Raw genomic sequence first — 144,179 nt, forward strand, 5'->3', positions numbered from 1 at the left:
ATCTAGGGAGGGAGGGAGGGATTTTAAAAGGTACCGAGGGTGGGGACATGTTTAAAATACCAGTTTAGCCGTCTAGGGAGGGAAGGAGTGATAAGAACATAAGAACATAAGAATTGCCATCACCGGATCAGACCCTGGGTCCATCAAGTCCGGTGATCCGCTCACGTGGAGGCCCAGCCAGGTGCGACCTGGTGAAAACTTAGTCACCGGTATCCCTCTATTTGCCCTCCGAGGCATGGCTGGCCTGGAATGTCCTCTCCGACATCAAAATTGACATCGGAAAGAAGACGTATTGTCAGCGGCAATTAGCAGCAGCAACGGGAAGGTAAGATTGCAGCGGTGCAGACCGGGGGAAAGGAAGGAGAGAGGCTCTTTTTTTCCCGCGGTAGGGAGAGAAGGATGTAGGCAGGCAAACTGGCTGGCTTTAGCGCAGCAGGGAGGGAGGGAGATAGGTAGGCAGGCAGGCAGGCAGGCTGGCTTTGGGGGTGGACAAAATCTGGAAGGCAGTGGGGGGACATAAGAAGGAGACACTGGGGGCACTAAGGACACGGGAAGGAGGCACTGGGGGCACCATGGACACAGGAAGGAGGCACTGGGGGCACTAAGGACATGAGAAGGAGGCACTGGGGGGCACTAAGGACACAGGACAGGGGCACTGGGGGCACTAAAGACATGGGAAGGAAGGAGGGAGGGAATAGAAAGGGACAATTGTTGGGCCTGAGTGCAGAAAGAAATGAAAGAAAGGATACACAGTCAATTAATAGATGCCCCCTTTTGATGAAAAAAATAAATGGTCACGTTACCTCTGACTTACTTTCTTTGCAGCAGAGTCGGCAGCCGTGCTGAGGTGCAGGAAGGTCCCATGATGACTCGTCTGCCGGCTCTGCTCCAGAAGAAGTAAGTTATGTTGGAGGGGGTGGACCCAGCAGACGCAGTCATTGCAGGACTTTGCCACAATGCCCTGCGTCTGCCGGGTCCACCCCCTCCGATGTAACTTACATCTTCAAGAGCAGAGCCAGCAGACGAGTCATCACGGGACCTTCCAGCATGTGGCTGCTGAGTCCGCTCCAGAGCAAGTACGTCGGAGTGGGGTGGACTGGCAGCTGGCAGCTACAGTCATCGTGGGATCTTGCTGCATGAAGGGAGAGAAAGGACCAGGACTGCTGGAATGGAAGAGTGGTGGAGGGAAAGAAAGGGGGCAGGGTGGTATGGAAGGGTGGTGCTGATGGAATTGATGTACAGAGAAAGGGGAGAGACATAAGGGGGAAGGATATTGGAGGGAAAGAAAGGGGGCAGATGCTAATTGAAGAGGGGTGGATGGTAGTGGGGAGCCTATGCTGGATGGAAGTGCAGATGGGAGAGATAAGGGAGCAAATGCAGGAAGGAAATGGGAGGAGAGAAAGAGGGGAGCAGACGCTGGATGGAAGTGCATGATGGAAGGAGGGGATAAATAAAAGGAGGGCACATGATGGGGAGAAAAGGATTGAGTTAGGGAAACACTGGAGGGGTGAGGGAAAGAGGTGGCAAGCTTTAGGTAGACAGTAAAAAAGGACATCGATGAGAGGGTAGTAAGAACATAATCTAGACAGATGCAAAAAATAAACTGAAAAGGAAAATGCGGGAAAAAGGGAAAGGGATTGCAGAGGAGAGGTGTGGGAGAGGGAAGGAGAGGAGAGAGATGCCAGACCAATGGGGGTGAAAGGAGAGATGGAAGTGGGAGGCATACAGTTTCTAGAAGGGGCATAGAAGAAGAGAAGATGCCATTTAGGGAAAGAGAGACGGCAGACAGTGGATGGAAGGAAAAGAGTTACAAGAAAATGAGGAAAGCAGAAACCACAGAAGACAAAGGTAGAAAAAATTTTCTATTTATTTATTGCTGTAGGAGACATGTGTCACTGTTTCTGTGGTGTTGCATTGTATGCAGAGTCCAGCATCTTACTGGTTCAATTTAACCTTTGTCTATGTATTTCTATTTTATCCCCTCTTTTACAAAACTGTGGAGCGTTTTTTAGCGCCAGCTGTGGTGGTGGCAGTTCTGATGCTCAGAATTCTATGAGCGTCAGAGCTGTTACCACCGTGGCTAAAATCCACACTACAGTTTTGTAAAAGGGGGAGGGGTTAGTTTGTGATGACATATTCCATACTAGGCGAAGGTGTGTTCTGTGTGTTCGAAAGACATGGTTTTCTGTTAGGATTGACGGTGTAGGATTGATCTGTACTAGTCTGGCTTGTTTAGTTTTACAATGGGTGTATTGATGTTGTACTGCTCACTGCAGTAAGATGCTGCCTTTTCCTAGGTACTCATGTGTGACATTTGGATTGTTACTAAAAATCATGTTTTTTGTACAGATTGGGGGGGGTGTCAAAAAATGATGGGCCCCGGGTGTCACATATACTAGGTACGCCACTGTTAAGAAGGACTTATACCAAGTCCAAGAGTCATAAAATCTGAAATTGCCTCAATCGTAGGCAGCCATTCATCATTTTCTCCTTACATCATACCTTCCAAAGAGTGTATAACATGAGCCATATTTAAAACTGCGAAAATCAAAATAAACTGGAATAATTGAATAAATCCTTCACAAGATCTGATCCTTTCATGCATACCTGCAAAGGGTCCTGCCAAGGTCTCAGGATTCATCTATTACATCACCTCTAGATTCTTCCATTGGCCCCATACGAGAAACTCCATCTTGCAAAAGAACTCGGTTTCTAGAGGAACGCAGCTGTTGGATCTCTACGCTACAGACATATTTAACGAGTGCAATAAACTTTTGGTAATGCAGCTGCCAAATTCTTTGTTAATGTTTAACATGCGCTCTGTCTGTTAAGTTCCTCTGTGGGTAAAAGGTACAGATTACTTTACTCTGTACCTTAGAAAGAAATGCGAAGTTCTCAAGCAGTGGTAAACGCTGAAAAAGTGCAAAGCCATTAAAAAATACTTGTCTGCTGGGAAAAGCTCCAAATTCCTGCAGAATGTATTATTATCCTGAGAGGATCTAGTGGCGTCTCTCTAACCCTTCACCAAGGTTACAGAGCTATCTTAAGCACAGTTTGTTTTAATAACATTTTTAAAATTATAATATCATTGTAATGTTACATCCCACACATATGTCCCACTAAAAAAAAAAACCTGGAAGTAGCAGCCTCATTTTTAATCCAGTGAAGGTCATTCAGTGCTGGGGATGCTGGGGCCCAGGGCAGAAATTTGGGAGGAGGGCAGGCAGGGTTGGCTCGACCTATGGAGAAAGTGAGGCACCGGCTCAGGATTTCATTGATAAAGGGTAACAAAATCCCAGTTTGGTCTACTTCAGACGCCTAGAGGATTTTGGCACCTTTTGGCACAACACCCTGAGCCAGTGCCTTGTCCAGCAGGAGGAGGGGAGGGACTTGAGAGAGAAGGGGAGAAACTGGATTACAGGTGGAAAGGGGGTGGGGGTGTAGGCACAGATTGGGGTAGCAGGGGGGCACCAATGAAAAGTCTCTTGAGCCAGCCCTGTGTTATGGCAGCCATAAGAATTGCCCTACTGGTTGCAACACCCCCAACGCCAGCCCTGCAACCAAACACTATTGGATTTCACTTCTTGCTACTGGGGACATCTTGACATGAAAATGCTCATGTCTGGGCACCCCAAAGTGACTATGGCTAGTACCCCTCATCTGAAGTAATGCTCAAGTGTAAGCTTGCTCTGGAGCCTGAGGCCACCTCTGATTACCACAGAGCACATAGAAACTCTCTGCAGTCCTGAATTCGCTCTTCCTCTAGTGGAGAGTGGCACAAACTGTGGGGCCCAAGAGGGTGACGCACCCTGTCTTCCAATAAAACGCTTCACAGAATGAATGTTGTTGCAAACAAAATTAAATTTTACTGAAGTTGGAAAAAAAAATTGAGAGGTTTACAACAGTACCAAACCAATAAAGACAGATGGTCAAATTCACCCATCCAAAAGCACCAAAAAACAAAACAAAACCGCACAGAGTGTGTTGAAAAAAAGAAAGAAGCTTAGCTTCTTGTTTCATTTGAGTAAATTTTGCAAGGTAATGCAGATTCCCAATAGGTCTTTTCTCCTGCTTGGTAACGAAGAGAGACTGAACAAATTGCAGCTCTACACTCTCGAGGAACGTAGGGAGAGGGGAGACATGATCGAAACATTTAAGTACCTCACGGGACGTGTCGAAGTGGAAAATGATATTTTCTTTCTCAAGGGACCCTCGGCCACAAGAGGGCACCCGCTCAAACTCAGGGGCGGAAAATTTCATGGCGACACCAGAAAGTATTTCTTCACAGAGAGAGTGGTTGATCATTGGAACAAGCTTCCAGTGCAGGTGATCGAGGCAGACAGCGTGCCAGACTTTAAGAATAAATGGGATACCCATGTGGGATCCCTACGAGGGTCAAGATAAGGAAATTGGGTCATTAGGGCATAGACAGGGGGTGGGTAAGCAGAGTGGGCAGACTTGATGGTCTGTAGCCCTTTTCTGCCATCATCTTCTATGTTTCTATGATCTCAGAAATGCTCTTCCATTTAGAAACTGTATCCCAAAATAGAAATATAGAAACATAGAAGATGACGGCAGATAAGGGCCATAGCCCATCAGGTCTGCCCACTCTACTGACCCACTCCCAAGTCTACTATCTTAGGGATCCCACTCCTGGTGACAGGTTCCCTTGGCTTAACCCTCTAGGGATCCCACATAGGCATCCTATTTGCTCTTAAATTCTTGCACGCTGTTTGCCTCGATCACCTGCACCGGGAGCTCGTTCCAAGGATCAACCACTCTCTCAGTGAAGAAATATTTCCTGGTGTCGCCATGAAATTTCCCGCCCCTGAGTTTGAGCGGATGCCCTCATCCGTGTCTTTTGGATGAGCTCCTAGGCCTTAGCAGAGCCAAGACCAGCTTTCTCTGCACTTGAGGCGCCCAGAATTACACCCCTTGCCCAGCCTCTCCCTCCCAAACGTGTTTGAGTGAGCTTTAGTTGTGGACAGTATGATTTATCATGTCGTACCCCTGATGCGTTGAGCCTATGAAATATTACTATGTGCTCAGCTCCAGCAGGATTTTAGAAAAGGCCTTACAGACACTAAGAAAGCAAATAGAATGCTAGGCATAATCAAGAAGGGTATTACAACAAGGACAAAAGAAGTTATCCTGCCATTGTATCGGGCGATGGTGCGCCCGCATCTGGAATACTGCGTCCAATATTGGTCTCCGTACCTTAGGAAGGATATGGCGTTACTCGAGAGGGTTCAGAGGAGAGCGACACGCTTGATAAAAGGGATGGAAAACCTCTCATACGCTGAGAGATTGGAGAAACTGGGTCTCTTTTCCCTGGAGAAGAGGAGACTTAGAGGGGATATGATAGAGACTTATAAGATCATGAAGGGCATAGAGAGAGTAGAGAAGGACAGATTCTTCAAACTTTCGAAAAATAAAAGAACAAGAGGACACTTGGAAAAGTTGAAAGGGGACAGATTTAAAATGAATGCTAGGAAGTTCTTCTTTACCCAACGAGTGGTGGACACCTGGAATGCGCTTCCAGAGGGAGTAATAGGGCAGAGTACAGTACAGGGGTTTAAGAAAGGATTGGACAATTTCCTGCTGGAAAAGGGGATAGAGGGGTATAAATAGAGGATTACTGCACAGGTCCTGGACCTGTTGGGCCGCCGCGTGAGCGGACTGCTGGGCATGATGGACCTCAGGTCTGACCCAGCAGAGGCATTGCTTATGTTCTTATGTTCTTATGACACATCTACAGCGGGAGCAGCCATCTTAGAAATATCCAGATGGAAAAAATGAACAGTAAGATCCCTCAGTTTTCACATGGACATGGTACTACTTCCATATGTAGCTGCTCCATTATACTAATCTATAGACATAAGGCTGCAATTTTCATTATTTATTTTATTTTTATTTAAAAGATTTCTTACTCGCTACATCCTATAGTTCTGTGCAAATACAAAATTACATTCACAATTGCAATAAAAACAAGACTTATTGGCAGTTAGGCTTCAATGCTAAAAAATGTAAAGTAATGCACCTAGGCAAAAAAAATCCACACAGAACTTACACACTAAATGGTGAAACCTTGTCCAGGACCACGGTGGAACGTGATTTAGGAGTGATCATTAGCAATGATATGAAGGCTGCCATCATGTGGAAAAGGCTTCGTCCAAGGCAAGACAAATGATGGGCTGCATCCGTAGGGGTTTTGTCAGCAGAAAACCTGAAGTCATAATGCCACTGTACAGATCCATGGTGAGACCTCATCTCGAGTATTGTGTTCAATTCTGGAGACCACACTACCGGAAAGATGTGTTGAGAGTTGAGTCAGTTCAGCGTATGGCTACCAGGATGGTCTTGGGGCTCAGGGATCTCACGTATGAGGAAAGGTTAAAAAAAACTGCGGATGTACTCACTGGAGGAGCGAAGAGAGAGGGGGGACATGATTGAGACCTTTAAGTATATCACGGGGCGTATAGAGGTGAAAGATGATATCTTCAGTCTTACAGGGCCCTCGGTAACCAGAGGATACTCACTGAAAATCAGGGGAGGGAAATTTCAAGGTGATGCTAGAAAGTACTTCTTCACCGAAAGGGTGGTCGATCACTGGAACGAGCTGCCTCAGCAGGTGATTGAGGCCAGCAGCATGTCGGATTTCAAGAGGAAATGGGATATTCACGTGGGATCTATAGGGGAGTAAAAGTCAGGAAGTGGGTCATTGGTATGGGCAGACTCGATGGGCTATGGCCCTTTTCTGCCGTCAATTTCTATGTTTCTATGTTTCTAGACATCAAATCAGCTTCCTTTCAGAAACGTAGCGCGATAAGTAAATCGTTCTGAAAAATATCGCACAAGCAATTCGTTTTTTTATCAATTTCATAAAAATTAATAGCGTAGAAGCTTTCTTTACTTCGAGCGTCAAGGTATTCCACACCAATGCTCCTTGAACTGCTATCATGGAATGACAATAAACCCCTAAATCTCACCTGCTTCAATGAAGGCCCTTCCAAACAACGTTGCTCCTCACATCGCAACTTCCTAGTCGGTTGATAGTTTCCAAGTTTTATTAAAAATTGATATTCCGCTTATCATATTGAAAAGACGACTAACTGTTACCGATTCTTGTTCATGTAGTAACTTATAGCTCAAGCAAATCACTTTAGGTTTTGTTGTAGAATTGGAAATAAACAAAGGACGATTAGAGAGAATAACTCCTTAATCCCTTGTCTAACTGCAAAGCCCAGTCCAAAATAAGCACTTTTTAAAAAAAAATCTCTGCATGTCTCTGAGTTGGTGGAAAACCTGCCGGGAAATTTTGTTTCCCCCCACGCATGTGTAAAATGGGGAATTACATGTGTAGATTTTTGTGCTGTCAAAAGCCACGTCCAAATCATGATCCCACCGCACCCCCTTGAAATCTCTCCCTGGGGTGGGTCTTTCTGAAACGTACCTGTGGGCGCACTCTCTACATGTGGAGATGCTTCGAAATTAAGGGCTGTAATGAAATAGAAATAACGGGGAGAGTGTGGCGTGGTGGTTAAAGCTACAGCCTCAGCACCTGCATGTTATGGGTTCAAATCCACGCTGCTCCTTGTGACCTTGGGCAAGTCACTTAATCCCCTCATTGCCCCACGTACATTAGACAGGTTGTGAGCCTGCTGGAACAGACAGGGAAAAATGCTCGAGTGCCTGAACAAATTCATATAAACTGTTCTGAGCCCCACTGGGAGAACAGTCTAGAAAATTGAATAAGTAAACAGTGTGAAAAAGTTTGAGCCTCTGATAACCAGAGCTGGTATTGTGATGTCATAATGCCTCATTCCACCAATAAGAGACAACCTCATCAGTGATGCCACCATGGCTGGATTGTTCTATACTTGGCTCACTTTTGCTAAATTATGATTTCTAGCGTGGTTGCAGTTGTTAAAGCTTCAGCCTGAGCATCCTGAGGTTGTGGGTTCAAATCTACGCTGCTCCTTGTGACCCTGGCCAAGTCACTTAATCCCCCCACTGCCTCAGGTACATTAGATAGATTGTGAGCCCAAAGGGACAGACAGGGAAAAATGCTTGAGCACCTGGGAGAACAGTATAGAAAATTGAATAAATAATGAGAAAAATGACTTGGGCACACAATCCAGAACTATGCTGCATGCCCCTGCCCATCCCCCTCCCTTGCACATGTGCAAACACACTCACTGCTGAGCAGCTGCATTTGGCTGCAAAGAAAATTCACTTAAAATTGGTTCTTACAGACGTATGTATGTCACTGAGTTGTGTTGGTCTTTGAATTTCATTCGTAGATTGTGCCTTCCTAACCTTTCCCAGCACAGCTGCCCCTTTTGAAGCATGCAATTACTGCGGACTGTACACTCATGTAGCCAGCGGCACAGTGCAGAAAAGGGTTGGGCCCAAGAATTAATTTGTATGGTCCACATAGGTGCATGTGGTCAAGTACTCCTCCGCAGAGTGTAGAAGGAAGCTGTGGTTATTACTGTATGTCTGTGAGAGAATTTTGTAAGGTCTGGGGCAGCGCAGAAGGGCTGGTCGAGAGGATTTAGTGCCAGGTTGTGGGGTTTTGTCTGTTTCCAGTGACCAGACCAGGATCTGCAACTTTAAGAGACAGACAGGAGGCGATATTTCATGCGCACAAAAGTGCGAGCACATGTCGTTCACAGAAAGGGTCAAAGCACATCTAATAATGACCAAACCGACAGAGCACCAAAAGCCTCAATGAATTGGGAGGCGTGTTTCAGCGCCCAGCGCCAGCCTCAGGGGTCATCGGTTGTAGTAGATACCATCTAATTGCCAGAATAGAACTACAGTATATTGCAAGGTAGAACCCATGTCAAAAAGTCCAAGCGAGAGGCCAAGATTGCACGCTCAGATTCAGGACCGCGTTTGGACTGTTTGATCTTGGCTCTTTGTTGCGACGTATTTCTAGTCTGGCAATTGTACGATAGCCCTCGATGCAGGCGTTGGGTGCCGAAACGTGACACGTGTCGGGTCAATAGAGACTAGTCCCAATTCATTGAGGCTCTTGGTGCTTTTCTTCTTCTGCGCATAACTATTAGTCTCACAAACATTTTATGGGCAAGAAATGTTTGTAAGGTTCAGGTTTATTACATTACATTTGTGATTTCTATTCCGCCTGTGCCTTGCGGTTCTAAGCGGATTACAGTTAAAAGAGATCAGGACATTACCGAGAGAATTACATTACAACGATTTAAGTAAATTACATGTTGTGGTATAGAAATACAAGTATAAGATATCTGGATTTATCGATAGAATAGCTTGACAGGGTTCAAGTAGTTACAAGGTTCAGTGGGGGAAACAATATAGGCAACTGAAGAAAGATACCTAACTTTGAAGGAATCAGTTGAGTGGATACCTAAGGGAGATGCTTATTTAGGAGAAGGTTAAATGGATACCTAAGGGAGATGCTTATTTAGGAGTTTGGATATTTTTGGTAAATGAGGTTCAAGGGGATGACTAGTGTGTTATTTACTGGGGAGAGTGCATGTGTGATTGGGGAGGGGAATATTAAGTAAGGACGTGTTTTTTGAAAAGAAATGTTTTGATTTCTTTCCGAAACACTTTGATGTCTGTTGTTTTGATCATCAGTTTGGTGATGGTGGGGTCAATTTTCGCTGCCTGAATTGCTAGAAGGCTGTCGTAAAGTTTCTTACGTCGGGTATCATTATGAGGGGGGAAGGTGAAAAGATTCTGAGTTCTTCTTGATCTGGGTAGTCGGTAGCGGCAAAGACGGTTGTTCAGGTAATTGGGGGCCATATGTACCCAACAGGAGCACATGTGGCCCTTTTGCTTCCTCTGGTCATGGGCAACGTGAGCTGCCCTCCCTGCAAAACCTTTCTGCACGTGTCTGGCAGACTTCCCCCGGTTAATGCGCATGAAATTAGCATCTCATCAGCCTACTGCATCACACGGGTTTAATTTTGCAGTTGAAGCTGCAAACTCAGCCCTCTGAGGATTGTACAAGGGATTGCTTTGATGATCAGCACACTGTTGGCGGTTTTACTTGCCACTGCCTCGGTGTAACTGTCGCAAGTTGTGGGTAACAGGATGGAGCATCTTGCAAGCCGGTCCAAAAGGCTTTTTGCTCATGAGAAGAAAAGCCTTCCCTGTGGGCTAATTCTCTCCACATATTTTTCCCATTTACGCAGTTTGAGAATTTTTCAGAGCTTCCAAAATCCTTGAAGATGTAAAATGTAAGGTCTTTGAAACTACAGCGCCTTCTCTTAAAGATAGCTGGAAACATTTCCAGGAACTGAAAGTGAGCCTGACTGGAGAGAGAGAGAGAGAGGGAGGGATGGAGGGATGGAGGGAACCTGCAGAGCAAACACGGACATATCAATCCTTTATCTGCAGACATCAAAAAATCCAATGTGACATCTCCTGCACAGAGAAATCTACTCTTGAAAATGCATTAAGCACCTGGGCACTTTCGCTGTTCCCCCTTCCTCCTCTGCTGTCATTAAACCCTTTTCCAATAGGCCTCAGGAGGAAACCACTGAAGATTCTCCATCATGTTTTGTGATTTTATTAACGAGACATTGCAAATATGCCTTAGGGAGTGATTCTCTGCAGGATCCCAGCCGTGCCAGCAGCTGCCTTTCTACCACAAGCTCACAATCCCACCCAAGGAGCAGAGAGAGCCCAGGCAGGTCCAGAGCTGAAAGCACATCTATCCAGTGGAGGTTTCAGCGTCGTATGCATTGAATATGGATGAGACAGATTTGCATACACTGGGCCTTGCATGCATCCTTAGCCCAAATGAAACACTACATCAAACATGCATATGTGGCTGACTGCGGGAAAACGTGATTAAGTCACAAGAACAGCCTCTCCAAAACTCGATGGAGTTACAGGAAAATACTTTCCAAACCAATAGAAGGAAATATTTTTTCACTCGGAGAATGGTTAAGCTCTGGGTTTAAAAAAGGTTTAGACAAATTTCCTGGCAGAAAAGTCCATTGTCTGTTATTGAGAAAGACATGGGGGAAGCCACTGCTTGCCCTGGATCGGTAGCATGGAATGTTGCTACTCTTTGGGATTCTGGAATCTTTTCTTACTCTTTGAGGTTCCGGAATCTTGCTATTCTTTAGGATTCTGAATGGAATGTTGCTACTCTTTGGGGTTCCGGAATCTTTTGTTGCTCTTTGGGGTTCCGGAATCTTTTGTTATTCTTTGGGATTCCGGAATCTTGCTATTCTTTAGGATTCTGAATGGAATGTTGCTACTCCTTGGGTTTTGGCCAGGTACTAGGGACCTGGATGGGCTACTGGGCTTGATGGACCATTGGTCTGACCCAATAAGGCTATTCTTAAGTTGTGTTCTTATATTAAAAGTACTTAGTAAAAACATTTTGAGTTCATTTTTATCACACAGGAGGTTAGAAAATAGTTTAGATAATAAACTCCCCCTTTTACTAAGCCGCGGTAGAGATTTCTACCGTAGCCTGGGGCACTAAATGCTCAGATGCTGCTCCACTGCTCCTAAGAATTCTATGAACGTTGGAGCAGCGCCTGAGTATTTAGCACTCCAGGCCACGGTAGAAATCTCTACCGCAGCTTAGTAAAAGGGAGGGGAGGAGTAACCCGATTTGGATTTGGACCCATGATGAGGTGAAAATCAGCCATTCCCAACATCTTGGATCCCCAAGACAGTCCGTCATTTCACTTCTTAGAACCTGCCCCATCCCGCGCTCCCTCACACGCCTCCACCGTGATCCCTCCATAGGCTGCTGAGAATCTCCAGAGGCCTCGGAGCTGTAACCCAGGCTTGGCTGCACCTCTCTGCTACGGATCACCCACGGGACCGCTAGCCCCACCTTCCAGATCTAGTGCTCTGTGGCCCTGGCCATACATCACGGGAACGAAACATGGTGGTTTTAAAGTCTGTGCATTTACGGTTACTGAGGCGCTGTCCCTGGAAGGGGGCCCCATATCAGGGGCAAGAATCTGCACCACTTGCTGAAGCAGAAGCATCTCTACAAACACTGCTACAAGGGGAGGCCTCTGCTCTGAATGTTTCCCTGGTTCCACTATACCTGGAAGCAGGAGGGGGAGGCTGCAGCCGGTTAACCAGCTGAGCCAGTGCTGCAGTGATACCTGGAGGCAGGAAGTGTGACTGCAGCCGGTTTAGCAGCTGGGCCTGAATTGCACCCGATACCTGGAAACGGGAGGAAGAGGAGGAGGCGGAAGCTTTTGAACCAGCTGTGTTTGTGCTGCAGTGGTAAGCTGGAAGCAAGAGGGGTGGCTGTGGCTGTGGATCAGTGCTTCCAGGCATTTGTGCCAGTGCTGCTGTGGAATTGGATTCTGGACCCTCTTCTCCTGCATCTCCTCCCAGCTATGCAAAGGGGCCTTTAGAATGACTCCTTTAACCCATGAAATCCTGTCAAGAATGGATCTCAACTGGGATCACAATTGACCGACTGAGCAGGGGAATACTTAGATGCAGTCCTACCTGTTAGCACTGGTGTTGGGGGTGAAGTCATGTTCTAGTCATTGTAAGGGAGCCAGATTATCCTCCTGTTGATTGACTGAACGATGGATGCAATATGAGCTTAGCACCCCTGGGCCAAACCTCCCGTCCCCCCCAAATCTTAAAGAACTTGGCCTCGGGTAATGATTTCTTATGCCATTCAAGTTCTCGCAGATTTTATTTTCCATTTATTCGTTATTTCTATACCGCCTATCGGTGGAGGTTGTCTACGTTAAAACACCGCGGACCCTCGCGCTTCTTCGGAGAGCGTAGGGACCACCCTATTAAGAGGCAGCTGCTGTCAACGTGCCCTGTTTTGTGCTATTGTTCCTTCTCAGGTGCACAAAGTCCCTTCCCCAGAGGGCTGACAATGCCTGAGATCATGAGACATAAACTGACTTGCCTGAGCTCATGGAAAGGGTCAGTAGGAGATGTGGGATGTGACTCCTGGTTTTCAGCCTGTCCTTCCTTCTATGTCCTCCACAATAATCCCTTGCAAATACTCATTTCCAATCTCATGCTGTCGGTCCTTGTCCCTCTTCCCTGCGTCACTCTCACTCCCCGATGTACATGGAAACCTACAGTGGGGGGAGTTTATTCATGACTGTTCTCCCCCACAATTTAATGTCCATATTTATATTCTGCTTAACCACAAAGTTCCAAGTGGGCTACAATAAAGGATAATTGCAGATCCAGATGTGCCCTTGAGTCAGATTTGACTCCTGGTGACCACACAGTGAGGGGCTCCACCCACCCCCCAGCTCAGTATGTTCTGTTGGCACGATACAGGAGGGGTTTCCCATGACCTTCTCCTGAGGCAACAGAGCAGAGTCCTGCACACTTCGTCGAGCCGAGGCACACTAAACGTAGAGGCACGGTCATTGACACGATGATATCGTGCGCAGGTGTGACATCATAGCGTCAACATCTGCGCATGTGCAAAGGCCCTCATGACGGGCCCTGAGCGGCCAGTGGGGGAGGAGAGGCGCTGGCATTGGCTGATTGTCTACAGGATGTGCCCATCGCCACGAGTCAGCCGGCACCTCTCCTCCTCCCCGGCATCTTGCGGCACCACCTGAAATCTCAGGATAACACAATACATGCAATAAAGGATTACAGAAGAACATAAGAATAGCCTTAATGGGTCAAATCAATGGTCCATCAAGCCCAGTAGTCCGTTCTCCAATCCAGGTCCCTAGTACCTGGCCAAAACCCAAGGAATAGCAACATTCCAAACAGAATCTCAAAGAATATCAAGATTCCGGAAACCCAGAGAGTAACATAAGATTCTGGAACCCCAAAGAGTAGCAACATTCCATGCTACCGATCCAGGGCAAGCAGTGGCTTCCCCTATGTCTTTCTCAATAACAGACTACGGACTTTTCCTCCAGGAACTTGTCCAAGCCTTTCTTAAAATCAGCTACACTATCTGCTCTTACCATATCCTCTGGCAACGTGCTCCAGAGCTTAACTATTCTCTGAGTGAAAAAAAATTTCCTCCTATTGGTTTTAAGAGTATTTCCCTGTAACTTCATCGAGTGTCCCCCTAGTCTTTGTAATTTTTGACGGAGTGAAAAATCGATCCACTTGGACCTGTTCTACTCCACTCAGGACTTCAATCCTATCTCCCTTCAGCCATCTCTTTTCCAAACTGAAGAGCCCCAACCTTTTTAGTCTTTCCTCATACGAGAGGAGTTCCATCCCCTTTACCTTCTTGGATGCTCTTCTTTGAACCTTTTCTAGTGCCACTATATCTTTCTTGAGATAAGGAGACTAGAATTTAACACAATACTACAGATGAGGTTTGCTTTTTTGGCCGCAGTCGCCACACATTGGGCAGAAGGTTTCATCATATTGTCTACAATGATACCCAGATCCTTTTCTTGGGTGCTAACCCCCAAGGTGGACCCTAGCATCCAGTAACTGTGATTCAGGTTATTCTTCCCAATGTGCATCACTTTGCATTTGTCCATATTAACTTTCATCTGCCATTTGGATGCCCAGCCTTCCAATTTCCTAAGGTCCGCCTGCAATTTTTCACAATCCGCATGCGTTTTAACAACTTTGAACAGTTTAGTGTCATCTGCAAATTTAATCACCTCACTTGTCATTCCAATTTCTAGATCATTTATAAATAAGTTAAATATACAGGTCCCAGTACAGACTAGAGGTCTTCATGGGAACGGGGATCCCGCGGGTCCCGCGGGGATCCCGCGGGTTCCCCCCCTGGCCCACGGGACTCTCACGGGGACGCCCCCTGGCCCACAGGACTCCCACAGGCCCCACCCCGCCCCGCCGTGCCGCCGGACCAATCAGCAAGCAAGGCTTTCATCTGTGTACGTGCTGAGCTCACTGCTCAGCATGGCTATTTCCCGCTGCGACGTCGGACTTTGTAAGCTGCACGCCTGAAAAAGAAATCATTCTGGCCGGGGTCGGTGTCATGCTCCGGAGCTTCTACAGCCTTCCTATCTCCCTTCTACCTGCTTCCGGCCACACCCCCTGCTCCGCGGCTCTCTTCGGCAACTCAGCAGCAGCGATCGACACAAGCTTCTGACGTCGGGGCCTACCCTCTGCGAGTCCCGCTTGTTTCAACTTCCTTTTTCCACAAAGGCGGGACTCGTAGAGGGAAGGCCTCGATGTCGACAGCTTGTCTTGATCACCGCTGCTGACGAGTTGCTGAAGAGAGCCGCGGAGCAGGGGGGTGTTGCCAGGTGCAGGTAGAAGGGAGAGGGCCAGATGCAGGACTCGTGGGTGAGGGAGGAGAAGAGAGAGGGGAGGGGAAAAAAGGAAATATTTCATACTGGGCTGGGCCAGAGTGGAGGGAGGGTGGAAAGATTCTGGCTATCGGGTGCAGTAACAAAGGAAAAGGGGGGAAATCTGAAAATGGAGATAGTGACACAAAGAAGAGAAAGAGTAAGCAGGACCTACTGAATAAGGATAGAGATACAGAGGGGACATGAAGAGGAGGTGAAATAGAGACATATAAGTAATGCTGAAAAAGTGTGTGTGGGGGGGGGAGATAAAGACATTGAAAGGGCAAATGGTGAACATGGGGTAAAGACAAGGACAGAGACAAATGAAGATTCTGAAAAAGTGGTGAGATAGGGATATAGGTGAGATGGACACAAAGAAGGTTGATGCTGGAAAATAGGTGGAATGGTAATTCTGACAAACACAGAAGGGAAATGCTGGATCAAGGAGAGATGGGGCTCAGGCTGGATGGAATGAGGAGAAATGCCTTGTTGGCCTGGAACTTCCTCTCCTACGTCAGAATTGACGTCAGGGAGCAGAATGCTGGTCAGCGCGACGCTTCTGCAGGGAAAGCTTGGGACAGCGGTGGCTTGGGGGCTATTCCCCGATGGCGGTGGCAGCAAACTGAGTGGCTTGGGGGAGGGCACGGAGAAAGAAAAAAAGGGGGCAGACAGGGAGACAGAAAGAAGGGAGAACAGGGAGACAGAAAGAAAAAGTTGGGGGAGAGAATGAGGTCTGGAGGAGAGGAAACATACAGGAGGCTGAAAGAAAGGAAGAAAGATTGGATGTACAGTCAGAAGAAGAAAGTGCAACCAGAGACTCATGAAATCACCAAACAGCAAAGGTAGGAAAAATGATTTTATTTTCAATTTAGTGATCAAAATGTGTCTGTTTTGAGAATTTATATCTGCTGTCTATATTTTGCACTATGGCTCCCTTTTACTAAACCGCAATATCGTTTTTTAGCGCAGGGAGCCTATGAGCATTGAGAGCAGCGCGAGGCATTCAGCGTAACTCCCTGTGCTAAAACCTACTATTGTGGTTTAGTAAAAAGGGAGGGGGTGTATTTGTCTATTTTTGTATTTTTTTACCGAGGTAACATTGCATAGAGTCATCTGCCGTGACCTCTTTGAAAAAACCCAGAATATGAATAATTAACATTTTCTCTGCCTTTCATTGTGCTTTGTGTTTTTTTAAAATTTTATTGTTGGTAGATCATTTTGACTTAGTCATTATAAAGTAGCTCGCAAGCCCATAAAGTGTGGGCACCCCTGCTCATACTCTGGGGCACCAGACCTCCCTCACGGCACACACACGGCAAATGGAAGAAAGAGGAGAATTTTTGGTCGTAGGGAGGAAGGTACAGAATGTGATAGGGAAGAAAAAGATGAGAGTGAGAAATGTGGCAAGGGAACAATGGGACAGATTGAAAGGGATGCAAGAGGGAGGAATATTGGACAGTGGTGAAGGGAATGGAGGGAGAGATGTGGCATAGTATTGGAGAGGGGTGATAGAAGGAGAAATGTTGGGCATGGGGCTGGTGGGCAGGCGAAAGATGAGAAAGAGATAAATGCTGGACCATGGTAGGGGGAACCAATGGACAGCAACAGAAGAATTTACAGAAGATGGGAAAGCGGAAAAAAGAAACTGGGACCAACTTTATGGAAAAATAAGTCTCCAGACAACGAAGGTAAAAAACGGAATTTATTGACTAAAATATGTTAGCTTTGGGAAATGTATATGGCAGATGTCTTTGTTTTGTGTTCAAAAGAAAAGGAAATGCATTTCTGGTTTTATTTCTACAGTGTTGAAGTACTTGTTGACCCTTGATGTGACTGGTGGGGATCCCCAAGCACCGCCAGCAGAGGACCTCCTCTAGAGATGGCCAGAACTCCCCTCCACCAAGCGCAGCAGTCGCTGGCAGCATCCATGAGCCACTGAGGTGCCAGCATCTGTGACTCAGGGACGCTACTGCTGCCTGCCAAGCTTGGCAAAAGGGACCCCAGGCCAACTGCAAAGGAAGTCCTCAGCTGACAGTTTGTGGGTTCTCATCAGCTGAGTATTTATATTTACATTAGAGGTTCTGGTAGAAACCCATTTACAAAGTATGTATTCTTCCCAATTAATATTTCCAAATTAATAAAGTCTCTTTGCTTATTTGTAAATGGGTCTCTACCAGAGCCTTTAATTCAGTAGCATAATTAAATAAAATAACTATTTCTGAAGTTTATAGGGAAGGATGGTGACGGAGGGGATTCCTCGCGGGGACGGGTGGGGACGGAGGGGATTCCTCGCGGGGACGGGTGGGGACGGAGAGGATTCCTCACGGGGACGGGTGGGGACGGAGGGATTCCTCATGGGGACGGAGGGATTCCTCACGGGGACGGGTGGGGACGGGTGGGATTTTGGCGGGGACGGGTGGGGACGGGTGGGATTTCTGTCCCCGCGCAACTCTCTAGTACAGACTAAAACAGCAAAAAATAGAAGACAGAATGTGAGGTAATAGGATAATTCCACAATACGAAGAAACCCTCACTCATAGGGTTGAATCATCAATCTGTGTACTTCTTAATCAGTCTGTTAGGAAATTCTTCATTAAATTCAAAAACTGACCAACGACTGGTGCAACATTAATTACTTATCCTTTATTGTAGTAAAATTGCTTGCCCCAATAATTATGTGCCCGACGGGACCCGTTTCGCCTAAACAGGCTTTTTCCCAGTACAGACCCCTGTGGCACTCCACTGTTTACTCTCCTCCATTGAGAAAAATAACCATTTAACCCTACCCTCTGTTTTCTATTCGATAACCAATTCCTAATCCACAACTGAACTTTGCCACCTATTCCATGAAACTTTAATTTTCTGAGGAGCCTCTCATGAGGAACTTTATCAAAAGCTTTCTGAAAATCTAGATACACTACATCAACCGGCTCACCTTTATCCACATGTTTATTCAGACTTTTAAAGAAGTCAAGCAAATTGTAATGTAATGTAATGTAATGTAATTTATTTCTTATATACCGGTGAGGCAAGATCTCCCTCGGCTGAACCCATGCTGACTCTGTCTCATTAAATCATGTTTGTCTATGAGTTCTAAAATTTTATTTTTTATAATTGTTTCTATCATTTTGCCAGGCACCGAAGTGAGGCTTACCGGTCTGTAACTTCCCGGATCTCCCCTGGAGCCCTTTTTAAAAATTGGCATAACATTGGCCACCCTCCAATCTTCAGGTACTATAGACGATTTTAGCGACACTAACAGCAGGTCAGCAATTTCATGTTTGAGTTCTGGGATGTATACTATCCGGTAATGGCGATTTGGCTCAGTACATCTTCCAGATTCACCGAGATTTCTTTCAGTTCCTCCGCATCATCACCCTTGAAAACCATTTCCGTAAAGACCGAAGCAAAGAATTAATTCAGTCTTTCCACTATGGCCTTATCCTCCCTGAGCACCCCTTTCACTCCTTGGTCATCCAACGGTCCCACAGATTCCCTCACAGGTTTTCTGCTTCTGATGTACCTAAAAAAAATAGCTATGAGTTTTTGCCACAAGGAGCTGCTGTGCGATTTGAACTTGGGCCCTTCAGGTTCTCACACTACTCCTCCGCTACCATACAATAATTAATACAATAATGTGCAGTTCCCAATCAGTGTGTTGATGATGGAAACAGCACAGTAGCACCTTGATATATGTAACACCACACTGCTGGGTCTGGAGATGCATAAAAGTTGCTTTCAGAATAATGGAACAGGTATTTTGTTGCAGAAAGAAATTCAGAGGATGTGTGACCCTTTCCTTTCTCTGGGTTTTTTTTTGTTTTTTTTTTGTCGGCTTTCATTCTGTAGTATATAAGAGCATGATTAAGCTCCAGAGATGGGTTTTCCCTATAGGAATCAAAGTAAGAAATGGAGTCAACGGGAGGTAACAGACAGTAATCAGTGGCCAGACAGTCTTTACAATGCTCAGTGACGCCACCGTGCGCTCAGTCTGAGCCCCCTGAGAACAAATGCCCTGAACTGAACCGGCATCTTGTTCTATCGGAAGAAAATAGAAGACAGGATTGTAAGAGTTGAGGCGTAGAAGACACATGAACAGGGGGTGTCAATGAATGCTCCGCTAGCTATGGAACAGATTTTAGTGAATTTAGCTGAAACAAAGGCTCAAATGCTATGAACAGAAGGTGGGAGGCAAAAGCAAAGTCACTATACAGCTAGACAAGTCATTCTTTACATATAAGTTGAACGTTAGAGGCAATGACACCATCCAAATAAGTACTGGCCTTAATAATCCAACTGCTGTAACATAGTATTACATATAGTACATGACGGCATATAAAGACCTGAATAGTCCATCCAGTCAGCCCTGTAATCGCAATTTCATGATTAAATTTTAAATTAAAATGTCTTTTTTTTTTTCTTTGTTGATTCCGGGCCATAGACCTTAGAAGTCTACCCGGTACTGTCTTTGGGTTCCAATGACTGGCGTTGCCGCTGACGCTCACTCCGGCCTATCCACACCATCTCCTTTGCGGAATTCAGACCATGAAAGTTTGCCTTTTCATATTCTAATTAGCGATCCTCTGTGTTCATCCCACGCTTTTTTGAATTCCGACACAGTTTTCCTCTCCGCCACCTCCCTCGGGAGGGCATTCCAGGCATCCACCACCCTCTCCGTGGAAAATAATTTCCTAGCATTACTCATAACTCGACCACCCTTTAACCTCAATCTATGTCCTCTGGTTTTACCAATTTCCCTTCTCGGTAAAATATTTGGTCCTATATTAACACCTTTCAAATATTTATATGTCCGTATCATATCACCCCTGTCCCTCCTCCTTCCCTTAACTGTTACTCTTTTCTACAGTGTTCCCCCATGAATTCGCAGTTCGCGAATCGTGGAATCGCTCATTCACGGTCTTCTCCGACTGCCTCTTCCTGTAGTAAAGTTGGGCTGCAGCTCCTGATTGGTGTAGCCCGACTTTATTACAGGAAGAGGCGGTCGGAGCAGACCGCGAGTGATTTTCTTCACCCGCCAGCGCTAAAGCTGCCCTCTCATGCCTCTCCAGCTGCCCTCTCCTGCCTCCACTGCCTTTTGACAGGCAAAAAACCCGCATTTGCGGTTTTTCAAAATTTGTGGGGGTTCCTGGAATTCTGCTCCCTCCCACAAGCTGGTCTCTTCAGTGTCTCTCTCCGGCGCTTTAGAGCATAGTTCTTCAACCGCCGCAGTGCCGGTCCCCCCAAAAATGTTGCCGGTCCGCGAAGGATTCGGGACCCCGCCGCAGCAAAAAGTGCCAGCGTCAGCTGACGTGCAACTTCCTGTTGCCGTTGCTATGCTGGCACTCCTGCCTTCTACCTCCTCCTCCTGCCGCGTATATCTCCGCACCCCCAAACAAGCAGGGGCAGCTCTGTGTGCTTTTAACTTCGGCACACAGCTGCCCCTAAGCAGTATTTTAGCGCGGTTTCATGAGGCAGTCTCGGGGCCTTTGGTAGGCTGGCCCACATCGCATCATCGAAGCGGGCCGGCCTACCAAAGGCCCCGAGGCTGCCTCATGAAACCGCGGCTAAAATACTGCTTAGGGGCAGCTGTGTGCCGAAGTTAAAAGCACACAGAGCTGCCGCTAGCCTACATATTGGAAACATTTGCTGGAGAGGGAAGGAGGGAAGAGAGTAGGGGTGCTCCTGGACAAGGGAGGGAAAAGGGCTACTGCTGACAGTGGAGAAGGGAAAGGGAAGGGATGAGAATTACTGTTGGATAAGGGGAGGAGGAAAGGGAGAAGGGGTACTCCTGGACAAGAGAGGGGAAGGGGATACTGCTGACAGGGGAGAAGGGGAAGGGAAGGGACGAGAATTACTGTTGGATAAGGGGAGGAAGAAAGGGAGAAGGTACTGCTGGACAGGTGAAGAGGAGCATTGGAAGGAAACAGCTGGCAGGGAGATTAGAGGAGGGGAAGGAGTCAGGATGCAATAGAGATATCAGATGAGGGAAAGGGGAGAGACAGAGGAATGACAAAGTAGAAAGAGATTGATGCTGGGAAGGGGGGTCAGATGAAAAATAAGGAAAGAGGGACAAAGATGCTAGATCTGGTGTAGGAGAGAGGGGCATAGAAAGAACGCAGATACCATATGGAAGGGGGAGGGGTAGAGGGCAGACAGTGGATGGAAGAAGCAGATGCTGGATTGAAGAGACAGAGGACAGACGCTGGATGGAAGAGAGTGAAAAGATGATGAAAGCAGAAACCAGAGACGACAAAGGTAGAAAAAAATAATTTTATTTCTATCTTGTGATTAGAATATATCAGATTTAAAATATGTATCCTGCTAGAGCTGATGTTAGACATAACTGGGGAGTGCAAAGCCCAGGCAGTGCATCTTTAGCTTCCAGCTGGCTTAGGGCTCCCTCTGATCAGGAGGCAGTTGCCCTAGTTCCACTCCCCTAACACCATTCCTGCCATGTGTGACTGGTATTCTGTTGGCATGATATTTGTGTAGCATTCTGTAATAATTTGGCTTATTCAGTTTTCTTGATAGTAGAGGGGATATATGTGAAGGGGAGGGGAGACGGGGGTTTTGTTAATCGTTGCCCTGTATTATTTATATTTCTAAAATGACAATTGTATAGAATAATGTTTCTTTTTATACTTTAATAAAATATGTTCAATATAAAATCATAACTATTTGAGGCTTGTGCGGATGGGATCAGATGGTTAATGGGACCAAGCTCGCGGGGATGGGGTGGCAATGGGGTTTTTTAAAATTTCAGTCTTATTAGTTTGCCGGTCCACAAAATAATTATTTTATTTCCGCCGGTCCATAGGTGTAAAAAGGTTGAAGAACACTGCTATAGAGAACGGAGTAGCCTCCAACGCCATTCCCCACCGGGTACTGGTTGAAGAGGACGGAGTGACGCATTGAGAGGGGGAGGGGTTAAGAGAGAGAACGAGGCCCTCACCCGGGGTTGGGAGGGTACCAGAGAGAAGGGGTGGAAAGAAAGACCTTAATTGGAGGAAGGGAGGGAGACCTAAATACCAGAGTAGCCCTATCTAATCCCCTCCCCCTCCCAATCAGAGACTTGATGGGCTGCTAGATAGAGAACAACTAAAACTGCTGTCTCTGGGTCAGAGGGAGGGCTAACCCCCTTCACCCTCCAATAGACATTTAGACAGAGTGAGGCAGAGACCACCCCCGCCAAAAACAAAGGCCTCTCTACCTAGGGAACCAGTCTCAAGAGAACAAATCCCTGGCTTGGGGAAGGACTATGGAGAAACAGATTCCCCCCCTCTCGGCTACCCTGTTACTGTATGAAGAGACCCTGCTTACATTGAGCCCTAGAACTAGAGAGATGCAAGTCTATTACATAGTGGGGGAATGGGAGACCCTGCATCAGAGAAAAAGAAATTTAGAACCAATTAAACCGGCCAGCCATCCTACTGGAGAAGGAGCAAGGGCCATAGTTTCCTAATACCAGTATGATCACACGCTCCAGTAGAAAGATTCCAGGGCTAGGAGAAAAAGTGCACTAGAAGAATGGATGCTGCAGGGCAGGACTGAGGTGCATCGGCAAGAGCCCGGTGGTAGAGTTGCTACAGGGCAAGATCGAAGTGCATGGGTAGAGCTATGTGTATGGATCTAAGTACTGATCCATGGTGTAGGACCTGTCTTCTCTCTTCTGACCAGCATTCCTCTCCCCGACGTCAATTCTGCCGTCGGAGAGGAAATTTGGGCCAGTCAATCGCTGCCTAACTGGGCGGAACTTCCACTCTGACGGCAGAATTGACATCGGGGAGAGGAATGCTGGTTGGCCCAATACAGGGAAGACACAGGAAAGGAGAGCTTGGGGCGGCAGCGGCTTTCGGGCATGTTAGCCGATGGCAGTGACTTGGGGGGCTGTTCCCCGAAAGAAAGAAAGGGGGCAGGGAGACAGAAGGAAAGAAGGGAAACAGAGGAAAAGAAAGGGGGCATGAGAGAAAAAAAGAAAGGGAGGCAGGGAGAAAGAAAGGGCAGGGAGAGATGAAGAAAAAGTTGGGGGAGGGAATAAGGTCTGGAGGAGAGGAAACATACCGTAAGCATACCGGAAGTTGCATCACAGACGACCTTTACGGCAGCCATATGCAACTACAACGCTCTGGCTGCTATAAGAAGGCAGTTTAGACATCGTCGGCCATAGGGCAGGGAGGTTTGTTGGACCGGGCCTGTTGTCCGGACCGGGGGTGAGGGGGAGAAAGCGCCACGAAGATAAGGGGCAGGGAGGGAGAAAGGAAGAAAAGGTGGGGTGGAGAGGAAAACAGGGTAAAACAGAAGGGGGAGAAGGACGCTGAAAGCACATGGGGAAGACAGAGGGGGGAGAAGGACGCTGAAAGCACATGGGGAAGACAGAGTGGGGAGAAGATGCTGCAGGAAAATGGGGAAGGCAGAGTGGGGAGAAGATGCTGCAGGAAAATGGGGAAGAGAGAGTAGGGAGAAGATGCTGAAGGAAAATGGGGAAGAGATAGTGGGGAGAAGACGCTGGCAGGGAAGAAGACAAAGATGCCAGACTATGGGGGGAGCGGAAGGAAGAAGATGGATGCCAGACCAATTTGGAAGGGGGGAGAAAGGGAGAGGCACAGTAACAGAGCAAATGGAAGACACAGAGAGATGGAAGGAAGAGAGTAACAAGAAGATGAGGAAAGCAGAAATCAGAGAAGACAAAGGTAGAACAAAAATTATTTATTTATTTATTGCTTTAGGAGATATGTGTCACTGTTTCTGTGGTGTTGCATTGTATGCAGAGTTCAGCTTCTTGCTGGTTCAATTTAACCTTTGTCTATGTATTTCTATTTTATGCCCCCTTTTACAAAACTGTGGAGCGTTTTTTAGCGCCAGCCGTGGTGGTAGCAGCTCTGATGCTCAGAATCCTATGAGCGTCAGAGCTGTTACCACTGTGACTAAAATCCACACTACAGTTTTGTAAAAGGGGGAGGGGTTAGTTTGTGATGATATATTCCATACTAGGCGAAGGTGTTTTCTGTGTTCTGTGTGTTCGAAAGACATGGTTTTCTGTTAGGATTGACAGTGTAGGATTGATCTGTACTAGTCTGGCTTGTTTAGTTTTACAATGGGTGTATTGATGTTGTACTGCTCACTGCAGTACGTAAGATGCTGCCTTTTCCTAGGTACTTGTGTGACGTGTGGCTTGTTACTAAAAATCATGTTTTTCGTACAGATGGGGGGGGGGGGGGTGCCAAAAAATGATGGGCCCCGGGTGTCACATATGCTAGGTACGCCACTGGTAAAAGTACAAAGTGTTTAACTGTTAACATCCTTCAAAGTAGTCTCCCAGGTTGCCATTTGTATGTTCAAACTCCTGATGCAGGCCAAGTAGCCCAAACATATGTCAAGTCCATCTAACTTTGATCTGATTGACAAATGCTTTGCTAATAAACGGGACATTTTGGCTGCATTTCGGCAAGAGGTGACCCACATTAGCTCATCAAATGCAGCTGATGGTATTCACCACCTTCCCCATCGATGGCATTGAACTGCTGACAACCTGGGAGTCTACTTTGAAGGATGTTAACAGTTAAACCGTTTGCACCTAGAAGAGATCTCAAATCCCCCCACAGAGAAAGAATCAGTTGCAGCAGATAGGACCTGGTCCCACTTCTCACTCGTACAATGGTCAGACTTCAACAAACTATATAGTAAATACAGCCACGCAGCCTGTGACCTTAACCACTGATCCCCATACCTATTGAAAACCTCCAGTACACTATTCCACTCCCAGCTCCTACAGTGGATACAAACTTTACTCATAGAAGGACTTTCCCACAAGACCTCAGCGAAATCATCTTAACTCCTATACTAAAAGACCCCAAAGGAACAATGGACTAACCATCCAACTAGAGACCCATAGCCTCAATCCCACCGTACGTCAAGCTAATGGAAGGCCTCGTAGCTAAAGCCCTAACCTTATACCTAGAAAAACACAACTTACTCTACCCCACACAGTCTGGTTTCAGAACCAACTACAGTACTGAGACCCTACTAGGGACATTCATGGACATAGCTAGACAACACCTCAGTACAGGCAAGAAAATTCTAATCATACAACTAGACCTCTCCGCAGCCTTCGACCTCGTAGATCATAATATCCTCCTACAAACACTAGATTCCATAGGAATCTCAGGCAAGGTACCTGCGGAGTTCCCCAAGGATCACCTCTGTCTCTCACACTCTTCAATCTATACATAGCTTCCCTCAGCTCTTGCCTAGACAAACATGGCCTAACCTCCTACAGCTATGCAGATGACATCACCATTCTCTTCCCCTTCAACCATCCAGTGCCCACCATGATAGGCACAATACACAGAACACTCGAAACAGTAGCAACATGGATGACAGAACACAAACTAAAACTTAACTCTGACAAAACAAACTTCATCCTTCTAGAAAACAGCAAAACCCCAACCTTAACAAACCTAGTAATAAACTCGATCTCATACCCCTTTCAACCCACGCTAAAACTTCTTGGAGTACTGATTGACAGCGACTGTACCTTGCAACTACAAATCAACAAAATAATAAAAACACCAATCGCAACTATGAGAAACCTAAGACAAATTTGAAAATTTTTTGACAGGAAACAATTCCAACTTTTGGTACAATCTCTTATCCTTGGACTAATAGACTACTGCAACATACTATACCTCTCCTGCCCAGCGACCATGATAAAGCAACTACAAATAATACAAAATACAGCCCTAAGAGTCATCTATTCACTGAAAAAATACGACCATATCACAGAGGCATAACACAACTCACACTGGCTCCCAATACAAGCAAGAGTACACTTCAAATTCTATTGCCTACTATTCAAAGCAATAAACAGAGATAGCCCAACCTACTGGAACAACCGACTAACTCAATCCTCCTCATCCAGAGACAGGAGAACCCACTCACTATTCACACACCCGCCAACCAAAAATGTCAAACGAAAAAAACTATATGACAACCTAATGGCCACCAGAGCAGCAAAACTAGACAGACAACTCACCAATCTGCTATCTTCAACCACAGATTACAAAACCTTAAAAAAAGAAACAAAAACCCTACTCTTCAAAAAATACATAAAAGCTATTTAACACGACCAGATCCATCCCAAGCTCCACTTACTATACTATCTACTCCTTATCAAATCTAAAATGTTCAAATTACCCAACATGTATTACTTAATTTCACGACAACTCTTATGTAATCCACCTTGAACCGCAAGGTAATGGCGAAATAGAAATCACTAATGTAATGTAATGTACTTTGTCATACACTCTATGCCATAATAAAACGTTGATTTCAAATGTTGTCTTTTTTTGCTTCTCCTTTACCAGAGATTGCTACACTCATCGCAAGGAAACATGATTTTATGTATGTGATATGGAAACTACTAAAGTTTTACAAATAGGTGAAGTGTGATCTGGAAACCGCGTATATAAATTTTTTAATAAATAAAATAAGTAAATCTCTCATCTGATGCAACATTAAGAAGTGCATGTCACACACTTTCAAACATATATATTAGATTTCCAGGGTTGGCGCATTTTTGAGAGAAAAAAATAGTTGCCATGACTTATGAATCAACCATCAGTAGATTTTTTTTTTTTTTTTTAATTTATTTATAAATTTCAAATTAACAAATCAAGATAATTCTTGTACAGAAAGTGATTACAACAAAAGAACAAAGAGAAAACCTCATAAATTTACATAGAAACCAAAATTTTTTTGTATAATCTCTCAAGTCCACCATTATGATCCATGATGTAAATTAAACGGAATTAACAAAGAACTACCGTATTTTCACGCAAATAACACGCACCCGTATAAAACGCGCACACGAATATAGCGCGCAGAAATCACGATGATTTGCACAAAAACTTTGATATACCGCGCTCACGGGTATACCGCGCATGCTGCCCGACGCTCCTTTCGCCCGCCCTGACTTTCCGTGCGCTGTCCCGACTCTCCGTTCACCCCCCCTGACTTCCGTGCACTGTCCCCCCTTGAAGGTCTGTCCCCATCCTGAAAGCCTGATGCCCCCCCCCCGACGTCCGATACATCCCTCCCCCCCCCCCGAAGGACCGCCGACTCCCCAACAATATCGGGCCAGGAGGGAGCCCAAATCCTCCTGGCCACGGCGACCCCCTAACCCCACCCCGCACTACATTACGGGCAGGAGGGATCCCAGGCCCTCCTGCCCTCGACGCCAACCCCCCTCCCCCCCAAGAACCTCCGACCGCCCCCCAGCCGACCCGCGATCCCCCTGGCGACCCCCACGACCCCCCCACCCCCCTTACCCGTACCTTTGGTAGTTGGGCCAGAAGGGAGCCCAAACCCTCCTGGCCACAGCGACCCCCTAACCCCACCCCGCACTACATTACGGGCAGGAGGGATCCCAGGCCCTCCTGCCCTCGACGCAAACCCCCCTCCCCCCCAAGAACCTCCGACCGCCCCCCAGCCGACCCGCGATCCCCCTGGCGACCCCCACGACCCCCCCACCCCCCTTACACCGCCGACTTCCCGACAACACCGCCGACTTCCCGACAATATCGGGCCAGAAGGGAGCCCAAACCCTCCTGGCCACGGCGACCCCCTAACCCCACACCGCACTACATTACGGGCAGGAGGGATCCCAGGCCCTCCTGCCCTCGACGCAAACCCCCCTCCCCCCCAAGAACCTCCGACCGCCTCCCAGCCGACCCGCGATCCCCCTGGCGACCCCCACGACCCCCCCACCCCCCTTCCCCGTACCTTTGGTAGTTGGGCCAGAAGGGAGCCCAAACCCTCCTGGCCACGGCGACCCCCTAACCCCACCCCGCACTACATTACGGGCAGGAGGGATCCCAGGCCCTCCTGCCCTCGACGCAAACCCCCCTCCCCCCCAAGAACCTCCGACCGCCCCCCAGCCGACCCGCGATCCCCCTGGCGACCCCCACGACCCCCCCACCCCCCTTCCCCGTACCTTTAGTAGTTGGCCGGACAGACGGGAGCCAAACCCGCCTGTCCGGCAGGCAGCCAACGAAGGAATGAGGCCGGATTGGCCCATCCATCCTAAAGCTCCGCCTACTGGTGGGGCCTAAGGCGCGTGGGCCAATCAGAATAGGCCCTGGAGCCTTAGGTCCCACCTGGGGGCGCGGCCTGAGGCACATGGGCCCAACCCGACCATGTGCCTCAGGCCGCGCCCCCAGGTGGGACCTAAGGCTCCAGGGCCTATTCTGATTGGCCCACGCGCCTTAGGCCCCACCAGTAGGCGGAGCTTTAGGATGGATGGGCCAATCCGGCCTCATTCCTTCGTTGGCTGCCTGCCGGACAGGCGGGTTTGGCTCCCGTCTGTCCGGCCAACTACTAAAGGTACGGGGAAGGGGGGTGGGGGGGTCGTGGGGGTCGCCAGGGGGATCGCGGGTCGGCTGGGGGGCGGTCGGAGGTTCTTGGGGGGGAGGGGGGTTTGCGTCGAGGGCAGGAGGGCCTGGGATCCCTCCTGCCCGTAATGTAGTGCGGGGTGGGGTTAGGGGGTCGCCGTGGCCAGGAGGGTTTGGGCTCCCTTCTGGCCCAACTACCAAAGGTACGGGGAAGGGGGGTGGGGGGGTCGTGGGGGTCGCCAGGGGGATCGCGGGTCGGCTGGGAGGCGGTCGGAGGTTCTTGGGGGGGAGGGGGGTTTGCGTCGAGGGCAGGAGGGCCTGGGATCCCTCCTGCCCGTAATGTAGTGCGGTGTGGGGTTAGGGGGTCGCCGTGGCCAGGAGGGTTTGGGCTCCCTTCTGGCCCGATATTGTCGGGAAGTCGGCGGTCGTTCGGGGTGGGGGTGCGAGTGGTCCTGCCGGGGGGGGGGGATGTATCGGACGTCGGGGAGTCGGCCGGGCAAGAGGGCTTGGGCTCCCTCTTGCTCCGATCGTGGATGCGGGTGTGGGTGGGAGCGCGTGCGAGCGGTCGTTCGGGGTGGGGGTGCGAGTGGTCCTGCCGGGGGGGGGGGATGTATCGGACGTCGGGGAGTCGGCCGGGCAAGAGGGCTTGGGCTCCCTCTTGCTCCGATCGTGGATGCGGGTGCGGATGGGAGCGCGTGCGAGCGGTCGTTCGGGGTGGGGGTGCGAGCGGTCCTGCTGGGGGGGTGAATCGGGCGTCGGGCGGGGTGGGAACTATGTTTTAAAACTTTGGTATACCGCGCTCACTCATATAACGCGCGTGGGGTATGCGCGGTAGGTAAAAACGCGTATAACGCGCGCGTTATATGCGTGAAAATACGGTATTCATTAAAGATAACTGGTACGTGGTTAACTGATGTCCAGGCGTCTAATATATTGAAGCCCTCATTCTTTCCCCTTTTCCAGGCGGGAGAAGGGCCGTCAACTGGTTTGGTTCAAAGAAAACATATTTCTGAGAATTATATTGAACTATACACTTGCAGGGATGGCGAAGATAGAAAGTTCCCCCAAGAGCCAAAACTCCAGGTTTTAATAATAGAAACTCCTTTCTACGTCTTTGTGTATCTCTTGCCAAATCTGGGAACATCTGTATCTTTAAATCAAGAAACTTTTTCTCTTTATTTTTGAAGAATAGTCTCAAAAGCCAATTCTTATCCAACGTAATAGCCAAGGTCACAATCAATGTAGCAGGTATTGCAACTTCTTTATCAGATAGTTCAAGTAAAGCAGATACATCAATTGGTCCCTGAGTTTTTTCTTGAAGATCCTGATTTTTATTAGGTAAATAATAGACCTGGGTGAAAGGAGGTAATGAATCTTCCGATACTTCCAATATCTCCAGCAAATACCTTTTTAACATTTCTCTTGGAGTCACTGTTGAAATTCGTGGAAAATTAATCAATCTTAAATTATTATTCCTAGAGAAGTTTTCAAATGTCTCTATCTTCCTTCTTAGATTTATATTATCCTTAATTAAAGTGTCCTGAAGCAGCTTGGAAGATTTAAGTTGATCTTTAATACACTGGATATCTAATTTTGATTCTCCCAGGTCTTGTTTTATCTGAAGAACTTCTTTCTCTTGAGTTTTTATTTTCCCCTCTATTTGAAGATGATTACTATTTACTGTTCTAGTCAAATTGGCAATCAAATCCCACAAAGCCTCCAGTGTGACTTCTTGGGGCTTTACAAGATTAAAAGTCTGCAAATTTAATAGTGGTAAATTAGGCTCACCAGCTAAAGGATCCTCTCCTCTCCCTTCCTCCTGTATCGGGGTTGACCCCAGCGTTGTTATATCCTCATGTACACTCAGGCTCTGCTGCAATCCGTGTGAGCCTGAGTCGATGTTCATCTCGCCGTTCCCTGCAGCCTCTGGGAGGGAGCTCATGCCGACTTCCGGCTGCCTCCCCACTCCCGGGGAACTGGCGGCTCGAGGGTTGGGAGGAGGGATTCTCACGTCGGGGCTCAACGAGATCTCATGAGCCCGAAGAGACGCCTCCAGTCCGTTGCCAGGAAGTGTCTCAGCCGGGGGCGATACCGACGCTCCTATGACGCCCTGCATCCGTCTCAGCAACTCCTCAATATTGCCAGAGGAGGCTAATCCGGGACGCCGCAAGGCCGAAGAGGCTCCCTTTCCCCTCCTCTTTGGCATGGTCAAAGTTCTACAGCGTAAAACGCCAGAAGAAAAGTTTCCCGAAGGTAAGGTTTTGCGGGCGGTTGCTCAGTGCACCACGACCGCGGCCATCTTGGATCGTAGGATCTCTCTAGAATCCCTCAGTAGATTTAAAGTTGCACTGGAAGTCTGCACGGGAACAGGGATTGTGGGAATCCCGCAGGTCCCACAGGAATCACCCCAAATCCATGGGATTCCCACGGGGACCCCCCTCTGGCCCATGGGACTCCCACGGGGATGGAAGGCTTTGGAAGCAGGGTTCGTCCATATATTATAATGGACACGTCAGCCTTAGTAAAAGAGGGGGTTTATAAGTTAATTACCTGAAAAGAAAACAAAAAAGGGTTCCACCAAAGAGATTCCACAAGGAAAACAGCAGCGCAAACACAAAAGAAACTGGAATTGATGATCCTGTCAGAAGTAATTGCTGCTTTTTATGGGGACGGGCGGGGATGGAGATAATTCCTTGCGGGGATGGGTAGGGATGGAGAGGATCCTGATGGGGATGGGTGGGGACGGAGAGGATCCTGGTGGGGACGTGTGGGGATGGGTGGGATTTCTGTCCCCACGCAACTCTCTAAGTTGCACCCGTCGTGTATCCATCAACTTTTCAACAGCTATGTTATAAATTCAGCAATTTTGCTCCTGCACATATGGCTTTTTTCTGTCCCAATCCCCACCCTCCACTGGAGTTTTTTTTTTTTTTTTTTTCAAAAGCCTAACTATAGTCATTTTGCAAATAAACAGCCAAAATTCCATGTAGAACCACTGCCAGTTGTACAACTGCTTTTGAATGCTGAACTCAGTGGTCTTATCAGGTTACATCTGCTATAGAAAACTAGGGTAAAGTGTGTGTCTGAGAGTTTGTACGTGGAGGAAGGGGGAGGCTGGAGTTTGGCCAGGAAATGAAATTCACTTTTGTGAAATTCCATTTGTGACCTGCTGAGTGAACACGTAACAAAACTGAGGTTACAAGTAACAGAGATAAAGGCTATAAAAGTCTGGAGGGGAAATTTGAGCATCCTCCATGTTTGAAAGTTTTATATACTGTGGGGTCTATTGCATTTTTTTTCACAACTTTGCTGTTTTTCATGTTCTATGGCCTAAAAACTGCAGGTACCTGAAGAGAGCTATGTGATTTCTGGAGTTAATGACTGTTTTATTGATAAATGTGGCTGTTTGTTAAAGACTTTATCTCATACTGATATCTGGCAGGATTATGCAGCTGTTATCCCGCTATCAGCTGGTACCTTTTTGCTCAGCAGGTACTTCTGTCTGGTCAAAGTAAGCTGCTCTTATAGAAGGTATATGCTGCCCTCTGCTGGATAGAATCAAACTTGCAATAGGTTTTATTCCAGGACGTTTAATATTCTGGAATTGGAAAACAGATGTACTGAAACATTACATTAAAAAGGGGGAAATACAGTCGAATATGTATGAAAGGTCAAGAAAAAATGTACTGTGTACTCGTTTATCAGAAAAACCCACTCACATTCAATCGTCAAACAGACAGAAAACCAGCACTCTTGATTGTAAACCGCCTAGAAGTCGCAAGATTGTGGCGATATAGAAGAATAGAAGAATAAAGAATAAAACCAAAATAATAATAATAAATATAAAAAACGGACTTCATCCACGAGTGGCTGGGACTGAACAGTACCCTAAGCCACTCGTATCATCACTGGTCTGAAAAAAACTCCGTACATATATATTATTGCAATCGATCTTTCATTTCATAAACTGCTTTCAAGAATTCTTCTGTCAGATATATCAAATTCGTGTGAATAAATAATTAATTCCGTATAAAACAGGTTGTAATGGCTACAGCTAGGGGTGAAAACATTAGTTCAAATTCAAAAACATGTAAACCATGTGAAGGATTTAGCAAAACTTATCTCAGGGAACGCTTCTCTTAACGCTGGTAATCTTTTCATCCAGTATATCCAAAATGCTAGAACATTCCCCAGTGTTCCCGACAGAAAGCCCTTCTGTTTCGCCCTTACAGGGCTACTTCAGGGGGGGAAAATCCAATGTAATTAACTTAGCATTGCTCTCTCCAAAACACGTTGGTGATGACGTCATGACGCCCAGATCCTTCTCCTTTTTGAACAAGCTGGGAGCCATTTTGAAGATTGCCATCGCTACTGGCTTACGTTGTGAAAGTGTTCTGGAGAGAGCAAGGCTAAGTTGATTACATTGGATTTTTTCCCCCCCTGAAGTAGCGAAACAAACAGTGTTTTCTGTCGGGAACACCGGGGAATGTTCTAGCATTTTGATATACTGGGTGAAAAGATTACCAGCGTTAAGAGAAGCGTTCCCTGAGATACGTTTTGCCAAATCCTTCACATGGTTTACATGTTTTTGAATTTGAACTAATATTTTCACCCCTAGCTGTAGCCATTACAACCTGTTTTACACAGAATTAATTATTTATTCACATGAATTTGATTTATCTGATAGAAGAAGAGTTCTCAAAAGCAGTTTATGAAATGAAATATTGATTGCAATAATATATATGTACGGAGTTTTTTTCAGACCAGTCCTGGCCACTAGTGGATGAGGTCCATTTTTTATATTTATTATTATTATTTTGGGTTTCTGTCTGTTGTTGGACAATTGAGTGTGAGTGGGTTTTTCTGGTAAATGAGTACACAGTACGTTTTTTCTTGACCTGTAACATTACATTACATTAATGGCTTTTATTCCACCGTTACCTTGCGGTTCAAGAAGGATTACATAAGAGGTTATCTGGACATTTCCAGAAGAGTTACAGAGTTGAACGGGTTACTTCAAGGGTTGGGTGGCAGTGTATTAGCCCCCATATAGTATCTCAGTCTCATCCAAAAGATCGAGAAGGGACCATTCTAAGCTTTGACACAGCACATTATGCTCTGTAATTTATTTTTGGGCTGTATACAGTACATATTACAGCATCAATCACTCAAGAGTTGTAACCACAGTTGGGATTATTTTTTCCTTTCTGCATCACTCTGCACTTTTCCATATTAAATTTCAGCTGTCGTTCGGATGCCCAATCTCCCAGTCTCCCAAGATCTTTCTACAACCCCTCACCATCTGCATGCAATTCAACAATTTTGAATAATTTTGTGTCATTTGCAAATCTGATCACCTCGCTCATCATTCCCATTTCCAAATCATTTATAAATAGGTTAAATAGCACTGGTCCCAGTACAGAACCTTGGCACACTCCACTATTCACCCTCTTCTGAGAAAATGGCCATTTAACCCTATCCTCTGAGTTCTGTCTAATAACCAATTCTTAATCCACAAAAGGACATTGCCTCGTATCCCATGGCTTTTTAATTTTTTCAGGAGTCTCTCAAGATAAATTTTGCCAGATATTTTTAGCAAATCTAGATATGGTATGTCAACATATTAACACCTTCACAAAACATACTCCAGAGCGTAAGAGGAAGCATCCTTTTAGCTCTGTCCCATTAAGCCATGTTTATCTTTATGGCCAATAATTCTGTCTAGATAAGATACTAATTTAGTTTATAAAAGTTGCATCATAAAAGCAGTTTACAAATGGAAGGATAATCACTTCTACCAATTAACCTCTCGCATTTGAATTGCTTCCATGTATTTGTTTTATGGAAGATATTATTATATATGATCTGTCTGTCTGTTTTAATACTGTGATTGTATTTTTGTAAGTGGCCTAGGTAAGAAATTTTTACATTAAAAAAAGAGGGATCTCTGAGCCTGTATTCTATAGGGAAGGAAATGCAGTGGGATAGCTTTAAAAGGATGATATCATTATTGTAGCTCTTTTATTAACAATATTGAGGTTCCTGAGCAGTGGTGTGTGGTCAGGTCCTTCAGGGAATTTGCACCATCCCCTAAAGGCCCTGAGGGCACTGCTGTGAATTTTATTGGCTGAGCAGGCAACAGGCGGATGCTGCTCAGCTAATCAAATTCAGATCAGTACTGTCAGGGCCTTCAGGGGGTTCAGAGAATCCCCAGCCCAAGAGCCCTGATTTGTTTTTGTTTTTTTTGGGTGAGGAGGTTACTTTTTGTTTGATGCAGTTTGACTGGGTGAGCAGGCTGCCTATTCAACAAATCAAACTGCATCAAGCAAAAAGGAAACAAACCAATCAAAAAAAGCAGGGCTGTGGAGCTGGGGGATTCACTGAATCCCCTGCAGGCCACTGTTGCTGAGTGTTGATTCTGGTAAAGCTGGCATTGCAAATTGAGATGTTATCCTATTATAAAGTTGATTTTAAGCTGATTTCTGTTAAAATTGAATGGACAAAAACCAGTTAAAACATGTTGACAATTGTTTTCTCCATTCAGCCCCCCTCTCTCCCTTTTAACTGTTCTTATCGACAACCCAACAAATTATAGACCAATCGCTTCTATCCCACTATACGTCAAACTCATAGCACAATATCTCACCAACTACCTAGAAGACCACCACATTCTGCACCCAACTCAATCGGGATTCAGAACTAATCACAGCACTGAAACATTACTGGTATCTCTACTAGATATAGCCCGACAGCACCTCAATAAAGGAAACAAGTTACTAATCATCCAACTCGATCTTTCAGCAGCATTCGACTTAGTAGACCATTCCATACTACTCCAGATACTTGACGCCATAGGAATATCAGGTAAAGTTCACAACTGGTTCCAAGGTTTCCTTAAAACAAGATCATACAGAGTCAAGTAAAAAGAGCTTACATCTGACCCTTGGACAAACCCCTGCAGAGTACCACAAGGATCCCCACTGTCACCCATACTATTCAACCTCTTCATAGCCTCCATAGGCACTGCCCTAGATGCTCTAAACATAACATCCTTCAGCTACGCGGATGACATAACCATCCTCCTCCCCTTCGACCTCCAAGACCCCACCTCCAATGGACTCCTGAAAACTGCACTAGAAACTGTAGAAAAATGGATGATGAACCATAAGCTGAAACTGAATGTGGATAAAACCAAATTCCTACTACTAGAGAAGGACCAAAAACCATCCCAAACAGAACTCGAAGTAAACGCAATCAAATATCCAATCCAGAGCACCCTCAAAATCCTGGGAGTGCACTTAGACAGATGCTGCACAATGCAGAGACAAACCCACAAAATCACACAAAAAGCATTCTACACTATGCGAAACCTAAGAAAAATAAGAAAATTCTTCATCAAAGAGCACTACAAGATCGTTGTACAATCCCTTATACTTAGCATCCTAGATTACTACAATAGCCTCTACCTACCATGCCCAAAAAACATGATAAAACAACTACAGACTTTTCAGAACACAGCCATCAGACTCATCTACTCACTTAGCAAATTTGACCACATTACTGCCGCCTATGTTGACTCTCACTGGCTACCAATCAAAGCAAGAACTCAATTCAAATTCTACTGTCTTCTATTTAAAGTAACTCATGGTACTGCCCCCAGTTACCTAAACAACCGCCTATACCGCTACAGCACAACCAGAACAAGGAGAACTCAGAACCTTTTCACCTTCCCCCCTCACAATGGCACCTGACGCAAGAAACTGTACGACAACCTCCTAGCGACACAGGCAGCGAAAATTGACCCTGCCATCACCAAACTGATGAGCAAAACAACAGACCTTAAAGTGTTTAGTAAAGAAATCAAAACAATTCTATTCAAAAACTACTTACTAATCTCCCCACTCGCACAGGCTCTCTCCCCCATGTTAACACATTAGCTAACTCCTAGAACCATACCTACCAATATATATTCAGAAGCCTAAATAAACTCCCTCCATCAGTATCCAATAAACTTCTCTCTTTAATTTTTTTTTTCTACTCGAATATATTATCCTCCACTATATTCTGCAATTTATGCGAATCTGAGCTATATAACTCTCCCAAAAAAAATTCCAAATACCTTCTTCCTGTAACTCTCTACTGTAACATGTAACCTACACGAATCTTTGCTATGTAATTTCTCTGGGAAATGTCCAGATCTCTTCTAATTTTGTAATCCGCTTAGAACCGCAAGGCACAGGCGGAATAGAAATCACTAATGTAATGTAGTACATTCATCTTTTGACTTTATTCTGTTTGATGGTATTGCAGTGTTGGAGTAAAGTGCTTCATTCAAACCAGTTGATGTTAATTCTGTTGGTGATAACTGTCCAGACAGGTAAGCCATCCTTTGACCTGGTTTTTGCCCATTCAATTTTAACATTATCTTTTAACTTCACATAGATGCCCTTTTGGACAAAACACATCAGGCGTTGTTCCTGGGGACATTTTGAATCTCCTTACTGTCTGCCGATCTTCTTTTGTTCCTAGAAGAGGGGAGATGATGGAAAGGGAAAGGGGAGAGGGGGGGCAGACTGTATGGAAGTGGGAAGAGGCAGAGGAGGGAGATGCTGATGAAAGGGGAGAGAGAGTGTTCAGACGCTAGATGGAAAAGGGGAGAGAAGAGAGATGCTGGATAGCAGGGGGAGAGACAGAAAGAAGAGATATAATGATGGAAGGTAAGATAATATCTTTCCATTGGACCAATTTTAACATATTTTTAACCAACTGTCAGAGACCAAAACCTCCTTTCTCAGGTCAGAACAACGTGATTGTCTTGACCTGAGAAATGTTTTAAGTCCTTTCAATAACAAATCATCTTATTTTCCTTTTTTTTCATTTATATTTGTAATTCTTAATTTGCAATGTAACAGAAATTTTTTTCTTATATCAACTCAGTCCTTTGCTCAAAAATTAAAAATTGAGGGAACATTGAAACGCACATCTGAAAAATGGCCATTTTCAAAAAAACAAAATGGACATTTTGAAGTTTTGAAAATGGGCGTGTTTGGTACTGGATTTTTGTGTATCTTCAAAAATGCCCCTCCACATCTGTCAGCACGCCTTAGTAAAAGGCCCCCACCCCCAACATGTTGTTAGTTTGTAGTTTCCTGGATCACCCTCAATCACTTGCATTACCTATTTGCTTTGCCTGTCTTTCTGTACACTGAAGTTGATACACAAGTGCGATTAGAAACATAGAAATATGACGGCAGATAAAGGCCAAATGGCCCATCCAGTCTGCCCTTCCACACCATCCACTATCTCCTTTGCTTTCTAAGAGATCCCACATGCTTGTCCCGCGCTCTCATGAATTCAAACACAGTCTTTCTCTCCACCACCTCTTCCAGGAGACTGTTCCACGCATCTACCACCCTTTCTGTAAAGAAGTCTTTCCTTAGATTACTCCTGAGCCTATCACCTCTTCACTTCTTCTTCATCTTCCATTTGTGAGTCGCAACATACCTATACAGGCTCAAGGCAACAGATCAAAGAGGAAGGGGAAAGAAGGAGAGGAAGAGGACATGGAGAGATAAGAGGAGGGACTTAGACGTAGGGGATGCTATACAGAAACTAAGATAGTTAGTTGTCAAAAAGATGAGTCTTCAGGTTTTTTCTGAATCTAGTGTAGTTTGTCTCTTTCCTAATAGCATCTGGTAGGTCATTCTAGATTTTTACACCCGGAGTTTTCCTTCATTTGAAAAAGACTCAGCTCTTGTACATTAACACCACAGAGATAGTTAAACGCCTCTATCATATCCCCTCTCTCCCCTCTTTCTTCCAGAGTATAAATATTAAGGTCTCTAAATCTGTCCCCGTATGATTTTTGACAAAGACCACTAGCCAATTTTGTAGCAGCCCCCTGGACCAGCTCCATCCTCTTTATATCTTTTTTGAAGGTGGGGTCTCCAAAATTGCACACAATGGGGTCCTTTTACTAAGGCACTAGCCGATTTAGCGCGTTAACTGATTTTAACGGTTAGAGCGCGCTAGCAGTTAGAGCATGCTAAACGCTAATGCGTCCATTATACTTTATGGACGCATTAGCGTTTAGCGTACGCTAAATCAACTAGCACCCCTTAGTAAAAGGAGCCTGATATTGTAAACGGGGCCTCACCAGAGACTTATACAACGGCATTATCACCTCCCTTTTCTACTGGCCATTCATCTCCTTATGAACCCAAGCATCTTCCTGGCTTTGGCCATCGGCTTTTCTGCCTGGTTTTCTACCCTGGCACCTCTCCTTCTCTCTGCCCTCCCCCCCCCCCATGCACAGGCCTTCCCTCCCCCAGTACTTCTAGCTTTTTGCCAGCATGAGCCCTGGCCTTGGCTCTCCCTCTGATGTCATTTTTTGGTCCTGGAACAAGGAAGTGAAATCAGAGGGAGAGCCGAGACCGGTGTGGGCAGCAAGTTGGAGATGTTTCTCACACCAGGGAAGTGAAAGAGGTACAGGAGAAGGGAAGGGGGGGAGGGGCATATGTGGTGGGGGGCAGGGAAGGAGCAGGTCAGATTTTTTGCAGCTCAAATGCATGACTCTACATTTTTTAGCATTAAATCTTAGTTGCCAATTACCAGAGAATTATTCAAGATTCGCCAGATCCCGCCTCATGTTATCCAAACCGTCCGGGGAGTCTACCCTCTTACATAGCTTGGAATCATCTGCAAAAAGACAAACCTTGCCAGACAGTCCTTCTGCAATATCACAAAGAGGTTAAATAGAACTGGCCCAAGGACAGATCCTTCTGGCAATCGTTTTCCTCCGAGCAAACGCCATTTACCACTGCCCTTTGTCTCCATCCACTTAACCAGCTTTTAATCTGGTTTGTCACTTTAGGGTCCATACTGTATGCATTCAGTTTATTCATCAGTCGCCTATGTGGCACCATGTCGAAAGCTTTACTAAAGTCCAAGCACACCATATCCTGATAAAAAGCCTGAGAGCCTGGCGAAAGAGAAAGCAACTGTTAGTGCTCTTATGTGTGAATGAGACAGAAACTGTTGAGGAAGATCAGAGGCTCCGGCGCTTAGTTCCATCAGGCACTGTATTGGACAGCCCCTTTTGCCATCAGGGCCTTCCCAAGTGCTATTTTGGCAGTGTACTCTTGCTGGGAACCTGGGAAAGAGGAAGCCACTGTTAGCGCTGTCACCTATGAATGGGACAGAAGTTGTTGAGGAAAATCCGAGGCTTAGTTCCATCAGGTACCGTGTTGGATAGCTCCTTTTGCCATCAGGACCTTCCCAGGTGCTATTTTAGTGGTGTGCCCCTATGGGAGCAACCGCAGGGCGTGCAGCAGGGTGTGGCCAAAAAAGCATGCACCAGTAGCGTACCTAGCATATGTGACAACCGGGGCCCATCATTTTTTGGCACCCCCCCCCATCTGTACGAAAAACATGATTTTTAGTAACAAGCCACACGTCACACATGAGTACCTAGGAAAAGGCAGCATCTTACATACTCCAGTGAGCAGTACAACATCAATACACCCATTGTAAAACTAAACAAGCCAGTCTAGTACAGATCAATCCTACACAGTCAATCCTAACTGAAAACCATGTCTTTCGAACACACAGAACACAGAAAACACCTTCGCCTAGTATGGAATATGTCATCACAAACTAACCCCTCCCCCTTTTACAAAACTGTAGTGTGGATTTCAGCCATGGTGGTAATAGCTCTTACGCTCATAGAATTCTGAGCATCAGAGCTGCTACCACCACGTCTGGCGCTAAAAAACGCTCCACAGTTTTGTAAAAGGGGGGATAAAATAGAAATACATAGACAAAGGTTAAAATGAATCAGCAAGAAGCTGAACTCTGCATACAATACAGAAACAGTGACACATGTCTCCTAAAGCAATAAATAAATAGAAAATTTTTATTCTACCTTTGTCTTCTCTGGTTTCTGCTTTCCTCATCTTCTCATTCAATTCCTTCCATCCACTGTCTCTCTTCTCTCTGCATCTTCCATTTGCTCTATTACTGTGCCTCTTCCTTTCTCCCCCCCTTCCAAATTGGTCTGGCACCCATCTTCTTCCCTCTGCTCCCTCCATAGTCTGGCATCTTTGTCTTCTTCCCTGCCAGTGTCTTCTCCCCACTCTCTCTTCCCCATGTCCTTTCAGCGTCCTCCCCACTCTGTCTTCCCCATGTGCTTTCAGTGTCCTTCTCCCCCCTCTGTCTTCCCCATGTGCTTTCAGCGTCCTTCTCCCCCCTCTGTCTTCCCCATGTGCTTTCAGCGTCCTTCTCCCCCCCTCTGTCTTCCCCATGTGCTTTCAGCATCCTTCTCCCCCTCTGTCTTCCCCATGTGCTTTCAGCGTCCTTCTCCCCCCCTCTGTCTTCCCCATGTGCTTTCAGCGTCCTTCTCTCCCCCTCTGTCTTCCCTATGTGCTTTAAGCGTCCTTCTCCCCCACCTCTGTCTTCCCCATGTACTTTCAGCGTCCTTCTCTCCCCTCTGCCTTCCCCATGTGCTTTTAGCATCCTTTTCCCCCCTGTCTTCCCCATGTGCTTTCAGCGTCCTTCTCCCCCCTGTCTTCCCCATGTGCTTTCAACGTCCTTCTCCCCCCTCTGTTTTACCCATTTCCCTTCAGTGTCTTTTCCTCTCCACCCCTCCTTTCCTCCCTTTCTCCCTCCCTGCCCCTTAACCTTCGTGGCACTTTCTTCCCCCTCCCCTCCGGACAACAGGCCCGGTCCGACAAATGTCCCTGCCCTGTGGCCGACGACGTCTAAACTGCCTTCGTACAGCAGCCGGCTGCTGTATGGCTGCCGTAAAGGTCGTCTCTGATGCAACTTCTTGCATCAGAAATGACTTTTACGGCAGCCACACGCAACTCCAGCTGCTGTAAGAAGGTACAGTGGTGCCTCGCATAACGGACGCCTCGCACAGCGAACGCTGCGCATAACGAACTTTTTGTCTTGCTCCCTATAACGAACTTCGTTTCACACAACGAAGTCGCCCGAGGGGCCCGGGGGGGGGGGCGGAACTACTCTCGCCGCTTCCTAATGTGAGCCGGGAACAGCAGCACCCTCCTGTCTGAATGCAGTGTTCCATCATCTCCCTCCACCTTACCTTAGATGCCGAGTTTTCCGGCTTTCTTTTTCGGCCAGCCACACACTTTCAAAAAGCAGCACATGCGCGCATGCTCTGTTGTTCAATCTTCTCCTCTGACGCAACCGGAAACCGGAAGTTGCAGGAGAGGAGAACATTGATCAACTTCAGCAGCTGCGCGTGCACAGCTTTTTGAAAGCGTGCGGCTGGGTGAAAAAGAAAGCTGGCAAACTCTGCATATAAGGTGAGGTGGAGGGAGGGAAATGTAGGGCTGCAGAACGAATTATTTTGTTTTACATGTATTCTTATGGGAAAACGCGTTTCACACAACGAACGTTTCACATAACAAACTTGCTCCTGGAACGGATTAAGTTCGTTGTGTGAGGCACCACTGTAATTTAGATTAGCGGCTATGAGGTAAGGGGCAGGGAGGGAGAAAGGGAGCTGTTTCAAATTCACCGCTGAATTTTCCGGACCTGGCTGGCTGTGCACCCCCCTTAAGCCTGCACCCGGGGCGGACCGCTCCCCCCCCCCCTTTGTACGCCACTGGCGTGCACTAAGGTGCACGACTTGCCCCTTGGGAGCCCCTTAGAGCTCAGAGGATTCTATTAGTTTAAATATTTGTTCTGCTTTATCCTTTTTGGATAATATAGGGAAACATAAAGGAGTAGTGAAGCCAAAGGTTTCAGCGCCAGTATCTACAGGCCCGATGGATAAATCTATAATTCTAGTATCTAACAAAGAAATAATTGAATTTCAGGCACTATCTTCTTCTGAAGCCTCTTAGCTCACAGGATACAACTCTACCCCTTCCTCCAAATCTTCCATTTGCTGAGGCATCCTAAGATGTTACAACTACCATATATATGCAGGTGGAATAGGTAACTTCAATTCAAATCTAATACACCTCTTCACTTTTATATCTGTATTCCAAACTTGTTATATTCTTCACCATGAAAAGTTACTTCTTACAAGGAGGAAAAAGCCTCAGATCCCCATCCCAAGTCAGAACTTGTCTTGCTTGAGGACTAGAAAGGGTTAACAGCCTCACTGGCGTCAAAAAACCTCCTTGCTGACCAATTACTCAAAGTCTTAATATAAGTTTAGTTAACTTTGCACAGTTCAAATATAAGTCATGGTCACTTATCTTAATCCACGGCAGCACTCCAACTTCTGCTGCCCGTCTTCATAAATTGTGTTTGGCGTCCTTAAATGCCTTCCTCCGATGTTGGCCAGCCAGCATTTTGCTGAAAGATGCATCAGGGTGCTCGGACGTATATTTCTAAAACAAAAACTTTGTTTTAGTGCATACAGTAAGCCAAAATTCTTACAACAAATCATGGTTATATTCTTCTTACTGCTCGACGGCACTAAACTTTCATGCTCAATATAGAAGCCTAAAAATGGCTGCGCGGCATGGCAGCCTCACTTCAAATCTGTTCAGTGACATCACACTCTATAGCAGAGCTGCCCAAGTTCAGTCCTCGAGATCTACTGGCAGGCCAGGTTTTCAGGATATCCACAATGAATATGCATGAGAGAGAGATTTGCATACCAGTTAAATTATCCTATTAATTTTAAATATTTTTATCCTATTAATTTTAAATATTTTTATCCTATTAAAATTTTAAATTTTAATAATTTATCCTATTAACATTTTAAATATTTTTATCCTATTAATTTTAAATATTTATCCTATTAATTTTAAATTTTTATCCTATTAATTTTAAATATTTTTATCCTATTAATTTTAAATTTTTATCCTATTAATTTTAAATTTTTATCCTATTAAAATTTTAAATTTTAATAATTTATCCTATTAAAATTTTAAATATTTTTAATAAGATAAAAATTTTAATAATTTATCCTATTAAAATTTTAAATATTTTTATCCTATTAATTTTAAATTTTTATCCTATTAATTTTAAATTTTTAATGTCTTTTTAATACAACAGGTTGTATTCATTTTTTACTATTTTGTATTTCACTGATTGTCCAGTTTTCCTCTTTTGTGGAAACCGCCTAGAATTCTTTTGATTAAGGCGGTATAGAAAAATAAAGTTATGTTATGTTATGTTAAGAAGGCAGTGCAGGCAAATCTCTCTCATGCATGTTCATTGTGGATATCCTGAAAACCTGGCCTGCCAGTAGATCTCGAGGACCGGACTTGGGCAGCCCTGCTCTATAGCATCACCAAAAACTCTTTATCTCACATTCGCTGTTGCTAAAGCCTGGGCGATCAATGAAAATCGTTATTTCAGTCATGCACAGGAAGTCGCAGGCAACGATCTTTTTGAGTATCAATTGTTACAGGGGTGTCCAATGTCGGTCCTCGAGGGCCGCAGTCCAGTCGGGTTTTCAGGATTTCCCCAGTGAATATGCATGAGATCTATTAGCATACAATGAAAGCAGTGCATGCAAATAGACCTCATGTATATTCATTGGGGAAATCCTGAAAACCCGACTGGACTGCGGCCCTCGAGGACCGACATTGGACACCCCTACACTATCTGACAAATATAAATCCCATTCCCACATGGAATCAATTTCTGGGTGTTGATGAAAGAACTAATGTTTTAATCTACCTATATAAAAAAAAGATGTCACTCAACCTTCAGGTTAAGCCTCTCGGGTACCTCCGTTTTCATGCAGTAAATCCATTCTCGTTGCCTCTCAGCCGTCACAGGTTAATTCAGCAAATCTGGCTTCTTTATCAAAACTGCCATTAGCTAGCCAAACAGCTGAATTTTCTAAAGCGTCTGCTGATGAGGAAGTTGCAAGAGAAGTTACCTTGAAACTAAACTAAACTAAACTAAACTAAATCTTGGGTTTATATACCGCATCATCTCCACAGGTGGAGCTCGACACGGTTTACATGGTTAGGGAAGGAACGGAACTCCAGTGGATTTATAGAAGTGGTAAGAGAGAGGTAGGCGTGATGGTACTAGGGGGAACGGGTTACTTTTTGGAGAAGAGCCAAGTCTTCAGAGTCTTACGGAATGGTAGGAGGGGGCTCGAGTCGCGGAGAGGGGAGGGGAGACTATTCCAGAGCTGAGCGATTCTGAAGTGGAGGGAGGACCCGAGTTTACCGACGAGGGAGATACCTTTTGGGGAGGGGAAGGATAATTTTAATCTTTGCGTGGATCTAGTGGAGAATGGATTTGAGGAATTCCAGGATAGAGGAATAAGAGGAGGTAGGATGCCGTAGAGTATCTTGAAGGTTAAGCAGGCACATTTAAAGTGGACCCTGGAGATGACAGGAAGCCAGTGCAGTTTGGACAGGAGCGGAGAGACATTGAAAGATATTTGGAATCAAAGTAATCGATTGGAAGGGTTGTTACAATCAGACGTTTCTGAAAATGTTTCTTTCTCTGAAGAAATTGTGGACAAATTTACTAACGTTAATTTAAACTTAGAAGTGGCGGATAAAACGCTTTCAGATCTGCAAGCACAAGTTACAGCCCTACAGGCTCCTTCAGTATCTGCTCTAAAAGATTCATGTGTTCTTTCATTCTAGATTAGAAATGCTGGAAAATGCATTTAGGATGTGTAACGATTTTTGAATTTTTCTTCAATTTCTTTTGATTTCACCTGAGATCTTACTAAGAAAGTATCTCAGAGAGGTGGTAAATTTGCCAAATGCTGAAACCATTATGGTTTGTAGCTGCTACAATTTGCCTCTAAAAAATAAATCTCAAGTTAGAGGTAGATCAGCTAGTAAATGATTTAACAGCTTCTTATAGAAGACTCTAAAGATACGTATATACCCCCTTTTATGATGCCACATTATCTCTGGCCATGGCGGTATTAGCTCTGACGCTCATAGGAATTCTTTGAGCATCGGAGCTACTCTACTGGTTACTTTTATTAATGAGACTGATAAATCTTTGGTGTTGAAGAATTTAAAAAAAAAAAAAAAGATTTATGTTTTCTGTGGAGCTAAAATAAATGTTTTTCCTGATGTCTCCAGAGCTACTCAGCTCAGACGAAAAGCCGCGTCTTTAAAAGTGTCTATTACCGTAACTTTTCAGGGAAAGGATTTTATCTTTTGGGGTGTTTTACAATTAAAGAATTTTTTTTTACAAGTAATGAAAAATGATTGTGGCTTTGACGTATAAAGTGTAAATTGTGCTGTTTATTAATAGGATTAATTAACCCCTCTTTTACTAAACTGTGAGTTTCTATGAGCATCGGGAGAAGCGTGGCGCATTCAGCGTGGCTCCCTGCACTAATAACTGCTTCATGGTTAACTAAAAGGGGGGGTAATTAATTAATTTAAAATATTTATAATCCGCTTGATATCGGATGCAGTAGAAGAAAGGCCCTGTTGGGGCTGGCCGCGAACAGCCTGTTTACAGCGCTGCCACTGCTGCTTTGGGTAAGGAATTGGCTGGTCAGGATTGCTGCGGCTGCTACTGTGTTGGTGAGGAGGGAGACATGGGATAGCCATTGGAAAGTGCAACCATAGTTGGATTGAGGAAAGGGCAAGGGATCCCTTAGCTGGCAAAGCTGGAAGGCGGCTTCAGTGAGTGTCTGGGCAGGGAGAGAGAGAGAAAAAAAAAAAGAAAAAAAGATAGACGGGGCAGGGAGAGAGAGAAAAAGAAAGAAAGAAAATAGATAGATGGGGTAGGGAGAGAGAGAAAAAGAAAGAAAGAAAAAAAGATAGACGGGGCAGGGAGAGAGAGAAAAAGAAAGAAAGAAAAAAGATAGATGGGGTAGGGAGAGAGAGAAAAAGAAAGAAAGAAAGACAGACAGACATCTATTCTAGCACCCGTTAATGTAATGGGTATAAACATCGGGCGGCGATCCAGCACCAAGGATAAGCGAACGGGGTTCAGAGGGGAGACGGGATGCGTTTGCCCATTGTGTAGCTGGGCAGGTGTGTGCGGGCAGCTGGCCACAGTTGGATTGAGGAAAGGGCAAGGGATCCCTTAGCTGGCACAGCTGGAAAGTGGCTTCAGTGAGGGTCTGGGAAGGAGAGAGACAGAAAGGAAGAAAGACAGTGGGAGAGAGAGAAAATGAATGAAAGAAAGAAAGATAGACGAGGAAGGGAGAGAGAGAAAGAAAGAAAAAAAGATAGATGGGCAAGGAAGATAGAAAAAAAGAAAGACAGACAGACATCTACTCTAGCACCCGTTAATGTAACGGGCTTAAACACTAGTAGCCCATATCTAAGCAAAAATTATCCAAAGATTTCTATGTGCATACTAACAAATAGTACATTAAGAACTAATCAAAAGCTATAATGAGCTCTACTTACAATATTTCAGAAATAAACATATTTCAAACTTTCACAGAAAGGGAAAGAGTAGCAATGATGTTTAACAGACACAAGAAGTTTGTTTCATATCAAAGCAATCCGATACACAAAATAGCTTAGGAAAACTAATAGATGTTGAACGATCGATCGAAATCTCTTAGGATCTGACAATGTAATGAACTTTGTAAAACATAAAGGTCTCTTGATACCGTATTCTCCATTCAGGGCACTTAGATCAACAGAACAACATTTACCGACTATCCCTTTTTTAATCGTGACCAGGAGATCTCCTATTTTCTCGGTTGTAGCACCCCAGCTCTGGAACAATTTCCCAATTTACTTACGCAATGAATCCTCTTTAGAAAAATTTAAACGTTCTTTAAAAAGTTTCCTGTATAAGTTTGCATTTGAGATATAGTTAGTATAACTTACCAATCATCAAATCTCATGATCTAAAACGTCGATTTTAATTCGACCTACGCAGAGGTCGCAAACTTCTCTTCCTTCTTTTCTTTGCTTATTTTTGCTTTTATATCTTTTTTTTGTGTTATTCACCAGATGTGTTTTTTCCTAAATGTTTCTTCTCTTTCTTTAAAGATTGTAGTTCATCCCCCCTCACCTTCTGTACCAGTTATTTATTTGTACGTATATACTTTGTATTTAATTGCATAAAACTATTTTGTTTTCTCCCCTATTTTTAAAATGTTTTACGCATTGAAGTATTTGACATTGTGTGTACAACAAACCTTAATAAAACTTGAAACTACCTGAGCAAATCTTATTTTATGTGCTAAAGCCTCCCATCTTAAACATTATTCTCACTTCAAAAGGAAGCCAGGGTAGTTTCGTCGATAATGGAGTAACTCTCTCAAATTTCGTAGAGCCCATAAGTCGGGTTAGCAGCAGGATTTTTGTAGGAGCTGAATTCTTCTCAATAATTTGATCAAGATTCTGATGTGCTGTATAATGAGTTGCAATAATCTAACAGTGAAATTATTAAATATTGCACCAAAAAAAGAGCAAAATGATTCAAAGAGAAATAGGGCCTAACATGGGGATTAATAATCGGAAGGAACCGTATATGCTGAGAGGTGAGATATGCACAGAGGGGGAGAGGGACCTTGGGGTGATAGTCTTCGAAGATCTAAAGGTGAAAAAACAGTGTGACAAGGCGGTGGCTGCTGCCAGAAGGATTCTGGGCTGTATAAAGAGAGGCGTAGTCAGTAGAAGGAAGAAGGTGTTGATGCCCCTGTACAGGTCATTGGTGAGGCCCCACTTGGAGTATTGTGTTCAGTTTTGGAGACCGTATCTGGCGAAAGACGTAAGAAGATTTGAGGCGGTCCAGAGGAGGGCGACGAAAATGATAGGAGGTTTGCGCCAGAAGACGTATGAGGAGAGACTGGAAGCCCTGAATATGTCTACCCTAGAGGAAAGGAGAGACAGGGGAGATATGATTCAGACGTTCAAATACTTGAAGGGTATTAACGTAGAACAAAATCTTTTTCAGAGAAAGGAAAATGGTAAAATCAGAGGACATAATTTGAGGTTGAGGGGTGGTAGATTCAAGAGCAATGTTAGGAAATTCTAATTTACGGAGAGGGTGGTGGATGCCTGGAATGCGCTCCCGAGAGAGGTGGTGGAGAGGAAAACGGTGATGGAGTTCAAAAAAGCATAGGATAAGAACATAAGAACATAAGAAGTTGCCTCCGCTGGGTCAGACCAGAGATCCATCGCGCCCTGCAGTCCGCACCCACGGCGGCCCATCAGGTCCCCTTATTTCATTCTTTCGATCCAGAGCAAGCAGTGGCTTCCCCCATGTCTCTCTCAATAGCAGAGTATGGACTTATCCTCCAGGAAACTGTCCAAACTCTTCCTAAAACCAGCTAGGCTATCCGCTCTTACCACAACCTTTGGCAATTTGTTCCAGAACTTAACTGTTCTCTGAGTGAAAAAAAAATATTTCCTCCTATTGGTAGAATCAGGATTGTGCCAAGTACAGACACGGATGCCAATGCAGAGAGGGATTGTGTGTATTTCACCTGCTATGTCTGGACTAGTCAGAATGATTCATGTGCCTAACTCTCCATGTCACCATACTGATGCCAGCTGGCCAAGGAAAAAGCAAGTGAAGGCATCGTGGGAATATGCCATGGCAGACAGTCCAAGAGGCTCCACAAACACAGCTGCACATGAGTTTGAAGGTTAAAAAACCAAAACCTTTGGGACAGATTCAGCAAATAGTGCTGAAAGTTGGGTGCCAGAAAGATCCTTGGTGAAATCACATTCTGTAAAGGGCATTCATAATAGAAAAATGCTTAGCACCGATTCCCCTCGACTAAAAGAAGATAGGAATAGCCTTAGTGGGTCAGCCCAGTGGTCCATCAAGCCCACTAGCCCGTTTTCACGGTGACCAATCCAGATCACTAGTACCTGGCCAAAACCCAAAGAGTAGCAGCATTCCTGAGTAACAAAAGATTCTAGAACCCCAGAGTATCAAGATTCCATGCTACCGATCCAGGGCAAGCAGAGGCTTCCCCCATGTCTTAATAACAGCCTATGGACTTTTCCTCCAGGAATTTGTCCAAACCTTTCTTAAAACCAGCTACATTAACTGCTCTTACCGCAACCTGTGGCAACGGGTTCCAGAGCTTAACCATTCTCTGAGAGAAAAAAATATATTTCCTCCTATTGGTTTGAAAAGTATTTCCCTGCACTTTGGGCATGCGGACTTCCTCCAAATGAAACCAGGTGCAAGTCCTGGCACGCAAGTCCAGCACACAGCCCTGGTATTTGGCAGCAATGCAACTAAATTACGGCAATGTCCCTGACCTGTCCATGCCCTTCCCATGACCTGTTAGGCTACGCATGAAACAATTTTTGAGGACTAGCGCTCCAATTACATTACATTACATTAGAGATTTCTATTCCGCTATTACCTTGCGGTTCAAGGCGGATTACAAGTGTTTTGTCAGGACATTAGTTTGTACATTTCTTTGAGTTGCTAAGGATTACATCTGAATTGTCATGGTACATATCGAGTAGTTGCAGGTGATGCTTGGGACATTTCTGGTTGAGTTAGTTCGGTTTTATGTGTTTTTTTTTGAATAGAAGGGTTTTTATTTCTTTTTTGAAGGTTTTGTAGTCTGTGGTCGAGGTCAATAGGTTGTAGAGTTGGAGGTCGAGTGTTGCAGCTCGAGTGGCCAGGAGGTGGTCGTACAGTTTTTTTTCTTTTGACGTTAACATGAATAATTGGGGCTAATTGGCTCATTAAGAAATTTCAGCACTTTTTTTTTTTTATTCTTTATTGATTTTTTAAATAATAACAGTGCACTACAATGAATTATCAAGAGCAAATCAGAAAAAGTACTTTACACATACAAACATTTTAAAAGAAATCATTTTCTCCTCCCTTCCCTTAACTAGCAATAATTAGAAATATATACTTATAACTATAGTTTCCATAAACTATATACCATACATAATATTACTATCCTCCCTCCCTCCCTCCCTCCCACCCTGGATGTGCAAGGAAGGAATCTAATTTCAGCATTCTTTATTGAATCCAGTGAGACGCTCTCCAAATCACAATGACCAGCCTCATTAGGGCTGGCTTCTGACCAGGACCCAGTGGTGGTAGCGAGGTTAAGAGGCGCATGGGGCGGTGACACTCCCCCCCTCCCCCCCGCTTCCCCGATCCCGCCTGTTGTGAGCCCCCTTCAATTTCCTTGAAGGTTGCTCATGGCAGTCAACGTGCTCCTCGCGACCCCGTCGGCTCTCCCTGACGTCACGTCTCATGCGCGGCACCCAGAAATGACATCAGCGGGAGAGCTAGAGCACATTGTTGACCGCCACGGACAACTTCAACTATAGATATAGGGGAAGGGGAGAGGGGCGCGCGTGTGGAGGGGAGGAATGGGAAGAAGCGGGGATGGGGGGTGGGCACACACAGCAGGTAGGATCAGGGAAGGAGCGGGGGACAGACACAAGGAGCGCCACCATCCCAGGTGACTCTTTATCTTTATTTAAGCTTTTGATTAAATGCTTATCCAAGAGTACAAAGCATTATACAAAATATTTAAAAATAGCTGGAAGATAAACATTTCAACTTATTAGACATACATAAACTAATTATTGGACATACATGAACAATGGAAAAAGGGGGGAGAACCACAATTTTTATAGAAAGAATACATAGAAGGAAAATACAATAGGAGGTGGGAAAAAGTTAAAAATTGCTGGAGTAGAATTGGGAAAAAGGTAAAAATTGTTGGAGTAGATACGTGTATGATTGTCAGTTATAGGCATCTTTAAAGAGTACTGTATTTTCACGCATATAATGTGCGCGTTATACACGATTTTACAAACCGTGTATAACCATGCGCGTTATACGCGTGAGCGCGTTTTACAACTTTTTGACATCCGAGAAAGGGCGGGACCGCCGGAAGAGGAAGCAGCGCAGACACAGGGCTCACAGAAGGGCCGGGACCGCCGGCAGAGGAAGCAGCAGGACAACGGCAGGAGCTTCTCCATGATGGAGGGGGGGTCGGGAGGCTGTGGGGGTGCGAGCGGTCCTTCGGGGTGGGGGTGCGGGTGCGTGCGAGCAGTCCTTCAGGGTGGGGTTGCAAGCGGTCCTGCAGGGGGGTGAATCGGATGTCGGGGGGGGGGCATCAGGCTTTCAGGGTGGGGACAGGACTTCAAGGGGGAGAGGAGAGTCGGGGCGGGCGAAAGGAGAGTCGGGGTGGCCAGAGGAGAGTCGGGGCAGGCGAAAGGAGAGCCGGGTGGCGACGGGAGAGTCGGGGCGGCATGCGCGGTATACGGGTGTGCGCGGTATATAAAAATTTATTTACATAAATTACAGTTTCCCTCGCACTATACCCGTGTGCGCGTTTTACACGGGTGCGCGTTATATGAGTGAAAATACGGTAAACACTTTAGACTGCTTCTGAATTTCTGTAAGTTTTGTTCGGCTCTTAGGTATAGAGGGGGAGAGTTCCAGATCAAAGGAGCAGTAACTGAAAAAAATAAGGGTGCGATAAGTGCCACCCTCTCACCCTCGCTATGCCACTGTCGGAAGATACATAATTTAAAAAAAAAAAAAAACTCAAGAAAATAAAATTTCAGTGTACCGAAAGGACAATAACTAGGATAATTCCCAGGTTCTGGTCCTGCTCCTGGTCTATTTTAACACTAGTGGTTAGATGACAGACCTTGCGGGTAACAGGACACAACAAATTTTGCTGCTCCTGCTGCTGTTTCTCCTCTTTCCTAGGAAGTCAGTACACTAAACCTTCAGCCGTTCCCCTTAACTGTATCCATGACATCCTGTTTGTCTGTCTTGCCTGTTTAGACTGTAAGCTCTTTGGAGCAGGGTCTGTCTTCTTTGTGACTCGATGAAGTTACAGGGAAATACTTTTAAAATCAATAGGAGGAAATTTTTTTTCATTCTGGAACGCATTGCCAGAGGTTGCAGTAAGAGCGGATAGCATAGCTGGTTTTAAGAAAACTTTGGACAAGTTCCTGGAGGAAAAGTCCATAGTCTATTATTGAGAAAGACATTGGATCGGCAGCATCGAATATTGCTACTCCTCAGGTTTTGGCCAGGTACTTGTGACCTGGCTTGGCCACTGTGAGAATGGGTCTGGCCCAGTAAGGCTATTCTTATGTTCTTATGACTCTGTACAGCATATGTCTGGTAGTGCTATAGAAATAATTAATAGTAGTAGTAGTAGTGTGAAGAGATTCAGTCTTTGGGAAGCAGAGCTGAGATTGTGATGTCATAATTCCTTATTGCACTAATAAGAGCCAACCTCATCAGTGATGTCACAATGGGTTGATTGTCCTGTACTCCCCTCTGCCCTCCAACCCAGCCTGCTGATTAACCGTTCCCCTTAACTTTATCCATGACATCCTGTTTGTCTGTCTTGACTGTTTAGAACAGGGGTGCCCAATATATCGATCGCGAAGGCAAAGTGACTCATGCTGCCTTCACAATCTACCGGGCCAATCAGCCTTACTCTCCCCGACGTCAATTCTACCGTCTAAGAGGAAATTCCAGGCCAGCCAATCGCTGCCTGGCTGGCCTAGAACTTCCTCTCCGACCTCAGAATTGACACTGGGGAGAGGAATGCTGGTTGGCCCGACACAGGGAAGCAGGGAGAGCTTGGGGCTGCGGTGGCTTTGGGGCCTGTTTCCCGATGGTGGAAGCTTGGGGGCCTGTTCCCCGATGGCGACGGCAGTGGCTTGGGGGAGGGCAGGAAGAAAGAAAGAAAGGGGGCATGGAGAGAGAAAAAAAGAAAGGGAGGCAAGGAGAAAGAAAGGGCAGAGAGAGAGGAAGAAAAAGTTGGGGGAGGGAATGAGGTCTGGAGAGGAAGCATATAGGCTGAAAGAAGGGAAGATTGGATGCATAGTCAGAAGAAGAAAGTGCAACCAGAGACTCATGAAATCACCAGACAACAAATGATTTTATTTTCAATTTAGTGATCAAAATGTGTCTGAATTTATATCTGCTGTCTTTATTTTGCACTATGGCCCCCTTTTACTAAACCGCAATAGCGGATTTTAGCGCAGGTAGCCTATGAGCGTCGAGAGCAGCACGGGGCATTCAGCACAGCTCCCTGCGCTAAACACTGCTATCGTGGCCAACAAGGAAAGGTTAGTTTGGTTGGGGGGAGGTTTGAGGGCTGTTAGCGCGGGGGGGGGGGGGGGGTTGGAGGAGGTGCGTCTTCCGGCAGGAGGGATTGGGCACCCTCCTGCCAGCGATTGGTAGTGTCGGGGGGGGGGGGGGGGGGGCGGTCGGTATACTTATAGCAGCAGAGAGATCCCTTTCTGCAATAAGTATAGCGGCCGCGTCTACTTACAATGTAGACCAGCATTTTGTTGGCCTACATTGTAAGCGTCTCTTCCTCTACTAGGGAGACGCGTAGGGCCGCCTAGGTTCGCCTAAGGCCCGCCTAAGGCCCTTAGGCGAGCTTAGGTGTCTTGCGGGCCTCACCTTCAATATAGAAAGCCTGCCTGGGGAGCATTTTTTTTAAAAAACGTGCATCCCGATTGGCTGATTAGACAGCTGTAGGACGCCTACAGCTGCCTAAAATCAGGACGCACTATGTAGAATCAGGGCCTAAGTGTTTTAGTCTTTCCTCATACGAGAGGAGTTCCATCCCCTTTTTCATCTTGGTCACTCTTTGAACCTTTTCTAGTGCCGCTATATCTTCCCTGAGATAAGGAGACCAGAACTGAACGCTGTACTCCAGATGAGGTTGCACCATGGAGCAACACAGAGGCATTATAACATTCCTAGTCTTGCTACCCATCCATTTTTTTAACAATTCCTTGCATCTTGTTTGCTCTCTTGGCCGCACATTGAGCTGAAGGTTTCACTGTATTATCTACAATGACACCCAGATCCCTTTCTTGGGTGAACCCTATCATCCAGTAACAGTGAATTTAGGTTATTCTTCCCAATGTGCATCACTTTGCATTTGTCCACATTAAATTTAAATTTGCCACTTGGACGCCCAGTCTTCCAATTTCCTAAGGTCTGCCTGCAATGTTTCACAATCCACATGCGTTTTAACAGCTTTGAACAATTTAGTGTCATCTGCAAATTTAATCACCTCACTTGTCTTTCCAATTGCCAGATCGTTTATAAATAAGTTAAATAGCACAGATCCCTGTGGCACTCCACTGTTTACTCTCCTTCGCTGAGAAAAATGACCATTTAACCCTACCCTCTGTTTTCTATCCGATAACCAATTCCTAACCCACAACTGAACTTTGCCATGACTCTAATTTTCTCAGGAGCCTCTCATGAGGAACTTTACAGGCTTTGCACATCCCTGTGATCAACTCATTCACTGCCCAAATCCCTCCTCCAGGCATAATGGAGCAGTACTTTTAAACGATTCATTGTCCTGTACTTGGCTCAATTTTATTAAATACCAAGGGGTGCTGAAAGGTTCTCAGCCCAAACAACCTACTTCCTTAATTCTGAGCGTTCTTTTGCCACTGTAGCTGAAAAGCGTGTTATCTTATTTCGTTAAGTGCCAATTTGCAGAAACAAAATTCTCTGTTTTGACTTTGTTTCAGATCAATCTCTTCTTGGTTGGGCTGAGAACTTTTCAGCACCCACTGTGCCTGCAGCGGTCTCTCATTCATTTCCTGCATGGACCACAGAGAGTGAGAGCAGTTTGCATATTACCCGCCCACAGGCAACATTGAACCTATCAGCGTGTGTGAGGGTGGAGTTATATGAGAACGGATTGCAAGGAGATTTCATCAACCAGGTCCAGAAAGCCAGTGGAAGGGGAGGAGGCTGGCTTGGCTGGGGTCCTCACCATCCCTGCCCCAGTTCTGAGCATGAGTCAGAGGGAATGGTTGCACTGGCACCTATTTGTATGTGTTTGTTATATTATTATATTTGATGCATCATTATTGTATTTAGCATTTGTGTCTTCAACTGTATTTGATGTTGTTTGCATCAATAAAAATTGTTTAAACCTAAAAAAGAAGGGGGGGGGGTGCTGGGTAAGGTCAGGGATTCGCTTGCATCCTTGAGTCCTACAGGGAATGGATGGATTCAGCTGGGATATGCAGATGTTTCCTGAATGGTGACAGGACATGTCGGGGCAGGATTCCTCCACATTCTAATTCAGTAGCCCAAAAGGAGGACAGTGCCTTCAGGAAAGAAAAGGAGTATCCTAAAAAAAATAGTGCATTGAATTTCCACTAAGAATTAACTATGCAAATATTAAATCTTATTAATGAAACCTAGGTTTTCTCTAGAAGTCATTGGGGCAGTATAAACCAGATCAGCATGAAGCTGTATTTGGTTCAGAATTCCTCCTGCTATGCCTGGTGTGTGCAGAATGATAATTGTGCTCATGGGTCTCTGGCCAGAATATTGCTTTTCGTACAAACTTATTGGCTTAAATTCATAGCTTCTAGAATAGTTATCGGGAAAGGTGTGAAAGTGTAGTTACATACCTGTAACATAGGTTCTCCATGGACAGCAGGATAAGTCATCCACAAATGGGTGATGTCCCCAACAGCTCCAATTGGCCAGATAAGCTCTCCAATAGCTCTCTCTGAAGTTGATGTATGCTGGGACCCCTTTAGGGCACGCCCAGGTGGGACCCCTGTTCCCCCCTTTTTCCATCTTCCCCAGGTTGTCCCTAGCTAGGACTGGTTCGGTCCATAGGGGAGGAGGGCGGGTAGTGTGGCTGACTTATCCTGCTGTCCACGGAGAACCTACGTTACAGGTAAGTAACACTTTCTTCTAAGACAAGCAGGATGAGTCAGCCTCAAATGGGTGACTCCCTAGTCGAGGGATGCGCAGCCAACCCTTGTTGTAGTGTATTTGAGCTCACGCATTCCTCATCTGGCTGTGGTAGGTCGAGCCAGTTAATTAAAAGGAGGATGCGGTTAAGGTGAAGGTAAATAGCCTTAGGGCTCCTTTTCTCAAGGCGCGCTACGGGGGTTAGTGCATCGGACATTTCATCACGCGCTAACCCCCGCGGCAAGCCTAAAAGCTAACGCTTCGTCAATGGAGGTGTTAGCGACTAGCGTGGCAGGCGGTTGAATGCGCGGTATTCCGCGCGTTAACCGCCTACCGCACCTTCATTAAAGGAGCCCTTAGTTTTATTGAGGCAGAACATCGACTTGGTAGAACAGGTGGCTCTAGAAGATTTCTGGAGAAAAACAGAACAGCAACAGGATTGTCTTGTTGGTTTTCTTTTCATAAAATTTAGTGTCAGAATGAAAAACAGAACATAGTATTAACCTCTTTGGTGTATATATCTACATATATATATATTTTTGATATTTTTGTTCCTGCTCTAGAGCAGCTTTAACACTGTTTGTCCGAAAGTGTTGGAGTTGAGGTGGACTCTGTCCAGGCAGTAGTGTTTGGCGAAGGTGTGGGTCAAGGCCCACATATCCGCATTGCAGATGTCCTCTATGGGTGTGTGGTAGACGTGGGCCAGGGTAGCAGCCAGGGCCCTGAGTTGGTGGGCATGAGCACCCGGTGGTGGGTCCAGTTGCGCTCTGATGAAGGCGAAGAATATACATTGTGTTATCCATCGTGAGAGTGTGTTTAGTGACCGGGAGGCCTGATCTGTTGGGGTCGTAGAAGACAAACAGTTGGGAGGCATGTCTGGTCTGTTGTGTCCTGTCCAGGTAGGTGCATAGGGCCTGCACACAGACCAGGGGGTGCCGCTGGTGGTTTTTCCCATCGGTGTAGAGTGTGGGGAAGACGATTGCTTGGTTTAGGTGAAAGGCTGAGACCACCTTGGGCAGAAATCTGGGGTGGGTCCTAAGCACAGCCCGGTCTTCAAAGAGTCATGAGTAAGGAGGATGGTGGACCAGTGCCTGGAGTTCACTGATGCGCCTGGACAAGGTGATGGCGGTAAGGAACAGTGTTTTCCACACGAGGAACCTGGAGTGTGCCTCTTTCAGTGGCTCGAAGGGGTGTAGAGTGCAGTACCAGGTTGAGGTCACACACCGATGGTGGTATTAGGTTGTATAGGCCTCTCATGAATCAAGATACTACTGCGTGGCCGGATACAGGTTTACTGTCTGTATGGTCATGATATGCCGCAATCGCGCTCAGATGCACCTTGATGGATATGGGCTTGAGGCATTCCTCAGACAGGCTGAAGAGATACTGGAGATACTTTGGATGGAGCAAGTGTAAGGCTCAAGGTTGGCAGTGGCGCACCATGAGCAAAATCGTTTCCATTTCAGCGTGTAAGCTTTCCTGGTTGACGGTCTTCTGGAGGCGAGTAGAACATGTTCAATACTTTGGTCGAGGTTCAGCCTTTCAACATCCATGCGGTCAACGCTAGAGTTTGCAGGTTGTAATGGAAGGTGGATCCCCCATCCTGGGAGATGAGATCCAGGTTGCTGGGAAGATAGAGTGGGGGTTGGGTTGTCAGTCTGTGTAAAAATGGGAACCACGGTTGTCGATGCCAGAAAGGGGCAATCAGGATCACCCTGGCTCCGTCCTGGAGTATCTTCTTTATTATCTTGGTGATGAGAGGGATTGGAGGGTAGGCATAGAGGAGACCCTGGTTCCATGTGAGGATGAAGGCGGCTGGGTTGAGACAGCGTGTTGATGGCCGCTTGGAGCAGAAGGCGAGGCACTTCGAGTTCTACTTGGTGGCGAAGACTTCTATGACTGGTGATCCCCATTTCAGAAATACTTCCTCTGCAACTGATGGGTTGAGGGACCATTCATGAGGAACTAGTTGGTGGCTCAGGCTGTCGGCCAGGCTGTTCTGTTCCCCTGGAAGATACGTGGCTTGGACTATGCAGTCTATGGAGATGGCAAATTCCCATATGCGTCATGCCTCCCTGCAGAGGGAGGGAGATCCTGTGCCTCCTTGCTTGTTCATGTAGAACATGGGAACCTGGTTGTCCATCTGTACTGGGATTGTCCTCCCTGTTATCCAGCGGCTGAAAGTTTTGAGGGCATTCTCTATGGCTCTGAGCTCCAGGATGCTGATGTGGAGTGATGCTGATTTGGGGGAGCATGTTCCCCCCCGTGCATAGATGGAGCAGATGTGCCCCACATTAATGTTTGCAGGCATCTGTAGTGACAACCAGTTGGTGGTGTGGTAGCCTGAAGGGCTTCCCTCTCAACAGGTTGTCCCAGTTCATGCATCAGGCCAGTGCCCTACAGGTGGACTGCTGTATAGGGACTTGTGTTGTCATTGGTTGTGTATGTTGGTTTCAGGGTCGTCAGAGGTGCCACTGTAACGGTCTCATGTAAAGTCTTGTTTGCTGGACTACGAAGATTGCCGCTGCCATGTGTCCCAGAAGTCAGAGTTGTGTCACCAATGCAGAGTTGGTTTTCTGCCGTCATGTTCTATGTTTCTATGTTTGGAGGCCAATATGCTCTGGGCCAAGGTGGACATAGTGTTGATGTGTTTGGTTGGGAGGAGGGCCTTGGCCTGGTTGGTTTTGATTTCTGCTCCAATGAAGGTGAGTGTTTGTGTCAAGAGTCAGGTGAAATTTGTTGTTTATGAGGAACTCCAGGTTCTGCAGCTCAGCTTTGGACATCAGTTTCTCTCCTGATTTTACTGACACGTAAGTCTGTGGTTTCCACAACTATTTCTACCAATAGCTCACGCACGTTTGTTCGACTAACCTACTTTCCCCACGTTTTTTAGTCTTACCCCTCCCTGCCATCATGGCGTTACCTTCATCTTTACCTTTTTATTATTTTTTTTGTTGTTGTTTCAGTTACCAGCGTTTTTACTAGAGTCTCTGTGCGCATTGTGCCAACATCTAGACAAGTATGTTTTTTGCCCACCACACTTTATTGGTTTGGTTTACTTTTGCCTTTCATTTGCGTCCCTCTCTGCCCACTCTCTGCCACTCTGCCCAAACTACTGCGAGGTTTGCTTTTCTTAAGAACATAAGCAGTGCCTATGCTTGGTCAGACCTGAGGTCCATCGTGCCCAGCAGTCCGCTCACGCGGCGGCCCATCAGGTCCAGGGCCTGTGTAGTAGCCCTCTATCTCAGCTGTTTTGAGTTTCCGTCTTTTCTGATAGTTCCACTGCGTGGCTACCATAACGGCACTTCCTTTTTTTACCGACTCCAATAGGTTTAGTTTTGTTGGAAGAACAGTCACATATATAAGGTCTAGAACTGTGGATTTGCACCTACCCTAGATCGAGAAGGCACACTTTACAGTTTTACAAATATTGCTTCATGCATGTCCTTTTAGACTTGTTTTATTTTAGATTTTATCCATATCATGTATGACAGTCATGCACTGCTTGAATTTTTAAATTTTGAATACCATTTGTGTTTGTCTGTTATGCACCCTTTGAGGCTCACAATTGTCATTTATACTGTGCTTGCCATGTATCCTTTCTGTCTTTAGCTTCTCATTACTTTTAGAATTGTGCTTATTGCATATACTGTATGTCTTGCTTTATACCTAACATTGAAAACAGTTGACTGCATCACTACTTGGCCGGCTGCCACTTTATATATTTTGTTTGCCCATTATCTATGTAGCCATATCTGATCAATAACATATATTTAAATGGGTTTGCAAACTCCAATTACTATTTTATTTCTGGTTATACCATTGCCCACCTAGTGCTTTTACACAATTTGGTTATGTGCTTATTAAAAAAATAATAATAATTAATTGCTCATCAATCACTTTTAATTATTTTTCACTGTTTTTTTTAACTATTTTATGATTTCTCAATCGTGTAGTTTCATATTATGCCTTTTTTATGATGTTTTTACTTACATGTTTTTTTCTTATTGTAATCATGTTTCTATTATGCTTAGTATTATGTTGTTTTTTTAAAATCATATTTCCTTGGTTTCCTCATGTTTCTTTTTTTATCATGTTCACTTTGTAATCGTGTTATATTATATTCTGTTTTTACATGGTCCCTTAGACTCTTGATAAAGGCCCATACGCCAAAACACTGCCAGTGCTGAGTCTTCGAGCTAATGTGACAAATCTAACAATAAAGTAACTTTTCAAATTATATATCCCTGGCTGATCTTTTGACATCTTATACTCACGACTCATAACATAAGAATAGCCTTACTGGGTCAGACCAATGGTCCATCAAGCCCAGTAGCCCGTTCTCACGGTGGTCAATTCAGGTCACTAGTGCATGGCCAAAACCCAAGGTGTAGCAATATTCCATGTCACCAATTCAGGGCAAGCAGTGACTTCCCCCATGTCTTTCTCAATAACAGACTATGGACTTTTCCTCCAGGAACTTGTCCAAACCTTTCTTAAAACCAACTACGCTATCCGCTCTTACCACATCCTCTGGCAACGCGTTCCAGAGCTTAACTATTCTCCGAGTGAAAAAAAATTTCCTCCTATTGATTCTAAAAGTATTTCTCTGTAACTTCATTGAGTGTCCCCTAGTCTTTGTAATTTTTGATAGGGTGAAAAATCGATCCACTTGTACCTGTTCTAGTCCACTCAGGATTTTATAGGCTTCAATCATATCTCCCCTCAGCCGCCTCTTTTCCAAGCTGAAGAGCCCTAACCGTTTTAGTCTTTCCTCATACGAGAGGAGTTCCATCCCCTTTACCATCTTGGTCACTCTTCTTTGAACCTTCTCTAGTGCCACTATATCTTTCGTGAGATAAGGAGACCAGAATTGAATGCAATACTCCAAATGAGGTCACACCATGGAGCGATATAGGATTCCTTCAGTGTGCGCTTTTGTCCCATCGTCAAAGCCTGTCCCTGGCATCTGATTTAATGTTTCTCTAAAGGGGGGCTTTGGGGGAGTGTTGCCCGCTGAGAGAGGAGCTGGGTCAGCAGGAAGATTATCTGCTGCTGCTGGTCTGCCCCTTAGTGGTTTGCAGGTTCATGTGCTGCTCTGCTTGATCGGTTGGGTGGCTCCACGTACCCCCGATGCCGACATTCTTTAGGGTCCTTCTTGGGGTGTGGTGAGTCCGCAGAGGAGGGGAGAGGATGCACCCCCGTGTCTGTGCCAGTGCCCATGGCTGCATTTCCTGCTGTGCCTGAATTCGGAGGAAGAGGAGTGATGATGGTGCCTCATGTGTGACTTGATGAGTGTTTCTCCGGCTGGAGCTTGGTTGCTTGGCTGAGCCCTGGAAGCACTTTCTTTCTTTCTTTTTTTTTTTCAGTTTAATATTTTTATGGAAAAATTTTTTTCTATAAGATAAGAGAACATGTGAAAACTTGAAGCATGAAATATTTCAGGCTGCTGTAGGAAAAATAAAATACACTCCAGATCTGCAAATATAATAGAATAACAAAAGGGATAGTTAAGGTTACAATTATCTTCAAAAAGTTGTCAATGGGGAGCCTGATGAAAGTACCTGAGGCGTTTCCCGCCCTCCTTTGGGGAGGCGTGGTCCGACAGGCCGCATCACTGATGACGTCAGCGCCGAGCTACTGAGAAGAACTTCACAGGACTGCCCCTGATGCCGGGGGGGGGGCGGAAGGGAAAGCCTGCGCTGCCATTGGTTGCTGGCGATCTCCATCATGGCCGGTTGCCGAGGCAGCGGGGGAGGGACGCCTCGGGGATTGGCTGCCCTGCACGTGGCTGAGCTGCAATGGATTGCGAGGCGGAGGGGCTGCCGAGGGTCGTCGGTCTGAGGGGCAGAGTTGTGGGAGGAGTTCTGGGCCCGCTTCCATCCTGAGCGCGCGTGCGCAGTGGTCCTCGTGCGCCGGGCTCGCGCTCCTCTTGCAGCCGGGCCACTGACTCAGACTGACTCTTTTCTAGGCTGCTTTGGGGCGGAGCTATAGATTGGGGAAGATGGGAGGAGGAGGAGGAGGGGGGCTACAGGGGCCCCTCAAGCTCTCTGAGCTATTGGAGCTGCCCAGCATAAGCAAAAGGTGGGCAGGGTGGGTGGGCCTGGCGTGCAGCAAAGCTGCCATTCAAGTGAGCCCCTCCCAGGCCACTGACAGGGGATGGCGGGCATGCCCGGGCACGTTTCCCAGCTGCGGATTCGAATTCAGCGCCCGGCCTGGGAGGAGGGAACTTGCCATGCTGGATACGGGGGACCACCGGGGAGCTTGACATCTAGGCCCGGGAGGGGATCCGGACGGCGACAGATACAGTAAGGCTTGGCTTTGCTTTGTGCATTAGTTCTAAGTTGGGGCTTTGGAACAGCTCTTGCAACTTCCCGGCTGTTAAATCCTGGAATTGGGAGGGGGTGTTCTGGCTGCCCCCCCCCCTCCCTATGTTTTTCCGTACGGTCAGTGCAGATACACTGTAAATCCCCTCTCCTTGCCCTGATCCCTAAATCTCTGCTCTTGCCTCGGCTGTGCACTGATTACAGGCGGTTTCATCATTTTTGGAATTATTCAGTCGAGATAGTCCACAATGAAATAATGCCTTGCTGTTAAACTTACGGATACCATGCAACATGCAAAGGAAAAAAACAACAACTTAGGTATCTAATGCAACATTATTTAAAAAAAAAAAAAAATCCCCTTTCCCATTAAAACTTGGGGGAGTCTAGTGAAATTGTTTTTAAAAAAACACGTGATGCTCCGCAGAGCTTCATTAGCCCCCACTTCCCCTAACTTTATTCCCCCCCCCAAACCATAATGGAAAAGTATAAACATTTAATGTCCCCCTTTCTCAAGGGCTTACTTTATTTGGTACAGATACAGTAGATCAGTATCTAAACTAAACCTTAAGTTTATATACCGCTTCATCTCCACGGAAGTGGAGCTCGGCAAGGTTTACAAGAACTTAAAATATAAGAAGAGAAAGGAAAAGGTTTACATGAGCTTATATATATAGAATGGAAGAAAGGGGGAAAATAGAATTACATGTTAGAGAAGAGCCAAGTTTTCAATTGCTTGCGGAATAGTTGGAGAGAGCCCAGGTTCCGCAGCGGGATAGTAAGGTCGTTCCAGAGACCTGAGATTTTGAAGAGAAGAGATTTTCCCGGTTTACCTGCATAGAGAATACCGCGTAAAGAGGGGAAGGATAGTTTATATCTATGAGCGGGTCTGGTGGAGTCAGGACTCGAGGAGTTAAAGGATAGTGGGATTAGGGGAGGAAGGATGCCGTGAATGATCTTAAAAGCCAGGCAGGAGCATTTGAAATGGATTCTGGAAATCACTGGGAGCCAGCAAAGATTGGACAGGAGTGGGGAGACGTGGTCAGATTTGCGTTTTGCAAAGATCAATTTGGCTGCAGTATTCTGGATAAGCTGGAGTCTTTGAAGGCTTTTTTTTGTTAGGCATAAGTAAATGGCATTGCAGTAGTACAAGTTTGGACAGAGAGGATGATGGATTGGACGAGGACAGCAAAATGTTTTTGGCGAAAGTAGGATCTTAATTTCCTCAGCATGTGGAGGCTGAAAAAGCATGATTTTGCCAAGGAGCTGAGGTGGTCGTTGAGGGAGAGAGAAGAATCAATAGTGATGCCAAGGACCTTGCTTGAGAAGATGGTGGGGAGGTGTTCTAACTTTGGGCCGAGCCAGAGTAATTTTGTTTTTGATTCATTTAGTTTCATCTGTACCGAGAGGGACCAGGAGTGGAGTCTCATTATGCAAGATGTAATGTTCTCATGGAGGTTGGTGAGGTTCTGGTCTGTATCAAGGAGGATAAGGATGTCATCAGCGTATGTGTAGATTGTTTCAAGGGGGGAAAGTTGGAGGAGCTTCAGGGAGGACATGCAGATGTTAAAAAGAATAAGGGATAGGAGTGATCCCTGAGGGACACCGCAAGATGGTGTCCAAGGTACGGACATGGTGCCATTTATGTTGACAGTGTAGGAGCGAGAGCGAAGGAAGTTTGAGAACCAATTAAGAACGGTGGAATCAATTCCTATCTCGGAAAGTTGATAAAGTAGTGTGTCGTGGTGGACGACATCGAAAGCTGCAGAGAGTATCTAGAGGAGGGAAGGGCACTCGCTTAATAAATCACATGGATTCTTATGAGAAAACTTCCAATTTTGCAACCCCCCCACCCAGAAGTCCTAGAAAATAATCAGATGTTCCCTTAAGGAGTGTTCTCTGAGTCAAATTTGGTCCATGGGGTGGGGGGGGGGCATATGAACATAAGATTTGCCGCTGCTGGGTCAGACCAGTGGTCCATTGTGCCCTGCAGTCCGCTCACGCAGGGGCCCCTAGGTCAAACAGCAGCGCCCCAACCGAGATCAGCCCTACCAGCGCACACAGGACAACAGAAGCTGCACCCCCTCCCATCGAGTACAATCCTGAATCCTATGTTAGTAAACTAAGCTGCTCGGCCATTTCTTGCCATTAAACTTTTGTTTCTCTGCTTCTCGGAGAGTTTAGAAACACTGGAAGGGGTAGAAAACACTCCTGTAAATTTTTGCTTGAGTGTCCAAGACTCTTATTAACCCTCTCCTGTCTGGATTCGCTTGAGTCCTGCAGGGAATGAATGGATACAGTTGGGATTCAGCAGACATTCCCTGAATGGTGACAGGACAAGTCCGGGCAGGTTTCCTCCACATTCTAATTCAGTAGCCCTAAAGGAGGACCGCTGGAGAGCCTGGGATCTAGTCCTGGGAGGGAATCCAGACAGCGGGAGATACAGTAAGGTGGAGGGGGGAGGGGAGTATTGCTTTGTGCATTAGTTCTAAGTCGGTCGGGGCTTTGGGACAGTCTTGCATAGTTTTGCTTTTGCAACGTCCCGACTGTTAAATCCTGGAATTGGGAAGGAGTGTGGTCTTGGGCCCCTGCTTTATTCCATAGAGACAGTGTAAATATACTATAAATCCCCTCCCCTCCTCATCACATGCCCTGTTACCTAATCTCTGCTCTTGCCTCGGGTGTGCACTGATTGCATGCAGTTTCATCATTTTTAGTGACGTTGCAGTACTCAGATCTCTGAATTATTCAGTCGAGAATAACAATTTGCAAGATAGTCCACAATGAAATAATGCCTTTACGGATACCATGCAAAATTTAAAGAAAAAAAGTCACATTTCCCTGTTGAACTTAGGTACCTAGTGTAACATTCTTTAAAAAAAAAAATCCCTTTCAACTTGGGGGAGTCTTGTGAAATTGTTTTTAATAAACAGATGTAATGCTCTGCAGAGCTTCAAATTAGCCCCCACTTCCCCTAACCTTATCCCCCCCAAACCATAATAGAAAAGTATAAACATTTAATGTCCCCCCTTTCTCAAGGGCTTACTTTATTTGGTACAGATACAGTAGATCAGTATCTAGAGGAGGGAGGGGCTTCCAATTTTGCAACACCCCCCCCCCACCCCCACCCACCCATCCCAGCACTCCTGGAAAAAATCAGATATTCCCTTAAGGACTGTCCTCTGAATCAAATTTAGTCCATAGGTTAGGGGGTGAGGGGCGCACCGGACAACAGAAGCTGCACCCCTCCCATCGAGTACAATCCTGAATCCTATGTTATTAAACTAAGCTGCTCGGCCATTTCTTGCCACTAAACTTTTGTTTCTCTGCTTCCCGGAGAGTTTAGAAACCCTGGAAGGGGCGGAAAACACTCCTGTAAATTTTGCTTGAGTGTCCAAGATTCTTATTAACCCTCTCTTGCCTGGTTCTGTCATTAAAGGCACTGAGAACCAAATGATTGGGGAGGCAGGCTAAATAGTACCCATGCCCCCACCGTAAAGGTGTTTGATCACCAGGGCCACAGTCATCTAAGATAAAGTTTCAGGTCACATTTCTCTCCATAATTTTATGCAATGATAGGAGCACCCTGCCTCCCCTGAGCTGCGAGTACGGCCTCTGCCTGCTCTGTATGAGGAACCACTGCACAGGCTTGGGACTTCGGGCTGCCTCTCCCACGCTTGCATTTTTAACAGCTCCTTACTAATACATTTTGGTGCCCCAAGTCTCGATTTGAAATGAATGAAACAGGGACTAGGACTACCCAGGACTCTGTCAAATAGCAGCTGTGAAGAAGATTGGGGCAACTGAACAAGGGGAAAGACCAGCCGGTACAGACTGGCGGGATGTTTATGACGATTCTGGATAACCTGGTTCTGGATAACCTGTTGCCTAGTTACAGGGAGACGTTCCTGAATATCTGATTCTTTTCCTCAAAAGTTAGGGGGAAAATTTTCAAAGGAAGATGAATGTTTCCCTGTGGCAGGTAACAATATAACTTCCAAGTTTATTAAGTACTAGTATTTTAGCCCGTTACATTAACGGGTGCTAGAAGTCTAGTCGGCTCTGGTAGTCCCTTGCCGCCGACCCCCCCCTTCCCTTTCTGCGGTCCCGCCTCCAAACCTGTCGACTCCAGCAGCGTCTGCAGCACTGTACACACGCTGCTTCGGGGCCTTCTACGGCCCCGAAGCAGCGTGTGTAGAGTGATGCAGATGCTGCTGGAGTCGGCAGGTTTGGAGGCGGGACCGTGGGAGGGGAAGGGAGGGGGCAGCAAGGCGAAGAACTTACTTTTACCAGAGCAGGGAGTCGAGCGCTGGCGGCCAGTCCTGCCGGCGAGTGTAGTTAGGTGCTGTAAGGCTGGGGACCCGCGCATGTGCACTCCTGCCACCACGGACCTACATCTCACGGAACCGGGAAAATGGAACACGCAGGTGGGAGTGCGCATGCGCGGCTAGGGTTTTATTATATAGGATTTGATTAATCGCTTATTCCACATTCTAACCAATGTACAACATATTAAAATATTAAATTACAGTAGTTCAAGGGAAACAGACAATATGAATATAACTCACAAGACAAAACATGACTCAAGAGGAAGGGAATGGGGAAAGAAATACAAGTTAAAAGATAGTGAAGGAAACATATAAGGGAAGAACAACAATAGGAAGGGGGAAAAAATAATAAGTAACAGAGAATTTAAAGCACAGTGACTGTGGCAGCGACAGAAACCGAAACTAATTCATCAACCGGGCATTAAACCAAAAACAAATGGGTTGGTATTCAAAAGCTTGCGCTGATGGAGTGGCAAACTGGGAGGATGCCGAGTAGTTTCAAGTTTATTGTAGTTTTGATTTAAGCGCAATATCAAGTGTTTTCAAAGCGTATAACAATAATAAAAATTGGGGGGAACAAATAAAATCATTGAGACAATAAACATACAAGTTAATTAAAGATACAAAAGGAATGTAAGGAAAAACTACATTTGTTTTAAAAGAAAAAAAAAACGAAAATAAAAAACATTTAGGAAAGGAACAACATCAGGAAGGGTATTAAAAAAATATTTTAATGAAATTTGGTTTTGAAAAAATGTTTAAAAAAAAAAAAAAAGGCTTAATCTAGAAGTAAATAGGAAAATCAAAAAAGATTATCTGATCTTAGATTCATATGCATCTTTATGAAGATAGCTTTTTAGTTTGCTTTTACTCTCTTTTTGGTTCATGCAGGAGATGAGGAGTGTGGCGCAGTGGTTAAAGCTACAGCCTCAGCACCCTGTGGTTGTGGGTTCAAACCCCCGCTGCTCCTTGTGGCCCTGGGCAAGTCACTTAATCCCCCATTGACCCAGGTACATTATATAGATTGTGAGCCCGCTGGGATGGATAAGAACAATACTTGATGTATGAGCAAGGCACTCCTGCATGGAGCTTCTCCTTTATTAGCGCAGGGTATCTTTGCGGGCACAATCTATACAGAGCTCCTATCTTTACATTACAGCTTGGCACACTGAGAACACAGTGGGAGCATAGCCAGCCATCTGCTTTTTTTTTGGGGGGGGGGGGGGTAGGCTTGAAGGAGCGATACACTTCCTCCCTCCCAGCATTAAAATCATACCTTTGCTGGCAGGGATGCCAAAGACATGCCAGCCAAAGAGATTCACTGCTGGAGTCCCCCACCCCCGCAAACACGCACTCCTCGTGTTACTGCAGGACAGAGCAAGTCAGTGGCACGCTTCCAGCCGCCGACCCCAGGACTCATTTGTCAAAGTTCCTGCTTGTAGTTACTTGTCGCTTCTTATGTATTTTTAGGCTCTGTTTTCTGTAGGAGTCGTAGACGTGAGGGATTCTGCTGGTGTTTAATGTCTCTGTAAGGGATTTATAGGAGTCTGGGTTTTGGGTTGTTTTTTTCCCCAGCAGAGAGCATATTGGTATTCTTGTGTGCTGCCTCTAAAGGTAGGCTTGTCGGTATTTGAGTCCTGGATGTGAGGATAGCCATTTTTCACATCTGGGGTGGTTGGCCCAGTTGACCAGGTAGCTAATGGGGAATAGCTCATTCAAACCCATGGAAAAATCTGTAAAATTCACTGGCTTTTAACTTAGTCCACTCGTCTATAGGTAGTCTTGTCTTAATGCACTAAATCCAAAAAGGCGCAAATCGGTAAAATTAAGGGTTAGCCCACTTGTCTGATTTTATTATGGTGGGCTATCTATAGAGGTCTCTAAGGTGTTCGGTTTTCTCAGGGTTTGGTTACTGAAGCTCTAAAAGGATTCCTCGTTCCCCTCCCTCAGCCCTCATAGAAAAAACATAGAAACATGGCAGGTAAAGGCCCTATGGCCCATCCAGTTGGCCCATCCGCAGTAACCATTATCTCTTTCTCTCTCCAAGACACCACAGGCCCTTTTGAATTCAGACACAGTCTCTGTCTCCACCACCTCTTCCGGGAGACTCTTCTCCGCATCTACCACCCTTTCTTTAAAAAAGTATTTCCTTAGATTACTCCGGAGCCTGTCACCTCTTGACTTCATCCTAGGCCATCTCATTGCAGAGTTTCCTTGGGAGAGATGGTGCTACAGGGAAACTTCTTCATTTTTCCAACCAGGACCTATTGAATCTTAGCTGTGCCACTGGTACCCACTTTCCTTCATAGAATACTAGTGTAACTGAGAACATATGTAGGTATGTCGTTAGGTGTGAGCTCTTCCGACAGCCACAGAGCAAGTTGCAAGAGCAAGTCTGCTCCTAGATTCCAAAGCTAAGTGCGCAAACAGTTGTGGGTTCAAACCCCGCACTGCTCCTTGTGACCCTGAGCAAGCCACTGGGATAGATAGGAAAAATGCTGATTTGTAACCCGTTCTGAGCTCCTTTGGGAGGATGGGCTAAAAATTGAATAAAATAGAAATATTGTATATTCTACTGAAAAATCACGCATTGTTAATAGCAGACCATGAAAATGACATGCCTTTGAGATTGCCCAGGCTATTACAAATGATTGCAGCTTTGCTCTTAATTCTCCCCGTTTCTCTGCTTTCTGAGCTGGTGTCTTTCACTCCTTGCAGGCTGCTCACACTGAGGCTGAGGGGAAGCCGTGATGGCGAGGAAGGGATTTCCACCACCACCGCCGCTGCTGCTGCTGCTGCTCTCTCTAACAGAGGTATAACTGGTGATCGAACCAGCCGGAAGGAAGAAGGGATCTTGCCTCAAAGTATATCAGAGCAACAGAAGAGGCAAGTGAGATGTCGAATTTCCAACCTACACTCATCTTTTATTGCATCAAAATAACAATTCCACTAAAGTCTACGGAGATAGCCTAAACCAGAGGTAGGCAATTCCGGTCCGCGAGAGCCACAGGCAGGTCAGGTTTTCAGGATATCCACAATGAATATGTATGCACTGCCTCCTTGAGATGCAAATCTATCTCATGCATATTTATTGTGCATATCCTGAAAACCTGACCTGGCTCCGGCTCTTGAGGACCGGAATTGCCTACCCCTGGCCTAAACGGTCTAAAACGTCTGCACATGCAGTCCCAGTGCTGGTACATGGCAAACCTGATTAGGATCCAAGTTGCCTTCATCAGGGGAATGACAAATCGCTGAAAAAGCAAGACCTTAAGCGCGTTGGCGTCGTCAAAACTGAAAGCGCGCCAAAGACTTTTGTGGAAAAGTAACTGTCGGTTGCAAATTAGACAGCTCACTTGCCTCTTCTGTACCACCGGTGATATTGTATTTGTATCCTGTGGCTCTAATCCTGCCACATGTGTATCCAGTGATTCACCCCACCACATGTTCCTCTAATGATGGTTTTCTAATTGCCACCAAATGCTCCAGCTCAATTCAATTAAACCTCTGCAACTTGCTATCTCTCTAACACTTGCTTTCTCCTCTTCCTCAGCTGTGCTTCAGTCTTGCTAACCCTCCTGAATGCCAGGAGAGCGAGTACCGGGATGCTCAGGGGAGGTGTGTCCCCTGCCGGGAGTGTGGGCCTGGCCAGGAGCTGTCCAAGGTATCTCAAATTCTGGGGGCTACTAGGTGCACTGGCAGGAGACCCACTCCAAAGAGAGGGAATGTGTGGGGGAGGGAGGAGTGCTATAGTCCCATGTCAAGAGACACAGACTGAGCCAGCCCCATCCCTGTGCATGCAGGGATAGGTAGTTTATCTTACTGTGTAATAAGAACAGCTAAAGGGTCACCCAAGCTACTGGGATGTGTATCTGTATTTCAGTCACTTAGCCCTGATTTAGAAGCATGTTTCCCCTCCCCCCTCTCCCCATTCACAGCAGGGGCAAATATTGAATCAGAAAAAAAAAAAAAAGGTATTGAGAACTAGCACAGAGCTGGGAAGAGCATATTATTTTGCCCTGGTGTAGTTTCTTGATAGTAACATTTGGTCCTGGGATCCATCAGGATTCCCTGAGGCAGCTGTCTGCATGAGAGAGAGAACATTCAGATGGCTATGGCCAAAGTCCTCTAACGATTTGCCTAAACCCAACAACTCGTTCTGAATAATTGCCTTCACCCTTAGAGAAGGGGGGAGGTGCTGCGCTTGGGATGGCAGATCCTGTGTCTTGATCACACATGCATCTGCACAGCCCTGTAACAAGGTGTTGGGATCTGTCCTCGGGCAGCTAATAAGGGGGGCAGACCTTGCGTCGGTACTTTTTCTTCTTCCTTCCTCTCTAATTTTTCCACTCGATGGACGTAGCCTCCCATACAGTGAGACCTCAAGGACCTTTGGGTAGTATGTGGTGCAGGGCTGCTGCTTCCTGCCTGCTGGGTTCGGTACTGCTCCAGGGTTGTATGTGCAGGCCTCAGCCCACCTTGCCTTCAATTAAGAGCCTACACCAGGATTGAAACCCGCCTCTCTGGTGTTGATCTTTATATATGTGGCAGCTGCTGAGTCCAGCTATTCATAGGATTAGACGGTCTTGTGATGAGCTGTGGGCTTCCTTCTCTTTTTTTAGGAATGTGGCTATGGGGAAGGTGGAGATGGCCAGTGTGTGACCTGCCAGGTGCGCAGGTTTAAAAATGACTGGGGACATCACCGCTGCAAAACCTGTCTTGCTTGCGTACTCGTCAATCGTGTCCAGAAATCCAACTGCACAGCTGTTGCTAACACAGTGTGTGGGGAGTGTCTGCCCGGGTAAGTGCACCTGAGCTTGCCGCTGGTACTGGAACAACCTTCGATTTCTTTGTTCTAATCCTGTCTCTTTTTTTCCGTTAGGTTCTACAGTAAAACCAGGATAGGAGGACTGCAGGATCAGGAGTGTATCCCCTGCACACAGCAGACCCCAATTACTGAGTCTCAGTGTAAGTTTGAGTCCCTGTTGTCATCTGTTATTATATATGTAATAAGTCCACTGTCATAGGAACCAAACCCTCACTGTGTAATAAGGACTGACAGGGACTAAGTTCTTGCTTCATAATCCGGGGGAGAAGGTTGAGATCTCACTGTTTAAGATGGAGGCTCAAACTCTTCCTGTATAATAAGAGCAGGACTCCAGCTCTCACTTGTAGGAAGAGCAGAGACTGATCCTTCCTTGACCACAAGATTAAGGCCAGGGTATCTGCACCAGTATCTGGATGGAGGGAAGAATCAGCCACACAGTTGCCGATATTCAGCTGCTCTCGGGACAGTCTCTTGCTGGTCTAAATTAATCCATACTCTGCTGTATGGAGAGCGGCTGAATATCGTTGTCTTGTCTGTAGAATTTGTGTGAAATTCCATGCTGCTCTTTGGACAGTAAAAATGTTATGTGACAGCACTCGTGTCGAGCCTCTGAACATTTATAGATGACGGACTTATCTGGATGAAGGTTTGCCGTTATCTGAATAAGTGCTTTTGAGTATCTGAAACCTGGTTTGAAATAAAGGCAGCGTGTGAACTCTTCCTGTATATTTAGGACAGGAATCGTGCTCGCATTGTGTATGACGTGCACGCACTGAACTTCCCCTTGGTAATGTGCATCACGGAAGAGCGGGACTTGGGAGGGATTGTATGTGATGGTCTTAAGGTGGCATTGTTGATAGGATGTCTGAGTCCGACTTTGGATATTTTGAGAAAAATGTCCAAAAATCAGGTGGAGAAAATGTCCATTTTCAAAGACGCATATCTCTTTTTTTTTTCTTTTAAAGTTCAATAATGTTTATTACATTTTTTGACAACAATACAAAACAAGAAATTTCAGTAATGGTCTAGTGTCTCTATCATTGTCAAATATGAACAAATTCATGCTGAAAAATTTGGATCTTTGCGTAAGTTTCATGATATTTGGAATCCACTTCTGCATTATTGGTTGTTGTTTTGTTTGTTTTTTAATGGTCCAGCTAGACATCAAAGTTTTTTTTTTTTTTTTTTTTTGCCATTATTGAAAAAAAATGTCCAAATTAAGCCATGTGCATGTAGGAGGGGCCAGCATTTTTAATGGACTGTCCAAGCAGACATGCCAGCAGAACAGTGGGTCACCCTAGGGGGCACTGCTATGAACTTCACATTAAGGGTGCCAGGTATGCATCTCACCATAACCCCCCGTACATTATATGGTGAGCAAATCTACTGTATCCACCTATCTACAACCACAATAGCCCTTGTGTCTGCAGGTGTCGCCTATATGGCAGGACAGTGGGTTTTGGTGGGCTCACACTTTCCACCGCAAGTGTACTAATTAGGGTGGCATATGGGCCTGGGTCCCCTTCTCTGCAGTCCATTGAACTGCCCACCAGGCTGCTCCAGAGACCTGTTTGCAGCTCTGCTAGGATTGGCCATAGTATCTGCAGATGTCCTAGAGACACATATGGACTGTTTCATGCAGATATTTGGGAGATGGGACCACTGTGGGCGTGTGTGGGAGACATATTTTTATCCCTCCAGTTTGGGTACCTCTTTGGCCCTTATTTGTGTTAAAAGCAGGTCTAGCCCAAAATGTCCAAATTGAGCTCTGGACATTTTGTAAAATGTTTGATTATCGCTGTAAACCATCCACGTGCTAAACCTACCCTAACGTGCCCCCTTAAGATTTAGACACGCTGGAGATAAAATGACCAGAAAGATGTCTAGGAAGTCAGCTTCAAAAATGCCCACTTGGGTATTTTGACTAGTAAGATGTCCAAGTGCCGGTTTATGCCATCTTTTGGACATCTGTCTTTTTTGAAAATGAGCTCCCATGTATAATAAGGACAGTGACAGAGCTCCCTCTATAGTGAGGACAGGGAACGAGCTCCTTCAAGTTCATCAAACTTGATTGCACTTGGATTGTAAAGCTTCTTGGCATTCTGTTGCCTGTGAACGAGGTTACTGAGGCCTCTGGAGGGAAAAATCTACTGAATCCAAAAAGAAAATGTATCCTGAGGGGAAGGAGCAGTTCACCGATGGGGGCAGGGGTGATATGCATGGGGCAAATGTTCCAGGTGGGGCAGTTACACACCTGTAACCCTGTTACTGCTTTGTTCACAGGTATGTCTAGGGTAGGACAACTGGAGACGGTGGCCCCCAGCCTGCCCTCCCACAACCACACTGTCCTGGCTGTAGTTATTGGTACGGCACTGGGGCTGATTCTGCTGGCTCTGGGAGTCCTGTCCATCCTTTACTGCAGGAGCTTCATGAAAAGGCAGGTCCAGCAAGGTAAGGCACTGCAGAGACAGTCGGAGGAGGGGAGCATGGCCAGGACACAGGAAACCCAAATTTTTAAGAAAATCGTTTTTGTGTTCTGCTTATGAATCTACGGGACAGACGGTTATCCTGTTTCTCCACGTGGCTGTACACGAAAGAGAAAAAGTTATCGAACTGAATACTCCAAGTGATACAGATGGACGAACCTTAGATTTTAGTCCTTCCCTCTGCTCTCTGTCTCCTTCCCTACAGAATTTCTGTTTCTTCCCTTCCTCTCAGTTCTGTAGGTAGAGAATTGACAGCCCAGCTGGGTGTTGACATGTTCACTGTGTACACCCCTTCAAGATTTGCATTTCCTTTGTAATCAGAATACCTACTGTTAGCCTATCATCATTGCATGGAAGAGGGGTGGCAGAGGAAGCCTGGCCTTTTTAAAAGTGGTAATGTGGGGACAGAAGGGAGTCTGGGCAAAGGGTTTTTGCAGTAAATGATTTCTTGAGCCCTTCAGCCACTGAAAAGTTCTTAGCCCAACCAACAAAGCTGGGGCGGTCTCCATCATGGCCTATACATGATCTAAGTCCTATTTGGGCTTATGGTGCTAGACGGCCAAAGTCGGCAGTGAGAAAATACCCGTTTTCAAAAATCATCTATCTGCACATCCAGGCTATTGTTCGTCCAGACCACCAGGACATCTTATCTTTTTACCACATTTTTTTTTAATTCTTTATTTATAATTTTAATAATTGACAACAATTACTAGTCAATAAAAGAAAACATACACTGTAAATTGAAATTAAATCAAATTTCCAAACAGCTAAAGAATATTAAAATATAAAACGCATTATTAGTCCACAAATTTGGAGACGAAGCTGATGGAAAAGACTGAAATAAGTCATCAAGGCAATTAGTATAAGGCAAACAAGATAGGCGTTTTGAGTGCTCTTGAACCAAATTTTTTGATTTTTACCACATTTTTGACCAAAATTTTGTCCAAGTCCCAAACGCCCAGGACAAAGACCATTTGGATGTAGGAGGGGCCAATCTTGTAATGGACTGGCCACTCAGACATGGCAACCTTACCACCCAGTGGGGCACCTTACAGGGCACTGTTGTGAACTTCACAAAAAGAGTGCCAGATAAACATCTCACCTGGACTCCCTTATAGGTTATGGTAGGCCCAAAACCCACCTGTTTACAACCCCAATAGCTCTTATGGCTGCAGATGGCACCTATATAGCAGTAGATTAGGGTTTGGGGGGGGGGTTGGGTGGGAGCACATATTCCACCATAAATGTAGTGGTTAGAGTGGCTTATGGGCCTGGGTCCTCCTTGCTATGGTTCACTAGCTCACCCCCCGGCTATTTAAGAGACCTGTGTGCAGCAAGGTTTTCCTATACCAGGTGCTGATGTTGCGGAGACAGGTATTACATTTTTTATTCCAATCTTTCTGGGTGTGTGACAGGGTCGGTAAACACTGGGGGAGTGTGTGGGGGGGGGGGTCTTTACTTTGTCTCTGCAGTGGTTATCTGGTTTCTTTGGATACCTTTTTGACACGTATACCTGTTTTTCCATCGTTTAAGTTTCGTCCAGGATGTCTAGTAAAACATTCGATTATCCCTGCAGGATGACTAGTCTAGGTCATTCCCCATCCCACTGCTCTAACCACTCCTTCGGATATGCCCCTTTCAGCTCTGGGTGCACAGAGGCATAAAAAGTCCCGCGACATGTCCAGAAAGTTGGTTTGATTATCGGCACTTGGGGCAACCTGTCTTTTAGGTTGTCCAAGTGCCAACTTGGGCGGGTTTGTGTTTAAGTTTTGATTATGAGCCCCTTAGTCCAGTGATCTCCCACTTTTCATTCTGTCTGAAAAATACAGAACGAAAAACTGGAAAATCACTGGACTGTGTATAGCCCACGATGGAGACTGCCCCAGTTTTGCTGGTTAGGCTGAGAACGTTTCAGCAGCCCCTCGAACAGGGCTTTGGGATGGGCTAAACTAGGACTGGCTGAGGCTGTCCATGTGGATCTGGAGTCGCTTCCTAACTATAGAAGCTGATTTGAAGTGGATAAGGCTGGGACTTGAAAATGCAGAGCTACAAATGTGAGGACATTAGTAATACTCATTGCCCCTTCCCCCTCCGTATAGTCTATAGCAGTGTTTTTCAACCGCTGTTCCGCGGCACACTAGTGTGCCGCGAGATGTTGCCTGGTGTGCCGTACGGTCAGGGCCGCCATCAGGGCAGTACCACCAGTCTAGGGAGAGGGGCGGTCCGCCCCACGTGGACAGGAGAGAGCTGGGCGGGGGACCCGCGGAGTTCAATACAACTCGAGCCGCGAGGCTCGTCTTCTGTTCCTGCCTGCCCTGCAGCTAACATATAGCCGATCGCAAGCGTTCCCCGATGTCAGCGCTGACGTCGGAGGGAGGGCTTAAGCAAAGCCTGCCCTCCGACGTCAGCGCTGACGTCGGAGAATACTTCCGTTCGGCTATTTGTGTGCGGCAGGGCAGGCAGGAAGCAGAAGACAAGCCTCGCGGCTTGAGCTTCGTTTTGCTGAGAAAGTTGCAAAGATGGGCTGGGAGGCAAACAAGGAACACAAAAGGGGGGAGGGAGTGCGTTTTGGACACAAGGCATGAACTTGGGAGAGAGGAAGGGAGGGAAAGAGATGCTGAGGTGGGGGAGGGAATGGGTTTTTGGACACAGAAGGCATGGACTTGGGAGAGAGGAAGGGAGGGAAAGAGATGCTGAGGTGGGGGAGGGAATGCGTTTTTGGACACAGAAGGCATGGACTTGGGAGAGAGGAAGGGAGGGAAAGAGATGCTGAGGTGGGGGAGGGAATGCGTTTTTGGACACAGAAGAAATGGACTTGGGAGAGAGGAAGGGAGGGAAAGAGATGCTGAGGTGGGGGAGGGAATGGGTTTTTGGACACAGAAGGCATGGACTTTGGAGAGAGGAAGGGAGGGAAAGAGATGGTTGTGTACACGGGGAATAGAAGAAAGGAGAATTTTTGGTCATAGGGAGGGAGTGAGGTACAGATAATGGCATACCAGGGTGGGGGGGGGGGGGCGGTCTGCCCCACCCTGGGTTTACGTCCCAAGGGGGTGCACAGCTGGCCACCCTCCAGTGTTGTCCCTAGGCCGGCAAACTGCGGCTCTTTAGCCACTTGAGTGCCACCGCCGCCAACGGTGTTGTTGGCGGTGGCAGCATTATAAAATACTTTCTTTCTGTTTATTTGATTCCTATTCAAGAGAATTACTTTATATATAGTCAATATAGGCACAGAGTTAAATTTTTTAACATTTTCTAATGGTGGTGTGCCTCGTGATTTTTTTCATGAAACAAGTGTGCCTTTGCCCAAAAAAGGTTGAAAAACACTGGTCTATAGTATTATAACCCTACAATATAGCACAAAATTCTACTTTACGGAGAGGGTGGTGGATGCCTGGAATGCGCTCCCAAGAGAGGTGGTGGAGAGTAAAACTGTGACTGAGTTCAAAGAAGCATGGGATGAACACAGAAGATTTAGAATCAGAAAATAATATTAAAGATTGAACTAGGCCAGTTACTGGGCAGACTTGTACGGTCTGCGTCTGTGTATGGCCGTTTGGAGGAGGATGGGCAGGGGAGGACTTCAATGGCTGGGAGGGTGTAGATGGGCTGGAGTAGGTTTTAACGGAGATTTTGGCAGTAGGAGCCCAAGCACAGTACCGGGTAAAGCTTTGGATTCTCGCCCAGAAATAGCTAAGAAGAAAAAAAAAAAAATTTAAATTGAATCAGGTTGGGCAGACTGGATGGACCATTCGGGTCTTTATCTGCCGTCATCTACTATGTTACTCCTCCTCCTCCTCAGAATATGGCATATCCCCTTAGAACAGAGAATATAGTGTTACCACCCCTAACCTATATCACTCTCCCCCCCCCAACCTTTTTCATGTAAATACGCGAAAGCTCTGAGGACCATTAAAAAATCTTACACATCCTAAGAATTTTGTAAACCACCTTCACCTGCTGGGTCAGAGCGGGTATTAACCTTTAAAAATGAATACTAATATTGATTGTACAACACTTCCAGGATATATTTGAAAAACTCACTTTACTTTGGCTTGTCAACACTAGCATATTTCGTATATGAGGCACCTGAGTAACACACTTTAAGAGATTGTTTTGCAGTTACTATATCAAATGATTATTAAATATGAAATATTGATTCTGCAACACAAATAAGATATTTAAATTCTCATAACTGTGGCTTGTCAATTGTCGCAAATATCATTCATCAGATACCTGTATTTGCATATTGTTTACCAGCAACTTACAATTTTGAAATCCACATAATGTTTGTAGTTACAGCAATATAGAATAAAGTAGAGAGAAATGGATCTGGGATAAAGGTTCACCTCACTATACAGCCTACCACCCTCTCAGTCCTTCTTCCTCTGTTCAGACGACTTTATTGGTGATGACACTTTTCCAGGTGCTCTCAAATAAAATCACTGTACAGAGAGGTTAATAACAAGAACGATGCCCAGGTTCTGGTTCTGGTCCATATTATCCCTGTTCAGGTCCCATTTTACACCCGTTTCTCCTCTTTTCCCCGGGATTATAGAGATTTTCCTGCTGTGTGAGGGAGAGGGGGGGGCATGTCCCTCAATAACTGAACCCCTGTTTTTCCTCCTTGTTCAGCTTTTCTGAGATCGGAAGATGAAGCTGTACAGATGGTGCTGTTCACAGCCAGGCCCCCCTGTGACCCTCAGCATCCCACGTCTGCCTCCGACACTGACACCTCTCAGCAGGTGCAAGGTGAGGGCTCCGAAATACATGAGCACTTCATGATACCTTTTCAAAGGCGTATTTGGGCTAAACCAGGGCAGACAGGCTGACTTGGCCTAACAGTAACTATAAACGTCCACAATGTATGCACTCAAGGGAATCCAAGAAAAGCTGCAGTATCACCAGCCAAAGCAAAAACAAAACACAAACTGCAGACTCCTATGTACCAGATGCAGGCAATGTTTATTATATGCAGTTCAAAATACCACCTTATAACAAACCGTGGGACCTGACACGGTCCGTGTTTTGGAAAACACTCCTTCCTCAGAGGTCCATGGTTGCTAAGGTATAATTGCTCAATAACTACAGAATCAGCTCAAGTGCCGCAACAGACAACAGATACTTAATCTATATCATCTGGAAGATTAACAGAGGTTCTTAGGGGTATCAGACAGCCCTACAAACCCTCGTAGTTTGAAGGGATAGATTCTTCATTTGCCCCGTGATACCTCCTCCTCCTTACTTTTTTTCTCAATTGTTTCTATATTTATATTTATACTCTTCTTCAAACTTAATTCTTTAACTTTAATTATTTGACTTTTTCAAATTTAGATAGTAGAATGTACTTAGCTTTCAGCTTAGCATTCAGTCTCACACTATTTCCCCGAACGCCAACGCGTTTCGGATTCTTTATCAAGGCGACATGGGGAACTATTATTCAACAACACAGCATACAGCCTATGGATATCATAAAGAAACTACGCTGTTTGTAGGGCTCTCTGATACCCCTAAGAACCTCTGTTAATCTTCCAGATGATATAGATTAAGTATCGGTTGTCTGTTGCGGCACTTGAGCTGATTCTGTAGTTATTGAGCAATTATTTTTTTTATTTTTATTTCTTATATACCGCTATACCGTGAAGTTCGAAGCGGTTTACAATATAGATACATTTTGACAGTACATGGGGTGTAAGTGGTTTACAGTAAATATACATTTTGTCAGTACATGGGATACAAGTGGTTTACTATAAAGGTGCATTTTGTCAGTGCATGGGATACAGGTGATCATTGTGTGATTATTAAACGGAAGTCTATTGCAAGATGCTAAGGTATATAGCAGTGGTCTCAAACCCGTGGCCCGCCAGGTATTATTTTGAGGCCCTCGTAATGTTTATCATAATCACAAAAGTCAAATAAAACAGTTTCTTGATCATATGTCTCTAGCTGTAAATGACAATATTATTATTAAGACTTGGCCAAAAGGAAAGATTTATAAACTATAAAGAGTTTTACCTCACGCAAACTTGTTATTTCTTTAATAAGACATTAACTATTTTTTCTGAGGCCCTCCAAGTACCGACAAATCCAAAATGTGGCCCTGCAAAGGGTTGGAGTTGAAGACCAGTGGCCTATAGGAAGAGGAGATGCAAATGTTAAGAGCTTTAGCCAATAGGGAGAGCAGGAGATAGTGGATGCTGTGGATGGGCCAATTGGCCTTTTTCTGCCATCATGTTACTATGTTTCTAACCATAAAGTTCTATGACATCACAATGCAAGTGTTAAGAGTCTTAGCCTATAGGAAGAGGAGATGCAAATGTTAAGAGCCTTAGCCAATAGGGAGAGGAGGAGATAGTGGATGCTGTGGATGGGCCAATTGGCCTTTTTCTGCCATCATGTTACTATGTTTCTAACCATAAAGTTCTATGACATCACAATGCAGGTGTAAAGAGCCTTAGCCTATAGCAGTGGTCTCAAACTCTCAGCCCGCCAGGTACCATTTTGAGGCCCTCAGTATGTTTATCAGAATCACAAAAGTAAAATAAAACCATTTCTCGATCATATGTCTCTTTAGCTATAAATTACAATATTATTATTAAGACTTGGCCAAAAGGAAAGATTTATAAACTATAAAGAGTTTTACCTCAAGCAAACTTGTTATTTCTTTAATAAGACATTAACTAATTTTTCTGAGGCCCTCCAAGTACCGACAAATCCAAAATGTGGCCCTGCAAAGGGTTTGAGTTTGAGACCACTGGTATAAAGTAAACCGCAATATAAGGTATAAAACAGCCGTCTGTATGGTATCCTTCTCCACATAGAGCAGGGATCTCGAAGTCCCTCCTTGAGGGGATTTCCCCAATGAATATGCATTGAAAGCAGTGCAGGCACATAGATCTCATGCATATTCATTGGGGAAATCCTGAAAACACAACTGGATTGCGGCCCTCAAGGAGGGACTTTGACACCCCTGACTTAGAGTATGTGACGCAAAACTAGTAAAACAACAGCAAATATTCCGAGTGAAATAGCCATTGAAAGTTACAGCTTAGCAACGAGCCCGGTCGCCAGCTATGTCATGTGACATAGCCAGTTAGCGCCTTTATTCATTGGCAGACCAGCTAAGTTCAGCGGCCAGACAGTCTCGCCTAAATCTTGGGCGCTATAACTTAGCCAGCCAGCCGATAAATATTGACTCGACCGGCTGTGTTTCTAGTGGCCCAAAAAAAAACCCCCGGAAATTCAGTGCCGGTTGCTACAGTCAGTCTCCAGGTTCACAGCTGACCATGTTACCGGATTTCCCCGGACATGTTCTCCTTTTGAGGACCTGTCCGGGGGTTGGCTTTTCAAAACCCAGCGCTTTGTCCGGGTTTTGAAAAGCTTCCCAACAAAATTGCGTCGGGGAGGGGCATTTGTAGATGCACCGCGGTGATGTCATTGCGTCGATGCATGCGCTGCCGCTGTTCCGCTTATGTGCAGTAGCTGAAATTCAATTTTTTTTGCTCTCGGAATATTGCCCTTCAAGAAAGGAAATGAGGTGGGGGAAGGGACTCATGACGCACATATGACCCTGTTCCGATCTCAATAGGATTCAGTCATCTTTAGCGTCAGAAAGTACTTGCTGCTACAATCCTTCCAATTATATGTTATTTGTTGGATGGCAACTCCTGTCAATATCATCATTGTTAGCAGATATTTGACATTTAGCTCTCATAGTCATGCCAAATAAAATAGTATCATATGACAATGCTACATGATTTTCTAACAAGCAATTTATTTGATCCCAAATAGACTGCCAAAAATTCTTAATGAATGGACAATAAAACAATAAATGATCTAAAGTTCCAGCTTCGAGATGACAATGCCAACATCTATTAGACTTAGAGCAATCCAATTTTTGTAAACGAACAGGGTTTCCGGAGTGCTCTGTGCAATAGGAAAAACCACGTTTGCCTCATAGACTGAATTATTGTTTCTGGTGGAATTCAGTTTGTCAGGTGTACAAAATGGAAAGAGCGTTGGCAGTTCAAAAAGGTTACTATAATAAATTTAAGGATGTGTGGAGACCATTATTAAAGTATTATCATGAATAATTTACACTTTTCCCAATTTTAATACTCATGTGGATTTGGGGTGGGGAGGGGGATTCTTGGTTTTCCACTAATAATATATTTATCAATGACATAAGATATTATTTTCATGTGGTATATGAATTTGGGAGGGGGGTGGGGGTTAAATCTTCTTGTAGGATATTGTAGATTTTCAAGTGATGTTGTACTATAATTGTTTGATATTTACTGTACACTTGATGTAAGTTATAAAATAAATAAAGAAAGAAAAAGTACTTGCTCCAAGCAGTGAACAAATGCAAGGAGAAGCCTCTTGGAAAGCTTGTCAGAGTTAACCCAAAGATCTTCAGTTCCTGCCAAATTCCATGCAAATGCACAGGAGACCGAGGCCCACCGCGCTGCGGAATAAACCCACTGGATCATGCTCCCCCTGCCCAGGGTTACCAGACCTCACGATTTTTCCCGGATATACCCTCCTTTTCAAGGACCTGTCCAGGGGTCCGGACGGCTTTTCAAAACCAGGCACTTTGACCGGGTTTTGAAAGGCGTCCTGTCAAAATCGCGTCGGTGGGGGGGGGGCATTGGCACATGCGCGGACGCAATGTGGCGACGTCGCACGCACGTGGCGCATGATGTCATCGCGTCGTGTCTGTGGATGCGCGGGTGCCTGGGGCGGAACTGGGGGGGCGTGGCCATGGATCTGGGTATTCCTTCGGGAAAAATCAGATAACCCTACCCCTGCCCTGCATTTGGAAGCTTCGTTTCCAACACGCTGGTTACTTGAATGGAAGGCTGCGGAGGCAGTGAGAGGGAGATTCATGGGTATCCCTGTATTAAACCTTGTGTCATTAGACAACACCTAGTTCAGACTAGACTTACCAATTAGCTCCACTGTGTACGTTAGACTGATCTGTTCCTGGTTTTAGTCCAGCTCTGTAGTTTTGTGAAAAGCGGGATATTGAGTAGAGAATGGCACGGTGACAAAATTCATCACCGTTCCCGTCCCCGCGGATAACCACGGGAAACCATCTTCATGCCATTCTTTAAAGAGAGAGGGAAGAATCAGAGTATGAATGGCCACAACCACTGACCCGCAAGCTTTGCTTTGAAGAATGCTGAGATTGAGCAGCAACATTCCAGAGCAGATATTGTGATGTCATAATGCTCATTCCACCAGTGCCTAAGAGCCAATCACATCAGTGATGTCACAATGGCTTCATTATTCAGAGTATGAATGGCCACAACCACTGACCCGCAAGCTTTGCTTTGAAGAATGCTGGTGTAGAAGGACTGAGGTTGAAACAGACATTACAGAATGACAGTCTCTGGTATCCAGAGCAGATATTGTGATGTCATAATGCCTCATTCCACCAGTGCCTAAGAGCCAATCAAATCAGTGATGTCACAATGGCTTCATTATCCTATACTTGGCTCCCATAAGAATCAGAGTATGAATGGCCACAACCACTGACCCACAAGCTTTGCTTTGAAGAATGCTGGTGTAGAAGGACTGAGGTTGAAACAGACACTACAGAATGACAGTCTCTGGTATCCAGAGCAGATATTGTGATGTCATAATGCCTCATTATGCCTAAGAGCCAATCACATCAGTGATGTCACAATGGCTTCATTATCCTTGGCTCCCATAAGAATCAGAGTATGAATGGCCACAACCACTGACCCGCAAGCTTTGCTTTGAAGAATGCTGGTGTAGAAGGACTGAGGTTGAAACAGACACTACAGAATGACAGTCTCTGGTATCCAGAGCAGATATTGTGATGTCATAATGCCTCATTATGCCTAAGAGCCAATCACATCAGTGATGTCACAATGGCTTCATTATCCTTGGCTCCCATAAGAATCAGAGTATGAATGGCCACAACCACTGACCCGCAAGCTTTGCTTTGAAGAATGCTAGTGTAGAAGGACCGAGGTTGAAATAGACACTAGAAAATGACATGGGATTATTTCCTGCGGTTATCAGCGGGGATGGTAACGGTGATGAATTTTGTCTCCGTGTCATTCTCTAATATTGAGTTCATGTGTACAGTAAGATAAAACCAAGGCTGAATCAGTCTGTGTGTCCTGAGAAAATTAGTACCAGTTGGTCTTCCTGGCTGGGACTCAGGAGCTCTAGTGGTCAGCGTTTTGCATCTAACTAATGCGAGTGTGGCTCTGTCTTGCTAGGTCCAACTGAAGAGGCACAGCCAGTCACTGCGTCTCGCAATGGATCCTGCAGTCCGCCCTGCCCCCTGCAGCCAGGTCTCCCGTGTGCCCCAGTACCACTGCCTGTAAGAGAACCCCAGCTAATACGGAGCTTGTCAGAAACCCAGCCTCTGCTCAGGAACTCTGGCTGCAGTGGCAGCTCCGTGTCCTCAGAGGCCCGACAAAGCCCAGGAGGGTGTGTGACGCCCTTCCTGCAGTGCCCGACAGCATCGCCCTGTGCATCAGAGCCACAGCAGCACTGGGCCCACTCCCCAGTGGAGTGTACAGAACTGGATCTTCAGAAATTCTCTACAGAGATGGGATTAACAGAAACCGAGGACCAAGAGCAGGTTAGGAACCAGGGGTCAAGGACAGCGGTAGGCGATGGGACCGCAATGAAGATGGAAGCCCGTGTGGGTTGTGTCCGTACTGCCAATCTTCAGAAAGCCCATGTGCCAGAGGGAGCATGCCAGGAGTCTTGCTCAGGCCTTCGTCCTGTTCTGCAGAATGAGGTAAGAATGGATGTATGTGTGTACGTTTGTGTCTACACTTAACCGGTAGATGTGCGGATAGACAGACAGAGAGGACCTCCCCAATAGGCGCTATCATTCGGGCAAAGCTCATGTGTTTTTACAAATTGTTCCAACTTTCTGGGCATTTTTATCTTTCGTTTGACCTGTTTATTTTTAGGCATGCACCTTATGTAGAAATACCGGCAGTTGATTGCACGCCTGTTCATTCTTAGAATACACACATTGAAGTGATTTGTCCACACGTGTAATTTTTAGGTACCGAAATGAACCTGAATGCAGGTTCGCAAATGCACCTCCCTAAGGAATATTTAGTTCATGTCACTTTCTGGCTACTTCTTTGGGTAGCTCTGCTAGACATGGGCAGTGCTGTACAAATACCTATAAGAATTAGTCCCTGACCCTGGAACTTACAATCTAATTAAGACAAGTGGAAAAAATAATGCATAGATAAGAGGGATCTGGTGTTGGGACAATTCCCGGCAGTTGTCTTTGCAGTTAAAAACATTTCTTCCTGTAACAGGAGTGATCTGGATAGGGTTATCACAGGCTGCAGGATGACACAGTTCATGGATAGAATTTCAGAATCCTAGCATAAACGAAAATGATAGGAGGCTTGTGCCAGAAGACGTATGAGGAGAGACTGGAAGCCCTGAATATGTATACCCTAGAGGAAAGGAGGGACAGGGGAGATATGATTCAGACATTCAAATACTTGAAGGGTATTAACGTAGAACAAAATCTTTTCCAGAGAAAGGAAAATGGTAAAACCAGAGGACATAATTTGAGGTTGAGGGGTGGTAGATTCAGGGGCAATGTTAGGAAATTCTACTTTACGGAGAGGGTGGTGGATGCCTGGAATGCGCTCCCGAGAGAGGTGGTGGAGAGTAAAACTGTGACTTGAGTTCAAAGAAGCGTGGGATGAACACAGAGGATCTAGAATCAGAAAATAAGAGTAAATATTGAACTAAGTCCAGACTTGCACGGTCTGTGTCTGTATATGGCCATTTGGGGGAGGATGGGCTGGGGAGGGCTTCAATGGCTGGGAGGGTGTAGATGGGCTGGAGTAAGTCTTAACAGAGATTTCGGCAGTTGGAACCCAAGCACAGTACAGGGTAATGCTTTGGATTCTTGCCCAGATATGGCTAAGAAGAAAAAATTTAAATCAAATCAGGTTGGGCAGATTGGATGGACCATTTTGGTCTTTATCTGCCGTCATCTACTATGTCACTATGTTACATTCTGCACCAGGTCAATAAATCTCAAATAAATTTAGTAATACAGGAGGAGGATCTTCTCTCTCCCACCACCATCACCATGTGCTCCCTAAAATCAGATGGTATCTTCTTTTGACACCACTTTTCCCTTGTTCCACAAAGTGGCTTGTCCATGTGATACTGGCCCCTCTGCCCCATTCTGAAATATTTATTTATTTCGATTTTTCTCCTGGGTTATAAATGACATTCATAGTAAATTATAGGACAAAGGCATTTGTAGTAGAGACAGGAGAAGTTAAAATGTTTAAGAGGGAAAGGGAGGGGAGCTACAGTGCTCCCCAAGTCCTGTGGTAGCGCCCTTCCCTTTTTAATTTTCCAGGCGAGAGAAACAACACTGCTGTCCACGTCGTGTCAGCTATCCCTCTGATGTCACTTCCTGGCGTGGGGCAGCAAATTCATATGCTGCTTATGCAGGAAAAAATTAAAGAGGTACGCTGGAAGGGAAAGGGCGCACACGCAAGGGTTGGGGGAGGGGGGTGGGAAGAAGGGGGGCAGAGGAGGATGGATGCCTGCACTCATTACAAAGAACATACCTGGTACAGACCCCCCCCCCCCCCACACACACACACCCCTTACTATGCCAGTGAGTCTGCCCATTCGTTGAATACAGAAGAACCTTTACATGACATTTCCTGCAGGTGGCAGCAGAGGACCATACATGGATCCTGTTTCCCTACCAGTCTGGACTTGTGCTGCGAAGAGAGAGAGGAGCTATCCTGGTGGCTCCCCTTCTTCAAACACTTTTATCCATAGATAGGGTGACCATATGGCTCCCGTAAAAAGGAAAATGGATTGAGACATCCGGGTTTTACTTCCATTGCTTTCAGTAGATGTAAAACCTGCATGTCTCAATCCATGCTCCTTTTTCGGGAGCCATATGGTAACCCTATCCATAGAGAACCTATGTTTAAGAATGTCTGTTTGTAAAAAAAAAAAGTACTAAAATAATGCTTAATTCTCACCTTCCTCATATGAACAGATGAAAATTACTCGCCATAAGTGATCCAGTGCAGACAGCAGGACCTCTTTATCCAGTCACCTGGGAATTACAGTCCTCCCCCCTCCCTGATTGTCCTGGCATGGAATCCAAGGGAAACCAGGAGCACTGCCCACCCCCCCCCACCCCCACCCCCCAAAAAACCGTAGTTAGAAGTAAAAAAAACAAAACATTCAGTTTTAACATAGCCTTATTATCCAAATAGCTCTGGATTAAGATCACCTTGTATTCAGCAGAGCAGGTCTTGGTCAGTGTGATACTGACCCCTCTGTCCCAATCTGTTCTGAAATGTAGCTCAGCCACACTGCTGTAATCGTCTGTTGCATAGGTTTCATGTATCCTTGCTGTATCCCGCCTTGAGTGGATGCCTTCAAAAAGGTGGTAAATAAATTCTAATAAATACTGTAAATAACCCCCCCCCCCTTTAAGAAACTGCGAAAGGGGTTTTTAGCGCATGCCAGCGTGCTGAATGCTCTGCGCTGCTCCCGATGCACCAGGCTGCACTAAAAACCTCTACCGTGGCTCATTAAGAGGGCCTAAATATACAATCAATTCTATGTCATAACAGGAAGCAGATTGCATATTGGGACCACGTTACATTTGCCATTCTACTGACCATCAAATACTACTACTTATGTTCATAATGTGACACAATAAAGACCAGGATGCTGGGAATTATTAAAAAAGGGATGGTTAACAAGACTAAGAATGTCATAATGCCCCTGCATTGTTCCTTGGTGCGACCTCATTTGGAGTATTGCGTTCAATTCTGATTTCCTTATCTCAAGAAAGATACAGTGGTGCTGGAAAAGGTTCAAAGAAGAGCGACCAAGATGGTAAAGGGGACGGAACTCCTCTCGTATGAGGAAAGACTAAAGTGGTTAGGGCTCTTCAGCTTGGAAAAGAGACGGCTGAGGGGAGATAGGATTGAAGTCTACAAAATGCTGAGTGGAGTAGAAGGGGTACAAGTGGATCGATTTTTCAGTCTGGCAAAAATTACAAAGACTAGGGGGGACACTCGAAGAAGTTACAGGGAAATACTTTTAAAACTAATAGGAGGAAATATTTTTTCATTCAGAGAATAGTTAAGCTCTGGAACACGTTGCCAGAGGTTGTCGTAAGAACAGATAGCGTAACTGGTTTTAAGAAAGGTTTGGATAAGTTCCTGGAAGAAAAGCCCATAGTGTGTTATTGAGAGAGACATGGGGGAAGCCACTGCTTGCCCTGTATTGGTAGCATGGAATGTTGCTACTCTTTGGGGTTCTAGAATCTTGTTACTCTCTGGGATTCCGGAATCTTGTTATTCTTTAGGATTCTGTGTGGAATGTTGCTACTCTTTGGGTTTTGGCCAGGTACTACTGACCTGGATTGGCCACGGTGAGAACGGGCTACTGAGGCTGACCCAGTAAGGCTATTCTTATGTTCTGTTCATACCATCAAGAACCCATGATTAAGCAGTACTATAGTCCGCCTGCCCTTCTATCAAGCTTAAGAAAAAATATTTGTGCAGGTCCTGCCTAGAGTTACCAGATTTTCTAATGTAGAAACCTGGACACTTGGCCCTGCCCTGTTCCACCCCCTCCCCCCCCCCCCGCCTAGTTCTAGCCCCAGCCCCACAATGCTTTGTCTTTCTTTGACCTCCGGGCTATGTCTGCAGGGCCTCCGAGCAAACGCGGATGCTTGTGACATCATCTCCGCATTCTCAGAGGCCCTCCAGTCGCAGCCGGAGGTCAGGGCTTTCCAAAACCCAGACAAACTACACAGACAGTCCTCTAAAAGGAGGCCATGTCCGGGTTTTCCTGGACCTCTGGTAACCCTATTCCTGCCTCAAACTGCCAAAGAGAATTCAGAGGTTTAATCAGACTTCCTGGGACTGACTGAGATTTAGGCAATATAGGGGACTGTCTCGTGCCCCCAATATGTGGTTGAAGCGGGAGTCTGCTTTCATTTGCTTTAGAACAGAGTAATACAGTAAATGACGGCAGATAAAGACCTGTATTGCTGACCTGGAAGCCTTCCCTCTGATGTCAGAGAGAAGGTTTCCAGGTCAGCCGTATGTTGTAGCTGCTGTCCACAGTTTTATGAAGAGAAATGAGATCCGAGTTACGTACAAATTCAACTTAAGGAAGGTTTTAAAAACGGAACCTGTCTCTCTCTACTGTATATCTCTTATTTATATACAAGTAGATATAGACATATAAATCCTGATTTTAGAAAGCATCAATATACCTGTCTAAATTGTAAGGTGGTGTGGTCTGGCTCTGTCGGCAAGTCATTTTATAAAATACCATTGGAAACTGGCATACCCTGCATTGGATGTATCAAGTCCGATTTCTGTGTTCTTGAATGTGTTTCTTCTACTCGATTGGGACTCATTTTGCGATCTCTGGTGTGGTGTGTAAATCTCTACCCTAGCTGTGGGCTGGGTCTCTGTTCCTTCCGAGCATTCATAGGTATCTTGTCTTTCCCTTGGCAGGTCGATGAAATGCAGAGTCAGGTGTCCAGGACTGGCCACATGACACAAGGTGAGAGAGAGAGACAGGGATGACTAGGAAACCCATCTCTTGCTCTTGGAACGTAATTCATTGTCTGTCTTCTCAGTGAGTTACAGTTTAGTTATGGCAATCGGGTCCCTGTCCCAGAAGGCTTATAACTTAATCTGATGCCTGGGGCATGGAGGGTGATAAGACTGTTCATTCTTTCAGAACGTTTTAGGGCAACCTTAGCCTGGAATATTCTTCCTGTTCTATTAAGAATTGTGATTCACATCTGCTGTTTTGAAACAAACAAAAAAAAAGGTCTCTTAAAAGTCTTCAAAAATGTTATCATGAAGTTTAGATTTATTAGTTAGATTTTGCTACTATATAATCTTGTAAATAGTGGTTTAGTAGGGGGGGCGGTGGTCCGCACGGGGCGGCGTCTTGATAGGGGCGCTGGCACCCATCCTTCGCGCCACCTTCCCCACCCCACCATGCACACACGCCCCTTCCCTTCCCCCATATCTCTTTAACATTCGGAGCTACTTGCGCCAGTGTCGGCTCTTCCTCCGACGTCACTTCCTGGGCCCGCACCTAGGAAATGACATCGGAGAAAGCCGGCGCTGGTGTGAGCAGCAACTTGGTGTTGCTGCTCGTGCCCCGAATGTTAAGGTACGGGGGAAGGGAAGAGGTGCTGCAGGAGGAGGTGGGGCAGTTGTGCCACCCCCTCCGGGCATCTCTCACCCTCATTTTTCCACAGCTTGTAAACCACTTTGGGCTCTATTCTATAGGGAAGAAGTGGTATATAAGTAGGGTGGTAAAATTAGGGTGAAGGAATTTGTCCAAGATCAGAGGCGGGATTTGAACCCTGGTTCCCATGTTTTTAGTCTAGAGCTCTAACAAGTAACCACTGACCGCTCCCCTTTTCTCTGCCCCTCGCTGACACCAACTTTCTTTTTGGCCTCGGCACTGTTTTTCAGGTCTGCACATAGGAAAGATATCTCCTGCCACGGTGCTGCTGCTCAGCCTGAAACTGGACCCTTTCCTACCAGGAGTGAAGAATTTCCTGGATGTGGGAGTGGATCTGGGGATCCCCACTGAGCATCTGAGGCAAATGACAGGGTTCGGGCACCTACACACCTACCTGTCCAGTACCAGCCCCTACACCATCCCCGTCCTGCTCCAGTCCCTCTACAAGCTGCAACGCTGGGATGCCCTCTCCCTGCTGTGTGACCACTTGACTCAGAGCTGGGGTCACAGCTGCCGGGAAGCCAGTTCACCCGGGGATTTCCAGTGCCACATCTGGGCAGAGAGAGGAAGGGGAACTGTGAGAGACTGATCGTTTCCTCAGGGGGGTGGGGAGGCATTCCTCTGCCATGCCGTGTACATGCTGGAAGGGACACGAGCTCTCTTCCAATGACACGTGCATTACAGGAAAGCACTTTTGAACTGAATGATGACCTGTGGCTGCCAGTGCTGGACACTGGCCTATGACAGACAGTTACTGCCAAAAGCACCACCCCAGGGTTGCTCCAGAGCACCCTCTTAGCTGAGGGCTTCTATTCCGTGCGATGCACCCTGCCTCACTGTGGTTTGCGACGTTGTAAGAAGTGTGAAATACAAAACTGGTAGCATTTTAATAGCCTGAAATTAAAAGTGGTGTACTCTGGTGCCATGGAAGTGTGTGCGCACTGATACCTCCTCCTGTGTGTCCGTCCCTTCACCACAGACTTCAATTCCTGGCATCATGCTGTGTGGACAGTACCATATCTACAAAAAACATCAGGAAGAGCTAAAGAGGCCAACTGCACATTGCTGTGAATTGTGTCCTGCAGGCACTGCTGGGAGTTGCATCTGGATGCGAGACAGATGAGGGGGTGCACACAAGTGTCCTGAGGCTGAAAGTCCATTAAAATTCAGGCCTCTTCTTTCAAGTGTTTATACATTGTAAATGAATACACTTCCCCCTCCACATTCGCGGTTTCTGCACTTGCGATTTCACATAATCGCGATTTTTTTCTGGGGAAAATTTGAAAACCCCATATTTTTTACCTCCCTGCCACCTTCCCGGCCTTACCTGGTGGTCTAGCAGGCTTTCGGGGCAGGAGCGATCTTCCTATGCTCCTGCCCCGTGCAGATCGCCATGAGGAAATGACTGTAGGGAGTTCCCGTCGTAGTCTTGAGAGACTACGGGAACTCAAAGCAGCCATTTCCTCATGGCGATCTGCACGGGGCAGGAGCGTAGGAAGATCGCTCCTGCCCCGAAAGCCCTCTACACCACCAGGTAAGGCCGGGAAGGCGGCAGGGAGGTGGGGGTTGTTCAGAACCGGATAATCGCGGTTTTTCGCCATTCACGGTCCGGCTCTGCCCGTATCCCCCACGAATAACGAGGGAGAAGTGTACTTATTTTCCAGGAGTTAAAGGCATAAGAAATCAGTTGCCGCCGTGTTAGCAGATTTTACTTTAGTAAAATCTGGACCCCCTTAGTCCTGTCCCAGTTCCCCTCCCCCTCCCCCCGCCTGCTCTTGTTGGGCAGGACGGCATCGGCACGTGCGCGAATGCAACGCGATGATGTCACACGCACGTGCGCACGACATCATCACGTGGCATCCGCGCAGGTGCCCTCCTGCCCGATGTGATTTTCAGGAGGCTTTTCCAAAACCCAGACAAAAGTGCCGGGTTTTGAAAAGCCATCCGGACCCCCCGGACATGTCCTCGGAAGGGAGGACTTGTCCGGGGAAATCCGGACACCTGGTAACCAGTGTTCCCTCTAAGCGGGCGGGTGTTGTGAGCAAACTTTTTTCACTGTGAGCTAAAAATATCGGGCGCCAGCAAGTTATGAGCCAAATAAATATGTTGCTTTCTACCACAGAACTTCCTTACGTTTGTATGGAATCTATCCCCTTTCAACTTTAGAGAGTGCCCTCTCGTTCTCCCTGCCTTAGCTACTAAGTCTATTCCCTTCAGTACCTTGAATGTTTCTATCATGTCCCCTCTCAATCTCCTCTGCTCAAGGGAGAAGAGGCCCAGTTTCTCTAATCTTTCGCTGTACGGCAACTCCTCCAGCCCCTTAACCATTTTAGTTGCTCTTCTCTGGATCCTTTCGAGTAGTACCGTGTCCTTCTTAAAGTACCAGTGCTGGACGCAGTACTCCAGGTGAGGGCGTACCATGGCCCGGTACAGCAGCATGATAACCTTCTCTGTCTCTTCAGTCCAGCATCTGCCCCTTCCATTCACTGTCTGTCTTTCCCTGCCATCTCTCCTCCTGCCCCCCCCCCACCCTCCAATTTGGTCTAGCATCCATCATCTTCCTTCTGTTCCCCTCATGGTCTGGCATCTCTATCCTTCCCTCCCCCCTGTGGTTTTTAGCATATCTCTCTTCTCATTTCCTCCACTCAGATCTGATCATTCTCTGCTCTCTTCCCTTTTCTTCTCTGGTCTTCCTTCTCTATTTTCTGCCTCCATCTAAATTAAATTCTTTCTTACTATTTAGTCCCGTTTCCCTCTTTTCACTGTGTCTACACACAGCTTGTCACCCCTTTCCCTCACCCCTCCATTATCTTACTATTTTCTTCCCCCTTTATTTATCTCCTCCTTCCATCCAGTATGTGTTCTTTCCCCACTTCCATTCAGCATCTGCTCTCCCCTCTCAACTGACATCCATCTGCCTTCTGCTCTCTCTCCCTTCTTCTCACTTCCATCATCTGTCCCCTTCTCTCTCTCTCTCATCTCCTCCATTCCATCATCTGCCCCTTCTCTCTCTCCCCCCCCCCAACTTCCATCATCTGCCCCCCTTCCCCTCACCTTTGTGGGTCACTTTCTTTCCCCTGAGGGTGGCTCATGTCACAGGGGAAGCTTTGGCCGAGCAGAACCGCTTGATTGACAGTGGAACTTACTTGATTGATGTCGATGCTGGGGCCCGTTGCCGTTTGAAGGAAAAAAAAAAAGGTGGAAAAAAGGAACCTGTAAGGCGAGAGGAAGGGAAACCTCCAGGATAGCTGCTTTTTGCCCTCCTTCAGCGGCCCAAGAGTTCAGACCAGCAGCGGCAGCTCTGTATGCTTTTAACTTCGGCACAGAGCTGCCCCTAATCAATAGTTTAGCGCGGTTTCATGAGGCAGCCTCGGGGCCTTTGATAGCCGGCCCGCTTCGATGATGCGATGTGGGCCGGCCTAGCAAAGGCACCGAGGCTGCCTTATGAAACCGCGCTAAACTATTGATTAGGGGCAGCTCTGTGCCGAAGTTAAAAACATACAGAGCTGCCGCTGCTGGTCTGGAGGTGCGGAGACAAGGCAGGAGGCAAACGCGGTGGAAGGCAGGAGTCCCGGCGAAGGCAGGAGTCCCGGCACAGCGACTGCAACAGGAAGTTGCAAGTCAGCTGACGCCGGCCTTTCGTTGCGGCGGGGACCGAATCCTTCGCGGACCGGCAAGATTTTGTTTGCGGACCGGCGGTTGAAGAACTGTGCTCTACAATGTGTGCGCTGTGACGAGAAACTTGTGCGCTGCCAGGTAATATTTTGTGCGCAAGCGCACACCAGCGCACCTTAGCGGGAACACTGCTGGTAACCCTGTCACCGGGGACCTTTTCCAGTGGAACCAAATATATGCATTTCTGCCATTTCGGAGCTCTCGGTGCAAGAAAGGGCCCAAAAGTGAGCGGAATTTACAGGGGTTTTTTTTTTCCCACTTTTTTAATTGTTTGCCAGTGAGGATGTTTTATCGGTATTCATCAAGGAAACCCTAAAATCAGAAGCCCTAATTGTAATCTTGGGTACAGCCAATAGAAGGAGCTGCGATACTGGTGTCAGGAGTAGACTGCCATGTGGGTGTCGCATCAGAAGGATACTGGGAGGGACTTTTTTTCACACTTGCATCCTGACTGTGCTTGTGCTTTTCTTCAGCAGTGCTACTGGTGAACAGGATGACTTGTGAACTTCATGGGCTTGTTTCAGAGAATGCAGTAGTGGTGTTTGTGTAGTGTCTGTGTGCTGCCAGAGGGTGGCAGCATCACCTTACATAGAAACAGAGAATATGATGGCAGAAAAGGGCTGTAGCCCATCAAGTCTGCCCACGCTAATGACCCATCCCCAGACTTCACCCCGCTAGAGATCCCACATACATATCCCATTTCTTTTTAAAATCGAGCACGCTGCTGGCGTTAATCACCTGCAATGGAAGTTCATTCCAATGATCGACCACCCTTTCGGTGAAGAAATACTTCCTGGCGTTGCCATGAAATTTCCCGCCTTTGATTTTCAGCGGATGACCTCTTGTGATCGAAGGTCCTTTAAGAAAGAAGATATCGTCTTCCACCTCGATGCGGCCCTTGATCTATTTAAAAGTCTCAATCATGTCCCCCCTCTCTCTACGTTCATCTCATCAGTGCTGGGTGGGCCTTCTCTAGACAGAGCAGCGTGGGCCCCCCCTCCTACCACACAAGATGGCTGCCAGAAGGGTAGATCTATAGATAATGAATATGTTGCTAGTTACTATAAAGAGAATTCTGAGTTTCAAATATCTAGGGGAGAGGAAATTTATGAAATGTTTGGGTTTGTCTCTCTCCACGTCTGCTTTTCCATTTACTGCCCCTCTTGCCAAATGGGGGTTTCTAGGAAGTCCTTGCAATTGAGCCATCTTACAGTAAACTTCCTTATTTTAAAACATAAAGCAAACTCTCACAGCAACAGATTCAGTCCATATACCAAAGCCAGAATTTCATTTATACCAGCTGAAAGGTTTGATAGAGGTCCTAAGGGATATCAGACAGCCCTCCAAACAACATAGTTTGGATGGGTAAATTCCTCATTTGTCCCAAGGTACCTCCACCACCTAATTTTATATATATCTTTTTCTTATTCGTAATTTTTTATATATATATTTTTTTATCTTATAACTTGTTTTTCTTAAGCATATTAGATGTACTTAGCTTTTTTGCTAGCATTCAGCTGCAAACTATTTCCCCGAACGCCAACGCGTTTCGAGATCTTTGTCAAGGCGACAAGGGGAACTGGAAACAAAAAAGAACAAAAACATGATTAAAAAACTAAGCAAGAGTCAGGGGAAATTTCAAAACACTGACCCCAAAAATATAATACTATCTAAGGTCTTACCTTAATATTAACAAAGAACGGCATACCGTCTACCCGTATCCAAAAATAGTAGTAGTAACTGACTGAATCTGAGGCTTTAAATAATCCCACCCCTATGATGTCATATCCTGGAAAAAAGACTGACACTACCTGAATTTCTTTTAAAGGGGACTGACACTTCCTACAAATCTGCTTGGGCAAGCCAATCCGATGTTTCATTCAAACCATTAGGGGACATGGAATTAAGTTTAAACATCCAACGGAGCTCACAACGATTAAGTCTCCTGATAGTGTTGCCACCCTCCCACCCAACTACAATACGATCCAACACCCTCCATTTCAGGTCTTTTAGAGTGTGCCCACAATTAGTCCAATGACTGACTAAAGGAGATGATTCGTTTTGAGTGTGGACACGTGATTTATGTTCCGTTAAACGGACTCGAATCGGACGAGTTGTACGTCCAACATATAACGTGGGACAAGGACATTGAATTACATATATAACATTATCCGAAGTGCAACAGGTATTATGAGTTGTAACAAACACTTCACCCGTAATGTTACAACTCATAATACCTCTTGCACTTCGGATAATGTTATATATGTAATTCAATGTCCTTGTCCCACGTTATATGTTGGACGTACAACTCGTCCGATTCGAGTCCGTTTAACGGAACATAAATCACGTGTCCACACTCAAAACGAATCATCTCCTTTAGTCCGTCATTGGACTAATTGTGGGCACACTCTAAAAGACCTGAAATGGAGGGTGTTGGATCGTATTGTAGTTGGGTGGGAGGGTGGCAACACTATCAGGAGACTTAATCGTTGTGAGCTCCGTTGGATGTTTAAACTTAATTCCATGTCCCCTAATGGTTTGAATGAAACATCGGATTGGCTTGCCCAAGCAGATTTGTAGGAAGTGTCAGTCCCCTTTAAAAGAAATTCAGGTAGTGTCAGTCTTTTTTCCAGGATATGACATCATAGGGGTGGGATTATTTAAAGCCTCAGATTCAGTCAGTTACTACTACTATTTTTGGATACGGGTAGACGGTATGCCGTTCTTTGTTAATATTAAGGTAAGACCTTAGATAGTATTATATTTTTGGGGTCAGTGTTTTGAAATTTCCCCTGACTCTTGCTTAGTTTTTTAATCATGTTTTTGTTCTTTTTTGTTTCCAGTTCCCCTTGTCGCCTTGACAAAGATCTCGAAACGCGTTGGCGTTTGGGGAAATAGTTTGCAGCTGAATGCTAGCAAAAAAGCTAAGTACATCTAATATGCTTAAGAAAAACAAGTTATAAGATAAAAAAATATATATATAAAAAATTACAAATAAGAAAAAGATATATATAAAATTAGGTGGTGGAGGTACCTTGGGACAAATGAGGAATTTACCCATCCAAACTATGTTGTTTGGAGGGCTGTCTGATATCCCTTAGGTCCTCTATCAAACCTTTCAGCTGGTATAAATGAAATTCTGGCTTTGGTATATGGACTGAATCTGTTGCTGTGAGAGTTTGGTTTCTAGGAAGGACTGCAGGGACGCAGGCTGAAAGAGTTAAGTTTCAATTTGCTGATTTTTGAGTTTACCTCATTCGTTCTATTTATGGTTCTATGTGGTCTTTTTACTACTGTTAACAAAACTGTAAGTTTTATATTGAATTGTACTTGCTGTACACTGCCTTAGTGAATCTCTTCATAAAGGTGATAAATAAATATATTTACAGAAACTCTAAGGACTGCAAGGACTAATTTTTGTTTTCTCTGTGGGATATACACTTCTCCCTCTGTATTCGCTGTGATAAGGGATTAACAGAACCGCAAATACAGAAAAACCGCGAATAACTTTTTCATATGTTATTCGCTGTTTTCTATTAAAAACCATCGTGAATATGGTGAAACCACGAATAACATGGTGGGAGGCCTGGCCTGTTCCTGAAGGAGAAGCAAAACACGGTGAAGAAAGTGCTGGGAATCAGCGATTTTCTCTGTAAACACTTGGAATCAGCGATTTCTCTATGCAAGCTGATGTAATTTGGGGGGAGGAGCCAGCAAGCTAAAAACTGTGAATAATTGAAACCACGAATACGGAGGGAGAAGTGTATTATACTTCCATTCTGTACCAGTAATAATAACGAGGGCCTGTGAAATACAGTGAGAGAACCTGGGGTGGTAACCAGTATCCCCTCTGCAGTGACATCATTGGGGTGTCTGGTTTAGGTGTAAAAAATTTACAACATTGTGCCAGTTACACTGGAAGTGGTGGCACCGCCGGATTTCTCTAACTTAGGCCTAGATTCACGAAGCCCACCGATCACGTCCCGACCCCGACCCAATTAATTAACCTTCCTCCTGAGCATATCTGCACCCGATCCACACATGCAAATGAGGGAAAGCGGCATGCAAAGTAGGAAGGGCCTTGATTCACTAACAAAATCCGATCCCAAAAACAAGCGACCGCTGAGGACCAGTCGCTTGTGCAAAAACCCTGCTCTCTGCCCCGACTCTCCTGCTCTGGCCGCCTACGAGTGCATCTTCTGAAGTGTCCTTTCTATACAATTGTATGGAAGAGTCTTGCTCATGCAATTTTAATGCAGGAGAGTATACAGTGGTGCCTCGCCTAACGAACGCCTCGCACAGCGAACGCTGCGCACAACGAACTTCTTGTCTTGATTCGTACAACGGACTTCGTTTCACACAACGAAGTCGCCCGAGCTGCATCCTTCCGCGCAGGCACTGCGCTTAACTGCCCTCTCTCACTTGTTTCCCCCGATTATCCAGCATCTAGCCCTCCCCCCCAAACACTTCCTGTTTCCAGCGAGGCGGCCGCGTCAGAGGGGACGGGGTATCGAAGCGCGAGCGAGCTGCGGAAGTGGTGTTGGTGGTGGACGGCCTCAGGTATGAGTTAGGATGGTGGGGTGGGGAGGGGAGGCCTGAGAGCGAGCATGCGCGCACAGGGAGGAGACGGGGAGAGGCTGGATTGGCAACGGTTGCTCTCTGTCGCCTCCCGGCTCCAGCGGCGTGACAGTTTTAAACAGGCGCGTGGTTCTTTCTAAGCAGAACCACCAGCTTTAACGGCGCTGACTCCCGACTACAGCCTCCAACAGATGACTGCTTCCCATTGCATCCGGCCGCTGGCAGGTCTCGCGCGCAGCAGCCAATGGGTGCTAGCCACGAGTCGGCCAGCACCAGAGGGGGGAATCAGGAGAGACGAGCATCAGAGGGTGGAGGAGAGGCAAGGTAGAAGAAGAAAATCAGAGAGGAGGAGAGAAGCAGAGAGAGAGAGATTGGACAAAGAGGAGGGGATGGTGAAGGAGGAAGAGAACAGAAAAGGGAAGCATAGGAGGAGCATTAGAGAGGGAGAGGAGAAGACAGTTTGCCAGCCTGAGAAACTCCCTAACCCCTTATGCTGCTGCACAGGGAAATGGGGAAAAATGACAGCATATTTTATGCTACAGAACAAATTATTTTTTTTTACATGTATTGTTATGGGAAAACACGTTTCACATAACGAACTTTTCGCATAACAAACTTGCTCCTGGAACCAATTAAGTTCGTTGTGTGAGGCACCACTGTACAAGACTGTTTGGTTTTATTCCCCTTTAACTCTGAGTTGTAAGGACAGCCCTGGAGGTGAAATGAAGATTTGCTGCCCTGATCTCTGCCCCGACTCTCCTGCGCTCTGCTGCCCCGCTCCCTGCCCCAACTCTCCTGCTCTTGCCACCTCGACTCCATGTTTTTAACCCGCAGGTTTAAAGTGGGACTGTACTATGGCGTCTTAACATAGAAACATAGAGTATGACGGCAGAAAAGGCTGACGACCCAACAAGTCTGCCCACTCAAGAACCCTCCCTCCTCGAGAATCCATTTTTTTTAAGCATTCCTCTGGAGCGACCCCACCAGACGGTACCATCGTCCCTTGAAGTCGAGCATGGTACTGGCCTCAACTACCTGACGTGGAAGACCATTCCATCGATCAATTACCCTTTCGGTGAAGAATTATTTCCTGGTGCCCCCATGAAATCTTCCCCCCTCCCTTGAGTTTTAGCGGGTGCACTCTTGTCTGTTAAGTTCCAGAACACACCGCAGTGTAGCCCCAGTTTAAAACCATGGGTTAAAATCACGGGCATGCGAAAAGAAAAGTTTCCAGCGTGGAGAGCATGCGCAGACCATCTACAGGCAAAGAAGATGGTCTGCACATGTGTCAGGATTGCTCTCCAGCGATCCATGCGGTTGGTGGGCGTGCCTCCAATCACCCCATTTATAGATCAGTCGGCCTGCCACAGATCGGGAAGGTTAGTGAATCTAGGCCTTGGACACCTTGCAGATGATATCGGAAGAGCACTAATGTCTGAGCCCTAATCCCAGCTGTGTAACTCTGGGCAGGTCCTTGTGTCTCAGTTTATCCAGATATAACCGGATAATAACAATAGGACATAAGAATAGCCTCACTGGGTCGGACCAATGGTCCATCAAGCCCAGTACCCATTCTCACGGTGGCCAATCCAGGTCCCTCGTAGCTGGCAGGAACCCAAAGAGTAGCAACATTCCATTCAGAATTCTAAAGAATAGCAAGATTCCGGAATCCCAGAGAGTAAGAAGATTCTAGAACCCCAAAGAGTAGCAACATTCCATTCAGAATCTCAAAGAATAGCAAGATTCCAGAATCCCAGAGAGTAACAAAAGATTCCAGAACCCCAAAGAGTAGCAACATTCCATGCTACCAATCCAGGGCAAGCAGTGGCTCTATCCCCCCCCCCCCCCCCATGTCTTTCTCAATAACAGACTAAGGACTTTTCCTCCAGGAAATTGTCCAGGGGGATTTTATTTTTCTGCTTTTTCCTTTTTTGGGGGCTTTTATGACATTTTGGATATTCTAGTGCAGTGGTTCCCAACCCTGTCCTGGAGGACCACCAATCGGTCAGGTTTTCAGGATAACTCTAATGAATGTGCATGGGCAAATTTGCATGCCCATCACCATGTGCAAATCTCTCTTTGTATATTTATTAAGGCTATCCTAAAAACCCAATTGGCTAGTGTTCCTCCAGGACAGGGTTAGGAACCACTGATCTAGTGAATGCGATTGCAAATAACAAGCATGATAGGGCCTAGCATGTTTCCAAGATTACCATCTTAAAGGGATCACAAACCAGAAGTGTCTTTAGGAAAGAGGATTTGGATGAGGAGGAATGAGGCAGTTCCTAGCTGTACTCACATTGTGAAGGGAGTCCGTGGCATTTTCAGATGGGAAGGTTTTGAAAGCAAATTCATCAGGAAGACGTGACAAATTACATCCATCTGAATTATGAAGATGGACACTGTACCCTACAAAAATGGGGGTCAGGGCATATAAGATTTGCCTCTTTGCAGATGATACCAAAATCTGCAATAGAGTAGACATCCCGGATGGTGTGAATAACATAAAGACCTGGCAAGCTTGAAGAATGGTCTGAAATTTTGCAGCTAAAATTTAATGCTAAGAAATACAAGATCATGCATTTGGGCTGTAAAAACCTGAGGGAACAGTATAGTTTCGGGGGTGAAGAACTTATCCCAGGACAAGCAGGCAGCATATTCTTAACACATGGGTGACGTCACCGACGAAGCCCTCGGTACGGACCTTTTTAACTAGAAGTTTCTAGTTGGCCGCACCGCGCGTGCGCGAGTGCCTTCCCGCCCGACGGAGGAGTGCGTGGTCCCCAGTTTCTTCGTTTCCGCGGAGCGAAGAAGACGCGTGTGTTTTTTCAACGGCCGTTGAAACCACTTTTTTGCCTTCCCGCTCGCGCTTTTTTCCTTATTTTTTCTTTCTTTACCTTCGGGTTTATTTTTCTTTGCATGACAGAAGAGCGGGACTTGGGTGTGAATGTATGATGATCTTACGGTTCCTCATAGGAGGCTCTTGAACAAACTTGAAGGGCTGAAGTTAGGACCCAAAGTGGTGAACTGGGTCAGAAACTGGCTGTCGGACAGACGCCAGAGGGTGGTGGTTAATGGAAGTCGCTCGAAGGAAGGAAAGGTGACTAGTGGAGTCCCTCAGGGTTCGGTGCTGGGGCCAATCCTGTTCAATATGTATGTAAGTGACATTGCTGAAGGGTTAGAAGGAAAAGTGTGCCTTTTTGCAGATGATACCAAGATTTGTAACAGAGTAGACACCGAAGAGGGAGTGGAAAATATGAAAAAGGATCTGCAAAAGTTAGAGGAATGGTCTAATGCCTGGCAACTAAAATTCAATGCAAAGAAATGCAGAGTAATGCATTTGGGGATTAATAATAGGAAGGAACCGTATATGCTGGGAGGAGAGAAGCTGATATGCACGGACGGGGAGAGGGACCTTGGGGTGATAGTGTCCGAAGATCTAAAGGCGAAAAAACAGTGTGACAAGGCAGTGGCTGCTGCCAGAAGGATGCTGGGCTGTATAAAGAGAGGCGTAGTCAGTAGAAGGAAGAAGGTGTTGATGCCCCTCTGGTAGAATATCTGTTTGAGGCACCCTGGAGTAGGATGGCCAACTCTGTTAGGTATTTGGGGGTGTTGCCTGTCAGGATCTTGAAATGATGCCTAATTTAAACTTGAATCTTGTGGTTATGGGCAGCCCTCGTATAGTAGGGTTATAGGTGTTCCGATCTCCATAGTCCATATATGATTTTTACTGCTTCATTTTGTAGATGCGATAGCAATGTTTTAGAGCAAAGAACTAGTGTCACATTACAGTAGTCTAGGCGAGATGGGATTAGGGACTGCACTAGTTTTGGAAAGCCTCTGTTTCAGAGATTTTCTGATGGATTTTAGCTTTCTCATCACCGAAAAGATTGTTTTATTATTAATTATATGTGGCTTTTCATGGATAGTTTGGCTAACTAATTCTGCTCTGTTATTTAATCATAGTGAGTTGCCCAGGAACAGTGCTGAATGCTGATTCTGCTCGTGTTCAACCACCACTGCCCATTTGTTCTCAGATTCGTGTTCGTTCCTTCCTCACCAGGCAGGGATTCCAGAATGGCTGAAAATAATCCCCTCCCCCCCCCCAAAACTCAGGAGCCCCCATCTCCCCCACTTTATTTCTCACCAGCTGTGCATCCTGGCTTGCACATTTTTCGCACTGGTGCAAATGAGCCGGTAGTGCAATGCACAAGAAGCTCATTTGCATTTCTTCTGTAGCACTAACCAATGGCAAAGCTGCATTCATGGTGCTTGGTGACCTCACATAGTGAAACTTCCCCTGAAGCAATTAAAGAGGCTGCGATAAGACACTACTCATTTTTAACATCCCTTTGCTACTTGTGATTGAAAGCTTTCTCAGTGAAGGAATCCACTCCAGTACTGAAAATTGGAAGGTAGGAGTGCTTGCTCTGGTTTTCTATTTCACCTTGACCTGCTTTGAGAAAACATAATTGATCAACTTCTTGCTGCCTGGTGTCAGACCTCTTAGGGGCCAATGCGGAAAGCTAGTGTGTACGGAAGCACACAGAGTGCAAAGGCTATATGCAATGTATAATGGAGAAAATAACGCTACTCAAATCCACGCTTAGGATCCTGGTACACAGCAAATAAAAAGAACGCTAATGAAGCCAGTAGCTATTTGAGCCCAAATGCAGAGAAAAGTACAGAGGAATTGAACACCGGAGGCGTAGAAGGGCTCATTTTTGCTGTAACTTTTCAGACAGAACGGGAGGCAATGGGCCCGCACAAAGGTCCAAGCATGTCCTGGAATACAAATAAGTATCAGCATTGCAAAGCTTTACATGCTGATTTTTCTCCATAGACTAAACAGTGGTTCTTAAACCTGTCCTGGGCCAGTCGGGTTTTCAAGATATCCCTAATGAATATGCATGAGGCAGATTTGCATGCCTGTCACCTCTGCTGTACCGTGTGAAGCCAATGCTATCGCCATCTGACTTCCGTGCTGTTGTACAAGCAATGGTCTTGTCACGGTTGGATTACTGGTGTAGGGCATTGCAGGTGGTCCAGAGCGCCGCGGCCAGATTGATAACTGGTACATCAAGATATGAGCATATTACTCCATATCGTCGACAACTGTACTGGTTTCCAGTTGCATTTCGAATTCAGTACAAAGCAATCGTGTTATGTCATCAATTTCTATATGGTACGATGCCCGAAATTTTTAAGAATGTGATGTCTCGTTATCAACCACAAAGACCCCTGCGTTCTGCAGGCGCTCCACTGCTGAAAACAAAGGCCAACCCTGAACGTGTAGATATGAATGTGGAGAGAAGAATTCCTGTAGGAAAAGGTTGAAGACTCAACTCTTTGTTGATGCATTTTTCTGAGCAATTGATTTTATGCTAGACTGAATATGTCTTTTATTTTTTTATAGACTTTTAACCTCTTATGTATGTAACTTCTTGTAAACCGTTGTGGATAAAAACGGTATAGAAATTTTTAAAAATAAATATTATATGCCAATCTACCTCATGCATATTCATTAGGGAGATCTTGAAAACCCGACTGGCTGGGGGACCCCCAGGACACTGTTTATTCTAAGGTCTGTACCAGTCTCTGTTACATTATGGCAGGGGTGTCAAAGTCCCTCCTCGAGGGCTGCAATCTAGTCGGGTTTTCAGGATTTCCCCAATGAATATGCATGAGATCTATTTGCATGTACTGCTTTCATTGTATGCTAATAGATCTCATGCATATTCATTGGGGGAATCCTGAAAACCCGACTGGATTGCGGCCCTCGAGGAGGGACTGGCTAATAACGGTGTCCGTTCTCATCTCGCCTCATCCTTTTGTAAGGTGGTAGATAAATGAGACTTATTAGCTCTTCCCTTAGGAACAATTTGCATTTCTATGGTCCTTTTCTCCTGAGCGACACTTGAAATGCAAGTTGTTCCAGAGCCTTTCCTGTGCCCTGAGCTTTCAATGGACTTTCTTTGCAAACAAGCAGGCATTTATCAGTCATGCCATCCTGGTTTCTGGCTGCAGCTGTAGGATCGGGCATCGAGGCCGCACTGGGTGTTGTGCAAATGAGGAGGAGGGCAGGGGCACTTAAATTTCTCCCTATCCATTGCCTCCCCTTCTTGGTTGTGGTGCAGTGGGAGGGCTGCGGCTCCAGGAGTTGTGTCGCATAGGACATAAGTCTAGCCCAGGGCATTGCTGGATGCCATACAGGGGATCTGCTCTATTTCTGGGCTCAGCAATGTTTCCTCTAAGCCTTGTAGGAGCTTTTCAGTAGAGAATGACAAGGGGACAAATTTTTCCCCGTAAGTTCTTTTCCTCCCCCTGGCCCATTGCTGCAAGCTCCGTCCTCATCTGCACAAGCCTCAAACACTTTAAAATCCTAAGTAGCAACATTCTAGAGCTCAGATTGTGATGTCATAATGCCTCATTCCACCAATGCCTAAGCTCCGTCCTCATCTGCACAAGCCTCAAACATTTAAAATCATAAGTAGCAACATTCTAGAGCTCGGATTGTGATGTCATAATGCCTCATTCCACCAATGCCTAAGCTCCGTCCTCATATGCACAAGCCTCAAACACTTTAAAATCCTAAGTAGCAACATTCTAGAGCTCAGATTGTGATGTCATAATGCCTCATTCCACCAATGCCTAAGCTCCGCCCTCATCTGCACAAGCCTCAAACGCTTCAAAAACACAACCTGCCAAAATGCTTGATGCTTCTGACATTATAGGGTGAACAGTTGCTTATGCACCCTATAATCTCGGAAGCATCAAGAATTTTGGCAGGCATTTATTAGGTGAAGGCAATTAAATGCCGAATTGATGAAATCAGAGCGCAAACCCCTGAGGAAGCTTTTATTAGTGAAACGGCTGAGCTCCCGTTGGGACAAGCTAAGTACTTTTGCTTTTCCTTTTTGCTGATTTTCACATATATTTCACAGCATTTGATTATCAAAACAGTCCTACTTGAGGTTCCGATGAACTTATGATGATATTTGGGGTGTAGGGTGTTTGAAGTTCACGGAGTCACTCAGTCAGCGATATCAGTATATCTGGTTTTGCACTACTTGCCTCAGTGTGCGTTATTATTTGTAATGTTTGAGCAAGCTTTTGTTCCGATTGGAATTGGTTTTGGGTTAACTTGGTATTCCACCTACATTTCCAAGGTAATATACAGTAAGTGGTTTAGAAAAATAATAAAATAAAGGGAGAGGGGCATTACAGAGCGATTGCACTCTGAGGGACTCTTTTACATACCGTGTTTCCTCATAAATAAGACAGTGTCTTATATTAATTTTGGGCCCAAAAAACACACTAGGTCTTATTTTCGGGGTATGTACATGATCATCTCTCCCTTCCTCTCCTTCACCACAATCCTTGCTCTTTCCTTTCTCTCCGCCACATGTGCAGCATCTTTCCTCCCCTCCCTCGTGCTGCAGGACCCTTAACCAGCTTCCCTTCCCTCCCTCCCATGCCTTGTGCAGCAGAACCCTTGAACAGAGTGAAATCCCCGACGGACAAGGCCAAGCAGCTTGTTTAGATGTTGCTTCGGTTGAAGGTAGTGCTCGCTCAAGGTCAGCAGGGAGGGAAGGATCGAGGGTCAGCAGGGGTTCGGTTGCACAGTGGGGGGCCGGGTTGAAGAGTTGCCGGCGAATCCCGAGACTAGGGCTTATTTTTGGGGAAACACGGTAGGAGTGCTGAAATTCAGGGGCAATGTTAGGAAATTCTACTTTACGGTAGAGGGTGGTGGATGCCTGGAATGCGCTCCCGAGAGAGGTGGTGGAGAGTAAAACTGTGACTGAGTTCAAAGAAGCGTGGGATGAACACAGAAGATTTAGAATCAGAAAATAATATTAAAGATTGAACTAGGCCAGTTACTGGGCAGACTTGCACGGTCTGTGTCTGTGTATGGCCGTTTGGAGGAGGATGGGCAGGGGAGGGCTTCAATGGCTGGGAGGGTGTAGATGGGCTGGAGTAAGTCTTAACAGAGATTTCGGCAGTTGGAACCCAAGCACAGTACCGGGTAAAGCTTTGGATTTTCGCCCAGAAATAGCTAAGAAGAAAAAAAAAAAAAAAATTAAATTGAATCAGGTTGGGCAGACTGGATGGACCATTCGGGTCTTTATCTGCCGTCATCTACTATGTTACTATGTTACTATGTATGAAATGTGGCCTTCGTGCAACCTCATGCGGGTCTTTCCCGCGTGCTAAGGCCATTTTTTTGTGCAGCAATGAAATGGCCAATTTTTGTGTCAGTGGCCTTGCGCTAATAGTTGACTTTAGGATGAGGCCATTACAAAATATTAGCGCACGGCTCTTACTGCACCCAGTCAAAAACCGTTTCTTCAGCGCTTATTAACTTTCACTCTCCTCCAACACCTTTTGAGCTGCTTGCTCATTCACACCAGCTCAAAAGGTGTTGGAAGAGAGTAAAAGTTAATAAGCCCTGAAGAAACGGTTTTTGCCCGTGAAACGTTGGCTGGCTAATAGTTAAATATCACTTTTTCCCTCACAATTAAGAGCGATAGCTATTTCAGTCCTGCAAGAGTAGAATGTGGTAGTTTGCACTTTCTCTCCGGAAGTTTTTTGCCGATGATGTTGGTGGAGGAGGTTTGAGTATTTATGCCCTACCTAAAGAAAACCTGAGGCTTTTTCTTCCGTTGAGAGTGCTTCTCTAATTCAAAAAGTGGAGTATCTATTTTGTATATTATATACTTTTTTTGCTGCATAGTGTGGATGTGGTGGCCTGGAACTTACCACAGGATGTCTAAGTCTGCCTCGTGCTAAGCCCTTTTATGCGCTACTGAGTTTGCGTCTGAGAAAAATTAGCTGCAATTGCCAAAACTAAGCTTTCCAACACCTAAAATGATTTGTGGGTTCACAGTCAGGGAATTTTTACCTCATGTTTAGCTGTGGTCTACATTTTACAGAAAATAACACTTTTCTAAACAAAGCCTCTGTTCTCCCCTGGCGACATAAATCCAGTAATTATAACGTTACTGTGGGAGTGATAATTACTAGGGCCCGTATCTAGCAGAGCTACTATTAAAATGAAATTTGAAAGCCTGAGTGACCTGGGTGCTCACTTGGAAAAAGAACAATGAAGACTGAAAAAAGTTCACCCATGTGTGACAGTGCATTTCCTGTATCTTCCATACTTTGGAGAAAGTTCCACACAACACCTACTCCTCAGTGTCTAAATAGCCACATTTTCTCATCCTTGAGAAAACAAAATTTATCTGTGAATTCGCATCTTCCCCTGAGATATTTGGGTTATGTTTCCTAATTAGTTCTGTCTTTCAGGACAACCCAATCTAGTACCGAGTTCAATTCCTGCTGTGGTGCAGGTGGTACCATTTTGAAAAAGTGGTACATTAGGAAGGACTGGGGGGTGGGGGTTACATAAGAACATAAGAAAAGCCTTACTAAATCAGATCAATAATCCATCTTACCCTGTAGCCCATCCTCATGGTGGCCAATCCAGCTCACTAGAACGTGGCAAAAATCTAAAGAGTGGCAACATTCCATGCTACCGAACCAAGGCAATCAGTGGCTTCCCTATGTATTTCTTAAGAACAGACTATGGACTTTTCCTCCAGGAATTTGTCCAAACCTTTCTTAAAACCAGCTACATTAACCGCTCTTACCATAAGCTCTGGCAACACGTTCCAGAGTTTAACTATTTTCTGAGTCAAAAAATATTTCTTCCTATTGGTTTTAAAAGTATTTCCCTATAACTTCATCAAGTGTCCCCTAGTCTTTGTAATTTTTGACGGAGTAAAAAAATCGATCCACTTGTACCCATTCTACACTACGCAATATTTTGTAGACTTCATAGAAACATAGAAACTGACGGCAGAAAAGGGCCACGGCCCATCTAGTCTGCCCATACCAATGTCCCACCCCCTAACTCCCTCCGTGAAGAGATCCCACGTGCCAATCCCATTTTTTCTTAAAATCTGGCACACTGCTGGCCCAATTACCTCTAGTGGAAGACTATTCCAGCGATCAACCACTCTTTCGGTGAAGAAATATTTCCTGGTGTCACCATGAAATTTTCCACCCCTGAGTTTCAACGGATGCCCTCTTGTTGCCGTGGGACCTTTAAGAAAAAAGATATCTTCCTCCACCTCGATACAGCCCGTGACATATTTGAACATCTCGATCATGTCTCCTCTCTCTCTGCGTTCCTCGAGTGAGTAAAGCTGCAACTTATCCAGCCGTTCCTCATATGGGAGATCCTTGAGTCCTGAGACCATCCGATTGGCCATTCTCTGAACCGACTCAACTCTCCGCACATCTTTGTGGTAATGTGGTCTCCAGAATTGTACACCGTATTCCAGATGGGGTCTCACCATGGATCTGTACAATGGCATTATGACCTTGGGCTTACAACTGACGAAGCTCCTACGGATACAACCTATGATTTGTCTAGCTTTGGATGAAGCTTTCTCCACTTGATTGGCAGACTTCATTTCTTCACTACTGATCACCCCCAAGTCTCGTTCTGCTACAGTCCTTGCTAGGGTCTCACCATTTAGGGTGTAAGACGTGCATGGATTTTTGCTGCCAATGTGCATGACCTTGCATTTTTTGCCATTGAAACTTAGTTGCCAGGTCCTGGACCAGTGCTCCAGTAGGAGTAGGTCATGTGTCATACTGTCGGGAATTGAGCCTTTGTCAGGCACTGTGCTTTTGTCTGTTGTGCTCTCGCCCACTATGTTGCATAGTTTGGCGTCATCGGCGAATAATGTAATTTTACCTTGAAGACCCTTAGCCAAGTCGCTTACAAAGATGTTGAATAGGATCGGGCCCAAGACCGAGCCCTGCGGCACTCTGCTGATCACCTCCGTCGTTTCAGAGGGGGTGCCATTTACCACCACCCTTTGAAATCTACCACTAAGCCAGTCCTTAACCCATGCAGTTAATGTGTTGCATAATCCCATCGAACTCATCTTGTTCAATAACCTGCAGTGTGGGATGCTATCAAATGCTTTGCTGAAGTCCAAGTACACAATGTCTAGGGATTCCCCCATATCCAGCTTTCTTGTTACCCAGTCAAAGAAGCTGATCAGATTGGATTGGCAGGACCTTCCCTTTGTAAATCCGTGTTGATGGGGATCTCGTAGACACTCCTCGGACAGGATCGTGTCCAATTGATGTTTGATTAGAGTTTCCATTAGTTTGCTCACTATCGATGTGAGACTCACAGGTTTGTAGTTCGCAGCCTCCGTCTTGCATCCCTTTTTGTGGAGCGGGATGACGTTATCCGTTTTCCAGTCCAACAGGACTCTTCCTGTACCTAGGGAAAGATTGAAGAATGCGGATAACGGTTCCGCCAGGACGTCACTCAACTCCCTGAGCACCCTGGGGTGTAGTTTGTCTGCTCCCATAGCTTTGTTCACCTTGAGTCTTGATAGCTCATAATAGACACTGATGGTCGTAAACTCAAAATTTTGAAACAGGTCTTCCGTGCTTTCCCTTGTCTGCAGCTGAGGGCCGGATCCGCTGAAGGCCGGATCCGCATCTGCAGCCTCAGCCGTCTTTTCCAAGCTGAAGAGCCCCAACCTCTAGTCTCCTGATATGAAAGGAGTTCCATCCCATTTATCATCTTGGTCGCTCTTTTTTGAACCTTTTCCAGTGCATAACAGAAGAGTGGGACTTGGGTGGGATTGTATGTGATGATCTTAAGGTGGCCAAACAAGTTGAAAAGGTGACGGCAAAAGCTAGAAGGATGCTAGGCTGCATAGAAAGAGGTATGGTCAGTTGGAAAAAGGAGGTATTGATGCCCCTGTATAAGACTGGTGAGACCTCATTTAGAATATTGTGTACAATTCTGGAGGCCGCACCTTCAAAAAGATATAAAAAGGATGGAGTTGGTCCAGAGGAAGGCTACTAAAATAGTGCGTGTTCTTTGTCATGAAGCGTATGGCCAAAGATAAGGCACACCGCAGTGTACTGAATCATCCAGAGTTTGCTGAAGGGTTTCTTGAAGCATGAGATGTAAGTGAGGTTGCAGTAGTCTAGCATGCTGAGGATTAAAGTACATACATAGAATTGGGGCTTAAGCTCTGCATTATCCAGAAAGGTGTCTACCGGGGCCTAAAAAAAAAAGGCACCTGCGTCATGACTACAGAGGCGCTTTACGACACCTTACACCAATGTAGGCGTAGCTAACACTGGAAGTGACGTTAGGTGTTGTAAAGCGCCTCCATAGCCAAGGTGCGTGCTGGCAATGTAAACCTTGAAAACCCTGGCCTACGGTTCTAACGCTTACCTTTCACGAAGCCGCCATTCTACAAATGAAACCAGTGCGTGATTGACAGGCGATTGGCAGCCATTTTTTAAGCAGCGATTTCGGCGCCATTTGTAGAATATATATTTTTTATATAGGGTTAGGCCCAGGGGTATCTGATGTTATTACCCCCTTAGTCCTACATCTCCCCTCCCCTTCCCATTGCCACTGTGTCCAGTATCTCCTCCTTCCTCCTGTCTGCCAGGTCACACCCCTCCTCACCCCCCCACACACAAATGGCCTGCAATGGAGAGGCAGTCCTTGATGTTTGCAGGTGCTCAAGACCTGCTGCTGTGTTGACAGAGGCTTTTCGGGTGCTGCACTGCTCCTGTCCTGCTCGTCATGCCAGCATCGCAACTCCCACATCCAGATCTGCAATCCTAGTCCACCTAGTGGCAGCGCTGATCCTGAACAAATTCTGTTCAGACCTTAAATCCAGAGAAAGGATGTTCTACAGTTTTCCCACACAAGAGTCCCATTCTCATTTCCTAGAGAAGGAATCAGATGTTAGCACTGATTTTGAGAATGAGGAGGTCCGACAAGCCTCACGAGATCAAGGTAATGCTGCTGACAGCTTTAACACTCTAAATAGCAGAAACAGTTAGCTTAGCAGGGTTTTAAAAAGGGTTAGATCATTTCCTATAAGAGAAGTCCACAGGCCATTATTGAAATGGCTTGGGGAAATCCACTGCTTATTCCTAGGATAAGCAACATAGAATCTGTTTTGCTACTTGGGATCTAGCAGGGTACTTGGGACCTGTGTTGACCACTGTTGGAAACAGGATACTGGGCTTGATGGACCTTCGATCTGTCCCAGTAGGGCAATTTTTATGTGATCGAGTGTAAGACAATCAAGCCATTGTGACACCACTTATGAGATTGGCTCTTAGGCATTGGTGGAATGAGGCATTATGACATCACAATCTCATCTGTGGAATGTTGCTACTCTTTGGGCTTCTGCCAGATACTTGGGACCTGGGTTGGCCACTACTGGAAACAGATACTGGGCTTGGAGGACCTTCAGTCTGACTCTGTGTGGCAATTCTTATGTGAGCCAAGTCTAGGACAATCCAGCCATTGTGACATCACTGCTGAAGTTGGCTTTTAGGCATTGGTGGAATGAGGCATTATGACATCACAATCTCAGCTCTGGAATGTTGCTACTCTTTGGGTTTCTGCCAGGTACTTGGGACTTGGATTGACCACTGTTGGAAACAGGATACTGGGCTTGATGGACCTTCGGTCTGTCCCAGTATGGCAGCTCTTATCTTCTTATGTGAGTTAAGTCTAGGACAATCAAGCCATTGTGACATCACTGCTGAGGTTGGCTTTTAGGCATTGGTGGAATGAGGCATTATGACATCACAATCTCTGCTCTGGAATGTTGCTACTCTTTGGGTTTCTGCCAAATACTTGGGACCTGGGTTGGCCACTGTTGATGGACAGTATGGCAGCTGTTATGTTCTTATGTTCTAAAATAGAAAGGGAATTATGTTTATGATCATTTGCACCTATTAGTGGGTGAGCTGCCGTGTTTTAAAAAGCCAGAGGAGAGACTGCTGCTTATGACAGCTTTCAATTGCAGAAAAATCATCTTCAATTCCTCTTTTAGTGACATGTCATGTGTCATTCTTTTATCCTAAAGGCAGTATTAGATTTCCACTGAACTGTCCGACTTTCACGAAAAATTGCTGTAAGTAGCTAAGAAAGAACAATACAAGCTGCAATTTTTCCAGCGTGCAGAACAAAGCCCGACCATTAGCCAGATGTGACTCATTCCAATATTAACATTTTGGCTCCATTTAAATCGACACATGCCTTTGGGAATGAACAATGTTATCGGCAGCATACAAAAGACACGTCGGCCCCGATCTCTCTTCCACCTGCAAGAAAGGAAGGCCTTGGATCCTGGACGCAATGCCTTCTTTCCTGCTTTTCATGCCTGGCCATATGCCTGGGGATCTCACAGGAGTTGGGTTATTGCCTTCTCAAGTGGCTTTCTTCTGAATTAGAGCACGTTTGGCTGACGGCTGCCGCCAGTCTAATTCCACAGTGCCCTAGTAATACTTTGGCAGTAGATGGTTCCCAGAGCATGAATAATTAATTTGTTCCAATGCCCCTTAGTGAAGATTTAATTTCAAACCTTAAGACTCCATAATGGAATAAGCGGAAAAAGCAAAGCTTAGGAGAAGGATATTAGGGACATAGAAACAGATAAAGAATGGCAATATATTTTTGATAGATTAAGAATGGGAATTTCTATTAAAGCATACTCTCAAGGGAAGGGTTATAAACTGACACTTAGGGCTCCTTTTACGAAGGCGAGTTAGGACCTCAACGTGTGGAATAGCAGGCGCTATAGCGTGAGCTAATCCAGTGCGTGCGCTAAAAACGCTAGCGCACCTTTGTAAAAGGAGCCCTTAGATAAAATTAAAACCGGTGGACATCGTAAAGGACGGCAGATCATAATTATTATTTAACTTACTAAGTTCCTCTATAAGATGTCCAACCCTCCCCCCCCTGTGATAAGCAAGACCTGTACTCGGATGATATGAATACGGTATAAAATACACATACTTGCTCCGGATCTGTCTTGCCATATATAGATTGTGAGACCGCTGGGACAGACAGGAAAAAATGCTCGAATGCCTGAATAAATTCATGTAAACGGTTCTGAGCTCCCTTGGGAGAACACTATAGAAAATTGAATGAATAAATAGTGGGAGGAGTTTCAGCCTCTGATAACCAGAGCTGGTATTGTGTCATCATAATGCCTCATTCCACCAATGCGAGCCAACCTCACCAGTGATGTCACAATGGCTGGATTGTCCTATAGTTGGCTCACTTTTGCTACATAATGATTTCTAGAGTGTTGCAGTGGTTAAAGCTACAGCCTCAGCACCCTGGGGTTGTGGGTTCAATCCCACGCTGCTCCTTGTGACCCTAGCCAAGTCACTTAATCCCCCCATTGTCCCATGTACTTTAGATAGACTGTGAACCCACCGGGACAGACAGGGAAAAATGCTTCAGTACCTGAATAAATTCATGTAAACCGTTCTGAGCTCCCCTGGGAGAACGATATAGAAAATTGAATCAATAAATAGTGTGAAAAGCTTCAGCCTCTGATAACCAGAGCTGGCATTGTGATGTCATAATGCCTCATTCCACCAATAAGAGCCAACCTCACCAGTGATGTCACAATGGCTCCATTGTCCTATGCTTGGCTCACATTCACTACATTTTGATTTCTAGAGTGACCCAGTGGTTAAAGCTACAGCCTCAGCACCCTGAAGTTGAGGGTTCAAATCCCCACTGCTCCCTGTGACCCTGGCCAAGTCACTTAATCCCCCCATTGCCTCAAGTACACTAGATAGATTATGAGCCCACCAGGACAGGCTGGAAAAAATGCTTGAAATATTGAATAAGAACATAAGAATTGCCGCTGCTGGGTCAGACCAGTGGTCCATCGTGCCCAGCAGTCCGCTCACGCGGCAGCCCTTAGGTCAAAGACCAATGCCCTGAGTCTAGCCTTACCTGCGTACGTTCTGGTTCAGCAGGAACTTCTCTAACTTTGTCTTGAGTCCCTGGAGGGTGTTTTCCCCTATAACAGATTCCGGAAGAGCGTTCCAGTTTTCTACCACTCTCTGGGTGAAGAAGAACTTCCTTAAGTTTTTACGGAATCTATCCCCTTTCAACTTTAGAGAGTGCCCTCTTGTTCTCCCCACCTTCCTGAATATTCAATATTTATTCAAATTAGCTGAATAAATTCATGCAAACCGTTCTGAGACTCCCCTGGGAGAACGGTGTAGAAAACTGAATAAATAAATACAGGACACGTAGGCCCTGATTCTATAAAGGGCACCTAACGCTGAGCGGGACTTAGGCGTCCAAATTAAGTTGTTAGTGAGCCATTTAAGGGTCTTAACGAGTGATAATTGACACATGGACGTCCAAAGAATGCGGATGTCACTTTGTAGGCGCCTCCACAATTTCATGGACGCCCGTTGGGAAAACTCACGCTTCACGGTAAATACTCCGACGCACATAGGAATTGAATGGGTATTGGGGCATTTGCCGTGCGGCACTCGGCTGTGTGGCTTTCTAAAAGGGGGGCTTATCTGCTATCTTTATAGTTTGTACAGTACAGGGGGAGATGAATCAATATTTCTCTTTCTCTGGTGTTGCACTATATGTAGAGATTAGCTTCAGGGGGGGGGTTCAATTTAATTTTTATCTAAATCTAAAACTTAGGGCTCCTTTTACAAAGCCGCACTAGCGCTGGCTGAAAAACTACCGCCTGCTCAAGAGAAGGCGGTAGCGGATAGCACGGCCGGCGGTTTAGCGCGTTAAACCACTAGCGCGGCTTCGTAGAAGGAACCCATAGGTTTGTTTACCGCATCGTCTCCAGAAAGGAACTCGATTTGGTTAACTTAAGAGAGTAGACAGATTCATAATCATTTGGATAGAATATGATAAGATATGAACATTAAACCAAATTAATTTTAATACTACCTAATTGGTAAAATTGCTATCGGCGCTAAACGAAGATTATTTGTCTATGAGAAGTATCCGTTTTCGAGAGGGTAATTCAGCAGTAAAGTTAACCCAGAAACTGCTGGGGAAGGGATACCTTCGAAAAAGTAAGAAGGAAAAGGGTCTAGACCAGTGGTTGCCAACCCTGCCCTGGAGGACCACCAGGCCAATCGGGTTTTCAGGCTAGCCCTAATGAATATGCATGAGAGAGATTTGCATATAATGGAAGTGAGAGGCATGCAAATCTCCTCCATGCATATTCATTAGGGCTAGCCTGAAAACCCGATTGGCCTGGTGGTCCTCCAGAACAGGGTTGGCAACTACTGGTCTAGACTGCACTTCCACTGTCTCAATTTATCGCATCATTTTTGAACCAGATCATCCGTTACCGTTTCGAGCTCTCACCAAAATCGGTCTGCAGGGACGCCAGTGGTGTGGAGTCATTGGGAAATAGTTCACCATCAGAACTCACTGATGACATTCCGAAGAGCAGCAAAGACCCTCCTTTTCAGCTAAACAGACTCCGACAGACTTTACCCCCCTTTCTGTATCCCTCCTTTGAGCCCCATAGTCTCCATGAAATGGCAACATTTCCCCCCCTATGTACCCACTACCCTATGACCAGTCATGACCTTCGCTTTTGTAAAATGTCTGCACTGTGATTGTCCTTATGTAACCCGTTCTGCGCTTCTGGGAGGACGGGCTAGAAATCGAATTAAATAAGAACATAAGAGCATAAGCGTTGCCTCTGCCGAGTCAGACCATCTCGCCCAGCAGTTCGCAACCACGGCGGCCCCCCCAGGTCCATGACCTGTATGTGATCTTTTACCTAAAACATCATTTACCTTAGAGAATGTAGCCTTTATAATTAAGATTTTATCATTAAAGAAGTTTGCTAGATCGGCAGCAGTTGGTTTCTCTCTCACTCATCCAACCGCTTTTAAGAAGCGATCCCATCCCTCATGTTTTACTCCTCTCCCCCATTTCCTTTCAACTCCCCCTTTTTTTTTTGTTTTTTTCTCCCTCTCCTTTCTAATAATGTAACTTTACCCCTCCCCTTCCTCTTAATCATCACTCTCAAGTTTGTCCCGTCTATGTCCTTAATGTACACTCCCTTTCTCCCTCACAAAACTTTACTTTTATAAGCATAACCTTTTATCCCTATTTTAACATTTTATTCTAAACCGGATAGATACCCGTTGATGGTCGGTGTCAGCATAGCTATTGCTAGCATTCAGCATTTTCAGTTGGCGGAACTAATGTTAGCAAAGGCCTATGGGAAATTATCTGACTCTGGAATGTTGATGCAGAATTCTGTGCTCCTGCACAGAATTCATATACATTAAGCATCCAGCCAGACTAGATTGTTTATCAAGAAGATAGGCTGCTTGAATGGGACAAAGAAGCCAGAGACTAATCCCATTTACCATGCCTGCAAGTATCACACCTTCCTTATCAATTAAATTAGCCATTGTTTCAAAAAGTTTACAAATTATAAACAGAAAGATACTGGGATATACAATAGTTTCTATATTCAGAATAAGATTCCAAACTATAAAAACCTCCTCTCTGCAACACACATGGAGATCTCTCTTTCTCTGTCTATCCTTCTCTTTATCTATGGAACCCGAAACTTAGACCATCACCCCATCCCCCTTTCTCTCTCTCTCTCTGGCTCTCCTTAGAACTTCAGACTCTCTGTCTCTTTGCCTCTGAACTCTGTAAGGCAGGGAAATTGCTTTGCTCTCTACTTAATTGTAATGCTTATAAATATTGCTTTTCTGTAAGCCTATTTCTATAATATATTCTTTATGTAATCACCTCTGGCTGTGTTTCTTATTGGATTCTACTTCTGGTGAATCTTCTGTGAGGGAACTGAACCTGGGATCTGGCGTTTGTAAGGACGCCTCTCAAGTGACCCCCACCAACCTAATATTGTGGGGGCCTGACTAACAATCCTTACAGTTGGTATATTAAAAATTAATAAAACTTGAAACTACATATTTGTATAAAACACTGACCAAAAATAGAGCGGACCACAGGCCTCCCCACAAGTTGAATTTTAAATCTTCTGGCAGCCACTGCACAGTGTCACTTCACAATGAAGACTTCTGGAGCAGGCCTGCTCGTTGACGCTACGTTGCAGCTGCCGGAAGATTTAAAATTCCAGTGACTGGGGAAGGTTGGTGGGGGGGGGAGCTGGAGAGAGAGGTCAAGCCACAGGATCCTGCTGGGGCAAAGGTGGAGCCTTTGAGCCTCCCCCCCCAAACGAAAAAGCATATGGTTGCCATGGTGGTTAAGCTTCTAAACTGAGACTGAGTGGAAAAGAAGCTCAAAACTGTCTGTTTTTGAAGGAACCTCAATTCCACCCCCCCAACAACAACGACAAAAAATAATAATGAATAAACATCTGTTTCAAACTTGATTCAAAGTCTGACATGTATAAAACCAGGATATAGCTCACAAGAGGCCACATCAGGTTCAAAGCAGGTCTGTAGAAATTGCAGCTTCCCTCAAGAGAAAAACAGTGAATACAACGCTCGGAGCCTTTATTAAGAACATAAGATTTGCCACTGCTGGGTCAGATCAGTGGTCACATCATGCCCAGCAGTCCGCTCTCGTGGCGGCCCTTAGGTCAAAGACCAGTGCCCTATTTGAAATCTAGCCTTACCTGAGTCTGTCCTGTTCCAGTAGGAACTTATCCAACCTTTTCTTGAATCCCTGTGACACAATTGGGATCTAGTGCCAAAAGACATTTCTCTGGAATCCATTGGTCATGGGCCAGAAATGGCTGTTTTTCCTCCTTTTTTGTGTCTACGGGAGCCTGCTAAAACTTGATAGCCTCCTTGCTAATTATGTCCTTCCTGCTTGTAAAGAAGTGCAGAAGTGTCTGACATTTAGGGGGAAAATTCTAGAAGTGGCACCACTGAACAATATTCTCTAATGGGCATTCTGGGGTTGGTGTGTAGCAGCGAGCAACAGAACCAAAAGAAGGGAGGTCCAACCTCGTCTGCAGTGAAAAAACCAGCCAGGAACAAACCAACCAAAACTGCAGATATGTACAACGATGTAGGCGAATTTTATTGTCAAGCAAACTATATATTAAGACCTTTTTACCAAACAGGGGAACCAACACGGTCCGTGTTTCGGACAACCTTCATCAGGGGTCCATGGTAGATAAAGGAAAAAAACATATGTCACAACAAATATTGAAAAAGATAATGTAAAACCAAACAGATGATGTGTCACGCCGAGAGTCTAGCGATTTTTACTATTTGCAGAGACTCTCGGCGTGACACATCATCTGTTTGGTTTTACATTATCTTTTTCAATATTTGTTGTGACATATGTTTTTTCCTTTATCTACCATGGACCCCTGATGAAGGTTGTCCGAAACATGGACTGTGTTGGGTCCCCTGTTTGGTAAAAAGGTCTTAATATATAGTTTGCTTGTCACAATAAAATTCGCCTACATCGTTGTACATATCTGCAGTTTTGGTTTGTTTGTTCCTGGTGTGTAGCAGCACCAGAATTTACCCTCAGCTGTGGGTATAAGGAGTTACCCAATACCAAAGTCCCGAAACACTCCCAAACTCGACATGCACTCCAATATAGATCAAAAAATAATTAAAAAAACATCATCCACTGTTCAAAACCTACAAAAAACCCCTACTATAGCAGTGATGGCAATAGTGCTCAGAAAATGTCAGCAGAGAAAGCATCCCAGCCTTGAGCTGCCTCCAGGATGCCCTCTTTCAGCTTCTGGAGAGCTTTAGCTATCCTGGCTCTGGGCTAACAGCATGCTTTACTTATCCAGATCTATTCCAAGGATGGGACGGAGTCTTGCCATGCATATTCACAATATCTCCTATGAATTTTCCTGGCCTCTAGGTGCCGCTCTTGCACTGAGTACCTGGGCTGGATTCATCTCGGCTCCCAGGGTTTCTGGAATAGCTTCACACATTTTCAGGTTCTTATGCTACTCCCCCCAGAGACTCAGATTTTAGATTTCATTGCTGTTTGACACTGACATTTCTCATTTCACATTCTGATGGGTACCTCAATAATGCCCCAGGCAAGAGCAGAGGCCAGATATCAGAGTTTCATGCTGAAATGTTCAGATCTGTACTTAAAGAGAGTGAAATGGATTCTGGGCAGTCCAGATTTTCTGCACAACATTCTCCTTTCACCTATTATTGTATTTGTGAATGTATGCATGCGTGTTGCACGTATGAGGTGTCCGAATGTAGGGTGGTACATCTCTGAGTGTATCTCTGGTGGTGGTGGTGGTGTGTGCACATGTATGTGTAATTTGATCCTGCCATTTTTACCTCACCTGTTTGACCCCACCCCCCCTAAAAAAAAAAAAAAAAAAGAACATATCCAATATAGGCAGTCTGACAGTTCTAATACATGATAACCAAAATGTAGCCATGAGAAATTCAGACTTCACAGCCAGCCTTACCCCTAATTCAAAATTTAATAACAATCAAACTGTAACGTGGATGGATTTGTGACAAAGATGCACCGAACTTCAGTGGCAACATATGAAGTAGTTAAAGTTATTAAACCTATGGAATAAGCAGAGAATTGCTTTATGGCAAGCCAGAAAGAACGCTTTGATAAAGCGCTCTTCTAGAGTAGATTTCTTCCCCCATGTCTTAATTTAGGGAAGTGTTTCCCAAGTCTGTAGTGGAGTATCCCCTTCCTAGTTGCATTTTAGGTATCCATAGTGAATATGCATGACATTCATTTGCCTCCGTTATATGCAAATCTCTTTCATAAGAACAACATAAGAATAGCCTTCCTGGGTCAGACCAATGGTCCATCAAGTCCAGTAGCCCGTTCTCACGGTGGCCAATCCAGGTCACTAGTACCTGGCCAAAACCCAAGGAGTAGCAACATTCCATTCAGAATCTCAAAGAATAGCAAGATTCTGGAATCCCGAAGAGTAACAAAAGAGTCCGGAACCTCAAAGAGTAATAACATTCCATGTTACCGATCCAGGGCAAGCAGAGGCTTCCTTCCATGTCTTAATAACAGACTATGAACTTTTCCTCCAGGAATTTGTTCTAACCTTTCTTAAACCCAGCTATGCTATCCACTTTTACCACAACCTCTGGCAACACGTTCCAGAGCTTAACTATTCTCTGAGTGAAAAAAATATTTATCTGCCATCATCTTCTACATTTGTTATGATATGTCCCAAATGCACTAGAATGGACCATGAAATATAGAGAGGAGCTTCGGACTGCGGCTAATGCTTTCACATTTGTTCAAATTTCTAAAGAATTTCATAAGCTGACCTTCCTGAGACTTAGGGCTAGATTCCGTAAGCAAACCAATCATGTACCGATCGATTTGCGACCTGATTTTTCTCCGTCCCAATTCACTAACCTCTGTCCCAATCATCCTCCATTCTGATCCATGTATGCAAAAGAGGGGAAACGGCCTGCAAAGAAATCTGGGACACTGACTGGGTTGGCGAGTGCTGGGGACCAGTCGCTCACGTCCTTTCCGACTGTCCCGCCAGCCCTGCAGCCCTGAAATAAACTTTTTCTTTCTGCCACGACCTGCTCTCTGCCTCCCCGGCTCCGGGGTCTCCTGCTCTCTGCCGTGACCAAAGGTGAAATTACACTGGAAACTGGGGTGGGACAGGGAGGCAGGCAGCCGTTACACTTGACAATTCCAGTAGCTTGTAAAATTTCCCCCAGAAGTCCAGGCTTCCTCAGAGCTGGGATCCATCAAGGTCTGTTACTGTCTTGCCGGGCACAGAACAGCCACTGGAAGCTTCAGTGGTGCAACTGCCGTCCTGTATCTGGCACCGATCAGACCCTCCTCTTGCCGCCCTGCTCTCGCCCCGAATCTCTCTTGCTGCCCCGAATCTCCTTCTTTCACTGCCCCGGTTCTCCTGCCCTTCCCTGCCCTTCCCTGCACGTGATTGTAACCCAAGGGTATAAAGCGGGTTAAAACCACAGGCTCGCAAAGAAAGAGTTTTTAAAAAGGGCTAGATTCAAAAAATAGACAAAATAGACAAAAAATAGACAAAATGGTGAGGAAAACTAGGTCAAAAAGGGAAGAAAAAGAGGAAAAAATAAAGAGAAAGAGAAATGAACCCCATAAGAGAATCCAAGTAAGAATGAGTCTGAAGAGGGAGGGTACAGAAGAGGACAGAAGACCCCAATAGATGGTAACAGTTCAATAGTAGACTCCTCTCGCGATGGGGAAGGGACAGCCAATACTCCTCCCATAGAAACCTTCAAGATCATGAAGGGCATAGAAAAAATAGATAGGGACAGATTTTTCAAATTAAGGGGATCAATAAGTACAAGGGGGCACTCAGAGAAATTGAAAGGGGAGAGGTTTAGAACAAACGCCAGGAAGTTCTTTTTCACACAGAGGGTGGTGGATACATGGAACGCGCTACCAGAGGATGTGATAAACAGGAGCACGCTACAGGGGTTCAAAGAAGCTTTGGATAGGTACCTGGAAGACAAAGGGATTGAGGGGTACAGATAAGAGTAGAGGTAGATTATAGGGATGGGATTAGAGGTAAGTTACAAAATTAATCAGGGACCACTGTTCAGGCACTAGGCCTGATGGGCTGCCGCGGGAGTGGACCGCTGAGCAAGATGGACCTCTGGTCTGACTCAGCGGGGGCAACTTCTTATGTTCTTATGTTCATACATCCTGAAATCGAGACCATCTTCGTTCATCCCGAGTGCCCGCAGCCCTGGGTGGGGTTTTCAGAGGGTTTTACATGGAAAATTGTATTGAGCACCTCTTGTTCCTGAGACATCTGATCTTGGTTGTGTTTATGACCTTTTCTCTGTATGCCCGGTAGGGCGGTTTTTTCTGGATTGCTGGATCTCCCTTTACTCTGTTATGTTATGTGTGTACTGGTTTGCTCAATAAAGAAATATTATATATTAAAAAAAAAAAAATGGGCTAGATTCAAGTAAAAAAAAAAAAAAAAAGGTCGCTGCTCGTAAGCATGCTCAGATCATCTACAGATGGTCTGCGCATGCGTCGGGATCGCTACAGAGCGATCCCAGCGGTCGGTTGGGGGCATAATGCTGATCACTCTCGTTTGCATGAGGGCGATTTGTGAATTAGCCCCCCTCCCTCCCCCGGACACGGATTCGATCCCTCACGGATCTGATCCGATCCGTGCCCTTAATGAATTTAACCCTTCAACGGCTGCTTTCTGCAATATGAGCCAGTGCTGGATTGATCTTTGTTTTGCTTTTTTTTCGCTGGTGAGAATGAGCGAATAGACCTGGCTGATGGTGGTTTGATCTATCAGGCTCTTAAGTATTGCCCTCCCGATTTTCAGGTTTGTACAGCATTTCTTCTTTCTGAATACAGTGAAAGCTGCTCAGAGCGTTAGATGGTGACAACAGATAGAGCCAGAGGCAAAGAAAGGTCAAGGAAAGCATCCTCACAGGCATAGCCATCCGTGTAGTGAATGGAGAAGTACATTTTCACATAGGCTGTTGATAACCAAATTTGTAAATAGCTGAGAAATATGAACGACTGGATTTTGTTTGTCCAGAAACAGGTGTGCATAATTTTACATGCATGAAATTATGGGTCAGACCCTTTAATGTTAGGTTTGAATATAACATCTGTTTCCCCCCTCCAATCATGACATAGCATTCAAGCTCTGAATTAGACAACATTAGTCTAAATGAAACTCTCAGCATCAGCCTGGATTATTTTTCCTGTCGGTTTATCAGCCTTCAAAATTCATCTTTGCAACAAAAGGCATTACAGTATCTCAAACGCGGCTTAGATAATCTCATGTTTTACAAATGTCATAGCACTCAATATTGATCGCTTGTTCTTCAGGTATTTTACAACAGTTAGCAGATAAAATATCTCCAAGTTTAATGCTTATGGGGGTCCTTTAAGGTGCGCTATAGATTTTCAGTCTGCTTTTAAACAAGGGAAGGGGTTTGGCGAACAGTCTCGGGTAATTTATTCCAGGCATAGGGGGCAACTAGAGTTTTGGTCTTGTGTCTTTGAACATATCATCTGCTTTTGATTCACTGGATTTGTCTTTACTTTTAGCTAAATTAAGGAAATTTGAGTGTTGCAGGGTCCATTCCTCAGATTTACTTATTAAAAAGTTGATGTTCAATAATTTTTTATTGAGATTTAAGAATAAAATAGACATTACAAAAATCTTAGAAAGAATCTCATCTCAACTCAGTTAATACATTGTGGATACATAAATTCAAAGAAATCAACAATCAATTATCACCACAATACAAACACGGTAAAGTACCTCCCAACACTCTCTCCCCCCTCCCATTCCCAAATATTACTAATAAATAGTGCTTCACTTTCTGATTACAAATGTGATGAGTTCACTACACAACTGACTGATAATTGCTGTATATAAGGTTCCCAGGTCATCCCAAATTGACTCTGTTTTTTATAAGATGGGGAGATCCCCCTAGCTTCCGTAATCGTAAGAGCATGAAATGCTGCCCTCCAATGCCAAAATGAGGGTGGACTTTCTTCCAACCAATGTGGTACAATAAAGGATTTGCAAAATAATTCCCTAACCCCTTTCTTAAAAAATCCTTGCCCACTGAAGAAATAATACGCATACCACTGTGCGGCTTACATATCACATACATAATATCTTACGTTCCCTGCGGTTTCCATACATATAACATGGACATCATTGGATAACTTCATTAACATCCCCCCATATAAGATGTCAAATACACCAAGTCAAATTAAATTTCAACAGTTAAGGAAGCAAAAGAGCATCTACAGACAGGAACAAATCAAGGTCAAAAATTTTGAAATGCAGACAAACGTTGAATCATACATTCCTATCAGAATATTCATAGAAACATAGAAAAAAGCGGCAGAAAAGGGCTATAGCCCACCAAGTCTGCCCATTCCAAGTATCCCCCCCCCCTGAATTTACTCCCTTAAAGATCCCACGTGAGTATCCCATTTTCTCTTAAAATCCGTCATGCTGCTGGCCTCTATCACCTGAAACATAGAAACATAGAAATAGACAGCAGATAAGGGCCCACGGCCCATCTAGTCTGCCCACCTTAATGTCCCTCCCCTACCTTTGCCCTGTGAATAGATCCCATGTGCCGATCCCACCTGGAGTGGGAGTCTGTTCCAATGATCCACCACTCTCTCGGTGAAGAAGTACTTCCTGGAGTCACCATGAAACTTCAGAAGAAGATATTTTCAAATAGAATAAGCGTTAGCAAAAATTGCATTTTCAGCATTTTCTTAAAATTTATCCTCGCAGTACAGAATCGTTGAATGCCAGGCAGGGCATTCCAGAGTTTTCCACTGGCCATGGACATCATTGATGCTCCATTCCTAACGTGCGTAATCAACTTCTTGCCCTCCAAACTTAATTTCATCTCATTTACAGATCTAAGATCTCTTTTCAATTTATAAACTTCAAAGAGTTCCTGTAATATCTTTGGAGAAACATGGTACAATGTCTGATGGATAGATGTTAGACTCTTAAACTGCACTCTTTGCTGTATGGGTAACCAGTGCAATTTCTTCAACACAGGAGTTATATGCGTACTCCTTGAAACCCCTGTAATTCATCTTGCAGTAGAGTTGATCAATGAAGGGACACGTATCTTGTAGTTTTCCTTAGGCTGTGTTTGAAGCTGTAAGAAAACCAGACCCTGTTTGTTTTTCCTTCTCTGAAATACTACAAGGCCATTTTATGTTTGAGAAGATGTGTGTTCTTATCTTGTTGTGAAGTGAATTCAATTGTTTTCATAGCTGTATTTGTAAGAAGCCTTAGATAACTAAAAGTGTCTGCGATGCAGAGCACCCTTTGAACTTCAGCCTTTAGATAGTAAGATGTTTGTTATTTCTTTAAAGTTTCATGTGACCTGTGTCCATATATGGTTTGCATTTACGTAATATGCTGACAACACTGAATCATGTAAAATGATATAAAAGGGTTGCAGAGCTGACAATAAACTGGACATGTTTGGGAGATAGTTTCTTGTCTCTAAGATATTGTCCCCAGATGCATCTGTCTTGCTAATGACAGAGAGAGAGTGTGGGGCAGTAATTGGGACCTAATCCTTTTCAATCAACATCTGCAAAGCCCTCAACTTTCCTTTTGCAACTCCCAGATAGAGTGAATTGCAATAATCCACTCTACTTAGGATCAATGCTTGAACCACGCTACGAAAATCAAATGTAGGTAGTATTGGCTTCGGTCTATAGAGCATTTGAAGTTACATATAACCCACCCTGATTATTTTCAATATTTGATTTTCCATTGTTAGACAACTATCTAAATACACTCCTAAAATAATCGTCTCCTTTTTTACTGGTAATTTCTCTCCCCAAACAGCCACACTCTCCAGCTCAAAATTGTCTCTTTGACCTTCCACCACCATCACCTCTGTTTTATTAGCATTCAATTTCAAATCATGGTCATCCATCCATTTCCATATATCTTTGCAGACATAGTTCTGTGCTAAGGATGTCTCTTAACAGGAAGAAAAACAGAATTTCATCAGCATATATTCTGTATTGCACGCCCATCTCTTGGAATTTTATCCCCAGTGAAGCCATATAAATGTTGAACAGCATCGCCGATAGAGCTGACCCTTGCGGGTCCACTCTGTTAACTTCCACTGTTCTTGACACCATATCCCTACTCCTCACCCACAACGCTCTTTCTTTTAAATAGGATGTAAACCACTTTAAGATAAGCTGCTCTTAGTTGTACTCTTCATTTATTTCTACTGCCAATTCCAGACTTTGTTCCTTTCATCTACTTGCCCTTTATGCCCATCTAGTCTGCCCATCTGCAGTAACCATTATCTCTTCCTCTCTCTAAGAGATCCCACATACCTATCCCAGGCTTTCTTGAATTCACAGTCTCTGCCTCCACCACCAGTGCCAGGTTTGGGGGTGCCAGTTGATACCACTGCCGGTTGCAGAATCTAGCCCTTATTGCTCCCCCATCTCCCCAACCTCCCTCCTCCCTCCCTTTATCAATACATAAGAAACCCTGTTTAAACACTGCCTAAATATTTCCACAGTGTGAAGAGTTTCAGTGTCTGGTTGTCGAATTTCAACTTGTAGGAATAATGTTGCTTGTGAGCCACCTCGCAAGCAGCGTTATAACTATGGCTCAGGACTGTAGGGGTAGATAGACGTCATATTGAATTCTGGGGGAAGATCTTTTCAGTCTGGTTAATTCTTCCGTCAGCTGGGTCATCCCAGTTTTCAATGCAGAGAACTGGAGACAGATGGGGCAAGCTTTAAGTCTCCCAATTGATTCCCTTAGAATTAAAGTATATCTATTGCATCAAATAATAATCATTTTGATGATTTGAAACAAAGAGTACAATTAGAAAGGCCCTTCATTGAAGGGAATAAGCTATGGATTAGGCAGACTATGTAGGAAAGACCATTCTGGGGTGGGTAGGCTGAGGCACAGGGGGGAGGGGGGTTTGTTAAATGTCCAGGGCCTGTACGCCTCATCTGGACTGGAAGCAAACCCTAATCCATGATATACAGCTCTCCCTCCGTATTTGTGGAGGTTAGGTGCAGATCCGGCCCGCAAATTGCGAAAACTCATGAATAAGTTTTGTGGCCGGCTCTCACCCAGCCCCACCTCCCTTCTGTGTCCCCGGATCTTACCTGGTGGTCTAGCGGTGACACGGGGCAGGAGCGATCTTCCTATGCTCCTGCCCCGTGCAGAGCCATCATCAAAATGGCTGCCGTGAGTTCCCGTTGTAGTCTCGAGACTACAACAGGAACTCACGGCAGCCATTTTGATAACAGCATTATTATAAAATTCAAAGTGGGAAGAGAGGGAGATTGGGGGTCAATCCATATAAAACTTTAAAACAAATACAACCAAATTTAAACAAAACTCTAGCCTCAAATGGCAACCAATGGAGCTTTAGATAATAAGGCCAAAAATCAGACAGACTGCTGTATTCTGTATTATTCTAAGCCTGTTAAGAGTTTTTTTTAAAATGAGATCCTAAATGAACAATATTACAGTAGTCCAGAGTAGACAAAATTGATGACTGAACCAGTAACCTGAAAGACAAAATATTCATGCCAGCATCAGGATGTTGTAACAGTTGATCTGAATTGTAGACTCTTAAAGATCTCAGATACTTTTGAAGAAAGGTGAAAGAGGAGAGATTTGATAAAGACATTTAAATATCTCAGTAGTATAAATGCACAGGAGAGTTTTTTTCAACTGGAAAGAAGCTATAGGACAGGGGTGTCCAACCTTTTGGCTTCACTGGGCCGCATTGGCTGAAAAAAATGTTTCTGGGGTCGCACAAACGTGCAAACGCTGCAGTAAGACACAGGAGGGAGCCGGCAAGATGGTAAACACCCAGGGGCAGCAAAGGAAAACACTGCATCGCCCTCGACCGGGGCCACACAAAATACTTCACTGGGCCGCAGGTTGGACACCCCTGGGGGATATAGGATGAGGGCGAAAAGGGATATGGAACAGCTTCCCAGTGGAGGTGGTGGAGAAAAGGACTGTATCTGAATTTAAGAAAGCTTGGGAGAAGCACAGAGAATCTCTGCAGGAGAGATAAGGATAGTAGATGGTAAGAATGGGCAGACTGGATAGGTTGGTTACACATTCTTTGATCTGTTGTCACTTTCGCCTGAGGCAGTAAAAATTTCAATACAGAATGTTTCTGAATACAGCCAACATTAGCATACAAATGGAATAATGCCTTGAACAACTTCAAATACTCTGCCTTGAGAATATAATTCAAAATAAACAGGGGAAAACCTGTTATTTTTTGTGTGTGGTTTAATTTAAGATAAATTATTTAAAAGCTGTCAATGCCGGTTTCCAGGTCCCAGAATGCAATCACATCTCTGCCCCTCACTGTATGACCATGAGTAGATCACTTACTTCCACCACACTCAAACATAGGCTCTAAGCTCTTTTGGGAGGGGAGGGGAGGGGGGGGAAGGAGAAGCAGAAATTTCATCTGTAAGAAACAGAGCTCTCATCCACATGGTGTTAAAAAAACAAGCTGGGTCTACTCCAGCTGAATGGCCTATAGACAGACAGGCGGATATGAATTTATCTTCATTTTTGGAAACTTCTTTAGAAGTAGTTATTGATAGAACTACCATGCTTGTGACTCTTGCTTTGGAAAGTGACAGGGAATTTGTTCTTCATTTATATTTCCGTCATATGAATGACCAGTTTTTAGGCTCAAATGTTAGAATTTTTCCAGATTTATCTAAACCCCCCCCCCCCTCCCCAGAGACATTGGGAAGAACTCTTGGCCTTGAGGCCCAGAGTAGAGAGTTGCGCGGGGACAGAAATCCCACCCGTCCCCGCCAAAGTCCCACCCGTCCCCGTGAGGACTCCCACCTGTCCCCACCCATCCCCGTGAGGAATCCCTCCATCCCCACCCGTCCCCGCGAGGAATCCCACCCGTCCCCGCCCGTCCCCGCGAGGAATCCCCTACGTCCCCGCAAGGAATCCCTTACATCCCCGCCCGTCCCTATAAACTACAGAAATAGTTATTTCATTTAATTATGCTACTGAATTAAAGACTCTGGTAGATACCCATTTACAAATAAGCAAAAAGACTTTATTAATTTGGAAATATTAATTGGGAAGAATACATACTTTGTAAACGGGTTTCTACCAGAGCCTCTAATGTTTATAAATTTTTATCAACACAACTAATATACTACTTTATCCTTAAGCAAAAAAAAAAAAAATAATAATAATTTTTTTCCTACCTTTGTTGCCTGGTTTCTGCTTTCTTCATGTTCTCATTCAATTTCTTCCATCCACTGCCTCTCATCTCTCTGTGTCTTCCATTTGCTCTGTTACTGTGCCTCTCCCTTTCTCCCCCCTCCCAAATTGGTCTGGCACCCATCTTTTTCCCTCTGCTCCCCCCATAGTCTGGCACCTCTGTCTTCTTCCCTGCCAGCGTCTTCTCCCCATTCCCTCTTCCCCATTTCCTTTCAGTGTCCTTCTCCCCCACCATCTTCCCCATGTCCTGTCAGGCAGCATCCTTCTCTCCCCTCTGCCTTCCCCATGTCCTTTCAGCGTCCTTCTCCCCCCTCTGTCTTCCCCATGTCCTTTCAGTGGCCTTCTCCCCCCTCTGTCTTCCCCATGTCCTTTCAGTGGCCTTCTCCCCCCCCCCTGTTTTCCCCATGTCCTTTCAGCATCCTTCTCCACCCCTGTTTTCCCCATGTCCTTTCAGCGGCCTTCTCCCCCCCCCCTGTTTTCCCCATGTCCTTTCAGTGGCATTCTCCACCCCTCTGTCTTCCCCATGTGCTTTCAGCATCCTTCCCCCCCCCTCCTCCCATTTACCCCATGTCCTTTCAGCATCCTTCTCCACCCCTTTGTCTTCCCCAGTGCTTTCAGCGGCCTTCTCCCCCCTTAAGCGTCTTTTCTTCTCCACTCCACCTTTCCTCCCTCCCTGCCCCTTACCTTTGTGGCGCTTCCGCACTCGACCGACAACAGAACAGGCCCGGTCAGACAAATCTCCCTGTCCTGTAGCCGCGAATCTAAATTACCTTCTTACAGCAGCTGGAGTAGTGAAGCTGCTGTAAGAGGTAATTTAGATTTGCGGCTACAGGGCAGGGAGATTTGTCGGCCGGGCCTTTTGTCGGTCGATCGGGGGACCTGACCGGCTGTGCACATTCTCCGGGGCGGACCACCCCTCCCCCCCTCTTTCGTACGCCATTGCCGTCTTCCTACCTGCCCTGCCGCACACAGCCGACCGGAAGTCTTCCCGATGTCAGCGCTGACGTCGGAGGAAGGGAGGGCTTTGCTTAAGCCCTCCCTCCGACGTCAGCGCTGACATCGGGAAGACTTCCGTTCGGCTGTGTGCTGCGACAGGGCAGGTAAGGAGGAGGAGACTACCCTCGCGGCTCGAGTGCACTGCGATCCAACCCCGCAGGAACCCCGCGACCCTCGGAGGCGTCCCCACGGGATCCCCGCGACCCTAGGGGGCGTCCCCACGGGATCCCCGTGACCCTAGGGGGCATCCCCACGGGATCCCCGTGACCCAAAGGGGGAACCCGCGGGATCCCCACGGGTCCCGCGGGATTCCCGTCATCCCCGTTCCCGTGCAGCTCTCTAGCCCAGAGTTCTGGCTCTGGGGGCAACATTTCTGTTTTGTTACCTATCAGAATAAAAACTGTCTGTTTTTTGAGCCTAAACAACTTATAGAATTTATTCGAAAGAAAGGATGATAACCGTACCTGATGATATATGATTTGTCAGCAGCTGTAGGAAGGTGTATCTATTGCCATCTCTCTTATATTAGGTTGATAACTGCTTCGGTGTTTAATTTTGTGGACTAAATAAGACTTATATTTTCTTTATATTTTGTATCTATAAATTTATATTCCTTGATCTGTAACAAGCCAAGTATATGCTTGTAAAACTGAAAAATGGCATAAATAAATAAATACAAAAAAGAAACAAGCTGGGAATAGGCAATATAAAAAGATCTTGGATCAATTCTTTGAGGGACGTGAGATAGCCACCATCTCCTTTAGGAACGAGAGCAGTCTCGCACTAGTGTGGAACCTTAAGAGACCAAGAGTGATGTGATTAAGAAACAGTGATTTCATGGAATTGTTATCTGTATATTGTTTTATTGTGTTTTATACTTGATTTTGGGTGATTTAATCTCATGATTATGTTTGTTTTTGTAATTCACTTAGGTATAAGTGGAATATAAGGAGGTTTTTAAACAGATAAATCAATAATCAATCAATCAAGAAATAAATAATAAGCCCATGGAGGAAGATATTTGACCACATGTCCTGGTTGGCAAGTAGCAGCTTTGTGTACAACTGACATAATTCTATAAACTACTGTGCAGAAATTGGGGTGCGCAAGTATATAGAATTAAGGGGAGCTTGTGAATGGAGCTCTTCCTGGTTTGTTTTGCTGGAAATGTTAATCCGAACGCCCCAGAACTGGAACGGCTTGGAATCCGAACTTTTTTTTCCTTAATTTTTGCCCCGAAATCTGAACACTGCTTTGGAATCCAAACTGCAAGTGGTGCTCAGCCCAAAGCTTCCCCTCTGACGCAGCTTCCTGTTTCCGCCTGGGAGGGAAGCTTTGGGCTGAAGACCACTAGCAGTTGCTGTTGCCAATCTTGCTGTGTTTGCCGGTGGAGATCCCGATCTTGCTACCTATGCCAGTGGGGGTTCCGATCTTGCTGTCTCTGCTGGTGGGCATCCCAATCTTGCTGTCTTTGCTGGTGGAGGTCCCGATCTTGTGCCTATGCCGGTGGGGGTTCCGATCTTGCTGTCTCTGCTGGTGGGCATCCTGATCTTGCTGTCTTTGCCGGTGGAGGTCCCGATCTTGCTGTCTCTGCTGGTGAGCATCCCAATCTTGCTGTCTTTGCCGGTGGAGGTCCCGATCTTGCTGTCTTTGCCGGTGGAGATCCCGATCTTGCTGCCTATGCCAGTGGGGGTTCCGATCTTGCTGTCTCTGCTGGTGGGCATCCCAATCTTGCTGTCTTTGCTGGTGGAGGTCCCAATCTTGTGCCTATGCCGATGGGGGTTCCGATCTTGCTGTCTCTGTTGGTGGGCATCCTGATCTTGCTGTCTTTGCCGGTGGAGGTCCCGATCTTGCTGTCTCTGCTTGGGAGCATCCCAATCTTGCTGTCTTTGCCGGTGGAGGTCCCGATCTTGTGCCTATGCCGGTGGGGGTTCCAATCTTGCTGTCTTTGCTGGTGGAGGTTCTGATCTTACTGTCTCTGCTGGTGAGCATCCCAATCTTGCTGTCTTTGCCGGTGGAGGTCCCAATCTTGCTGCCTATGCCGGTGGTGGTCCTGATCTTGCTGTCTCTGCTGGTGGGCATCCCGATCTTGCTGCCTATGCTGGTGGGAGTCCCGATCTTGCTGCCTAAGCCGGTGGGGGTCTCAATCTTGCTGCCTATGCCGGTGGGGGTTCCGATCTTGCTGTCTCTGCTGGTGGGCATCCTAATCTTGCTGTCTTTGCTGGTGGAGGTTCCAATCTTGCTGTCTCTGCTGGTGGGCATCCTGATCTTGCTGTCTTTGCCGGTGGAGGTCCCGATCTTGCTGCCTGAGTTTGTGGGACCAAGGAATGGATTCATCCAGTTTCTATTATTTTCAATGGGAAAAAATTGTCTTGGAACTCAAACGTTTTGGAACTCGAACAGGGTTCTGGAATGGATTACGTTCGGATTCTAAGGTACCATTGTACTGGGGAATTCCTTCCTACCAAAGAGCTATAGCAGTGGTCTCAAACTCAAACCCTTTGCTGGGCCACATTTTGGATTTGAAGGTACTCGGAGGGCCTCAGAAAAAAATAGTTAATGTCTTATTAAAGAAATGACAATTTTACATGAGCTAAAACTCTTTATAGTTTATAAATCTTTCCTTTTGGCTAAGTCTTAATAATAATATTGTCATTTCTAGCTAAAGAGACATATGATCGAGAAACTTTTATTTTATTTTTGTGATTATGATAAACATACCGAGGGCCTCAAACTAGTGCCTGGCGGACCGCATGTGGCCCTTGGGCTGCGGGTTTGAGACCACTGAGCTAGAGTGTGCTTGGAGCTCTCCCTGGTCCTGATTTGTTTGGCTGGAAATGGTAATTGATAAGTCACTATAGCAGTCAGTGTGTGCTTGGAGCTTTCCCTGGCTTAGATTTGCAGTTGGCTTTTACAAAATCCATTTCATTTAATATCATTTGGAACCAAGCTCAGAGCCTGCTTAAAATGCAGAATTTTCAAATGAAGAAAAGGTATGATGTTGCATCAGTACAGATATTCCCAAAGCAATGCTACATAATCAGATAACGGGCAGCCACATCTATTTCCTGAATCACTTATCCAAAGCACCACAATATACACTTATAACACAAAGCAATGCAAAATCCTCAGAGCAATTTACCTTGGCATCTTGTACTCAGCATCTGGCTGCCTTACTGTTCACATCACAGAGCAGTCAAATGCCATCTCAATACTATCTATATAATGACCTCTTTTTATAATGTTATAGTATATAATGTCCTGGCCCATTTATTTAACTACATCTGAAGGAAGCGCTTTCTCTCCTCCTCACCAATGTTTGCTTTTTTCCTTTTGTAATTCACTTAGGTATAAGTGCATAAGTTAAGCACTTTGGTTTATCATCTTGCATTTTAGTATATCTGCACATTATTTTTGGAAAACATTTTCAATAAATATGCTTAATTTCTGAGATCATTACTATCTTTTGTTTCCTGGTATACTGGGCCTGATTCTCAAAATGACATGTTTCAACTGCAGATGTAAAAGATCATAAAATTCAAGATGATTCAGGGTATAAGTTGATCTGTCAATGTTAATATCCTTTGCTAGCTCCTGGTTCCTATTTCTAACATATGCATACCATGACTTGTATTAGAGGACATTTTAAAGACATTTCCATGGCTAAAACAGTGCTTTGCAAGCAGAAATATATTTTTATAAAAGTGTTTTTCAATGGTTAGCTAAAATTACATACATATAACTTGTTTTTACTTGAAAGGAGCAAAGCCATTTCCTGGAGGAAGGGAATAAGGCTGCAGAAGGGGAATCGTTAAAATGCATCCTTTATAAATGGTGAGATAAAGGCCCTGATTCTATAAAGTCCACCAAAAGTTAGGACACTGAGAGCCAAAGAGTCCAGTTTATTTATTTCTTCCATTTGTGCGTTGCACATACTTATACAAGGTCTTGGCGACATTACAGAGGAAGGGGTTAGAAGAGGGTAGGGAGGACAATGGAGGGCAGGAAAATACAGGAGGAGAAGAGGATACAAGTGATTAGGTGTCAAATATTTGAGTTTTCAGTTTCTTCCAGAATTTGGTGTGGTTAGGTTCCGTCCTGATCATTTCAGTAAGGTCATTCCAAGTTTTTACGCCTAGAAGGGTGAGCATGGAGTGGAAAACACGTTTGTATTGCAGATTTTTTGTGGAAGGGAGATTTAGAAGTATTCTGTTGAGGGTTCTGTGGGAAGTAGACCATGCCTTGGAGAAAGAATTGGATGAGAGGAGCCGCGGAGTTTCCGTAAAGTATACGGAGAATGATGCATGAAGTTTTGAAGGTTATTCGTGACGGGATGGGTAACCAGTGCAGTTGCCTGATGAAGGCTGTAATCGAGTCATATTGTCTCAGGTTGAAGATTAGTCTGACAGCGGTGTTTTGGATGAGTTGCATTTTGTGAATCAGAGTGGTGTTGATGCCCATGTAGATGGAGTTGCAGTAGTCAAGTTGTGGAAGTATAATCAGCTGTACAACTAAGGCAAAGTAGTGTTTAATTCCACATGTCTAAAGAGAACATGGTTTACCCATCTAGTTTATTCTTCTACTTGGGGTTTTTTCTTTAGGTTTACTTCTTCATATTACAGACGGCATCGAAACTTCCACCAGAGAACCGCAGCCAGCGCTAGGCAGAGCCGGGGTCGGGCATGGACGTTGCGCCGCCCGGGCCGGCTCCTCACTTCACTCGTGGAGGCGATCGGTGTCTGGCTGCAGTCCCCGGCCCGCTTTCAAAGTTCATTTTTTAGTTCAAAGCCGACGCCGCAGCTCCTCTCTCGATCCCCACCTGGTGCAGTTCGAGAGAGGAGCGGCGGCTTGAACTAAAAAATGAACTTTGTCAGGTAATTGGAAGTGTTCAAGCCCGCTGCCAGAGAGAGATGGTGGCGTCCTGGTGACGTAGTAAGCGCGCATGCGCACTCTTGACGGCACAGCGCGACAGATCAGGGAATCAGGGAAGCACGGGGTATGAGTGCGCATGCGCGCTTAGCGTTTTATTATATTAGATGATAATAATTGATCAGGTGACCTAATGCGCCTGTGTGTGAGACCATTCCTCTGGCTGATACTAAGAGAGTTCGAAGGTCACTGTGTAGGGGGTGGGAGACCCGCAGAGCACCCCAGGTGCTGCCATATTGTTCCAATGGTCAGTCTGCCCCTGAAATATATGCATAACAGATACACACATAAGCCTGTCCACCATACCACTTGTGAAAGAGAAAGAACTACGGCCCACTGCTGGGCTATATAATTCCGCCCACCCCCAAAACAGAGACATGGCTCAAAGAAAAAGACCATTAAAAAGCTAACTTTTTTTTTTTTTTTTTTTTAATAAAACCCATTATGAGGGCTAACACCAGCCTCGCAAGAGAAAAAAAAAAGGCGAAAACATCCATTCAAATGGAACAGCACATCAGTACCTATTTAAAATTATAATCCCATTGCCACAAAAAGCATCAAATAATGGATGCCTTACGTATTACAGCCTCTCAGGAAAGGTAACAGTGGCTCACAGGCAGAAAATTCTAGAACTCAGCAGAACTGCTTCATCCGGGATCTTTCCGACCGGTATTCCTGCTTGGCAGTTCAACTCAATCAAGGCTGTACCCAGCTCAAGGAATCTCCAAAGCATTTAAAAAATATCCCTTTTTTTTTTTTTTTTTTAAAGGAGCTATTAAAAAAAAAAAAGTTACATTGTTTCCCTCAGTCTAAAGCAAAGGTTATTGTACATTACATTACATTACATTACATTAGTGATTTCTATTCCGCTTGTGCCTTGCGGTTCTAAGCGGATTACAAGTTAGAGGACTGGACATTTCCAGTAGCATTGCAGTACATGTAATCAAGAGTGTGTCCAGTTACAATTGTTAGTCTGGACTTTTCCAGGAGAAATTGATAGCAGGAGGGATAGTGATAGGTTGTTTAGACGAATAGAGATAATACTGTTCGGATTCAGGGTATTGCTGGTGGTGGTGATGGAGGTGGTCGTGAGAACATTTTCTAATACTTTTGTGAGGTTATGATGATGGGAAGTGTTTTTTGAAGAGATGAGTTTTGATTTCTTTTCGGAATACTTTAATGTCTGTAGATTTGGTCAGTAGATTGGTGATGGTAGTATCGATCTTTGCTGCCTGTGTCGCTAAAAGGCTGTCGTATAGTTTCTTTCGTCGTGTTCCTTTGAGAGGGGGGTGAGTGAATAGGCTCTGAGTTCTCCTTAGTCTGTGTGAGAGGTTACGGTGTAGTCTGTTATTTAGGTAGCTGGGGGCTGTTCCATGTATTACTTTGTATAGTAGACAATAGAATTTGAACTGGGATCTTGCTTTTATTGGTAGCCAGTGTGAGTCTAGGTATGCTTTGGTGATGTGGTCATATTTGCCGAGTGAGTAGATGATTCTGAGGGCTGTGTTCTGAACTGTCTGTAATTGTTTTATCATGTAGTTTGGGCATGATAGGTATAGGCTGTTACAGTAATCTACAATACTTAGTACTAGGGATTGTACTACTATCTTGTATTGATCTTTGTTGAAGAATTTACCTGTGAAAATACCCGTATTTATTTATTTTTCTTTACTGTTCTCCCAGGAGAGCTCAGAATGGTTTACCTAAGCATTTTCCCTGTCCCAGTGGCTGCAGCCTCTAAAAATCAAGATATAGTAAAAATGAGCCAAGTCTAGGACAATCCAGCCATTGTGACATCACTGATGAGGTTGGCTCTTAGGCATTGGTGGAATGAGGCATTATGACATCACAATACCAGCTCCAGTCACCAGAGCCAGAAACTTTTCACACTATTAGTTATTCAATTTTTTATACTGTTCTCCCAGAGGCACTGAGAACAGTTTACATGAATTTTTCCCTGTCTATCCTGGTGGGCTCACAATCTATCTAATGTACCTGGGGCAATGGGGGGTTTGAGTGACTTTCCTAGGGTCACAAGGAGCAGCGTGGGTTTGAACCCCCAACCCTAGTGTGCTGAGGCTGTAGCCTTAACCACTCTCCACCTCATATTCACACCCACATGCATGAGGGGTGGAAAGTATAGGGTCCCTGGTATAGAATGGCTCTTTCAGTGTTTAGCATATGCTATGATGTCCCAGTTCACCTCTAGTGAAGTTGGGGTTTTTTGTTCATTTTCTCTTCTTTGAACCTCTGGGTCTTGGATTGCATTTCTAAAAGCTTCATGTAAGTTGAGTTTCATGGTTCAAAGGACATCCACGAAAACAGGTCTTGTTCTGAGTAATGGCATTAAAATTGCCAAGTATAATTTATCAAGAACAGTTAGCAATAAATGATATCAAAGGCTGGTAGAGCTAATGCATCCTTCCCGCAATTAGGGTCAGAAGGAGCATGGTCGTTTTCAGCAGGGAAAGTAACAAACGGTGCTTTCCTTCCGTTGGAGCTTTATTTCAAAAAGCGAGAACCCCAGCAAGAAAAGAAGCCCCGTTTCTGGTTTTAAAGAACTTTTTTGCCATGAGGTGAGACATGGGGTGGCCTAGTGGTAGATCTGCTGCCTCAGTGCCCTGAAGTTGTGGGATTGAATCGCAATGCTCTCCTGGGCAAGCCACTTAATCCTCCATTAACCTGGGAACACACTTGGGACTTGTATACTGCATTTTTGTAGTTATACAATCACACTCAAAGTGGTTTACATACAGGTACTTGAAGCATTTTCCCTCTCTGTACCTGGGGCAGTGGAAAATTAAGTGACTTGCCCAGGCTCAGCATGGGGTTGGAACCCACAACCTCAGGAGGGGTGAGGCTATAGCCAGACTCTCCTCCAATACAATGTCAGAAGTGAGCCAAGTATAGAACAATGAAGCCATTGTGACATCACTGATGAGTTTGGCTCTTAGGCATTGGTGGAATGAGGCATTATGACATCACAATCTCAGCTCTGGAATGTTGCTACTCTTTGGGTTTCTGCCAGGCATTATGACATCAGGGAAAGGGATTGGGACTCGTATACCGCCTTTTTATAACAACACTCAAAGTGGTTTACAAGCATTTTCCCTGTCTGTCCCAGTGGCCTCACAGTATATCTAATGTGGAGGATTAAGTGACTTGCTCAGGGTCGCAAGGAGCTGTGCAGGGTTTGAACCCACAACCTCAGGGTGCCCTGATAACATGGGGTTGGGGGGACCCCTGGTGGGGTAGGAATTCCTTTGCATAAGGGAATGGGATTTGTTGACCAGCTAAATCCAAAGCCCATTATGGAAATGCCCCCTTCTCTGGCCAGGAAAACGTATGCACCCCAAGAATTTGGGAGGACAAATTTAACATGGGAAGGATTTTTTTTTTTTTTGAAAGTCATAGGTTTTCCTGGCTAACCTCTAAAGTAAGCAGGATAATTCTTTGTCACATTTATTTTTACATCGGTCTGCTCCTGCCTCTGCCTTTGTCTCCAGTGTATACGGCACGGATGGGGCTCAGCTCTCACTGATGGATGACCCTAACTATCATAGACTTCAACAAATCTCTCACCTACTCCGTTTACTGATTTAGTTCCCATAATTCCTTTGCTCGCTTTACAGCTGATTGTGCAAAGTGATGACATACATAAATTTATTCTCTCTTTAACCTGCTTCTGTGAACTTCCAGCTCAATTCAAGTGTCCTCTTTTAGGATTCAATGCCTTGATTTACAACTACCTGGAGATTTTTACCAACTTTATTTCCAATCCTCTTTAGCCCTTCAGACGAACAACAGGGATCACAGTCCCCTTTGCAAATATACACTGTGTAGGTTACATGCTTAGGCAGAATACTGACATTTGGGTGTATATGTATATCATTATTCTAAATCATTCAACAGTGGATAGTAGGAAAAAAAAAATCGCTCTGTGTACCAACTCCAAAATAGGAGAAATCACCTACCAAAGTCTTCAATCATAAGAATAGCCTCACTGGGTCAGACCAATGGTCCATCAAGCCCAGTAGCCCGTTCTCATAGTGGCTAATCCAGGTCCCTAGTACCTGGCTAAAACCCAAACAATATCAACATTCCATTCAGAGTCCTAAAGAATAGCAAGATTCCGGAATCCCAAAGAGTAACAAAAGATTCCGGAACCCCAAAGAGTAGCAACATTCCATTCAGAATCCTAAAGAATAGCAAGATTCCAGAATCCCAAAGAGTAACAAAAGATTCCGGAACCCCAAAGAGTATCAACATTCCATTCAGAATCCTAAAGAATAGCAAGATTCCAGAATCCCAAAGAGTAACAAAAGATTCCGGAACCCTAAAGAGTAGCAACATTCCATTCAGAATCATAAAGAACAGCAAGATTCTGAAATCCCAAAAAGTAACAAAAGATTCCGGAACCCCAATGAATAGCAACATTCCATGCTACCGATCCAGGGCAAGCAGAAGCTTCCCCCGTGTCTTTCTCAATAAAAGACCATGGACTTTTTCTCCAGGAACTTGTCCAAACCTTTCTTAAAACCAGCTACACTATCCGCTCTTACCACAACCTTTTGCCTTTTGTTCCTGTTTGTCTTGGTTTCTTGTCTTTTATACTAACTCCCCCTGTCATCACCTGTTGTTAAGTTTTTAACATTGATTTTTATGTATGATGATAGATTTTATTATTGTACACTACTCAGAAGTCTGATGAGCGGTATAAGAAATTTTAAATAAACTTGGAAACTTGGAACGTGTTCCAGAGCTTAACTAGTCTCTAAGTGAAAAAAAAAATGCCCTCCTATTGGTTTTAAAAGTATTTCCCTGCAGTTTCACCAAGGGTCCCCTAGTCTTTGCCAATTTTGATGGCATGAAAAATCGATCCACTTGTAACCACACTTTTTTTTACATAGAATATTCGTGTTATTATGGCCATCAAAATCGACTCTATTTGTGAGGTTTCTTGGAAATTAAATGTGTGTATGATTGCTCTGTAGGTCACTGGGGGTTGTCCAGTCTCTTATTTCTTGTAAACCGCTTCGATCCGAGAGGTTTTGCGGTCTAGAAATGTGATGTAATGTAATCAAATATAGATAGAGTCTGAGGGTAGGAAAAGCCTGAGTTCCACTGGGAGTCTCACAGAGAATTTCTCCAAGTTCCCTTTCTTTGTTTCATCGGCATAAACACCCCCCCCCTCTGGTGCTCAACATTTCAAAAAATCTTTAGCTATCATCACCAAATTAGTTCATCTTATCATCCTTTTCATAGTTTAAACATGTTTATTATTTAAGTCAAAATACTTGCTGTGATCCTTTTAGGGCTATGAAGCACCATTCCTGATCCCGGAACTTTTTTAACTGTTTTGAGAAATCCGATGCTGACAGCTTTCCACGGCTTGTAATGCCGCTGCGTCAGGGAATTCACTCAACTTCAAACAAGTCTCTCCGATACAATAAAACTTTGATTTGCGAGCATAATTCGTTCCAGAAGTATGCTTGTAATCAAAGCAAATTTCCCCATAGGAAATAATGGAAACTCAGACGATTCGTTCCACAACCCCAAAACTTTAATACAAAATACTATACATACTTGTATTGCAAGACCTCGCTCGTTTAGAACAGTCACTACACTCTTGCAGTGTCAGAGAGAGAAGAACCATCGGCTCAGTTGTGATGATGTGACACGTGTATACCATGTACTCGTATCGCAAGACCTCGCTCGTTTAGAACAGTCACGACACTCCCGCAGCGTCAGAGAGAGAAGAACCATCGGCTCAGTTATGTTGATGTGACGCATGTATACCATATGTACTCGTATCGCAAGACCTCGCTCATTTAGAGCAGTCACGACACTCCCACAGCGTCAGAGAGAGAAGAACCATCGGCTCAGTTGTGATGATGTGACACGTGTATACCATGTACTCATATCGCAAGACCTCGCTCGTTTAGAACAGTCACGACACTCCCGCAGCGTCAGAGAGAGAAGAACCATCGGCTCAGTTATGTTGATGTGACGCATGTATACCATATGTACTCGTATCGCAAGACCTCGCTCATTTAGAGCAGTCACGACACTCCCACAGCGTCAGAGAGAGAAGAACCATCGGCTCAGTTGTGATGATGTGACGCGTGTATACTGTATGTACTCGTATCGCAAGACCTCGCTCATTTAGAGCAGTCACGACACTCCCACAGCGTCAGAGAGAGAAGAACCATCGGCTCAGTTGTGATGATGTGACACGTGTATACCATGTACTCGTATCGCAAGACCTCGCTCGTTTAGAACAGTCACGACACTCCCGCAGCGTCAGAGAGAGAAGAACCATCGGCTCAGTTATGTTGATGTGACGCATGTATACCATATGTACTCGTATCGCAAGACCTCGCTCATTTAGAGCAGTCACGACACTCCCGCAGCGTCAGAGAGAGAAGAACCATCGGCTCAGTTGTGATGATGTGACGCGTGTATACTGTATGTACTTATATTGCAAGACATTGCTTGCATATCAAGTTAAAATTTAATAAAATGTTTTGCTTGTCTTGCAAAACACTTGCAAACCAAGTTACTTGCAATCCAAGGTTTTACTGTATTTCAATCCATAGTTTTGTGAGCCACAGCAAATAACATGTGAAAGTAAAGTTTACAGATACTGACAATGAATATGCATAAGTTAAATTTGCATATGCTACCTCCATTCTATTCATCATGGGTATCTTGAAAACCTGAGTGGATAAGAGTGTCGTGTCGGTTGGGTTGAGAATCCCTAACACATATGTAGGTGGGAGCGTCTGATGTATAGAATTTGCCTTTACCTGATTTCATTTCTGGTCTCACATGGTCCCCAGAGCACAAGTGACTCTCCTGTGACACATTAACAGTCTTCATTCTGTTGCTGATGGGTTTTGCTGTCAATGCAGCCTTGAACACTATGGACAATTTTCCTCTGATTACAGAAATGGTGTGGAATTATCTTCCCTCTTCCTGAGCACTTCTTATTCACATTTGGTCACTTTAGTTCTCTTTTTAAATGGAATGCTTATCATAGAAACCTGATAGCAGATAAAGGCCAAATGGCCCATCCACAGCAACCACTATCTCTTCCTCTCTCCAAGAGATCCCATGTGCCTATCCCAGGATTTCTTGAAATCAGACACAGTCTCTGTGTCCACCACCTCTTCCGGGAGACTGTTCTACACATCTACCACCCTTTCTGTAAAAAAGTATTTCCTGATTACTCCGGAGCTTATCACCTCTTAACTTCATCCTATGTCCTCTCATTGCAGAGTTTCCTTTCAAATGAAAAAGACTTGATTCATGTGCATTTACATTACGCAGGTATTTAAACGTCTCTATCATATTTCCCCTTTCCCGTCTTTCCTCCAAAGTAAACAGATTGCGATCTTTAAGTCTGTCCCCATACGCCTTATCACGAAGACCACCCTCCATTTTAGTAGCCTTCCTCTGGACCGACTCCATCCTTTTTATATCTTTTTGAAGGTGCGGCCTCCAGAATTGTCCACAATATTCTAAATGAGGTCTCACCAATTGGTGGGGGAGGGGAACCAATGAAAAAGTTGATTCTGAGTGCCACATTCCCTTGAGCTGGTCCTGAATCTAGATGTAGAATGGGGAATTAATGGCTGAGATAAGAAGACTGGAAGACCAGAGTATCAAGTTTTGTGAACAAAGGTTAGGAGCTCTCTACTGCCCCCCCACCACCCCACCACCCCCCAACAACAAAAACTTTACTTCCCAGGTCTACAGCTGCAGCCAGTCTGAGCCTTCCCACTTGTTCAGTTGTAGCTGCAGTAAAATGTTTTCAACCCTCCATTTTTAATTATTTTATTCAGATTTATTTTCATTTTTATAGTCATTCCTTATGAATTTATTGTATCTTTTCCCACATTTCTTCCTCCTCCCCGTCTGATTCTCTTCGGGGCAACACACGTCATTGACAATCAATAGTCTACTTGACTGAGATTTCAATATCTCCAATGTATCATGTATCGCTAATTCTACTCTCCACTTCTCCCTGAAGACCTTCTACCCTCCCTGACTTTTCTCCTCTGCCCTCTCTACTTCTCTGCCTTTTATCAAATTGAACATCACCTTGAAACTATTTTGGCATAGAGCGGCTCACAAATTGTAGATTAGATTAGATTGATTTCTAAGGGCTCCTTTTACAAAGCCGCGCTAAGGCCTTAATGCACGCTAAATTTCCACGCACGCTAGCCGCTACCGCCTCATTTTGAGCAGGCGGTAGATTTTCAGCTAGCGCACACTATAGCACGTGCGTTAAAAACGCTAGTGCCCCTTTGTAAAAGGAGCCCTAAGTTTTTTCTATGACCTCTTTTATTCTCTACTAGTTGTTTAGCCCGTTACATTAACGGGTGCTAGCAGCCCTTCTCCCTTACTTTTATCTCCTCCCTGTCCAGCAGCACCCCCCACCCATTCCCTGCTCCCTCTATATAGCAGTAGCCTTTCTCCTTTTATCTCCCCCTGTTCAGCATCACCCCATTCCCAGCTCCCCATATCCTTTGCAGGAGCCCTTCTCCCTTCCTTTTACCTCCTCCCCCCCCCCCCCCCCCGTCTAGCAGTACCTCTTCCCTGCTTCCCCTATCCAGCAGTAGGCCTCCCTTCCTGTTACCTCCCCCCGTCCAGAATCACCTCTTCCCTGCTCCTCCTGTACTGCAGCACCCCCTTACCTGCTCCCCCTGTCCAGTCCGGTGATCTCCAGCCATCAGGCTGGCTCCTGCAGGGAGTCTAGTTCCTGTCCGGTCCCCGCCAGGCTTGCGAGCCTGCTCCGCCCCCTCCCGACCTGCCGGGAGTATTTGAATTAGACCCGATGGTTCCT

The 144,179-nt window shown here is 45.3% G+C and overlaps 1 protein-coding gene and 1 long non-coding RNA gene across 6 annotated transcripts; one reads left to right on the forward strand and one right to left on the reverse strand.

Annotated features, from left to right (window-relative positions):
• The first annotated feature begins 36,955 nt into the window (after nucleotides 1-36,955).
• EDA2R (ectodysplasin A2 receptor) lies at nucleotides 36,956-91,843 on the forward strand. 5 transcript variants are annotated; one of them, XM_033946949.1, is made up of 10 exons: nucleotides 36,956-37,022; nucleotides 69,630-69,724; nucleotides 70,465-70,575; nucleotides 71,534-71,712; nucleotides 71,794-71,879; nucleotides 74,023-74,190; nucleotides 78,858-78,974; nucleotides 84,479-85,008; nucleotides 89,777-89,825; nucleotides 90,758-91,843. In XM_033946949.1, the coding sequence occupies exons 2-10, from the start codon at nucleotides 69,662-69,664 to the stop codon at nucleotides 91,114-91,116; spliced, it is 1,662 nt and encodes a 553-aa protein (XP_033802840.1). In that variant the 5' UTR covers nucleotides 36,956-37,022; nucleotides 69,630-69,661; the 3' UTR covers nucleotides 91,117-91,843. The 5 variants fall into 5 exon arrangements, with proteins under 5 accessions (XP_033802840.1, XP_033802838.1, XP_033802837.1 ...); XM_033946947.1 differs by lacking the exon at nucleotides 36,956-37,022 and adding an exon at nucleotides 62,087-62,344; XM_033946946.1 differs by lacking the exon at nucleotides 36,956-37,022 and adding an exon at nucleotides 62,375-62,568.
• A 3,513-nt stretch (nucleotides 91,844-95,356) lies between these two features.
• LOC117361669 lies at nucleotides 95,357-95,920 on the reverse strand. The gene is made up of 2 exons (XR_004539713.1): nucleotides 95,885-95,920; nucleotides 95,357-95,781 (listed from the first exon to the last, which is right to left on the reverse strand). It is a non-coding gene; the product is annotated as an uncharacterized LOC117361669 (long non-coding RNA).
• Nucleotides 95,921-144,179: the final 48,259 nt, after the last annotated feature.

The sequence above is a fragment of the Geotrypetes seraphini genome, chromosome 5 (genome assembly GCF_902459505.1).
Source record: "Geotrypetes seraphini chromosome 5, aGeoSer1.1, whole genome shotgun sequence".
Classification (NCBI taxonomy): domain Eukaryota; kingdom Metazoa; phylum Chordata; class Amphibia; order Gymnophiona; family Dermophiidae; genus Geotrypetes; species Geotrypetes seraphini.

Coding starts and splice junctions, on each gene's coding strand:
- EDA2R (XM_033946949.1), top strand. CDS start 69,662: ATGGCGAGGAAGGGATTTCCACCACCACCGCCGCTGCTGCTGCTGCTG. Junction 74,191..78,857: donor GAAAAGGCAGGTCCAGCAAG/GTAAGGCACTGC, acceptor CTCCTTGTTCAG/CTTTTCTGAGATCGGAAGAT. Junction 89,826..90,757: donor GACTGGCCACATGACACAAG/GTGAGAGAGAGA, acceptor ACTGTTTTTCAG/GTCTGCACATAGGAAAGATA.